Source organism: Quercus robur, chromosome 12 (genome assembly GCF_932294415.1).
Source record: "Quercus robur chromosome 12, dhQueRobu3.1, whole genome shotgun sequence".
NCBI classification, from domain to species: Eukaryota; Viridiplantae; Streptophyta; class Magnoliopsida; order Fagales; family Fagaceae; genus Quercus; species Quercus robur.
In genome coordinates this window covers 19,353,461-19,497,639 of record NC_065545.1, presented here as the reverse complement: position 1 = coordinate 19,497,639, position 144,179 = coordinate 19,353,461, and the positions used below count along the sequence as shown (strand labels likewise).

The 144,179-nt window shown below is 34.5% G+C and overlaps 9 protein-coding genes across 9 annotated transcripts in view; 5 read left to right on the top strand and 4 right to left on the bottom strand.

Moving 5' to 3' along the window:
* The window catches only part of LOC126708905 (elongation factor Tu, mitochondrial), a 6,934-nt gene extending 5,968 nt beyond the window's left edge, over positions 1-966 (top strand). Inside the window, exon 12 of the mRNA XM_050408905.1 lies at positions 530-966. Coding sequence (XP_050264862.1) covers positions 530-600 — 71 coding nt within the window. The 3' untranslated portion in view covers positions 601-966. The remainder of the gene's footprint in view (positions 1-529) is intronic.
* A 2,103-nt stretch (positions 967-3,069) lies between these two features.
* LOC126710014 (probable galacturonosyltransferase-like 4) lies at positions 3,070-4,244 on the top strand. The gene has a single exon (XM_050410398.1). The coding sequence runs from the start codon at positions 3,162-3,164 to the stop codon at positions 4,242-4,244; it is 1,083 nt and encodes a 360-aa protein (XP_050266355.1). The 5' UTR covers positions 3,070-3,161.
* A 21,548-nt stretch (positions 4,245-25,792) lies between these two features.
* On the top strand, positions 25,793-27,676 carry LOC126708687 (uncharacterized). Its single transcript, XM_050408553.1, has one exon. It carries the CDS (start codon positions 26,032-26,034, stop codon positions 27,478-27,480), a length of 1,449 nt encoding a protein of 482 aa, XP_050264510.1. The 5' UTR covers positions 25,793-26,031; the 3' UTR covers positions 27,481-27,676.
* An 11,615-nt stretch (positions 27,677-39,291) lies between these two features.
* Positions 39,292-45,636, bottom strand: LOC126710573 (RNA demethylase ALKBH10B-like). Its single transcript, XM_050411102.1, has 7 exons — positions 44,882-45,636; positions 41,805-41,935; positions 41,539-41,656; positions 41,073-41,189; positions 40,832-40,947; positions 40,505-40,659; positions 39,292-40,127 (listed from the first exon to the last, which is right to left on the bottom strand). The coding sequence occupies exons 1-7, from the start codon at positions 45,477-45,479 to the stop codon at positions 39,653-39,655; spliced, it is 1,710 nt and encodes a 569-aa protein (XP_050267059.1). The 5' UTR covers positions 45,480-45,636; the 3' UTR covers positions 39,292-39,652.
* A 6,838-nt stretch (positions 45,637-52,474) lies between these two features.
* LOC126708242 (uncharacterized) lies at positions 52,475-53,434 on the top strand. The gene is made up of 2 exons (XM_050408045.1): positions 52,475-53,092; positions 53,246-53,434. Exons 1-2 carry the CDS (start codon positions 52,475-52,477, stop codon positions 53,432-53,434), a joined length of 807 nt encoding a protein of 268 aa, XP_050264002.1.
* A 13,967-nt stretch (positions 53,435-67,401) lies between these two features.
* On the bottom strand, positions 67,402-69,633 carry LOC126709681 (protein RESISTANCE TO PHYTOPHTHORA 1, chloroplastic). The gene is made up of 4 exons (XM_050410005.1): positions 69,273-69,633; positions 68,515-68,725; positions 67,924-68,093; positions 67,402-67,835 (listed from the first exon to the last, which is right to left on the bottom strand). The coding sequence occupies exons 1-4, from the start codon at positions 69,516-69,518 to the stop codon at positions 67,809-67,811; spliced, it is 654 nt and encodes a 217-aa protein (XP_050265962.1). The 5' UTR covers positions 69,519-69,633; the 3' UTR covers positions 67,402-67,808.
* A 6,147-nt stretch (positions 69,634-75,780) lies between these two features.
* On the top strand, positions 75,781-98,691 carry LOC126709570 (piezo-type mechanosensitive ion channel homolog). Its single transcript, XM_050409862.1, has 21 exons — positions 75,781-76,279; positions 76,866-76,946; positions 77,368-77,527; positions 77,620-77,777; positions 79,080-79,236; positions 79,352-79,538; positions 82,666-82,781; positions 84,159-84,243; positions 85,845-86,060; positions 86,150-86,327; positions 87,372-87,500; positions 87,692-87,865; positions 88,030-88,263; positions 88,923-90,473; positions 90,935-93,435; positions 94,011-94,406; positions 95,226-95,384; positions 96,760-97,269; positions 97,456-97,600; positions 97,767-97,911; positions 98,087-98,691. Exons 1-21 carry the CDS (start codon positions 76,231-76,233, stop codon positions 98,220-98,222), a joined length of 7,467 nt encoding a protein of 2,488 aa, XP_050265819.1. The 5' UTR covers positions 75,781-76,230; the 3' UTR covers positions 98,223-98,691.
* A 2,171-nt stretch (positions 98,692-100,862) lies between these two features.
* On the bottom strand, positions 100,863-103,807 carry LOC126709237 (methyl-CpG-binding domain-containing protein 4-like). Its single transcript, XM_050409380.1, has 2 exons — positions 103,638-103,807; positions 100,863-101,624 (listed from the first exon to the last, which is right to left on the bottom strand). Exons 1-2 carry the CDS (start codon positions 103,677-103,679, stop codon positions 101,109-101,111), a joined length of 558 nt encoding a protein of 185 aa, XP_050265337.1. The 5' UTR covers positions 103,680-103,807; the 3' UTR covers positions 100,863-101,108.
* Positions 103,808-124,165: 20,358 nt separating this feature from the next.
* Positions 124,166-128,640, bottom strand: LOC126709821 (laccase-17-like). The gene is made up of 6 exons (XM_050410167.1): positions 128,416-128,640; positions 128,149-128,300; positions 127,520-127,764; positions 127,288-127,416; positions 126,210-127,172; positions 124,166-124,685 (listed from the first exon to the last, which is right to left on the bottom strand). Exons 1-6 carry the CDS (start codon positions 128,533-128,535, stop codon positions 124,555-124,557), a joined length of 1,740 nt encoding a protein of 579 aa, XP_050266124.1. The 5' UTR covers positions 128,536-128,640; the 3' UTR covers positions 124,166-124,554.
* Between the last annotated feature and the right edge of the window lie 15,539 nt (positions 128,641-144,179).

Below are 144,179 nucleotides of genomic sequence, written 5' to 3'. Positions count from 1 at the left end.
TTGAATCTGATACTGAATCAAATTCATAAAACAGAAAAAGGATTTTCCTTGCCAATTATGTGACAGCCTTTTAATTAAATTATAAAAGAATTAAATAGCTAATTTATTTCTTTAAGATTTACCTGACATGATAAAAGAAATAACTTATGGTGCAACTGTGCAATTGTTGAACTTTCTGTTATTGTCTCTGTTCTATCCGTGTGAATTTGTGTTATGATGGGAATACATGCATTTATTTATACATGGATATGGATGTTCTCAGTAGCATAAAGCTAAGTATTTTACTTGACCGTGTTTCCACATTTTGTGCTTAGTTTGACGTGGGGGATTGTGTACTTTCTGAAAATTTTCATTTCAAAATTTATTTCTCCTGATATTTTGTATTTTCTTTCGTCTTTCATAATACTTGTGGCATAGATGTTAGGGAGTGCACCCAACATGTTGCGGATATGTGCCCGCATCATGACCTACATGTTGAGTCAGAAATAATTAGAACTCCTTAATGTATTTCTTGTTTTAAATCAAACAGGACAAAGATTTGCTTTGAGGGAGGGAGGTAGAACGGTTGGTGCAGGTGTAGTTTCAAAAGTACTGAGCTAAGTTGACACTACTTGATTCTTCAGCATTTTAGTCTGTTCGTTTGCAGAGTGGAAAGGAAGACCTTACTGTTATCCCTTGGATTTGGATACATGCCATGTGGTTATTACATTTATAGTCCGCACTTGATGAAATGTTTGCTCTAGGCATAACAAGAGAGATTGTCAATGGTATGAAATTTGAGTAAATTGAAAGAAAGTTGATCTTCATTGGTACTTTTTGCAGTGCAGAATGGTCAACATGATCTTGATAGCTGTTGAAACATTTATGTCCGTGTGTTATTAGAAATAATCAGTTAATAATTGCTGGATTATTATGTTGTACTTCAGTCAGGGGATCACTACATAAAAGTTTTGTCATTTTGAAGCATTGCTGATGTTTTTATTTATAGGCATGGGATTTTGCTCAACATAAAAGCAACGCAGGATGAATTTTGTAACACCAACTTTTTTTGCTAGCCGGTTTTTTTTTTTTTTTTGGTATTTTTCCTTCTAGCTTCCAATACATTGTTCAATTAGTTCATTATTGGGGGATGCATGCACAAAAATGTATGTATCATAATTGAGGAACGAAATAGGGTACCTACTCCTATACACAAGAATAATACCATTTGTTTATGCTTACTACTTACTGTAACTTAGAAAAGAAAGGGGTATATATAAGACTTATAAAATCAATAACATTAAATATCACATTCCGCATAAAAAAAAATATATATATATTTATATATATATATATATATATATCACATTCAAAGCCAAATTGAGTCAAATGAAATTCTTACTTCGAATTTAAATTAGTAAATCAAAACATAACGAAGGCAAATTTGGTTTGATGGAGACGATCTAGAGGGTCTCACCTCCTTCCATTGTGCAAGCAAGATAAATGGAAATGACTCAATGTATTTCACTCGCTGTATCACGTAACTCAAATTATTATCATTCATGAACACATATCATTCTCTCATAAATCAGTTAAAACCGTAACGCTCCTAAATTAGATCGGGTGGGTGGATCCTATCCGAAACAAACACAAAAGTCAAAACTATGCTCCAAGTAGCCTAATATCAACATCTAGATGGTTATTCCACGTCTCTAGGGCAAGGTGTCATTGCATACAAGGAAGCATGGGCACATCTGTATTAGATACAAAGAAGCATGGGCACAGCCTAACATCTAGATGTACTAATTAGTAAGTTGTTGACTCTGAATAAAAAATTATTGACTAATTTTTTTTTTTTTAAAGGAGACTTTCATTTTTATTGGAGAATTGTTACATCTATAATATTTTCACAACACTTTTACCATAAATATTAGGTAGTAACATCTTAGGTAGTAAATTATTATGGTTCCAATTTGAATTTACTATTAAAATTACTTTTTTACCTACAATAATAACTAGTAACAATTTTGTAGATTTTTTTTTTTTTGAGAAGAGTAAGAAGACTACTACTTAGAATTTGTTGTATAAATGTTGAAAACATAAGTAAAATTTCTCGATTTATTGGGGTTTACTTTTAACTTAATCCATATTTTGCGTGCAAATGAACTAAATAAATTGCATAAAGAAAAGGTGTGATTGTGATGGCATACACCTATGGAAAGAATTATTACAATTTGATTATGATTATTTCTTTTTGTTAAAACGAATTATTTCTGATTACTTTATTTCCTTGAGAATATTTCTGATTTCCTTCTTAACTTGATTCGCTTACTAATCTTACTTGCGCCTAATATGGCGATACAGGATTTGCCATTTTTAGATAGTGCTATATTGGCAATATCAATCAAACTGTGGAAAGTGTTATAATAATTTGACAAAATTCTTTGCTGGAAATCTTTACTTAATTGGAAGCAAAAATAATACCTTACTTGAAAATTTTGACTAATTTTACTTTATTTTATGACTAAATAAACAAATAAAACCCAAAATTAAGGAGGCAAAAAAAAAAAAAAAAACGTAAAGCATGCATATAAAAACATGGTTAAAATTAGAAAAAGAAATTACAAATAGATTATTTCTAATAAGCCATAAAAATAAAATTTAAACGTAATTTCCTATTAAAAAAAGCATAAGTAAATTTAATTCTAATTATCTGATATATCATATTCTAAGACACAAAGCAAAAAATATAATTAAAAATTTTGTTTATTATGCTATGAATCTGACACTAGTTAAATTCATTTTGTAGTACAATTAATATTAATTAAAATTCACATAAAAATAGTAATTTAATTTTAGTATTTTTCAAAAAAAAAAAAAGGGTAATTAATAATTGCCTATTAATATGGAACATGGACTCCCTTATTAAAAAAAAAAAAACCATTCCGAAGATTCTTCTCTCCCTCACAATCCCACCAACCTCATTCCCTCCCTAGTTTTTCTCAAAAAATTCAAAGCAAACCATTTCTAACCTCTTCCTAAACCTTCTCCAAATCCAGCCTAACAATGGCTGCCACCACCACCACAACTACCACTACTGCCACCACCACCACCACTTTTCTATCTCCTTTGCTTCGCTAATTATATCCCAATCGCCTTTGTCTTTACCATCAAAGTCAAGGATGGAGGCCTTTTGGATGAGCCCCACTTTTCCACAACCATTATCATCACTCCTAATAGGCCTCCTGTCTCTCCTCTTCCTTCTCCTCCTCCCTGATCTCCATTCCACCGCCACCACCGCCACCGGTATCCGCCTCGGGGTTATCCGGAAGCCGTCCCCAGATGTCCCCATCTTCCGTGAAGCCCCTGCCTTTCGGAACGGAGAAACATGTGCCTCTGATGACAAAATCCACATTGCCATGACATTGGATTCAAACTACCTTAGGGGTACCATGGCAGCTGTGTTGTCCATTTTGCAACATTCAATATGCCCAGAAAACGTTGAGTTTCACTTTTTGTGGTCAAGGCATGAGCCTGATGTATCCTCAAGCATCAAATCCACCTTCCCTTACCTTAGCTTCAAAGTTTATCGCTTTAACTCCAAAAAGGTACGTGGGAAAATATCAAAATCAATACGTCAAGCACTAGACCAACCTTTAAACTATGCACGTATATACCTTGCAGACATTATACCAGCCGAGGTAAAACGTGTTGTGTATTTAGATTCTGATCTTGTAGTTGTGGATGACATCAAGAAGCTATGGGAGGTGGATTTGGAGAACAAGGTTTTGGCTGCACCAGAATATTGCCATGCAAATTTCACAACCTATTTCACGGACTTGTTTTGGTCTGACCCTTCAATGTCCAGTATATTTGATGGTAGAAAGCCTTGTTATTTTAACACAGGGGTTATGGTTGTGGACGTGGATAAATGGAGGCAAGGAGATTATACATCGAAAATGGAGGAGTGGATGGTAGTGCAAAAGCAAAAAAGGATTTACCACTTGGGTTCTTTGCCACCATTTTTGTTGGTTTTGGGTGGCGATATTACTGGTGTGGACCATAGGTGGAATCAACATGGACTTGGTGGAGACAATCTTGAAGGAAAATGTAGGAGTTTGCATCCTGGGCCTATTAGTTTGCTTCATTGGAGTGGGAAAGGGAAGCCATGGTTGAGGTTAGATTCAAGGAAGCCCTGCACTGTGGATCATCTTTGGGCTCCATATGATCTCTACCGTTCATCAACTCACTCTTTGGAAGAATAAAAGAATTAGGAAGAAAAAAAAAGTTCATTTTACGCATGCATGGGGTGGAGCTTTTGGATTCATGGGGATTAAGTAGAAGAGCAAGAAGGGGACCAATTAATTGGGTACGTGTCCATTTCTTTTTTCTTTTCTTTTTTTGTTCTTAGACCGAAAATGATTGAAAAAAAAAAATTCTTTAAAGTGAAATGTAACATAGGAAAGGGAAATAATTTGGGAGGCAATTTACTTTGCATTGAGAGTGTTACAAGGTCAAGGCTAAATTAACTCTTTTTGTTCTATATATTTGGTTTGAAGAAGAGGTTTTTTTTTTTTTTTTTTTAATTTTTAATTTTTATTTTTTGGGTCATGGGTCCTTGAAGGAGCTACTTACAACTTTAAGGAGGAGGATAGTCTGCCAATTGCCGAATGATCCTCTATGAGATCTTTCTTTGTCCCTCTGAATTACAACTTTTCTATATGCTTAAGTATGTCCGAATATAATTTGGTTTAGTGTGTGTTATTAAGTTCAATTACAATGTGTTCTTACTTCTTATATATGTATTTTTCTTTTGTTTTCTCCTCTTTATTACTATTTTTTGGGGACCCCGACCTCCCACTTGTAGCAATTTACAGTTTCAGTTTATTAAATTCCAAAATTATTCACACTCCAACTCTTTTTTCATTAGCATGAGTTTATCATGGATTATTATTTTAGTGTCTTTTAGGTGGACACCAATGGCTTATTATTTACGTTTTTTTTTTTTGAGATAAAAGGAGGGTTTCCTATTAGATTTAAGAAATAAAATCTCAAGTATGAATCACAAGTTTATTTCTTTTAGGTGCCTTTTCCATTATTTTTTTGTGAAAATGTTGAATTGATTTTATTTTTCAAGTAGTTGTACTAAAGAAGAAGAGTGGAGAATGAGACTTGGAAAGATAATTTTTAAGCTCACTTCAAATGGAGTATTTTGATTCCTAGCTAGGTTAATTCAGTCACTTATAATTTTAAATCATTGGTAATGTGAAATTTATCCACAAGTACTAGAAGGTTTTTCTTTCATTTAATTCTTGAATAATTGATTGAAATTTTTGAATAGATTGTTTGTCAATGTGAGTTTTTCCCCATTTGAATTGATCATATCATCTACTACTCGACAACCTTCATTGTGATGCTAATAATTTAGTGCTTAAGTTGCATAATAAAGATGCTCCTTGTTAATGCGATACAAAATTGAAGGATCTCACTTCCCTCTCTTGAGGCTCAAAAGTTGAAAGATTATTGTCTAATACCTATTCTTATGTAGTTATGTTGATAAGAATTCTTATTAAAATCTTTATTTATTTCAGATATTTGGTAACAAATTAATGAACCTATGATCCATCATTTTAATTTTAAGAGATAGTAACAAAGCATAAGATTAAGATCTCTATAATAAGTAACATCTACAAGTTTATGAATACTACTAGAACCTACAAAACCACCACAAACACAATGAAGCCAATAGGCCACAAACCTTGGTCTACTTATTATGCTTGAGGTAAACTCTTATTCCAAAGTCTAAATATTTATAAACAAAGCATAGATTTGGGCAATTCAATACACTAAAAGCAAGCTGGGACTTACCCACCAAGGTCATTGTTACACAACCCCTGCTAAGAATATCTTGGCTCCATGCTATAATTCCTTTTCATGGCTTCCTTCCTACTCTTAATGAATTCGTCAGATTTTTCATTTATATTTGGCTCAACACTGAAACGTGGCCTTGGCTTGATTTGTGTGGCTTCAGGCTTTATTGTCAAGCTTTCATCTACTATGTTCTTCCCCTTTTGCTTCCTTCTCTCTTCTTCTGTCATATCTTTCATGCTTACACTCTTTTTTGGGCCTCTAGCCCGGCCCGCGGCTGTGAAAGTTATCTCTACTTCTTTTGAGCTTTTATCTTGGGTTTGTGGAACATCTCTCTCTTGGATTTGTGATGGAGACTTACCATTAGAAACATCAAACACTTCAACTAGTGGGATCTCCTTTTCATCACTGTTCACTAATTGGGCCTGAGCGGCGGTATCAATTGGGCCGTTCTGTTCTGAGACATGGACCGAAGAACCAAGCTCATCAACCGCGGTCCAATTCTCCAACTCACCTTCAGTCTCCAAGAACTGGACCTGAATTTCAGAGCCCAAATCAACTGGTGACTTGCTCACACTACTAGCTCCATTGGGCTTGGCACCATATATGGGTTGTTGCTCCTCCATAGAACCCAACCCAGGAGGCACTTTGATTAAGCCCTGATGAGGCAGTGGATTTCCCAAGGTTACACGCTCAAGGCCACGAGCAATGAGGCTGTCAAAGATGAAGTTGAATAGCTTCTGGCAAATTTCAAGAGGAAAGAACTGGTTGCTCTTCTCTTGCATTGCTTGTGTTAGAAATATAATGGTAGGGAAAGAACTGCAATAGGCTTAATGCAAAAAGCATTGGAGAAGAGAGTTCTATTAAAACAAATGGATTGCGTTTGTGATTCTATGCTTGAGATAAGGGGTAACCAAAAAGTGAGATTGTGAAGTTGAGGGAAGCGTTCTTTTTTCTCTCTCTTTTTATCCCAAAGGGTGAGGGCGGTAGAAAGCAAAAGCAGATACAAGGAATATAATGAGAATTCATTTGATACCATGCATTGCAAAGAGAAACTAGAATTTCACTTTGCTTGAAGTTAGTTTATTCCGGAACAGGTAGCAATGTAAATGCAAAATCATAAGATGGGCCATATCTACGGATAGGCAAAGCTGTAAATTTGATTCAAAGTGACCCCAAACTCTGGATTGATCTTTGGAATATTTAATTAATTTATTTTCCTTTCTGTTTTATAATTAGATTCTCATTATCCTTGGAACAATTGATTTAAAAAAAAAAAATCTTCTAAAATCAATTATGGAACAAACATATTTTGATTCTCCTTGAGGAGCTGCTTGAGGTTATTTTCATCCTAGACTGGAATGTATAATTAAAAAAAAAAAAAAAATTGTTTGTATATGTTTTAACATAAACAAAGGAGCATTCTCTAACCAAACTTCTGCTTCCTTCACATATTGTGCATGGCTCCATGCCTAGCCAAGACATGATTTGCATTCATCCTAAAAGAAAATATACAGTTCTTTAAAGTATAACACTTTTTTACTGTATAAATGTAATTATATATAGCGAAAGAGAGATGCTTTAATTTCAATCCCATATGTGCAAGTAATTCCATGTAAACAAACAGGAGCGATGAAAATATGACATTAAAGCATTACTTGAATCTTCATGTGAGTTCTTTTGCTTGCAGAATGTAGAGTCGATTCGTGCAATGCGATTCATGCATGTCAATCAAATTGCATTGCTATATTTTCATTTCTCACGAGCTCTATGTCTTAATGACCTGACCCTATGAAATAGATTGGTTGTATTTTAAGTTAGCCCCATCAAAAAGTAAATTAAAGTTTCTCATATACCAAACACCAACATGACAACTACCCCAGGAGATACATTTCTTCACCTAGACCTTGTCATTTATTACTTTATTATCTTCTTCTTCTTCATTTTATAATAAAATACTTTCTTTTTTTTTCTTTTTTTTTTTTACAGATAATAAAGTATCTATCTTGTACACTCTCGTACCCTCTGCATCATTTGGTTACTGTCAGGACATAGGAACAATGCTGTTAGACCCATATTTATTATCTTTTACTTTATTATTTAAACAACCAATTAAATAATTGGTTGTTGTATCCTTCGAGTCTAAGTTAGGATTATATCACTATAATATGATCCTGTTAGACCTTATTGTAGAAGTGTAAAACTCATGTAAGATATTTATTGGAAGACATGTATAAAATCATGTGATGAAGAATTTAAACTTTTACATGCAAGAAGCCCCTTAACTGAGTACCACTACCGGACATATTGTTACTCACATACTTGCATTGAACTATTGAAGTGACCAGTCCATACTTTAGGCAAAAGAAGGTAATTCTTTCTTTCTTTTTTTTCTTTTTTTTGATGAAAACAAAAGAAGGTAATTTAAAATAACTAGAATTGACATGTTATATCTTATAACCCTACAGTTTTTCCCTATTGGTAATGTCAAAGGGTATAATCTGAAACATGTATCACGGATTCAAATTTGATTGTACATGCTCAAAAAACAAAAACAAAAAAATCCTAGTGTAATTATTAAAATAATAAAATTGATGTTAGACTCAATCTATATCTATATTGGTTAGAGCTCATCGCGTGTGAGATTTTGTCATCCCAAAAACAAACGAAATCTAATCAAGTCAATTCCTTATTTTAGAATGAATATAATTTCTCTTTTTACTAACTATCCGCTAACTCGTGCTTATGCACAAAATGGAAACATTATAAATGGGGGTCACGTGGCACTAAAAATTTTTAAAAAAAATTAAATTAGACGTATGACACAAAATTATACTACAATTAGAAGCTAATTTTGATTCAATTTGAATTCTAAAATGGTACTTCAATATATATATATATATATATATACACACACTTTTAACAAATTAACAAAATCATAATTCAAACACGCTAATTAAAATGCACTATTTAGAAAAGTACAGGAATTCAGAGAAACAAATCCCTTGTTTGAAACAATTATATCTATCACATTTTGGAGTTTGAAAAATCTAAACAAAATAAACAGCGAAAGTTAAAAGGAGTGGCTCTACAATTATAATTTAGCAAACCAATATGGAGCATATTACAATTGGATTATGCTAAACTTGCCATCAGAATTGAATTATGGTCCTGCAAGCAGATAGTTAGAATAAGACAAAGGGCATTTGATTGGAACAAAGTGGGGACTCTTTACTTCTTTTCTCCCCTAAATGCTTTAGATAGAAAGATACAAACATTATGTTCATTGAAATATACCAGTGAGACATACAATCGTTTGTTGTGTCCCCAAGAGCATGCACATGGAAGCCATGGAGTCCATGTATAAAGACCAGAAATATTTCCAGATACTGTAGCTAGGCCTGAAAGTTTTAGAAATGAAAATTATCACTTTAAATAAGAAAATAGCAATTTACATTTCTTTATAAAATAACAGCAATTTCAAGTTACCATCTCCTTCTTGAGTGAAGTAGATAATGCCAGAAACCCTCAACGCTGCAACCAATCCTAGATTCGTTCAGAGATACAACAACGATAGTACAAAACGCAACTATAGACCTTAAAAACGCAGCTATAGGCTATGAGCCGTGTTTCTATAGCCGCGTTTGTGCGACAATAGCCCCTGTGGGGACCTATAGCTGCGTTTTTCCACAACCCATACGCTAAGACCTATAGCTGCATTTTTGTAATAAAAAAAATGGAAGAAAAAAAAATCCAACTCAAATTCTACATTTAAATTTTGATTTTTTTTTTTCCATCAAATTGAGGTCTAAACGTTGATTACGTGCATTTACAATCACGGCTAATTTGATGGAAGGCTTTGTACTTTGTGGTTCCACCATGAGAGGATGATTCAGAATCCAAGAATGACATTGTTGCAGCAATATATTTGGCTTCAAACACATAAAAACACACAAAATAATTAAATAGAATCTCAAAAAATGGACCCAAACATTGCCCCCATAATATAAATATAAAATTTTGAGGGACATTAGACTTGTCTTCGTCTTTTTTTTTTTTTTTTTTTTTTGAGAATTGGAAATTTCTTTCATTGAAAAATGAAACTAAAAATCAATTATATCAAATCCTTTTGAACAACGTCTACAATAGATAAGGGGGCTGCTTGCAACCAAGCATTTTAAGAACTGTGTATATATTAATTAAGGCCTTTCACACCATATATGTGTTGATTGGTTTGCTTCACATTTGACATTGCAGCCAACCTAGCATCTTCATTGATATACCCCAGTAAGGATGAATTCTTTGTAGGATTCTGAAGAGTTGTAACTACTTGCAGAGAATCACTCTCAATAATAGCTTTTGTGAAACTTGTTTCTACCGTAAAGAGAATACCCTTTCTCAGTGAGAAGTTCTCACTACCAGAGTTTCATTTTTTTTTTTTGCATCTTAACCAAAGCTTTGACAGAATGCCAGCCTATTAATGATGGTGCAATTCAAATTTCTCTCTCTCTGCCTTATGTACCTTCTCTCTCCCTCTATCTCTTGTTATCTCTCTCTCTCTCTTTTTTTTTTTCTTTTTTTAATGAATGGTAAACTTAGTGCATTTCATCCCTATAAAAATAGTCACATGTTGCCAATGCCATCCTAATGACTGGATGCATCATTTTCAAGCCAAGTTCTTAGGTGAAAATGGCCAAATACCACCATTTTGCAAAATTTGTAGCAAAAAAGCACTGTTTCGGAACTAATTAGTGATCTGCCACTTTTCTAGTACTTGAGCTCTACAAACTCGAGTTCCAAATAGTACTCGACTACAGTAAGCTCAAGTTCCTAGAAGTTCTGCCATCGTGGCACCGTCTGACATGGCATTTGGGCATTAAAAAATGCCACTTGGTACTTGAGTTTCTTGGACTCAAGTATTGTGCTAGTTTGGTACCCAAGCCAATAAACTCGAGTATCAATCAGTATGTAAGGCCCTAATTTCTTGGAGTGCAAAGCAAAATCATACAGATTGATACTTGAGTCCATAAAACTCGAGTACTATGTTAGCAGTACCCGAGTCCATTAAACTCGAGTATCAATCTATATCTGAGGCCCCATTCTTGAGTGCAAAGCAAAAATCATATAAATTGATACTCGAGTCCATGAAACTTGAGTACTGTGTTAGCAGTACTCGAGTCCATTAAACTCGAGTATCAATTTGTATGTGAAGCCCCATTCTTGAGTGCAAAGCAAAATCATATTAAGGCAGTTGTAGGGACATCCGAGTGACGCTAAAAATTTGTACTTGAAATTGACTAATGAAATTGGTTTTACTAGCAGGTTCACTGCAAATTTGAGCTTATGGACGAGACCTTATTCCTCACTGTCAACCTTAGTCCGTGAAACTCTAGTATATAGTTGCCACCATTTACATTAAGTGGAAATTGCCATAGCTACCACAACAAATAAGTAGAGTCAAACACCATTTACATCAGTAAAACAATTTAGCTTACTCTTGGTTGTAAACAAACATAATATGCCATAGTTACCACAACTAATAAGCAGAGTCATATTGCTTGTCTTTTGTTCCATATTCCACAATTTCTCACCTAAAGTCGTAATTGAAACTCAAATGTCTCCTTGTCTTTGATGCCTTTGTAGGTCCAAGTGAAGCAAGTGGTTGTCCATTAATTTTCACCTCAAAATACTATTTTTCTGTTCGGTTAATGGGACTAAAACATGATCTTGGTTCTACATGTAATGACTATGAGTTGGCCTGCATCGATGAATATTCTTCAAAAAATGTTTTTCTCCTATTACAACCTCTTCATTTGCAAACCCCACTTCTCAGGATTCGATCTTTCTAAATCCCTGCTTAAAACACAAGCAAAACTTGAATTTATATTTATAAAAGTTCACCTTATCCACACACACAGGCACACAAAAATGAAATAGAACATAAAACAATCCAATCTTAAATGGAGAAAAGAACACTCACTGCTAAACTACTGTTGGATCAACAGTCCAAAAATACTAGTTAAAAAAATGGATAATCTAAAATGTGTAAATCCATGTACACGTATTCATGTAGCCCACAAGTTATTTTAGGCAGCTTGTATTGAAAAAATAAATCTTCAACCTATTTCAGTAATACACATTAAACAACAAAAACATCAACCACAACATCAAATTGTAAACAATAGGTTAAGCATATATTGAAAAAAATATATATCTTCAACCTATTTCAGTAATACACATTAATGATTAAACAGCAAGAACATCAACCACAACATCAAATTCTAGACAACTAGTTTTTAATATCATCATTACTGAATCAGACAGGCATTAAACCTTCACAAGCAAAGAAATCACTATAATAGAAGTAGTAAATAGAAGTAGTAAACTAACTAATTGGTTGTGAGCATAAAAATTTGACACCCTTAATTAGCAATATACTTGAATGATAGGGTACTTGAAGATGATCATGTTATTAGAGGCCAAGTCAAAGTTGACACCTTTCATGGTAGGGTACTTGAAGATGATCATGCTAAGGAGAGTGTCTTCACAATTGTAAAATACGCAATCAGAGAAAACTTCTAAGATCCAATAAGTTAAAAGTGGAAAAGTGAAATCATGGCCAACCCACAAATGACCTAACATCCTTCAGAGAAAGAAAAAAAATGAAAAATATGACATTACACATAGGGCAATTACACATTACATTGCATTATCCAATTAGTATGCAATTTTTGCGACAAACCAAATGGCAATGCTAATGACTTTTTGTATGCATCCTATAGGGAAATTAGCTTATAGTATAAATGCCATATTTGGTTCTTGAAATTTTATCCAATTTTTCTTAAGTTTTAAAAATACATAATTGAATGGCATATAGCATGCATTTTGATCTAATGGCATATATCATGCATTTTGTTTCAAGTTGTATTTAGAAGGATGCCATAGTTCAAACTTAGCGTACCTAGTCTGTGAGACCACCACTCATTGGTACCCCGTTCCGCTTGGGGCATGTTCTTCAGTTATGCCCCTCTTGGTCACACAACCCGCATTGCACCTTCCATGGTATGGTCCTTAGCTATTTTCTGCCTTCGTCCATCTCATTCCTAATTTATGTTAAGATAGGGCGACCTTTCTCTCGGATCAATTGGGGGTTAAGGACGACCCTTCAAGTTTTTTTAGGATCCAGCCATGATAATCTATCTTTCAACACAGGGAAAACAGGTGCATAGCTCCGAAACAGTGCATCCACGCTATAGCACGAGTCAATGTACTACTCTGTATCATGTCAATACCTAATACAAACTGCAATTACATGTGGATATATGGTATCTTGTACAGTTTCCATTTTTGACATGTGCAAGTTCTTTGTAGCAGATTAACTCAATGTGTGTGATCCCCATGTCCAGTAGTTCCTGGATTATGCAGTGTATCTACTTGATATGATTATTGTTGCACGCTGAATCTCATCACCCTGTGATGCTCCGTCTTCGCCTTATTTCTCATGACGAAATCCAAGGCATATTTACACCATTTTTTTCTTGAATTCAATTGCGCTATGCTTTTATTGCGACGATCATCGAAGTAAGCATTCAGTTTAAATCATGTGTATTTCACTATTGTTGTAATAGGCAGGCTACGAGCACCCTTTAGAACACCATTGAAGCACTCAGAGACTTTTGTAGTTATCACCCCATAATGGTAACCATCGTCAAAAGTTAGAACCCATTTCTCTTTGGGCACATCTTTCAGATATTTATGCGCATCCTGGTTGACATTTTCAATTAAATCGAAGGTGGCATTGAACTTTCGCTCTTGGGTAGCACTTGCTGCCCTCCATACTAGATTCTTTAAAGTTTCATTGTTTCATTGTTTCATCTAGTGTTGACGTTACTGCATAGATGACGAAGGTAGTAACGATGTTTTGTCATGGGAGGCTGTAAAAAGTCTCGATTAATGTCTCTAAAGATAGCTTGTATCACAGGGTGTCTGTCAGATATGACACACAGCTTGCTCCGATCGGTAACATACTTTCTTATACAAGCCAAGAACCAACCCCAAGTCTCTGTGCTCTCGCTCTTGATAACGACGAAGGCTAGTGGATAAATCTTATTATTAGCATCTGTCGCCATTGCAATCATCAATTTCCCTTTATATTTTCCATAGAGGTAGGTTGCATCAATGCTAATCATAGGCTTACAATGCTTGAACACAACAATACATGGACGAAACGCCCAAAATACGAACTTGAATGTACAGGTTCCCCGTTCATAATTATCGTCCACTAGTAACTTATACTTTGTACCCTTACATCCTTAAGTCTCCACTAGTGACTTATACTTTGTACCCTTGCATCCTTAAGTCTTGCCAAAACTCTGCATAAGACTCCTTAAAATCCCCGTATATAGATGTAACGACCTTTTGTTTAGCATCCCATACCTTGTATGTAAACCATAATGATTACGTTAGAAACGAATACAAGTTAAATAATTATAGTTGAAGAAAACAAATTAAGGCTTGTAAGGCTATAAGATGAAGATAATATTTATTTCTCTTTATTCCTTTTTCTTTTTCTTTTTTTCAATTTCATTTTTCATAATATAAGGTATTCATGAGTTTTGGGAAAAAATATCATGCTTATACTTCCATGAAGATTGATGTCTCTACATTGTATTGAAAAAAGAATGCAAGTTAAAGAATACATTGTAGTGAGATACTTCGTGTTTTAAGTCTACCAAAGCAACGTGGCATAAGTTCTTTATCTTATGCGTGGGGTCTTCTCATATATAGCGCTCAAGTATGTATGTCAGGAACGCCGAATAAATCATTCGACCATCATGAGCATTCTGAATTTTGTCACACGTGTGGGGGCCCTTGCATTTTGCGATTTTCCAGACATTATCTCCCTTGCAACAAAGCACGACTGACCATGGACAGGAATCATCCTCGCAACTCACCATAAGCCTTTCTAAGTCTGAATGCTCAATTTTAAAGCTAAAATTCTCTTGCATTGCGTACCAGGTTAACGCATGTCGCACCGCCAATTTAGTCGCGAATACCATCCCTTTCATTGACTACTCCCCAGGCGTCTAACTTGATACTTCCGCTTGCATAATTGGTGATGGATCAAACATATTATCCTAAGTGTTTTTGGTGAACCATTCTGGCATAGGATCGAGACCGGGGCATATGTCTTTATTCTTTTCTACAACCATATCTTCGATATGATCAACATCCTCATGTTCACCCATGGTATTTAGGAGTTCCTCGAAGTCATCCATAGTAACATCAATATGGGTTGCATCATCACCAAGTCTGTGATCATCTTCATTTTCGGATGTGCCCCCATGCAACTCATCATGAGATAAATGCTCTCCTTTATGCACTTCCCGGGGCCCTTCCTCCTCCTCAGTCGAGTTTATATGGGGAAATGTCTGCCATGATTCCCTGTCATACCCATCTCCTGTGTTCTCTGTACACCCTTCATAAAACTGTAATTGTATTGAGTCGATGTGCACATCTACAATTCCATCCAAAATAGTATGTTGTGAACCCTCTCCGGCCTCTACTATGGCGGGCTCAATAGTGACATAGAGATCTGAAGTAATGAATCCTTTCACCACCATTTGTTCAACAACTTCCCACATCATCTTCACTTTGGCGCCACCCGATAACTGTAGTGAATTGTAGAAAACTTAGGTGTCTACAACCCGTTAAGATACTCGATACACAATGGAAATGTTATGCCTAGAGTGGTCTAACCTCATCACCTTCAATATTCTTCGTTAAAAGTTCATAAGGCCTATCCACGCTTCACTTTAACATATTTTTGCTTTTGGTTCAAGTCTTGGTATGACAACCTATGCAACTCATGATAATACGTCTTTTTATCGTAGTACATATAGAAAAAGTGAAAATCCATCACCGACCTGTTATTAACAATATAAAAGTTATTATAATCTATAATCACTTACATAAATTTGGCGTATAGTAAAAACAATTTATATTCAAACTCAACCTCTTCAACTTTGTGTATAGGCATATAAATAATTGAATCTCGATCATTCAAATAATTTAACACATAGACATAATGTGCACTTAACCATCACCGACCTGGGTGTCTACAACCCATTGAGGTGCTCGATACACAATGGAAATGTTATGCTTAGAGTGGTCTAACCCCATCGCCTTCAATATTCTTCGTTGCAAGTTCATAAGGCCTATCCCACGCTTCACCTTAACACATTTTTGCTTTTTGATTAAAGCCTTGGTATGACAACCCATGCGACTCATGATAATACATCTTTCCATCGTAATATACATAGAAAAAGTGAAAATTCATCACCAATCTGTTATTAACAATATAAAAGTTGTCATAATCTATAATCACTTACATAAATTTGGCGTATGATAAAAACAATTTATATTCAAACTCAACCTCCTTGACTTTGTGTATAGGCATATAAATAATTAAATCTCGATCATTCAAATAATTTAATACATAGACATAATGTGCACTTAACCATATATATATATATATATATATATATATTATACACATATAAAATAATAAAAGATCAATCATTTCGACTTTATTTTATTAAGTCAATTTCTTTGTTGAGTAAGGAATTCATATTATTATGAACACCTTTATTACTGTAAAAGTCAACAAAATATCATATTGCCTCTATCTCTCAACCCATGAGTTTTATACTATTGAGTCACACGTGAACTATACTTGTCACAAATTGGGAATTCAACTAACCTTTACTAGTTCTAGCACTTGCTTATTCTGAAGGCGTTGTTGGATTGAATATTTTCAAAGGATTTGCTTAATTTTATTGAGTTTACACCCCTACGTGTATGTGTGTAACTTACAAAATAATCTTACTATGCATGTTCTCTATGTGCTATCATATGGTCAAGCTCGATTCTTTTATATTTGTGCTCCATTTGTTTTGACAAAAAAGTTATATATATTAGCAGTTGTACATAGTTAATATTGCAAAACTCATTACATGAAATACATCTCATGCATAAAAATCTTATACGAACCACATGCAAACACAATCTAAAACTAAGCATTTAACTATTACCTTTATGTACTTGTCACAACAGGGTTGACTCAATGGTTAAATGGACAGCACATTGGTCTTGGATGGAGACACTGACACTAAGAGTCAAAGACTTGCAGATGGGGACCCAACTACTAGTAAAGCTTCCACTTCCAGTAAGCATTTTGACTCGTCACATGGACTTAGAAAGATAGATATTGAAAATAGCTGAAAGCTGGCGATGGGTTATTTTGTTAAGAGGTACTCGAGTTCACAAAACTCGAGTACCATTCATTATGCATTCATTGCAGTGGTTGGCGCCAAAGAGTAGGTGTGTAATAAGTATGCCACTTAGTACTTGAGTTTCTAGGACTTGAGTACTGTGTTAGAAGTACCCGAGTCCACTAAACTCGAGTACGGCTCGGATATAATAAGCAAAATGAGTGAAAATCATCTAAATTCATACTCGAGTTTCTAGGACTCAAGTACTGTGTTAGAAGTACCTGAATCCACTAAACTCGAGTGGGTATAAAAACCAAAATGAGTGAAATCATCCAGATTCTGTCTTTACAAAAATTGTTGTTGAAGTCATGCAACCCATTAGAACATTCTTTTTTTTTGTTTTCTTTTCTTTTTTCTTTTTTCTTTTTAATGACAAAAATCTTATGATATTCACTTTTTTTTCTCCTCTCCATTTTAAAGGATGTGAAAATCATGATTCATTATTAATATCGTACAAATGAAAGTTAGTAGATAACAGCACTATGAGGCAAATCTAGAAGCAAAGTAAGCAAAGGAAGCAACTCCTGTAAATAGTAGTCAATTACAATATGCTTACAAATAACTTGGAAAAAAAATTAGATAAATCAAAAGGATCATAAAAATGTTGAGCCTTGGGATTGAACTGGTGAACCATCTACATGGAGTACCCATAAAAACCAATCATCGTGTCAAGCTCTTATATATATATATATATATATATATTTTTTTTTTTTTTTCTGCTGAACCACTTATAAAGCAATCCATAATTAGTTCATTGGCCTCCACAGCATGGATATCAACCATTTTCGGCCAATTCAGTTGAGATATTTACATCACCTACCAATATAGTGCAATAGTAGCATTGGTCATTCAAAAATATGATAAAAAATTACTGCTAAGTTAGATAATATAATGGTTTACATATGGTTTTATTTTTTTCACAAAATGTCAATCAGACACACGCATATATACACACACATGTATGTATATACACACATGCATAAAATGACAACATTCCCCGAATTCAATTGTGTGGATTAAAACCCAAATCATATAAAAAAGCACTCTTGGACATCATCCCAGATTTCTCTCAAGACTTTAGAGACTGAGAAGTACTAAGGAAGCTTCTCTTCATGAAATGTCCTAGTTAGACAGAGTGCACTCTGAAATATTAAAAAAATAATTATAGAAATGAAAAAGATGGACTTGGCTATGCAAACAAGATTAACATAGAATCACACCAAAAAATTTGAACAAGCCTCAAGCCAGTATTCAAAATGACTAAAGAGTCACTTGAAACAATTCTTTTGCTTTGCTAGCCACTAAAGAGTAAAAGCTAAATACCCCAAAGCAAGGGCAAAACGGCTTCAAAATTTTTCTCTTTAGTTCACAGAGACATAAAATGGTAACAGATTAGCTATTGCAATGAAAAGCAAAAAATTGTCAAAAGCAGAGTTACAATGAGAAATTTGTGAAGTTCTAACATGTAATTCACAATAACAAATCCAATGGGAAAACAAAATGTTGCTTTCAGTCTTATAAAGTGATCAAACATGGCCCTGTTAACATCATTTAAGATTTGAGCAACATGCAAAACAACCTAACTTAGGAAATAATTGCAATTTCAATTTTAGAACTTTTGAATTGCCTGCATTATCTCTACAGCGTTGTCATACAAGTGGATTAATAATCCCAAATTAGTAGAAAGCAAATCAAGAGGTATCTTGAGCTTGTATGCACTACAACCTATGTAACTTTTCAAAAAAAAAAAGTTCCTTTAAAATTGATTAGTCACGTAGTTAATGAGAACCTAAAAATGACAAGTTAGATGCTAAAATCAAATCATGATGCGATTTTTTTTTTCTTGAGTTGTGTCTTCATCATAACCAATTATAGGACTTCACAACCCAGTAACATGATAATCAAACAATTTTCAAAATATATTTATAAGTAATTACAAAATAAACCCCAAAGCTTGGGATTAGCATCAAACTAAACCTAAAAGATTTGATTGCACTAATCTACCCTATAATCTTCAAAGTGTTACAATGTGCTCTTAGTAAGTCTTTGAATTTGTTAACTAAAAATAATGAAAATCCATATAAGTTGTACTTAGAAATTATCTAAGCAATAAAAATTCAACACAAGAGTTGTAGATGGTATTTTGGCACAAAACAAAATTCAGAAAACAGTTTACTTATATGTAAAACCTAATCAATAAACACAATTTAGTAAAGATGTCATCATTTTGTAAGTTTGTACTGTCATTTTATCGTTCATGTGAAAGGCCTTTAGCCTCCAAATAGTTTTTAAAGGCAGTTTGCTTGAATTTCCAATATCTCTAGATTGCAACAATTTTGAAACTAAAACTAAAGAGTGGATATTGATGGATTGAGAAACTCAAGAGTTAATTTGAAAATCACCCTAAAATTCTAGGAGGATCTATGTAATTTTCCTAAGTGAAAGGAAATCATATATCTGCATCATGCTTGTATTTTTAATGACTGTACAGTTTGACTAAGTTGAATTCTAAAGTGTGAGAGCCTTAATTAACTTGAAAGGGTTCCATGTATGCAATTAGAGAGGTTTTTAGAGACAAGAAACTATTTCCCTTCTAAGATATCATCCATAAGAATGTATAGTCAACTCCAAAATTTTACAGAAGTATAGCCTTAATTAAAGCAATTCAATTGTGCAACTAGGAATAAATTCCTTGAGAAAAAAGAGATGAAATCATGAAGATTAGAATGATATAACCATTCTTAATTACCTTGATTTACAAATGAAAAACGAATGCTTTTTGGGCAGAAGCTGCTCAGTCAAGCTGCGTTCTCCTATGGACATGATAATATCCATTTCTGCAATATCACATCTAATTCAGGATAGCTGTGAACAAAAGTAACAATTGAAAAATTAATAAGCACATAACAGAATAAGGATAGTCAGAACTGCAATTTGCACAAATCTATGTCTCATAATTCCCAGATACAAATTCATGTGACATTCAACATGTCAAGTTACGTGTCCTAGAGCTCCACTCCCTTCTAAGTGTCATACATATACCACCAGTGACTAAATTGTGTCTTAATGCACAAGATTTGTGCAAGTATCAATGCTCAAATGTAATAGATAATAGAACTACCCATACCAATTGAACAATGATAAGTGTACCCAAGAAATCATTTTCACCATACCTTTTTCAGTGTACCAAATAAAATGTCAACTTGGAGACATGCAAATAATTCAAATAGCATTTTGACATTGCAAAGATGCTCATGCAATAACTTGTTTCTACATTGCCCCCATGTTAATATTTTGAAGTACTTCTATGACCAATTTATAATATAACCAATTTATACATAAATGGCTACAATCAGCAACTAGATTCCACATAAATAAGTTGAACCAACTCAAAGAATGTGTATACTTTGGACACTTTACAAATCATTAATGTATTAAAAAGGAGATAAAAAATCATAATATGTTCAATAAAAGTAGATTTTACAATTCACTAACAGAAGACAGCTTAACTTCAACTCGTACTATACATGTCATAAATTTTACCTTGCTTTCCAAAACTACTTGTAACTAGTAGATTTAAATTGCGAGTTTTAATTTAATTTTCTTTAGGTTCGGAGATACTCAGGGTAAAGAATCAACATTAGAAAGAACTAGGCATCCTATCATATGGTTCCTCAGAACAAGAACATTTCTACCAAATGGTTGTGGATGATGTTTCACCATCTTGAGCATTTAATGAGACTTCTTGATGATTAAAATTTATTATTCACTTTCCTCCTTCCTATGCATTTTTCTGTAAAATTGAATTTCATCAAAAACTCCAGGATATATGGCCTAAGGACTATTGGACTGAAGTGTCTGCTTAATGATTCTATGTATTTATTATCCATTAGTGCCCTAAAGTCTTCCCTTTGCTAATGTCACTTAACTATTAAGAAGGAAAACTTGTAAATTTCATTACACCCCCAAAAAAGAACACAAGCAAATATTAATATGCAAATCATTTAACTACAAAGAGATGTATATGTAATCGGTATTGAATCGAAGTATAGTACCATGTCCAGTCTCACAGTCAGGAGGATGTGTTCGTGTCCATTGTGGCCTTCGCGACCGATCCTCAATGTGTGAAGCCTCTGGTGGAGGGGTGGGTATCTCTGTCTGGATGAACTCGGTATGCACAAACTCAGGGGAGATAGCACCAAGGGTGGGTTGCCCAGGGGTGGGCATGAATCTCATCTCATCTCTACCACGTACATCTATGGGGGCAGTGCGAGTAGTCAGTGGGGGAGTCGTACGGGTGGTGGGCTATGGAGATGTAGTAAAGGATGTGGATGGGGACCGAGATTTGTCCCCATGGGCAAACGTATGGGATGGACCCACATCATTGTTTGCGATAGAGCCCATGTCATAACCAGTGTCCAAACACATCTCATCTACTGTCTGACTTGCCTCCTCCATGGTGTGGTCATGCATGGGTGTATGACACCAACCAAATGTGGGCACGGGTGTGTGACGCTGACCAGATGTGGGACGCCGACTAGATGTATAACGCTGACTAGATTGACGGCCTCCATGCCCTTGATGTCCACCTGCTTGTCGACCAAGCCCTACAGCCGGTTCACTTATGTTGCCTGCATTGCGTGCATCGTCCAAGGTTAACCAACCGATCTCTTCAACAAATGCAAGGCATTAATATAGTTCGTGCAGATCTCAGACCTTGGTTCGCACTTCGTCATAATCCTCAACTGTGATTCAACCTGTCAGAAGTATACAAGAGTAATGTTAATAGGTTGAACCAAACTATGCAAAGTGAGGTACATTTATAACAGAACAGTCTTTGTAAACATACCAAAGTGTCCCAGTACAAGGTCTTTTTTGTAATATGGCAAAGAGTGCGGGGACAAAACCACACCATATACTCGTCATTGTAGCTCATCTCCCCATGAAAGTATGGTGCATTGGCAATTGCGGCGTGCACATTCCATTTAGTAATATGAGTGGCATGTACTTCAGCTCAGTTTTTGTCTTGCTTGCCCTGGAGTGTTATCTTGTGAAGTTCAGTTGAAGTATTGAGAACACGTTTGGGGTGATGGCCTTCAACCACCCAAAAATGTATGAATGGCACAATAGACCTCCATATGTGTTGGTCTGCTGTACAATATGCAGGTAGGGAACCCAAATAATTTCTGTATGGCTCCCAGAAAATCTACAATGATCCAACAAATGCAAACAACCATGTTAACAATATAATTAGAAAAAATGTGTAATGAATATGAACAATACATGGCAACAATGTTTAACTCCGAAATAAAAAATGTTTATTCATTCCAAAGTGAATTTTAAGTACAACAACTACATGTCAAAGCAATTCCCACTTGTAAGGCACAATACTTGATTTGACCGTAGCTAAGCAAGCGACACACAATAGGCGCATAGGATGTGCATTGGATGTTCAGTTGTGCACTTAGCCCCTTTCCATCTAGCAAACAACACAGACATAACCTTCATATTAGTTACTTACATAATTCCCATGCGAAAAAGTTAATGCAAACGGTAACTATCTCAGATCCTACATACCTGATAGCAAGTGGACCTAGGGGCAGTGCCTGGTGTGGATGCCTCATCACAGGACATATGTGTGGAAACCTCGCTCATGCCCACAATTGCACCAATAGCAGTGCACCGCCAATCTACTTGGTTGTCTTCTCTGATGCCTTACAGAGGTGTCTATATAGCCAACTTAGTGCTACACTACCCCAACTATAATTCTTTCCATTGCTGATTGGATTGAAAAATTGCAGATAATAATTAAGAGCTGTTCGCCAAACTTGTCCATAAACAACATACCACACAACATCCCCAATATGTAAAACCGAGCATACTGTTACACAAGCACCTCAGTAGGAATTGCTCGATGAGTGGTTTAGCAACCCTCTCCCAACTGAGAGACAACTCTCTCTTTTTCTCTCTCTCCTATTTTTATGGAGCATGACACATTCTAATTCTAACTCTCTTTTTAAGGAGCATGCCTAAGGCCTAACCTTTTTAGATCTTTTCTTATTATTATTATTATTATTTTAAAATGTCATCCTAATCAGATTTGAAAGTATATTCATCAAATACCCATACGCAATTTTATATATATATATATATATATATATACACACAAAGAAAGGAGACACTTTTTATGGCCTCATAAGCAAATAAAATATTTACTCATGCCTAAACCACTTGCATTAGATATTAAAATGAACAAATACAAATATATTTTCTTTTCTCAAGTAATTAATCCCTCAAAACCAACAAAGTTAGTGTAAGCATAGCTGACCTCCCCTAATCAATCCGAATTCGCAATATATATAAGAGATATTCAAAACAATCAAGTTCAACAAGTCTACCACACAACTACCAATTTAACAAATAAAGAAACATAATTGAGCACCCCCTTCACAACCCCCCCCCCCCCCTCCCCACACAACCACCATTAAAACCAGCCCTACTAGTTTGGTTCAACAAGGATCCCATTAACTACAAGAACAACTAAACTCACTTCAACATCAATAAAGTTTAGAATATTTAATGTTAGTGGATGTATCAATCACTATGTATTTTATGCAATTTATTTTCAAAAGAAAATAATAGGAGAGAGAGAAAGAGAGAGAGTTTCACTATAAAACAAATACAATTTAGAGAAAACCCAAGTACCCTCCCCCATCTACAAGATTGGAACCAACAAACTATTTCTCCTTCATCATTGTTTTTCTCTTTTCATGAAACTGAGTGTTCTCTGATTTTGTACCAAATAAGAGAGTAATTACTACTAGTCCAGTGATAGTAGTTTGTCTCTATTGATATAGTCCCACATTTGACTCCAAACTTACATGTCAATGATATGGTCCCACATATGGAAAATGCTAAAGCTTCTATGAATTTTACTATAAAAGACTTACAAACTTACATGTCAGTGAATAAGATTGGTGCCTACATCAACAACATACTAAACAAATTTTTTACCATCCTTTTTGTGTTGCGCTTAAACAATTAAAAGTTAACACGTCAATTGTAAGCTATATGTAATATCCCTAGCATCGCTCTTTTACGTAAGTAATAAAGGAGTCACATACATGTGTTTTCCACTTTCATTAACAAACTTTTTCAAACAAAACTCTAGGGCACCATACTTAAAAGACCTCGAATCAACTCTTCACATTCTTCAGAGGGAGGTGGAAACCAATGATATAACAGAGTAAAGAATAAGGTAGTGCAGCATAGTTACCACATGGAAGAAATTTCTAAAATGAAAGTCTCTCTACATTATTAAAATCAACCCTCACTTTAATAGTCCAAGCATCCTACTCATTATTCAACAACATCAAGCCCCAAAAAAATTTAGGCTTAGCTATGGATCCTCTACACACTAATAGGGATTTGCCGCAAATATTCTAAGCAACCTACTCAGTTTCACAAATCAAATATGGCCTCAATGAGATCGCTAACTGTGTCCTACAATGACTAATTACTCTAATAACACATGAAAATGTTCATTAAAAACAAAAAACAAAAAAAAAATTCAAAAATTCAAAAATTACACCACAAATACCCATAAATACCGACATACCCACAAATAACCCTAACCCCCAAATGCTCAAACAAATATTGAGATAAGGAGAGAAACCTTGTGATTCCAAACTGAAGATGCAGACTGAGAGTAAGAGTACAGAATGAGAGCGAGATTGAGAGGGAGACTGAGAGTGAGAGTGAGAGCAAGAGAGAGACTGAGAGGGAGATTGAGAGCGTGTGGGAGAGTGAGAGTGAGATGATAGCGAGATTGAGAGAGTGAGAGGGAGATTGAGAAAGTGAGAGTGATGAGAGAGTAATACTGAGTGGGAGAGAGGGAGATTCAGAGAGTTAAGTGTGGGTGTTAAAAACAGGGGCCATACTCAAGTTTAATGGCCTCGGGTACCAGACTAGCATAGTACTCGAGTCCAAGAAACTCGAGTACCAAGTGGCATTTTTTAATGCCCAAATGCCATGTTAGACGGTGCCACGGTGACAGAATTTCTAGGAACTCGAGTTTACTGTAGTCGAGTATCATTTTGAACTCGAGTTTGTAGAGCTTGAGTACTAGAAAAATGGTAGATCACTAATTAGTTCCGAAACAGTGTTTTTTTGCTACAAATTTTGTAAAATGGTGGTATTTGACCATTTTCACCCAAATTCTTATTGTAGTCACTTTGGTTTTCACGTTTAGCGGCAAAATTTAAAAAAACATAATTGATACAATAACTCACTTAGTATAAAAATTCAAAAACTTATATGAGACACATGACACAAAATTGAGAATTAAATTAAGAATTTAATTGGATTTTCTCTAGCTTCACCTCTCTCTATAATAAGAAGAAGAGATAAGTGTTTGTCCAAATAATAACACCACCTACTTCAAGTGAAGTCCCACACCTATGATCCATTTTGAAGGGAATTCAAACCCTGAATGTGAAAGACTCTTGGGCTATATAATACGGTCCAAATACAGTGTAATGAATAATATTGGGCCAAATTCCATAGGGTCCAAACTGAAAAGTCCAAAAATCCTTGCTCTCCTGAAAAATGAAAGAAAATAACCACTCACCTTCCCAGTGGGTACGCACAACGCACCCTTGAGCACTATAGCAAAATCCACTTTCAGAGGCAACAACCTTTTTAGTCGTCCTCCACCTGTAAATGTAATTCACAAAAACAAAAGCTTAACACAAGCAAGCAAACAAACGCTGTTTTATCTATCTTTCTTCTCCTAATTTTTCATTCACATACACATAGACATCGTGATATCTTATATCTCTCTATCTCTCGCATGGATTTCTTCAAAGCCGTATTCGCCGACGACCCACCGGACCCTCCACGACCCGATTCACCAGAACCCGTAAACCAAACCGACCCAGATCCCAATCCTCCTCCAAATCCTAATTCTTCGACTATTGGCGGCAGTGGTGGGTGGAGCTTTGGGGGTCTGATCAAGACCCTAACCACCAAATCCGAGTCTGTCATCGAGACCTACCGTCGTGACCTCAAGGAATTCGGGTCGGGTCTGAAGAAGGAGATCGAGGTGGCACATGGGTCATTGGAGAATGTCACCCACGTTATCGACGAGATTGGTACCTCTGTGATCAAAGGGACGGCCCAGATCATCTCCCAAGGTAAGGACGCAATCCTAGCCGATGATCTTGAATCTGATTCTGATAACAACAATAGTTCTAGTAGCAAACAATTGGGGTTGAATTCGAAGCCTTACAGTAGGTTTGAGTCTCAGGTTCGTGTAATTCAGGGTGAGGATAGCACGTACTGTGAGGATCCTGAGGATTTGGGTGATTTTAATAAGTGGAAATTAGGGTTTGATTTGGGGGAAAAGAGTGAGGAAGTTGAGGTTCTGATGGAAGAAAATGGGGTTGTGGAGAGTGTGTACAAAAGGGTTGTTCCCAATACTGTGGATCATGACACATTTTGGTGTAGGTATTTTTATAGGGTTTATAAGGTCAAGCAAGCTGAGGATGTTAGGGCTAATCTTGTGAAGCGCGCAATTTCTAGGGAGGAGGAGGATTTGAGTTGGGATGTCGATGATGATGATGATGATGATGAGAAGGAGGAAGGGGTGGAGGAGAATAATGTGGTGGCAAAGATGGAGGTAATGAAGAATATTGAAGTGGGTAGCGAGGACAAGGAGTCGTCGGGGGTTGAAGTGGTGAAAAAGAGTTCCAATGTGGAGGAAATGGGAAATGTTGGTGAAGAGGGTAATGATGTAGTCGTGAAAGGGGAGGAGAGGAGGGAATTGAGTGGTAAAGGTGATGAGAAAAGTGTGAAGGAGAAGGAGGATGCTGTTGAGGAATTGCAAGGTGAGGTAGGCGAGAAGAGTTCTGATTTGGAGGAGGGAAGGAAGGGGAGTGTTGGGGAATCAAGTGGTGATAAGGAGTCTGATGAGAAAATGCGTTTGGGAGGGGATTCTGAGGTGAATAAGAATGATTTGGTATTGAAATCTGATGAGAAGGTGGTTTCAGACGGAAAGGCTGACTCAGGTGAGTCTTGTAAAGATAGTGACTTTTCTGTGGTTTCAACTCAACCCTCAATGCCCGAGGAAGATGACCTTGGGTGGGATGAGATTGAGGATCTTAGCAGCATTGATGAGAAGAAAGCAACTCATGGTGGAAGCCCCAACAGAGCTGATGTGCGGAAGCGGCTGAGTGCCACAGAAGAAGAGGAGGACTTGAGTTGGGATATTGAAGATGATGACGAGCATGCTAAAGCTTAATTACAGCTTACACGTTTATGTTTTTCATTCTTATAAATATATCTCATTTCCCATTCTGTTATATTTTCCTCCATTTTTTTTGGGTTCTCTTCTTTAGTTGGTTTAAACTTCAAAATGAAACTGTGATTGTGTATCTCTTAATGTATGGAGTTGAAGCAACAATGTCCATAATAATATTCCTCTTCATTTGATTGTATCTATTAGTAATTTGGATTCTCTGTTGATATTTATTGAATTCTGAATTTCTGATACTAGGGTTGATCAGGTTATATCTATTAGCACGATAATCCTTCCCGTTTCAGATATTCTTGAACTTTCAGTGTCTGATCCGCATTTCTAATATGTGGTGTTTTCTTCTGAGTTTGTATTTCTGTCTTTATTTTTATTTTTATTACTCTATTGGATGCTCTGATAAATAAGTGAAGATTAAAGGTTATGTTTGGCGAGTACATTGTTTCCATTTCAAGGATCCTTGTGACCCATTAAATGCATGCTTTTGAAGCATTTACACTCAAAACAGACAATCTGGATGCTAGAATTTATTATGATAAGTGCTTGTAAGGTGTGGGGAGCAAAGGTCGGAAATTCAAAGTCTTTAAGAGGAAACTTTACACACATATACAATTAGATTATGCTAAAGTAGAATATCTATCTTGTATAAAAAAAAAATATATATATATATATATATATATTCTGATAAGTATTAGATTTGATCAGTAAGTTATGCTTTTAATGGCAGCAAAATATCTGAGTATTAATCCTCAACAAGGATAGTATAAGCATTTAAGAAACATTGTCTTTTTTTTTACATTGTCGAGAAAGCTAGCTCAGAAACTCTTACATGCACTCTTGCATCTCTTAAAACGTGTAATGCAGCAGATAATCATTGGATCATGTTCTTGATTTGAACCTCTTCTAATAAAAGAGCTACAACAGAAGCACAATAATGTTATTATGTTTAAATTTCAAGTTTTTATGGTAAGAAGTTATGCATAAAAAAAAAAATTTATTGATCAAATAACAAATAACACCCTTTGAAAGAAAATTGACATGTGTGTTAAGAATATATAGTTCATGCGATCCAACGGTTTGATTTTGTTAAGAATATATAGTTCATGCGATCTAACGGTTTGATTTTCAAAATTCACATTTGATAAAAAGATATAAAAGGAGTTTGAAAATTTTCTCTTCAAACATTTTCCAATTGGGGGGGGGGGTAGTTCCATTTAGTTTGTTACTAAGAGGACCGGTATCATCTGAAACTGTTAAATTTGAGTTATCATGTCAACTAGTATTAACTATTTATTGTGGATTTGAAATTGACAGGGACGAACACACATGTAGGAGATACAATCTTCTCAAAAAAAAAAAAATATGTAGGAGATACAATACAACCAAGTTCTATGTACATGGCTCATGGACTCATGGGTCTTTGTAAATGCTCCCAAACCCATTTGTAAAGTTGCCCTTTTAGCCAAAAATAGTTAAAAAGGAATCCCCTCGTCTTTCAAAGTCCCAACTAGTCCACAATTGTTAATTTTTCCCAAGGGCATGGACCACTTAGGGAAAGATGAAAATAATAGACTGGGGAACATTTAGAAAGATGTAAATAACCGGGCTTCGTACATTCCATGGCTTTGGACTAAGCTAGCTTTTCAATAAAACCCGTCTTGTCTAGTGCTAAAAAATTGGACTTTTTTTTTTTTTTGGGAGAATCTAACCTTGCTCCTTGAGAATGGCATAACAAACTCAATATTGCAATTTATTCTCCCCGTAGTTAATTTTGCAAATAATCTGAATTCTTACTTGAATAATCCATCTTGAAACATATATCAAATTCTGAAATTCATTTCAATTGATTTGAGGTAATTCATGCCTCCTAAGAAATAATTTGAATAAAAATTTCAATGATTTCGAGGCTTAGGAGATACAAAAGTAAAGGTAATACAAATTCACTGTATAAAACACACTTAAGGTAATACATACAATTTTAACACACTAAAGGTAATACAAATTCACCATATAAAACACAAAAATCAATGAAACAATGATTAATATAGCTTTTTAGAGTAGTAAAATTTGTAATATATCTAACATTAAATTAGCTCAACTGGTAAAATTTCTAATTGTTAAATAAGAGATATGGGGTTCAATCTCTGCCTACACGAAAAACTGATTAATGTTTTACTCTGATAATAAAGAGATATCATTTGGAGCGGACACCATACTCTTTTACTTTAATTAGTTTTATATGATGATGTTGGCAAACATGAAATCAAACTGCCAAAAACCAAGACACCAATCGGTTTTTGGTGTAAGCGGGGATTAAACCTCAAATCTTTTATTCAACTATCAGAGACTTTACCAGTTATACTAACTGGAACCCACTACTACAAATTCTTGATTGGTAGGTTTAAACCACTTAATAATTAATTGTTTGATTTTTTTTTTCAATCAATGAAACATCAATTGTTACAACTTTATATAGTAGAAAAATCTGTAATATCTTTAACATCAATCTACCATTTTAAACCCTTTTTATGATAGTGTGTGACCCTTTTATAAAATGTTAGAACCATTAAAAATTAAAAGCATATAAGGCAAAGTATAAGAAAAGTATGGAGTGAGTAGCGGTGAAAGGGTGAGGGGTAAGGGAGAGAAAGTAATGAGGAAATGAGGTATGGGATTTGTTTTTTTGGGTTATGGGTTTGATCAAGGGATCATCACCCTCCATAGATGTACACTAAGAGTCACACATACACGATTACTTTAATCACTCACACTCTCTCTCACACACACGATTACTTTACTCTCACGCCATTAGGCCCACTAGCAGTCCATCATGACCATCATCATCTCAACAAAAATAATATCAAACATACATCTACTCACACTCTCACACACTACAATTACTTTCACCCTACACCCAAACATTTAAAAACTCTATATATAGACGTAGACGCACACAGGCTGTGTATAACCCGATCCTCCATTGCTACAGTTTCTAAAAAAAGAAAAAAGCTTCCCTCCATTTCCATTATCATCACCGTGTCTGTCTCTCTCCTTCTTTTTCTTTGCAAAACCCTCCTAACCCCTTGCCTACTCCTTCGTCCTCCAACCTTGCTCCCATGCCCTTCCTTACTCCTCCTTCATCATTTTCACCATCTTCCTCCTCTGCTCCTCACTTTTTCACCTCCACCGCCTTCCTTAACTCTATTCCTCCCAAGCCCTTCCTTCCTCCTCCACCATTTCCACCCTCTTCCTCCTCTGCTCCCACCACCACCATCTTCAACTCTGCTCCACCCAAGCCCTTCCTTCCTCCTCTGCCATTTCCACCATCTTCCTCCTCTACTCCCACCACCACCATCGCCATACTCAACACTACTCCTCCCAAGCCCTTCCTTCCACTTCCACCATTTCCACCCCCATCTACTCCACATTAGCAAGACTTTCTCAAGCCCTGGAGAGAGAGAGAGAGAGAGAGAGAGAGAGAGAGAGAGAGAAACTCTTACCCACCGAGATCATTACTGAGGGTGTTTCTCCTCTAGGATTCGAAAAAAAAAACTGCCCGACTTGCTCATGTGGGTCAACATTGACTCTCTTCCAGCCATGATTAAGATGGTTGGCTTTACATTCTTCAAGGGAATATTGTTTGCTACAGGAGAGGTGTTTGAGCTGCTGATCTTCTTTTTCATCTAGCTCAAAAAGAAGATGGAGATGTGGTGGAACAAGAAGGATGAAGGATGAAGAATAAAGAAGTGAAGGTAGGTTTTTTTTTTTTTTTTTTTTTTTTTTGTTTTTTATATAGGAATTCTCAAATTAATAACTAAAGGAAAATAAAGGCTTCACCTTCATGTCCTCCAAAATTCATGATGATAACTTTGGTTGATAACTTTGGGTAAAATTATTACACAATTTGGAATACACTAAAGGTACTAATAGTTCTTAATTGGTAGGTTTCAACCACTTAATAATTAATTTTTGATTTTTTTCAATCAATGAAACATTAATTGTTACAACTTTATTTATTAGTAAAATTTATAATATCTTTAACATTAATTTACCATTTTAAACCCTTTTTATGATAGGGTGAGACCCATTTATAAATTAAAAGTATATAAGGAAAAGTATAGGAAAAGTGCTCCCAAGTCCTTCCTTCCTCCTCCACCATTTCCACTCTCTTCCTCCTCTGCTCCCGCCACCACCACCACCATACTCAACTCTACTCCTCTCATGCCCTTCCTTCCACTTCCACCATTTCCACCCCCATCTACTCCTCACTAGCAAGGCTTTCTCAAGCCCTGAAAGAAAAAAATAAATAAATAAATAAATAAAAAATATAAACATATCCACCGAGATCATTATTGAGGGACTTTCTCCTCTAGGATTCGGAAAATACTATCTGACTTACTCACGTGGTTCAACGTCAACTCTCTTCCAGCCGTGATCAAAATGGTTGGTTTTACATTCTTCAAAGGGATGCTCTTTGCTGCCGGAGAGAAGGCGTTTGAGCTGCTAATCTTCTTTTTCTTCTAGCTCAAAAAGAAGATGGAGTTGTGGTGGAACAAGATGAAGGATGAAGAACGAAGAAGTTGACGGCAGTTTATATATATATATATATATGAATTCTAAAATAAAAAACTGAAGGAAAATGAAGGCTGCACCTTCATGTACTCAGTTTTGGAATTTTTTTTATTTTTATTTTTTATGAACGGATTTGATTATGTTTTCTCAAAAAAAAAAAAAGTATAAATTAGCATGCTTAAATTTGAATGCATAAATATAAGTGGACACTAAAGATACTCTTTTACTTTAATTAGTTTTATGTGATGATGTTGGCAAACTTGGAATCAAATTACTTTTTTGGATAGGCATTTTCCTGGACAAAAATGCACAGTTTGATACAAAACGCAATATACACAATCGTTTGGAGAAGTTGTTTCATCTAAATCATGTTTACAAATCACACAAATCCGCAGTTTCAAAGAAGCAATATCTAATTGCATTTTCAATATCGAGCAAATAGAACGTTTTGACACTGCTATTTTTTTCGTTCAAAAATACCCCCAAATAGCTGGCTATATTATCCCCTTTTTTTTCTCTTTCAATAGTCACTCTTCACGAATTTCCCTCAACAACCTCTACTTCGTTGAATTTCGGCCGATATATCAATTCCGGGCAATATTGAAAAGAACATACCTTTTTATGTTTTAAACGATTTTTGCTAGATTCCGACCGGTTAATGGATACCGGGCAGGTAAAAAATTACACACAAAATGCTTATTTCCCTCCCCTCACGCCAGTCATACTTTCTGCCTCCCTTCATTCCTAACTCCTCTTTACACAAACGATGAAGTCATGCCATTTGGTGGAGAGCGGCAGCACTGGTAAATATCCAGCAAGCTTCCTTGAGGACGGGCTGAAGGTTTGAAGCTTTCAGAGAAAGAGAGAGTCTGAGGTGAAAGATAGAGAGAGCTGTGATGGAGTTGAAAGAGTCTAGGAAAATAAAGAAATGTTTGATAGTGAAGTGATAAATTTAAATGTGTGAAGATGAGTGCTTCTTGGAAATTGTAATGACATGTACTTGTAGGTCTTAGGCGGGTGATGTGGATCAGAAAAAGAAAAAGAAATTAATAAAGGTGGGAGGCAACTGGCAAGAGGCATCAAGCATGTGTTTGGTTTTATCACCACTATTTTAATTTTTCTAATTATTTAGGAGAAGTTTGATAACGTTGCTCTAGTAATGTTGTTTGTATTTTTTGAAAATATATGTAGGTGAAAAAGTGTGTGAAAATACGTATAATATTGCTTAAAAACTAAAAATATGTGTTTAAATACATGTACCAAACGGGCTCTTAATCTTTTTTCTGCCGAGCCCCTCTCACATGATATCTCATTTCTCACCCACTACCCCTTCTTTTTTATTATCTTTTTTTGGTCTTATACTTTTATCTCTTATCATTTTTTTTTAAATAAACTTATAAGCTTAACAAGTTTAATTGCTTAACAAATTAACTTTTACCAAATAAAAAAAGTTATAAATATGTAAATAATATTTATTTATTTTTAAAATATATACAAATAATATATTTTTATATATATATATATATATTTTTTTTTTTTTTTTTAAATAGTGGTAAACCCAAAACGGTACACCAATATTGACCGATACTGAAATATATCGTTCCGCTGGCCAAACCGATACAGCCTCCGGTATGAGATTGACTCCCTTAGTGATATCTGGGATTTGGGCTTAATAAGTTTGACATATTAGTTGAAATATGAACTTATAATTTAGGGATGGCACTTTATGCCTGACCCGCAAGTACCCAGTCCGGCCCAACCCTAATGGGTCAGGTTTTACCTGGTCCGATAAAGAATAGGGTTGGGTTTGGGTTTTTTTTAAAAAAAAAAAAAAAAAGAAACGGGTCCAAGTTTTGGCAAAAACCTGACCCGACCCGGTTAGCTTGAATATAAAATTATAAAAAAACCTACCTACATATATATATATATATATATATATATATCACAAACCCTAACCTAAAACTCATTTCTCTCCTTTTTCTCTCAACTCAACCACCTCCCTCACTGACTTTCACTCTCCTTAATCGGCTCCACCAAGACTCTCAAAGTTACAAATCAGGTTCAGACACTCAAATCTCATCCTCAACCTCACTCTCATTCACTCACCGACCCACTCTCACCCTCGTGGAGGAGCACAAATCTCGTGGTGGTTGCCGTTTTTGTCGCAGAGGAGCCCGTGATTGTTAGATCAGAGAGAGATTTAGTGGTCTGAGTTTTTTTTTTTTGGTTCATTTCCTCTCTCAGTAGTTTTTGTTTTTGGGTATTTGTTTGAGGATTTAATATGTAAAAATATGTCCATAAATGATAAATGGAGTTTTGTTCCTCTCTCAGTAGTTTTTGTTTTTGGGTATTTGTTTGAGGATTCAATATGTAAAAATCAGAGTGAATGTTGTGTTAATGTAAAAATCTGTCCATAAATGTAAAAATTGGAGTTTTGTTTCTTCCATAAATGATAAATGGAGTTTGAGTATTTGACTGATAACAATGTTGATTGATTTGTGTTTGTGTTTGGGGTTTTTTTTTTTATTTTTTTTATTTTTTAAATAAGATTGGGTTGGATTGGGCGGCCATGGAATAGGCCCAGAAATGGCTGGACGGGGCCCACAAAGACCCGACGGGTCGGGTTTGGAGCTAAAAAAAAGACCCGTTTATTAAACGGGCCGGGCCCGATTAACAGGGGAGGACCTGTGGGTCGGGTCCAGGTATCAAAAAACCCGGCCCGAACCCGACCCGTTGCAATTCCTACTTATAATTATAAAATTCTTAAAAATTTATATGGATTTTGATGAATAACCAACAATATATAAAAAATAGCTATAACCCGAAATCGCATACTAAAATAGAGCGATACCAAAATATTCCGTTCCAATTGACAAAACGAAACGAGTTCCAAAACAGTATTCAGAACATTGCAGGTAACCATATTCTTCTTTCATTATTCTTGAATTTTTATTATAGATTTGAGCTTTTGCATGGTGGGTTTAAAAATTTACTTCAATAGAAATTTTGGGTTTGGTTTTTAGTTCTTGACAATGGGTATCTTTGGGAAGGAACTTTTCTTTGTTCAGATTAAGAGCTTATGTGATTAAGTTTTGACTTGTTTCTAGTTTCTAGTGTTTGTGAATTCCAGATGGCTTGATGTGCAATGGTGCATAACATCTGGATCCAAAGGAATAATAGGGTACATAATGGGGTAGTTTAAACAGAGAAGCAGTTGGTAAGAGATATTTGCAGATATGTAAAAGCTAGGATGGCTACAAAGAGACCTGTTTGTAATTCAATTCTTAATAGAATGTTGTGTAATAATTGGGGGTTATCTTGGTCCTAGAGGAGAAGCAAAATGTTTTTTGTTGTCCTGTTATAATTTCTAGAAACTAGTTTGTAATTTGAGTTTGGTCTTTAGCGAAAGGACTTATTCTGATTACAGAAAAATTAAGATAGCCTTAACAATATAGTTAAGTCCTTTTTTGGAATTTACACTCAAAACGGCTATTTTTAAAACAGCTTATCCAAACGCTTAATTTGGTTTTAAAAATAGAAAACGTATATTTTCACATTTTTACCAAACGCTTATCTGTGGTTTTTAAAATGGAGTTTTTAAAACGCACATTTTGAAACAGCTTATCCAAATAGGCCCTAGAATTTACTATGTAAATTACAAAGTTGAGAAGATAAATGAAGCTTTTGGTTCACTTTTGGTTCATCACCTTCATGTTCTCCAAAATTCATGATGATAACTTTGGTTAAAATTATTACACAATTTGGAATACACTAAAGGTACTACGAATTCTTGATTGGTAGGCTTCAACCACTTAATAATTAATTGTTTGATTTTTTTTCAATCAATGAAACATCAATTGTTACAACTTTATATAGTAGTAAAATTTGTAATATATTTAACATCAATTTACCCTTTTTATGATAGCGTGTGCCCTTTTATAAAATGTTAGAACCATTAAAAATTAAAAGTATATAAGGCAAAGTATAGGAAAAATGAATTCTCACTCACATAAAGTTTCATCCCCTTCCAGTGATCCTCGATAAAGGAGAAATGAATTTTCACATATTTACCATGAATTCTTAGCCACTGTGATGGTTCAACCATCGGTGTTGGTTTAGTATAGCATCCAAGGCAGCCTCTGCTCTGTTGCAAATCAGGTTCACAAAAATGACTAAAACTAAGTGTTAACTCAATTCTCACTCTAGCATTTGAAATTATTGAAAGAAAGAAAAAAGTTGAGAACAATCATTGCTAGAGCTAAGTATTCCCAATTTAAGCCACAAGTTTGTTTGTTGTTGTTGTTGTTGTTGTTGTTGTTGTTGTTGTTTTTTTTTTTTTTTTTTTTTTTTTTTTTTTTTATGCAAACAAAAAAAGAAGGAAAAATAAAAAATTTCTTTTTCCTAGAGCCTTCCATTTAGCCTTGACCTTTTTTCCTTGATCAAAAGCACAAGAGCGCGCAAATACACTCCTGAAAGCACTAAAAATGAACAACAGGGTTTCTTCCCAAAGCATCTCTCTGATTTGGCTATCCAAGAACACCTAGAATACATAGTTGCTATTGCTATAGGATCCCCCAATACCTAATATAAATTATATCTATATAGACTAAACAACTTCCTAAAACTCCAAAGAAAAGAATTAACAAACCACAAAAATAGACCCGAGAGCGGAACAAGGCGGAGGAAACAATGTTGGAGAAGGAGTGAAAAGGTGAGGGGTGAGGGAGAGAAAGTGATGGAGGAAATGAGAAGTGGGATTTGTTTTTGTTTTTTTTAGGTTATAGGTTTGATGGGTGATGATCAAGTCCATTGATGTACACTCACACACACATGATTACTCACTCACACACACACACACGATCACTCACTCACACACACATGATTACTTTACTCTGGGCCCACCAGAAGTCGACCATCATCTCATCTCAAACACACATTATTTCACACTCACACACACCACAATTGCTCTCACCTACACCCGAGCATGTAAAAAACTCTATAAATATACGTAGAGACACAGCCTCCATTGCTACTACAGTTTCAAAAAAAAAGAAAAAAAAAAAAAAGCTCCCTCCAATAGTGCCAGCTGAACAGTGGAGCAAGAAATGCGGCCGCCTAAGGCCCCAAGTAAAAAAAAGGCCCCCAAATTTTAACCAATAAGGTTATTTATAATCAATAAATAAAATAATATTTTTTTATCAAATGAAAAACAAATAAAAAATAGAGAAAAATACAACGTCTACAATATTTTTTACAACACTTTTACAATTATGCTAAGTAGTAGGTTGTTACAACCTGTTATTGATGACAAAAAAATAATTATAGTGATATTTTCAAAGAAAAAAAAAACCTAGGATTTGTTGTAAAAAAATATTGTGAATGTTGTACTTCTAAAAAAAAATAAGAATAATAATAAGAGTTTAATTAGCAAACTTTTACTAGTACTACTTTTAATCATCTAAATCCACCACTAATACTACTTTTTTACTTACTATTATCAATCTACCATATTAACAAATATGAAAAAAATTTGTCAAATTTTTTTTTGTTTATAAAATTTATAAAAAAAGAAAAAATTCTACGTAGTTTTTGTTAATTAATAATAATTTTGCATCTGAAATAAGATAATCAATTTTCGCCGGCCCCCAAATACATTAAGCCGCTCTTGCCCTCAATTTTCATCATCGACGATCACCATGTCTATCTCTCTTTCTTCGTCTTTGGAGAACCCTTCGTCCTCTAACCTTTCCTCCCAAGCCTCCTTCACCATTTTCACTATCTTCCTCCTCTGCTCCACCATTTCCACCCTCTTCCTCCTCTACTCCCACCACCACCACTACCATTGCTCCACCCAAGCCCTTCTTTCAACGTCGACTCTCTTCCAGCCATGATCAAGATGGTTAGATTTACATTCTTCAAGGGAATGTTGTTTGTGCCGGAGAAAAGGTGTTTAAGTTGTTGATCTTTTTTTTCTTCTAGCTTAAAAAGAAGATGGAGCTGTGGTGGAACAAGAAGAAGGATGAAGAATGAAAGAGTTGATGGCAGGGGTTTTTTTTTTTTTTTTTTTTTTTTTGTAGTTTTTTGTCAATTAAAAGTATATAAGGCAGAGTATAGGAAAAGTATATATAAGTATGGATTACAATATGCTCCCAAGCCTTTCCTTCCTCCTTTTTATGATAGTGTGTGACCCTTTTATAAAATGTTAGAACCATTAAAAATTAAAAGTATATAAGGCAGAGTATAGTGTATAGGAAAAGTATGGAGTGAGTAGCGGTGAAAGGGTGAGGGGGTGAGGGAGAGAAAGTGATGAGAAAGTGAGGTCTGGGATTTGTTTTTTTGGGTTATGGGTTTGATAAAGGGAAAGTCACCCTCCATTGATGTACACACACGATTATTTTACTCAAATGGTGCAATTAATCGTTCCTTACTTTGTGCAGGCTAAGTATAAAAATTAAAAAGCAAGCAACCACCCATTTAAAAAGAATTTCAACGGGGATGAACAATTGAACTTAGTTATAAATCATAGGATGCCTTCAAAAGAAAAGACTGATGGATAAGATTCAATTATCCGCTCATGAGGTCAATAAGCCATGCATCCATTCTTTTGATCTGGATTTAGGACTAAGTTACGCATGTTTATGTCATTCGGGTTTTGGTGATCTTTATGATTAATGCTGTCGCCATTACCTGTTTGCAACTTTTTAAGCACTTGGGAACACCATTGGTAAATATTATGATTAATGACTAACTTGGTATGTTAAAGCATGCCTATACTTGGCAAGTTTTCCTTCTGTACACACATTCATTGAGGTAGATACTGTGTAGAGAAATGAAGATAATTATTAAATTTTTTTTTTTTTTTTTTTTATTTTAGAAAGTTATGATATTAAGCTTGCTGGCTGCAGCCTGCAGTAAACAAAAAACATTTTATTTTCGTCTCTCAGGCTTACTATTTCACTTTAATTCACAGGGAATCAGATTCTCAGAAGTTGGATGACTTTTCAGATATGCTGATAGCTGATTTAGGATTAGAATTTAGAACCAGTGAGTATTTATCTGCACAAACTTAAATACCACAGCAAAACAAAGAGGGAGGACAATATGAGCGTCATTAGCACAGAGAATTGTGACTGCAATTGAGGTCAGTACTCCAAATAATCTAATCCAAAAATCAATAAAACATTCACAAAGGCTAGTTCACACATCCAAAAGAGAACTAGGAAAATCTGAACAACACAACCAGAAAGTGATTTGATTAGTCTGTGAAAAGGAAAAATATAAGCAATAATACAAAATTTCGCCTCTAACTTGACCCAATTCACACCCCTCATACTTGAAGCTGAACTACCTCTAAAACTCTACCAAGATTGGCATTCAAGAAAAAGTGTTGAGACCACCACTAGAGCCTAATTTTACTGTGATAAATAAAACAAGCTCCTCTAACAGCACCTGGACCCTTTTCTCCTTTTGTTACAACAAGAGAAACTCCTCAAAAGCAAGTAAGCAAACATGAGTTCTACCTTTTGCTGATTCATATTGCTCTGGACATAGGGCTGCTACAGACTTACTTCTTTCCCACCAATTTTCCTCAAACACTGATGCCTGGTTCAGAAGCAGACTCTGTGACATGAGTTTCAACAGGAGGAGGTAAGGCAAGAAGACGGCCTTTTTGGGCACGTGGAGGAAGATGCTTTGCAGGTTTTCTTGATCCCACAGTCCATGGCAAGAAAACTCCAGTGCCACCTTGAGGAAGCTTTTGGGGGCTCAACACCATAGGGCGCACTGGTGCTAACATGACCACTGGAGCACGAACAACTCCCCATCTGGACATCACGTCCGTTGTCTCATAGCCATTGAGAGCTCCATTTGGGACTGCATATGGGCTTGGAACGCCTGGTTGCCAGAGAGTCATGGCACCAGTCATGGAAGGACTGGTTGGGGACTGGCATTGATTGGACTCCGGGCGAATTCTGAAGAGTGTGATGCTGGTCCTTTTGTTAGGAGAAGGGCACATGACATGTCTAGCCATGTCAGCACTGTTTCCCCTCATGACCAGAAGAGAGCTGCAGATTTTATCATAGAATTGGTCAGTAAGAATTAGTTGCACAAGAGATAAACATTGTTGGTGATATAAATACTACAGGGTGTGAATATGATATTGCTAACTTGGCTGAGTAAACTTCAGTGGTGTTGGATTAAGCAAATTGGCAACGAAGGTGCCAATGTCTAGCTCATTTGGATGTACTTTATCTTAGGATATTGAAGATACAAATTTGACTGAACTTACAGCATAAAGATGTTCAGGAAGAAAGAAGGCCATAGATAATTTTCATTTATCATTCTGCTATTAGAAATGCCAAATGCCATGAGCTCAATCTCTCTGAATTTGAACCATGAATTCCAAATGTGTTAAACAAATCAAAGAATTTTGAGTACATACCCTTCCTTCAAAGAGAACATGAGTGGCCCTTTGTAGTTTCCATCATTATCACTCACAAGAGTACGTCCAAAAGCCATTGTTGATTCAGAGAGGAGAAGAGTGGAGATGGGTTGGTCCAAATGGGGTGGTTTCAGGAATGGCTGTGAATATTCCCCCTATACAAATAGATATTTGTGATTTCAGCTGTTGCTCTATTTAGAAGGTACTGAAATTAAAAATCAAGGCTTACAACACAGACCAAATGTCATGAAGCGCCCTCTTTGCAGCTATGTTCTATAAACTATAACACAGGAGTGAACATGACAGGGCTGCTAGATATAGGAATACCTCCTCAAAGAAGTTAATGATGCAACCATTTGGTCTTTTGTACTCTGGAATTAGTTGCCACTGCAGAAGGTGATCGATGACACCTTGGAGAAGAGCTGGAATTGGCTCTATATGGCCTGTAAACACAAAAATAAATAAATTATCAAGTCTTCTATAAGTTACAGTGAACTATTCTCATTTTTAGGACCACATCACAAGTTTGACAAAGCAAAACAAATCAATTAGATCATAGAAGTCTTACTTGTTTGATTGTTGCTTGCTGCTTCCTCTTTCATTTGCCCGAATATTGGAACCCCAAACTGAATCAGCTCTCTCCTGTTGCCCTTCACCTGTTTGTTGAACAAAATAAAGGTCTCACCTGCACATGAGGAAGATTCAGTCAGATTTTGTGTACCATAAATTTCAGCAATTATCATCCATTTGCTAGATAAGCTTCTTTAACCATCATGCTAAAGAAGGCAGTGTTAAAAAAGACTGCACAGATTTATATCAAGCTTCAAAGTCTTTCTTTGCCTCTAGTTAAGCTTATATGGCCTTAGTTCAACACATTTAAGTGTCAAATCCCAGCTAATTTTGGGTTGGTTCTTTGCAAGATAATTTTATGATCTCAAATCTTGATCTTAAATACAAATGATTCAATTAGAGAAGTCACATAAAGTCAATCAAAAGCCAATTACAATAGTCCCAAGGATGAGGCTTTGAATCACCTGGGAGTTCTCCATTCTGCCCAGCTGCGCGGAGTTCATTAACAAAGTCATTCAACTTACAGAGCTCTGAATCAGTGAAGACGTCCTCATATAACTTTAGTCCTTTCACAACATTCACCTGCCAGTTGCAATCATTCGTCTATCAGTAAATGCCTGCTGCTCTACTTTTAAAGCATATATACTACAGGATATCATCAACCAAACTCTTTCAATTGCATGTTCTCTATGGAAAGAACGTGAATCAAATTGTGAAAAAAAGAACTCGCCATGTGCCCTTTCACTGGCTCCTTGGCTGAGAAACCTTTTGTCAACTTGATCTGGCAGGGACGTGCCTCACAGTCTTCATGGTTAGAACATAAGTCCACGTTCTCTACAGCAGGCTGCACTTCTTGAGAACCTGTATTTCCAAGCATTACAACTAACTTAGGATCAAAAATTTGTTAACAATAACTGATCAAAGAAATAGATATATGAAAGGAAATAAAATTTAAAAAATCAATTGTTAATTAATGTTTTGTTGGGGATAACTTGGTGTAAATGTAACAAAAGTCAGTGCGATAACGACTTCTATGCAAGAAAAATTGTTACGAAAATCTTTCACCACCTACAGAAGTTAATGCAAGCTCAAGCAATTTTCAGTGTTCACTGTTGGAAAAGACTCCCAGACTCTCACTATAACAAACTTTATCTGAGAGACACTCACTTTGAGCTTGCCACTTGCCAAAACAATGAAAGCAACCTTTTTTTCTTGGATAATAGTAAGAGTAATAACGATGAAGGCACATTAAAAATGAATTAGTGAAAACACAAACCATTCTGGTAGCATAAAATGCTGCAATCAAACATGTTCATAAATTGCCAAAAAAAGTTGGAGGGAGGACCTAACATGTAATGAGCGTGATCAATAATCAATATAATTACTTTTGTCTTTTACGGGCAATGATACTCCAAAGTCCAAAGTGAAACCTAGTTAATCAAGCCTTTAATACCCTTCATTAATAATTTAGTATTTAGTTTGTGAAGGCAAATACCTTAAATGCAAGTAAATGAATTTCTACAAGTTAACCAAATATACAGTGGCGTGGCGTCTCTAGGAATTTTTTTCAGGGTATTTCTTAAGAAGTATAAATTACACAATCTAATAAAAAGATAAATTCATATATTGACCAAAAAAAAAAAAACATGCAAATACATAAAATTTATAATTACCTTCTACGCGTTTCATATTTTGAAATCATTGCATGATAATCTCATTATCAATGCTATAAGTTACATCTCTTTCAATTTACACAACTAAGCAATTATTTATTCACTGAATATAGAATAAATTATAGAGCAAAATTTAATTTTATTGGCATACAAAAAAAAAAATTTACAGGTGTTCCCAATTTTTTTTTTTTAGGGATAGATAAATAAAATTTTTTAAATTATTATATATAAAAAAAAAAAAAAATTTAAGTCAACCTGGGACCACCTTGACGCCACCCCTGCAGATATAAATGCATGCCACTTCCCTTCCTCAAAGGACATTTTAAAATTCATGACAACAATAAATTAATTAACAATTATATATTTCCACACCTGTTTTTGTTGCTTAAACAGCGCATGAAAATACAGCTAATCCTAATGATTCTGTTCTACTTTGGGTCTCATTTCTCTGTCAGTACTCAGTACTATCACATAAAAATTTCCCCATAAAATTCACGTTCCTTATCAGACTACTATTTAAAAATTAGCACTGACCCTTTTTATTGCTTCCCTCAACAGTTGGAACATTGTTTGCTGCCAAACACAGCAAAGCTGGTTCTTTAAAAAAAAAAAAAAAAACCCACTGTCCCGCCCACTATACCCCCATCTACCAAGTGCCAAAAAAGGCAGGACACCACAACAAACAAAAGCAACACAAACGTACACAGATAATTATTATACTCTAATACTGTGTCTTCATACATTAACAGTGAATATAATCATAGATTTAATTAATCAGAGAGAGAGAGAAAAAAGGTATCAATTCCAAATCAATTGAGTCGGCAACTTTTGACTAATTTTCATGCAATTATGAATTTTTCGTGAATTTTTTTAATGCTGGAACACGAACAAACAAACCCAGTATTATGAGTTCAGGTAATCGATCAATTTAAGAAAATTTTAATCCCATTTTTAACTATTTCCTAATATTATTCTCTCACGAATATCTAATAATTTTGCAGTAGTGTAATCATACGCGGCATCCCAAACACCATCAAATTGTCATTGAAACTACCCTCCTCCACCATCATTGGATCGTTCACCTAAAGTGACCACCAACTGAGTTAACCCAGCTAGCTCGGTCCGAGTTGGGTCCCATTTTGTCATTAAATTAACATGGCTTTGGTCAAAGCCCCCCAACTACCCACCACACTCTTCCACCACACACACACACACACACACACAACCCGTGACGTAAAAGCTATTAAAATCCAACGGCTGCGATCGCACGCCGCCTATAAATAAAATCATTTACACACATCTCGAGGCCCTGCATTGCACCACGTGATGGTATTCGCTACTACCGAAACTAACTGTCACACACCAGATTGCACCCAAAAGTCTATACGTTTCACCTCGATTTTCTCAAACCCCACTTAAACCTCGGGACGATATCACCACATTATTATCATTATTTATTATTTCTCTCTCTCTCTCTGTTTTTTCTATTTTTATTTTTAATTCGTCTTTTTTTTCTTTTTTCCTAAATGGAAAAAAAATTCAATTTGTCAAACGACGCCGTTGAATTCCAATGTCAAAGCAGGAAAAATTCGCAGGCGGAGTTTGAATATTGAATCAAAATCAAATAAATTTTTCTGGACGCTATGAAAAGCGAAAAACGTTTTTTCCAAGCTTCAAAATAATAAAACAGTACAACCTCAAGTCAGCTAAAGGCGTACAGCTCTACTTTTCTGAGATTTTTTTTTATAAAATAAAATATTAAAAAAAAAATCTCAGCTACCAAATATAAAAGTGTCCGATTTAAAGGCCGCATCTTTTTCATTTCCTACTATTTTCTCGGAAACCAAACGGTTAGCTAATTTCCAAGCGTGCCTAAAAACGAAGATATAGGTGTTTTTTACTTTTTATAACTGACTTAGTAAAAATAATCTGATTTTGTTGCGGAATTTCGCTGTACCGTTACGGATCCTACACCTCCGAGTCAACATTAGCTACAATTTACAAAAACCATCAGAGCCACATAAAATAAAACATAAAAATTTGCGCTTTCACAATAAAAATTGAGAACAAATAATTAAAAAATTATATATATAATTATATTATAATTATATAAAATAAAAATAAAAACACTTACCTGAATCGGTGATATCGCTATCCGGTGAGGAATCGTCTTCTTCACCAAGCTCAAGTCCGACATTTCCATCACTTTCCGTCACTTTCTCGTCGATTTTCTCACTCTGCTCCTCCTCCTCGACTTTCTGATCTTGCTCATCCAATTTCGCCACCTTCACCTCCACGCTCTTCTTCGTCTCGGCCTTGGCGTTCGAGTCCGCGTGATCCTGTTCATTGATCGTATCGTACTTTTTCTTCGGGGCAGCGACTCGCCGGAGCTCGACCGCAACGTCGGCGATGGAGTGGTACTTCTGCATCTGGAGCACCGGGATCCAGTTCAGCCTCCGGCGGTGTATTGCAGCGAACACCGCGTCGTATTCCGACGACGCCACCCCTCCGACTCCGGCGCCAGCCAACTGAGTCAGGTGCGCGCACAGCGCGTCGATGATCGCGTTCGCCGCCGCGAACTCCCCACGGTACCACGCGAGAATCGCGTCTCTGGCGAACGAGTCCGATATCATCATCGGATTCTGCATCGGGATCATTGCCGGCCCCGCCGCCGCCACCGGTGACGCCGCCGCTCGATCGGTCGGTGAAGCTGGCCCAGCCGCCATCAACATATCTATTAAATCTTTATATCTTAATCTCACAGTAACAACGATTCCCCAAAAAACCGAAACTTTAACTATGTTATTTACCGGCCGATATTACGGACTCAGAGAGAGAGAGAGAGAGAGAGAGAGAGAGAGAGAGGGAGAGAAACAGAGAGTGTGTTTGGATTTTGTGTCTCACACAGTTGTGGGCGTTTTGAGAAATGGGGGTATTTATATTGTGAAGCCTATCGAGGTGGCTTGTCCGTACAAGTGGGGCATAGTTATTACGTGGCAAATTTTAGAGCGTGCTGACGTGTCACGTCCAAAATGAACGTTCGGTTAGCTGAGTAGAAGCATGGTTAGGAGTTTGAGGGGAAGGTGAGGTACTTTTATCAAAATTAATTTTTCCTTTTTTTTTCTTTTAATATATATATACATATATCTCACAGTCTCAGGTGGTTGAATTTTTCTTTGCGTTTTTTTTAGGTTGGCGGGGATTTCCATGCTGGAATGCAGGGTTGGAATTGGACAGAAAAACTGATAAAGAAAGCTCACTTTTTTAGATATGGTAGTCATCGTTGGAGTTTAGAAACTTAGATGTGAAGGTTAATTATGGTGTTTTTATGATTAGGGTGTGCTTCATGTATTAATTTACTTGTCTTTTATTTCTCATCCAATCAATTTTAAAAATTAATGATTATTTTAAACAAATGTTTTTATTAGGGACAAAATACATTATAATGAATACCAAAATTACCTATATTTGAGTCTTATAGTTCAGTTAGCATCAAATATTTTTTATAATAAATTATCAATTTAAATAAAGAAAATTTATTAGCAAAGTCTAAACACTACATGCAAATGCATATATTATGCTAATTTGGTATGTATACATAAAAGAAGAGACGGCTCACAATTTGCTTATATTTACCTTGTTTTAATAATGCTCATGTGCATAATTTTGGAATGAGTCTTAGGGCCTTTGGACATCTTAGGTGTACAACATGCCAAATACAAGTGACGAGTTAAAAAAAAAAATTTGAGGGGTCAACTGTATAAAAAAAAAAAAAAAACTCAAATATATTTTATTTTCATAGAGTTAGTTTGTATATTATGAACTATATTTTAATCATATTAACTCTCAACCCCGAAATCCACAATTATCATTTCTTTAAAAAAATAAAAAACTATAAATATAATGTCAATAGCTCTATTTTCTAAATAACAAGCAAAAATTGTTTTTTTTAATAAATATATATAAAGAGGAATTATATTAAAAATATTTACCTTTTTATTTCCAGAAACATATATATTAAATATACTTTGGTTAAATGAGTTATGCATGGTATACGAGTGATAAGAGAAAAAATAATGCATTAATTATTATATAAATTTATTGAATGTCAATAATATATTTTAAATACATTTTATTTAATGGGCTATATATGGCATAAGATTAATAAGAGAAAAATGATGCATTAATTATTTACTTAATATGTTGCATATTTTTATAAATTCCTAGGAGTGTGCTGTTAATTTTTTTTATTTTATTTATAAAAAAAAATTATTTATTTTGAAAAATACATAAGGGAGGGGATTTGTTCAAAAGTCACCCTAGCTCCTCCCCTCCCTCCGCCACTATGTGTGATCTATCCCCATAAATATATTGGATCTTTTTTATTACTCCAAAAACAGTTAAAAACCAAAGTGTTTTTTTTTTTTATAATTATTATGTGAAAAACTAAAAAAATACATGAGTATTTAACATAGAGAAATGCTAACGGGTGCTCTTAGGGTAATGATTAATAATCAAATTGAATAAAGTTTTTATGGGAAAAGGAAAAAAAAAAAGTAATTAATGTTTTGACAACCTTTTTCATTTCCTATAAAAGTTGTGTCAAAATTTTCTTAAAATGTATTGGTAACAATTGCCCTAAAAACACTCCTTAGCATGACCCTTTAACATAAATTGAGTGTATGGACTAGAAAACAAAGGTCAACCCTAATTTGGTGACAATAAAATTAACTAATTGAACCACCCAACATCTAATGTTCTACTTTTGATGTGTTGGTGATACTACTTCATAATTGTACCATTTTCTTTTGAAACCCAATGACAGAAATTTTTTCGTTCTAACTACTAAAGAAGGTTTAAATATATATATATATATATATATATATATATATTTATTTATATATTTAGAAACAACTACTATAGGTTTTAGGTATCAAGTGGTTGCCAAAAAACCACATTTAAGGTGTGCCAAGCCAATACATTGACCAAACCTTAAATGCAGTTGTACACAAGTAGCATCGAACCATGGATTACTAGATGTTAAGTTGTTAACACTAAAAATCAATCCATCTTGAGATAAAAGTATAAATCTTTTTAGCCAATAAAACCTTTAGCAATAATGTAATAGGAAATTGAGGTTAACGTAATTACACATTAAATTCTACAGTTTAAAAGATGTACCAAATTAATAAGGGAATGAACTAAACTTCAAACGCAATATCGCTCTACTTAAAATAAAATATAAGTTTAATTTGTTACATCCTCTAAACTATATGTCGACATCCCCCCATTTCTCTTTTTGGTACAAGAAAAATCGAAGTTTCCTTTCTTAAGCCACTTGCCATGTCCAGTCATTAAACCTTATAAAAAACCAAAATACACAAAAACCGTATATATGTAATTATCTAAATAAAAGTAGATAAGAAAAAAAAAGGGGGGGGGGGGGGGGGGTTTAAACTTTAGTTTTGTGATTTGACATCACATGACAATTCACAATAGTATGGCACGCCAAGTTGCATGACATATATAGAACAGAAGAGAAGATTAGAAGAAGCACAAGATGCCTGTGTGGGTGTGGGTGTGGGTGTGGGTGTGGGTGTGGGTGCCCGTAACCCTATTTCCTAATCAACGAGCTTTCGTTCCTGGGTTGGGTCCCAACGAAAGCCTCTATTGTTGGCTTATAGACGAGGAAGGGAAGGTGTGCGGGTCCCATTGCCAATGGCGAGTGGTTGGTGTGGCCAACCCAAGCTGTGCATTGCGCACATGAACACGATACCCTCACCACCACCACTAAAAGACAACTCCATAACAATATGACCAACCCCTTAGCCTCCTATTCAAGCCACTCCTCCCTTCTCGGCTCAGCTCAACTCGACCTGACTCAACTAGGCTCGGCTTTGATTTTTTTTTTTTTTTAATTTTTAATTTTAAACACTACCATAATAAAAAGCTTTAAAAGATGTTTGCTGTCTTATTCCCTAATACTGCAAAAAAGTAAAAGAAGTTTCCTTAATAAGTTTCATTCATTGCAGGTTGATAGCCATAAAATGTTGATGCATGCATGGGACTTGAAAGTTGAAACCTAAGTTAATTTAATTCTTCTAGCTTTTTATTTTATTTTATTTTTTTATATATAGATGTGATAAGATTTTAATCTATGACACACATTTTATGATGATTGTACTTATTATCAGATTAAGACACTAATAAATTTTAAGTATAGGTGAGTTAATTCATCTAACCTAGCTTGATAAACCACTATTGTGTATTTCATAATATATTTTGTTATTCTTTTTAAAAAAATTAAAACTGTGATGCTTAGAATCGACCAAGTTTAATTAAATCTTAATTTATTGGCCTATTAGTTTATATTATAGTAATTGAATTGTGGGTATATTGAATTTGCTTCCACCAAAAGACCAATTGATAGATAACATTATAAACATAATAATGCGTTGATACGCTATCTAGATTTGTAACAATCATTTTATTTTCTTTTTATTATTAAATAATAGCATAAGACCTTCAAACTCTTTTGACATAGGCCTGGCTGCGTTGGGTAAGACTTTACAAGCTTTGCTGAAGAGGACTTTCTTATTAGATAATTAAAGTGACATCATTCATGACATTTGCATATATTTGAAATTGTTTTCAATGCAACTATTCTCTATGTGATTAATTGTCTAAATATTTAGTTAAAACTTTAATGGTCATAACATATAATGACCATTAATGAGATGTATGTGCCCTTTCGTTATCTCCATGGGATGTATTAATCCTTACATATTATATTGAGGATAATCGAATATGAATGAAGGGGGGGGGGGGGGGGGGGGGGCGTGGCCCCTGCCAAAAAAAAAAAAAAAAAAAATTTCCATTAGACTATGAAGAAAAAATAAATGGGCCCCCCAACATTAGACAGCCGGCCCCCCCTACCCATTTTTCACCCATTCTCCGAGCCCTCAATCAAAAATTAGGAACACCCTCAAATTAAAAAAAATATATATATATATATATATATATATATATATATATATATCTGTTCTACTTTCAAGCAACAACAAAAAAAAAAAAAGCCCAAAAAAAATTTGAACTAAAATCTGAAAAAAAAAATAATAATAATAATTTAACAAAGCCAAACCCACGGCAACCCAAGCCCACGGTGAGCCCAATAAATTACAGAGGTAGCTCGCTCATGGCAAGCCCACGGATTCTCAACCAAAAAAAAAAAAAAAAATCAACACAGAGAATTAGAAATGAAACCCATCACGTCGCTGGCAGAGAAATCAAACCCCAATATACTGTCTATACAGAGCAAAAGCAAATCAAACTCCAACCAACCAAACACATAGGTGTTTATTTAAAAAAAAAAAAAAAAAATCCCCAATACACAAACCAAAACCAAACCCCAGCAAACCAAACCCAGTAACCCACGGTCACGTCGCCGCAGCTCGCTCGTCGTCATCGGCAGAGAAATCAAACCCCAATATATTGTCTATACAGAGCAAAAGCAATTCAAACTCCAGCCAACCAAACACAGAGGTGTTTATTTAAAAAAAAAAAAAAATCCCCAATACACAAACCAAAACCAAACCCCAACAAACTAAACCCAGTAACCCACGGTCACGTCGCCATAGCTCGCTCGTCGTTGTTGTCGTCGCTCGCCCCTCATCGCAGATCGCAGATCTTAGATCAGAGATCGGAGATCACTCTGCCTCTGCTCCGGTGCTCGGTGCTCCCTCTGGCCTTCCCTCAAGGTATTTCTCTCTTTTTTTCTCTTTCTCTTTATCTCACTGAAATGAAAAAATGAAATGAAATTTTCGCAGATCGTAGATCGGTCATCGGAGATCACAGATCGCTCTACCTCTGCTCTAGTGCAGCGGTGCTCGTTGCTCCTTCCAGCAGTCCGGCCCTCCCTCAAGGTTTTTCACTCTGACTCTCTCTCAGTCTCTCTCTCTTTATCTCACTGAATGAAAAAATGAAATGAAATTTATGAATGTCTCTCTCTTTATTCTTTAATAGCCTATCTGATCTCACATCTCAGTAAGTCTCTCTCTTTTTTGAACTGTGAGTCTCTTATTGGCTGGCTTTTGCATTTTTCCTGTTTTTGTCTTTTTAAATTTGGCTTTATCTTATCCCTTTTTGTTGGTCAGTGTGTTGGTGTTGGTGAAATATTGATTGTCATTTAGTGTAACGTGTGTTGTGATTTGTGATTGGCATTGTGAAATTTTCTGATTGCAGCTGGCTATTGTGATTGGGGCGCATGTTGTGCTTGTCTGTTGTCTATTGAGTGGGGTGGGGAGGGGGTAGATGGGCTCATGAGGCCGGGTAAACAATAATTAAAGTAATGTAATGTGCAGCACATTACACTGCTTTAATTATTGTGCTGCACATGGAATGTATAATGTTCGGCTCTTTTAATGTAATATCTACAAGGGGCTAAACAATATAACAAATTAAAACAGTATAATTAATGACAAATAAATTAAAGCAATATAGTTTATTGTTACGCTAAACAACAATAATTAAAGCTATATAATTAAATTAACCAATACATTATAAAAGACAAATTAATTAAATTATTTTTGTTTTTGTTTGAGGGGTTATTATTAATTAAAGTTGTATTAAAAATGGGTTGACTGTTTAAATTATAGTGGAAATTTTGTTTTCTTCTTGAGTATGAATAACATTCATATAACTAAGTAAAAATTTCTAATTAAAATTCTATTTTTTAAAATTCTTTTCAAGTTAATTTTTGAGTCATATTCTTAAAGCTAAAAGAATTATGAGCAAACGAAAAACAATTGATGCATTCTTTAAGAAAAAAGATGTTAGCAATTCAGAAATTAGGACACCTGTGACTGTAAAAACAAATGTTAATACTTCAATGCCTAATAAACACCCCTCCAAATGTCCAAAACTTCAATTTGAAGAGATAGATCGTGATCCAGGAACATGTAAACAAATATGTGAATTTTCTATCAACAAACAAGATGAAATCCGATGAGCTTATCTCATAGAAGGTCCATATCAACCTAAAAATATAGACTATCCATACAATGATGATACTCATCGTTGTCGATTTCAACCTTCGTGGTTTGTTTCACATAAGGATTGGTTGGAATACTCACTTTCAATGGATGCGATATATTGTCTACCTTGCTACCTTTTTAGTAAGAAACCAATAGGTCGTCCCGGATCAGATGCATTCATTTCGACAGGTTTTAATAATTGGAAAAAGGTGAAAGATGGAATGAATTGTCCTTTAATTCGTTATGTAGGGAAAGAACCAAACTCCCCACATAAAATTGCTGTGAAATATTGCAAGGATTTAAAGAATTATTCACGACATATTGACAAGCTAATTGAGAAACAAACGTCAAAAGAATTAGAGAATAATCGGTTGCGGCTCAAAACCTCAATAGAGTGTGCTCGATGGCTAACATTCCAAGTTTGTGCTTTTAGAGGTCATGATGAAAGCCTTGATTCAAAAAATAGAGGTAATTTTATTGAATTGATAAAATTCACATCAACTTTCAATGACAAAGTAGCTAGTGTTGTCTTGGAAAATGCTCCAAGAAATGCCAAATATACATCACCCACAATTCAAAAGGAGATTTTGCATATTCTTGCTAGTAATGTGCGAAATGCTATTCGTGAAGAAATTGGGGATGCAAAATTTTGCATATTTGTTGATGAAGCCCGAGATGAGTCAAAGAGAAAGTAAATGGCCATCATTTTGAGGTTTGTTGATAAAGAAGGTTTCATTAAAGAGCGTTTCTTTCATGTTGTGCATGTTAGAGACACTACTGCATTGACTTTAAAGAATGAGATATGTGCTGTCCTTTCTCGTTACAACCTCCACATTGAAAATATTCGAGGTCAAGGATATGATGGGGCTAGTAATATGCGTGGTGAATGGAATGGATTACAAGCTCTTTTTCTTAAAGATTGCCCATATGCTTATTATGTACATTGTATGGCTCATAGGTTGCAATTAGCTCTAGTTACAGCATCTAGAGAAGTAAAAGATGTTCATCGATTCTTTGATCATTTGGTTAATATTATCAATATTGTTGTTGGTTCTAGTAAGCGTAATGATGAATTGCAACATGCTCAAGCAGAACAAGCTGAGAATATGATTGCTTCTAATGAAATTGAGACTGGAAGATGTGCAAACCAGATTGGTACTTTGCAACGAGCTGGAGATACTAGGTGGGGATCTCATTTTCAATCTATTTGTAGTTTGATTAAAATGTTTGATGCTACTTGCAAAGTTATCAACACTATCTCTGAGGAAGGGGCTAACTATAAACAATGCGGTGATGCCGAGGGAGCTTATCAGGTATTAACATCATTTGAATTTATTTTAATCTTGCATTTGATGAAAGAGATAATGAGAATTACTAATGTTCTTTGTCAAGCTTTGCAACAACATTCTCAAGACCTTTAAAATGTCATGCATTTAGTTTCAACTACAAAATCACTTATTCAAAAGTTGAGAGATGATGGATGGGAGCTTTTACTTGCTAGTGTTATATCATTTTGTGAGCAACATGAAATTGATATTCCTGATATGAATGCTCGTTACACTAAAGGTCGAGGTAGATATCGTCGTCAAGATGACGATTTAACAATGAAACATCATTTTAGAATTGACATATTTACAGTTGCAATAGACTTTTAATTGCAAGAATTGAAAAGTAGATTTTGTGAGCTAACAACGAAACTTGTCATTCTTAGTTCAACTTAAAATCCCAAGGATGCTTTTAGATTATTCAAAATTGTTCATATATGAAATTTGGTTAAGAAATATTATCCTCAAGATTTCACTGAACATGAACAAGAACTTTTGGAGTCTCAATTGCAACATTATGAGCTTGATGTGATAAAACATCTAGATTTTCAGAATATGAATACAATTTTCGAGCTATGTTGGGGATTAAAAATTTCAAGAAAGTCTAAAATCTATTTTTTGATTGATAGACTTATTCGTCTTGTGTTGACCCTTACAGTTTCTACAGCAACTACAGAACGAGCTTTCTCAGTTATGAAGTTGTTAAAAACAAGACTTCGCAATAAAATGGAGGATGAGTTTTTGGAAGATAATATGATAGTTTATATAGAGAAGGAAATTGCAGGGAATTTTACTATAGAGATGATAATGGATGAATTTTATTCCATGAAAAATCGTCGTCAGGCATGATTTGATCAGGTTGATGACTCGACCTGACCCAAATAATGGGAGATTTACTGAGGTTAGTCCATGGAGCGGAGGCTTGGGTTGACAAAAAATTTTTGGCCTGTTTTGTAGCCCATTGTGAATCCTGTGCGCAGGATATAAAAACCGTTTTTTTTTTTTTTTTTTTGTGATTAGGGTTTTGTCTTGTTGTTGTTTTTGAGAAAGAAAAACACTGTAACCGCACATTGTAATTTTCTTTGATAATAGTGAAATTCCTGCAACTCTGTGGACGTAGGCAAATTGCCGAATCACGTAAATACTGTCTTGTGCGTGTGATTATTTTTCTTTTGGCGTTTTGTTTTCTCTATTTTTTTTGTTTCTCACAGGTTTGGAATTTCGGTTGAATTCCCAACATGTTCAAGTATATAATGATATATGAAAGTTGATAATTTTGTATCCAATAGACTTAAGAATTATATTTAGTATATCTCTGTTACAACCCGGCCCCCCCAAGTATTTATTCCTGGCTATGCCCCTGATGTAATGTATAATATACACCCTTTCATTATGTCGATGAGATATATTAATTGATCATTATATATTATCTTGAGGATTGCGTCCATCCCCTTATTATTCAGTAGAGACATAAATAGGACTTATGAAGTGACATTGTTCAACATATTTACTAACCAAAATGATACATCAAGGTTTACTTGAATAGAAACAAGCTACGAATTTGAAGTAGGAAACATCACTAAGTGAAAGATGACATTATATCTTATTATCATTTATAAAAATATATGTGATGAAAGGAGTTTTAAATTAGTATTACAATGATTTCTTTTTTGTATTTTTAATCAGTAGAAACCTAGTAAGTCACATCAATTTAATTAGGCATTAGGTTTATAGGAATTGTTCAAATTTTATATTACTCGTGTTAAAGGTAAGAAAACACTTCCCCTAGATTTTCATACCCCTATTGGTTAGATTTTCCTTTAGATATTAAAAACTTGAAAGGACCAACAACCAATGATTTTTCAAGAAGATTTTTTTTCTCATTTTTGCCAAATTTATACACAAGACATGTTCAAGCATGACTTTTTCAACAATCTCTCTACCAAATTTATATATAAAGCATGTTTAAGCGTGATTTTTCCAATGATCTCTCTCTCTCTCAATAGGGATGTTCAAAACTCTTAAGATACTTGACTAAATTTTTAGATGTTTGTAATCACTTGATCCATATACACTAGAAACTTATTGGGAGAATTGGGAATAATTTGAAAGTGTTGGATAGAAGACTTGAATTATTGATCTAAAAAATTACATGAGGCTAAGAACCATTAGATCAATTTTGGGGGTTACATTTCAGTATGAATTAATCTAACAAGATTGATTTTCTTTTATCAAAAGTAACTTTAACGGAGACATCCAAACCTCAAATCCTTTATTCCCAATTATTATATCATTAAAAAAAAAAAGATTGATCTTCTTTTCTCCTTTTGAAATTCCAAAAGAAGTACTTTTATTCCAATTTTTTTTTTCTCAAATGATAAAATAAAGGGGTGTCCTATAAAGTTAACCTCGTTTACTTTCCTCATACTTTGCAAAAAATGAAGGAGAATTTTGTTGTTAAAAAGAAGAAAACCCCATCCTTTTAAAAGTGAAAGAACTCCATTAGCTTTGCTAGATTCTCCTGTGACAGAACACACACCCATGAGAAAAGAAAATAAAAATGCATAAATAAAACTAAACAGATCCTCTGCTGACAACAAGAATCATATAAAACAAAAATAGCTCTAATCTTTGTGTGGCTAACTTAGCCAAGCTTAAGCTCACTCTGATGTAGGACCCATCATGGAAAGGCCCTGATTCCATTACCCTTTTTGGGAAAAGTGAAAGGTGAACATGAGAGGTCCATGTTAAAAGTAACCCTCAAATGTGAGCCAATCCGATGGAGACTAATTCAGTATTCACAACCACGAGAACCCCACAAAAAAAAAAAAAAAAAAAAAAAAAAAAAAAAAAAAAAAAAAAAAAAAAAGAGTCAAATAGCACTCCAAGAAATTTCTCTTCAAATTATAGTTTGCCAATTCAACTTCTTCTTCTTCAACATGCACAAACATCAGTCTACATCAATATTAAGCATAAACCTAGAAAGATCCAATGATGCCATTGATTATGAAAACCATAATAAATAATACCCAGATATTAGTTCCCAATCATGCCTATATTGGTTAAAAAGGACAAAAAATAAAAGGGATACATATATTACGTATGTGTTTGACAATAATTTTTATACTGATTTAGATTACGTATAATATCTTAAATTATTGAACTACGTTAAAATGCACTCTGATATACTAATTATCCATTGTTTTCAACTTGAAAAAACCTTTAAAGAGAGAGAGAGAGAGAGAGAGTATATATTCGCTAATTTAATATCATTTCCTTCTCTGTCTCTCAATGTGCTGTGCCAAGTGCCAAACTTTTTGTGAAATTTGGACGGTGGAGAATCGTATGGACAAGTAATAATTCTATTATGCATGCATGGACCATTCAGAGTTGGTAATGTAAAAGTGAATTTTTTTGCTCTTTATGATAAAGCATAAAAAATTGTCGAACATGCCACATAGGGTTCATCACGACCGTTCTATATATAAAGTAGGAAAAGTAAAGAAGTAATGGCATTCTTCATGATTTGCAATTTTGCATGACGGGTACACATTAATTGATTGGTGCTTTGAAAGATAAGTATAACTGTAATTGGGTTCCATATTCTAGTTTAAAGATAATTTAATTTACGCTTAGATTGCATCATTTTTTATTTTATGCCTGTAGTTTTGAAAAAATTACCTTTGGTAATTACTTATAAGTTAATACTAGTCGTTAATCCATGCAATCCACAAAATGGATTATTAAAAAAAATTAATAAATGCTATATATATATTTATATTGTTATATATATATATATATTGTTATATATATATAGAGAGAGAGAGAGAGAATGTTATAATGACAAAGTGGAAATGTGTGGACAAGATTAAATTATCCTAATTTAATAGTTATTTATTTAGTATTGAGTTGTTTTATTTTAATAAAACATTGAGTTTCAATTAGTTTTCATCTTTCATGCTTTAAAAACTAATGTTTAAATTGATAAATAACATCCAATTAGCATGAAAAATAATGCTTAAAAGATGACATGGCTATATATGAGTTGGACCCATGCTTAAGGTAACCATCAAAACAATGTTCAAAGGTCAATAGTTATGTTATTAATCAATTTTTTAAATTAAAGTTTTTGTAGTTTAAAATAACACATAAAAGAAGAATTTATGATTCTATGGATCGAATGATAAATAATATCCAGTTGGCATGAAAATTGGCATGCATATTAAAAACATATAGAATATTTAATACAATAGCAAGATTTTTAAAATATAAATTTAATGACAAGTTATTAAATAATGTAACATTATTTAGAGTTACCCTATATATATTATAATGATAATGAGAAAAAATATAAGTTTTTTTAAAAAGAAAAGTTTTATGTCAATACAAGAAAGAGTCAAGTAAAAACATCAAATGTTTTCATTTTACATATAAAATATATCAGATAATATACGAACAAACTTGGACTTCATGGTCTATGTCACGGATTTCTAATTGGAATAAGTTATCTATAAGGTGATACAAAAACAAGTTTGATTGGTTGTTGTGTTATAGATATTAAAGCATGTAGTAGTAGTACGCAAGTTAGGTTCTTTTTATAGATATAAAGGTAGTCATGGGCAACTTGGCTTAAATAAATGATAAAGCTTCGCTTTTTGAAATCTTTTTTACAATGACATTTGTATTCGATCAGCATACGATATACAGTGACATCTGTAACCCTTCACAAGTCCCAACAGGTCCCAACAGGAAAAATGCCACTTCATAAATGATAATCTTTGTTTGTGGAAGAAACCTCTTTGAAAATATTAAACAAACCATTTTCTACACCATACTTATTAGTGAGAGCAATGTTTCATAGCTGCTTCAACGTGGGAAATGACGAAATGTTAACAACAGTGAGAAAAAAAAAAAAAATATTGATTGTTTCAATAAACATTTGCACAGGTCTTTCAACATTCTTTTTAAAAAAAATTTGTGGTCACTAAATTTTTGTTGTTTCTAATTCTTTTACAATACCCGAATTATTTTTATAAAGATTCTCATTAGATTTTAAACAGTATACATAGAATATTAGTATATAGGTAAAAGCTTAGAACATTTGTGTACGAGTTTTAAAAAAAAAAAATATATATATATATATATATATATTATATTTTAGAAAGTTACTTTATCTATTTTATCATAAATTCATTTTACAATATACACCTAATATCTCATTTTTTTTTTCCCACATATAACTCAATAAAATAATATAAACTACACAATAAAATAATATAAAACTACTACAGTGAGTTAGACATAAAGAGAGAGAGGGGTAAGTGAAAAAAAGAAAAGAAAAAAAGCAATTGCTATAGTTACATCATACTTAAACAACCTTCCTATAGCTCGTGGCTAAATTTTTTTAGATATAAACACCCGAATGTAGAGGTTTTTTGGTGTTGGGGTGTTTAAAAATAGTCATTGGGGCCTAATGCTAATGCTCTTATTAGAGCATCCATAACAGTGGAGCAAAAAATATAGCTATTTGGCACTTACAAAAGTCACTTTATCTATTTTACCTTCTCACACCCACAGAAATGGAGCCATATTTTTCACTATTTGATTAAAATAATACAAATAACTCATTAAAATAATAATAAAAAGTTAAAAACATCCCAAAAAAAATACCGGCACAACACAAACATTCACCACCACCACCACCACCACCACCAGTCCACAGCAGGAAAGAAAAAACCGCCAACCCAAATACTTAATCTTTTTCCTCAACTCAGACCAAACAAAATCACCAATCACAAACAAAATCAAAAATCACCAATCACAAGCTCAAGCCACCACCCACCATTAGAAACGTACCATCAAAAAATCACTGCAAAAACAAAACCCACCACCACTGCCACACTCACTGCCACCAGCCACCACTGCCCATACCCACTGCCACTGCCATCACCACCCACAACCTCAAGCCAAATCAAAACCCAATCACAAACCCAAAACCAAATCACAACCTAAACCCACCATATCAACCAAAACTCAACAAAAATAAAAAATCATCAGATCAAAACCCAGCAAAAACTGAAAATCATCTAGAGAGAGAGAGAGAGAGAGAGAGGGTTAACCCACCATGGCTAACCCCTTACCGTCGCGCTATCACAACCAAACCCACTAGATCAACTAAAACCGAAAATCATTAGATCATTTGATCTTGGATTCGATCTAGAGAGAGAAAACGACAAAGAGAAAGATCGGCGCTGGGTCGGGGCTTGGGTCGGCACTAGGCAAGGGCTTGGGTCGGCGGCAAGTGGAGGAATTGAAGCTTGCAACGGGAAGAAATGAAGAGGGTGAGGACTGACTGAGGGGAGAGAGGAGCAACAGGTAGAAATGGGGAAGGAGGAGAAAGAAAAAAAAATTCTAACCATGTGTGAACACAAATAAAATAATATTTTTTTTAGCTTTGAGTTACAATGCACATCTATCTTTAGATGTGCATTGTAGCTGAGAAGAAAAAAAATTTGGCTATAACTCCATTGCTACAACTCTATTTTTGTGATTAGTGATGCTAAAAATAGTAATATAGTTATTTAGCACCACTGCTGTGAGTACTCTTAGGTGCTGTATGTTAAGTTTTCTAATTAAAATGAACCGTATAATTGTATTGATCATGTACAACAAAAATAGCATTACATTTTTCAAGAATAATTATATTCAATCATATAATTTATTGGTTAATATAACAGTTATAACCATACCATTAAATTTAATTGAAAAGTAACCATAAGTTTAAATTTAATTAAAATACCTTAAGTACAACGTCAGAAAATGTTCATAAATTTTAATATATTATTGTTGGTCTGAAACTAGTTGAGATCCTGTCAAAATATTTAATTAAGGCACAAATTGAAACAAATATATATATATATATATATATATATATATATAAATGTTTCACTCTTTTTTTTTTTTTTTTTTTTTTTTTTGTAAATAAAAATGAGGGGATTTATGATTATATTACATCCCCGGCAGGGCGCCAGGTGAACCGAATTTATGGTTACTGCCTGTGCGGGATTTTAACCCTACTAAGGATGCCTACCAATGGACTCCTGCGGGCAGCGGAACTCAAACCTAGGTGTGTTGCACGAAGTGCCCGAGCCTTACCCACTCAGCCAAGTCCCCGTTGGCTAAATGTTTCACTTTTAATACCTTAAAAATGTTGATTGACTACAATCAAGTCATGCTCACTGCAACTCTCTCAAGTAAGATATTAAGGGAATGAACCTAACAAGCAGTAAACTATGTACTTAGACCTACCACCACATGAGGTTGTGGCAACATACATTAGTATATGAGTGAAGTTGTATAGTATGAATTTTAATATTATTTCTCAAAAAAACCAATTAATTGCTGATGAATCTGTCACGCGGCGAATTCCAATATATTTTATTATTATTTTTCTGATAGAAACTGTTTGATTTGTATATATAATGTGAAAAACAAACAATACATGCATAGATCATATTCGTTTAGACATTTATTTATATAGAGAAATATGAAAGATGAATATCTTCCTCTCATTATTCGGAGAAGATCTTTAATTAATTTTAACTTAATACTTATTTTAATTTGATACTTTGTCCTGCTCGAATGAAGAAATTAAAATGGAAAAGAAAATCAAAATTATTTTTAATTACACTAATGTTACATATATGCAAACTATTTGTAAATTTATTTTGTATATGTAAAGATTCAGACCTCAAATCTTCAAAATTTTGATTTTCTTATATCATCAATCAAAATCTTGAAAATTTAAATTACCGACACCTTTTATTGGTTCTTCCCATAACTTTTTCATCACATTGCAGATAAGTCATTTTAGTGCCACTTTCAAATGATGAAGTTACTTCTAGCTAGCTGGGGCAAGGAAGTTAATGCACGTTTGCTTGAATATAAGTACAATAAGAATAAAAATCTTATGTCCCACTTTGAGTATTTCATTTTATATTCTTTCAATTTCAATTGCAGTCTGTCACACCTCTCATTTATCTCTTTCTTATAATGTAATCAAATTTTAAAATACACATTAATGCATCAAAAAAAAATTAAAATACATATCAGACTTCTTGGAGTATAAACTAAAATGTTAAAAATGAGAAAAATATTTTCAAAAATTAATTTGAAATATTGGAAAATTTTAATAAACGTATTATAAATGAATAATATATTTACTGAGTTGCCAAATCATATATATCTTATTAAAATTTATAAATTTTACTTAACGAATTATTTTCTTCTTCTTCTTCTTTTCTTTTGGTAGAAAGAATGCAGAGGAACTTTAATTAGGTAAAAACAAAGTCTTTTTGGGCAAGATAGATAATGTAGTCTGGTATATGGTATCACATAAATCCAGGCCTGCAAATTTTCTATTCCTCCTGACCCGTCGAGCTAGTGCATGACTGATGACTCATGAGCAAGTTGTAATCGAATTATAATAAAGAAAGAATGTACAAGTATCCACAAGTCCACAACCTTTGTATCCTTAATTAACTTCACAAATAGAATACATGGGACAAAATTGCCTTATGCCCTTTTCACCCAAATTATATAGCCTTTTGCCCCTCTTCCCAAACTAATTAGGGAAATGCTCTTTTTTTGAAACTCGACTTTTTCAAAATCGAGTTAAGCCCTATAGTGACGTTTTCAAGGACCTATAGTGACGTTTTTAAGGACCTATAGTAGCGTTTTGTAACTTGATATCCATGAAATCGAGTTATAGGCAATTCTTAAAAACGTCACTATAGAGCTCTAGAATTTATTTATTTATTTTTTTAACTCGATTTTGAGAAAGTCGAGTTTCAAAAGAGGGGTATTTCCTTAATTAGTTTGAGAAGAAGGGCAAAAGACTATATAATTTAAGTGAAAATGGCATAAGGCCATTTTGTCCAGAATACATGTTTTATTATATGTGTTTACTGAAAATGACATATTGTCTCCATTACCCCATGATTATGCGACCGATCTTCGAGCATGCTTTCCCTACCTTGCCAACCCCAATTAGGCAATCCTAATTTTGCTATTTAAATATGATTTTTGTTAAAGAAAGCCGTAATGACAATGATTAAGGTACGTTAAATATTTTATTAAAAAGAAAAATTATGATGTTTTAAGAGCATTGGTTTAAGGTACATTTTGAGAAATTGTTTATGGGAAAAGAAAACAAATAAGTAATTTTTTTGGCGGTTTTTTATATTTCTAATGAAAATGGTGTTAAAACTTTCCTAAAATAATTTATGAACAATTATCCTAAGATACTCCTTAACAAGACCCTTTATTAAATACTATATATATTTACAAAAAATAAAGTCAAATGTTATACACATATATCTTAAAAAAACACACACAATTACAATAAATTTATGCATGTAAGCCAATAAATCATTAATATGGGTATTTTACATTTTAAAAGTTTCCATTATAGTTCATAATTGAGCATTTAATTAAACTTCAATCAACTTGTGCCATTAGGACATTTATTAATAGGATTTTTAAAAATATTTCTACCAAATGGTTGAGATTAGGGAGCACAATAAATTAACACAACTGGGTTGTTTTTATTAGTTAAAAACTCAAGCATTAAGTTAATTAATGATTAGCCAAAGCCCTGAGCAATGCCTGGCTAGGACGCTATGTGAGAAATTGACGATTTCCTTTATGTTAATTATGTTTTCAAAAATTATTTTTATTTTGAAAAAAAATTAGATACAGACAAAGGTTTTATTATTAAACTTGCTCCACTTTTTGATTCATAAAGGTAATTTGAGACAAAATAGTCAAAAAAAAAAAAAATTGAAAATAACATAAAAGAAAATAATAGAAACAAGTGAAGAAAGCATATACCAATATACCATAGCATAATTGTAGCTACCTTGGCTATGGTTATTAATAAATTTGTCCTTTGCTCAACGGATACCCTAAAAGGTTGCCCAACAATAATGTTTTATTATATGCTTTTTTTTTTTTTTCTGAAATTTCTTATTCTTAAATATTTCATAGTGATTTAATTGAAATTATGTAGATAATCTTTATTTGCTTTTTTGGGATGAATATGGATATAAACCTCGCAAATTGTTTTTTTACTTTTTTATTATTATTATTTTTTTTATTTTACACAAAGGAGAGTTGGGGAGTATGATCCATGCTCTATACGGCTGTACCCACTCCCCAAAATTTACTTAAAAAATGTTTGTCAACATGTGGAAACTTTGTAATTTTCTTGTTTACATGTGAAAGAAATTAGAAAACTCCTTGAAACAAACTTTGATGTTGCCAATGGCACCCGGGTTCCTTTGTAACCTATTGCTCGGGGGTTCTATCCCCTGCACTTACCAAGAAAAAAAGAAAAAGAAAAAGAAACAAACTTTGATGTTTTCTACTTTTCTTTCAATTATATTGCTTGAGCTTGAGGTGCATAGATTTTCATCATAATTGGTGATCACTTATATACGTATATATCGAGACGGCTTTCAACACGACATCTTGGAACCATGTATGAGTTTCACTTGCCTTCATCAAACAATGGCTAATTGAAGTATAGGTACAAACAAAAGAGTTACATTTAGATTTAACCAATGAGAGGAACATGTTAAGGGGTGTTTGATTCGTTGTGATGTGCTCTTGATGTGATATGCATTACGATGATGTGACATTAAAGTTTTTGGTTTATTTTATTTTTTCTAACATTATCATAATTTAAAATTGCAAAATATATCACATCATCTTAATCTCACCATCTTCCTAAACAATTTAATATTATATTCTTGTATTGAGATTACATTAATATAATATTACAATAACGTAATATTACAATGTAATATAATATCACGGCGAACCAAATACCCCTTTAATGTTATTGGCCACCTCCAAGTTTATCTAGATTATAAGAGGGTTGAAGCTAGCATATATCATATTATATCATATTATATATTATATATAATAAAAGTTGAGTTTAGACGCCGTAGTTGTGCCAAGTGGCGACACCAAATTACATAAATTTTCTTAAATTTTTAGATTTTAAGGAAAAAAAAATATAAGTTTTCTTCAACTATAATTTCTAAATGGATATAATTTTTCTTCAACTATAATTTCTAAGTGGATAAAAATCCAACATTGTCAAACCATAATTAAAGAATAGATTGAAATCTATAACATTGCCAATCAAGGGACGTGTAGAATTGATGCTTTATTAAAGCTTTATTATAACATTGCCAGACGTATACGTGTGATTGAATAGATTTCAATCTTGAATTATGAACATGTGTTGTTTCATTGAATAAGTTAGGCTTAGACGTCGTAGTTGCGCCAAATGGCGACACCAAATTACATAAATTTTCTTAAATTTTTAGATTTTAAAGAAAAAATATATATAAGTTTTCTTCAACTATAATTTCTAAGTGGATAAAAATCCAACATTGTCAAACCATAATTATAGAATAGATTGAAATCTATAACATTGTCAATCAAGGGACATGTAGAATTGATGTTTTATTAAAGCTTTATTATAACATTGCCAGTTGTTTTTGTTTTTGGCTGGACGTATACGTGTGATTGAGTAGATTTCAATCTTGAATTATGAACATGTGTTGTTTCATTGAATCCGTATGTTATAATTGAAGTGCTTTATATGTTGTGGTTTATATGGAGATATACAAAGATTGAAATCCTTAATTCTAATTAAACTCTTTGTCTCAAACTCAAACTCTTAATAATTAATCTTTCTCACCGTGTTACAATTATTCATAAAGTTAAGGAAAAAAAATGTTGATATCAATATTAAGCTAAATAGAGGAAAGTTGATAAGAAAAAGTAAAATTTTGTATCTATCCAAAGATTTGTAGAGGAAAAGTTGATAAGAACAATTAAGATTTTGTGTCTATCTAAAAAAATTGCTGCAATTTTTGCTTACCTTCAAGTATATCTAAAACTTGCGATTAGATCATAGGGAATAAAAATCAATCAGGAAAAAAAAATTATAAATATTTTTGCTCTGCCTCCCTCAAACTTCTCATTCGGACTGTTCATGAAGGTTATATTTTTTGTATTGTTAGTTTTTTTTTTTTTGGGTATATATTTTAAGGATGCCTACAATGAAAGCTACAGGTTCTATTTCCTCTCTAAGGTTATTTAACTCTATCCTGTAATTTTTTTCTCCTTTTTTGTTTCATTATGTTCATAAAATACATCATATCATTTATACTACAACTAACTATATTGGAACTCTTTAAAGCTATAGATTTTGAACGGGACTTTGAAAAGCTTAGTTATTTTGACCATCTCTATTTGGCCATGGAGGGAGGCACGTACTCATTTGTGGAGTCATGGATGCTATTTTTATGTATCATAAAGATTTTTATTCCATAATTGGTAAGTATGATCAATCCTCATTACTTTTGGTGTGTATTCTTTATTCTTTCACCTAAATTTTCTAAGGAGGAAAAAATTGAAGTATTCATGTTATTAGAATTTTGAAAGTGATTATTTACAATAAGCTTGAATTTTTGGAACTTAATTAACTAGATCTTCATCAACCATAATCTATTGGGATATGATCACAACAAAGGATTCTCAAGAGAGATAAAAATCTCAAAAATTAAGGTGTAGTTGGCTTAGCAAGTTTGGTTCAATTGAAATAGGGTCCGGCTTGTGTCCAGTGAAAGTTTTCACTGGACACGTTGGATCTTGGACACGTGTCCAAATCTGGCCGTGTCCAGTGAAAATTTTCACCGGACACAAGCCTTGCCCATTGAAATATACATTGGAATTGGATAAGAAAATAATTGCTAAAATGAGATTTATTGAAGGTGTAGGGTTAAAAAAGGGTATTGGTCAAGATATGGCATGATCCATTAAAGTTTTAAACACCTTAAAGTTATAACCTAGGAGGATGTGCAGACCTCACAAAAAGGTTTTACTTTTTAATTCTTATGACATCTCAATGCTAATGAAGCTATTTTCAATTATCAATGCAAACTTATTGCCAAGGTCTTAACTCTTAGTACTTCTCAAAAATATTTCTTGAAGTTTATATTTACACATTTGTTTTGATAGGTTGAAATTCGGTGCCTCCTCCATTGCTTTCAAATACAAAAATTCAATTCTTATGTAAATCTCACTACTTTTATTTATTTATTTTGTTTAGTAATTTGGGTTGTTTATAATTCTTAACTATTAAATTGAGTTTACCACTTAAATATATGTTATTATTTAAATTAAATTAAATAAAAAAATATTTATTATTTTCTTTAGATTACACATGATTCTTGATTAAGCCGTGCATCGCACGGGCATAATACTAATATATATATATATATATAACCTGTAATTTGGGCAATATACAATCTCCACATATGATGTACTTGGTGGGAGGGATTTGAGATAAGGGTGGGCCGAGTCAATTTCTGTCCAATCTGCTTGAACTAGGCCCAGTTAGATTATCTCACAACCCCAACAAGTATAGGCCATACCTGAAATTAAGCCCACTCAAATTTAGGATATAAGAAGTTAAAAGGCCCATCAGTCTTTAAAACCAGTAAGCCTTAGAATAAGTCCAGGTCCGAACCCCTTAAATTAAGCCCCAAACCCTTTTCTTTTAAAAGCAGAACCCATATCTAATTTAACTAAATGACCCATAAAACTTCTTGAAATTGCACAAAAGCCACTGAATCTTTGTGAACTGATCAAATTTTAAATCAGCCAATTGTATATAGCCTTTAATGGGATGGGACAAATTTATACTTGGAATGAGTCCATTTTCTAATTGAGGTTATTAAGCCATTCTGAACGAATGATTTAATGAAGATGTGTTATTAGCTCATTTGTTAGTAGACCACTCTAGGCAAATTTTGATATCACTCTTATGAAAAAAAAATTAAAAAAAAATGTCAAAAAAATTATTTATTTTTTCTTTTCTTGTAAAATGTTTATAAAGTTTTTTTTTTTTAAACCAATGTCCTTAGAGCATCCATTAACTTTTTCCTTTGTAATATTAGTCAAATGATGGAATGAAAATGCTTCACAAAGTTATTTATTTGTCTGATAGTGATACGATTGTATTCATTAATACTGAGTTTTGGTAAATAATTTCTTATGCAATGAAATAATATACTTAAGTAAATAAAACATTATATTTCTGCATTTTTTTGTGCTGGTTTTACCCAATTAGATGATTCAATTAAGTATTATTACTATAAGGAATAGTAATTGCAAGCATTGCTTATTTACAACTATGCACATGAAGCAAACAAACAAACAACAATTCAAGACTCATCATATACAAATTTATCATTAACTAGTTTTTCAATATGAACTTTGAACCATATACATCCTAAACATGAACAAAAGGGAAGAAGAGAACAAGTAGAAAAAACATGAAAATTTTTCCTAGATCCCAAACTTTGAAGCATTCACAGTAACTTGGTATATATTTATCATTACATGTTTAGAAGAAAGAGGAAGGCATCTTGTTTCATTCGCCTTGGCGAGGCAATCCTGGTGCCCTGTTAATTCACAAATCATCTTCATCTTGATAGCTAGTTGGGCAATGGTAGGCTTTAATAAATTTCATGTCAGACATGCATCACAAGGTTATAAAATTGAGAATCCATGACAGTGATGAGATTATTATCCAACTGAAGGCAGCCATCAATTTGACTTCCTAGTCTGTTCTTTGCAGCCACCCAAACTGAAGAAAAAGAATATATTTCAGTAGAGAGAAACACAAACTAACAAAGGAATACCAAATTCAACATCTCTGAAGAAATGAAGCTTACTTTCCATGCATACATTCCAAGGAAGGCTATGGTATCTGCAGACCAGACAACTGCAAAGGACTTCCAAAAGAATGGAATTATAACATTGATTAATGGGACGAGGAGAAACAGGTAGTTAAGAGCCTCTTTCTCATTCTTTGAGCAGTCTCGGGCTCGGAGGGAAGGAATTGCTGCAAGTGATAGAAATTTTCTTGATAAGATGCAGTTCTGTAGAAACTGAAATTGTAGTCTAGTGTGGGTAATTTTGAATGGTGGTAAGTTTAACTTTAAGGTATGACAAACAGAACTACAATTACTAAGAATACTAAAATTGGTTGCTTTAAATCCTATCCTCCAAGTATATGGCTAATTATCACACACACACACACAAAATCCTATAAAGCTATAACCAAAATTGAGTTAGGTGATTTCTTTGACAGCAATAACAGGTAGTTCCTAAATGCTGCTTCATCAAATCTAATTTTAATTAGAATAATCTTAAGCATGCAAACATTATAGAGAAATCAAAAGGTTTGGATAGAAGTCCTTATCAAATATAAGTTTAACATCAACTGAGAGTGAGGTTGAAATTTAGTAGGGGGCATAACTTACTGAACATCCAAATAGACCACATTCCCATTAGTCTCCATAGGTCCGGTTCATTTGATGGGAAGATGAGATTAAAAGACAGAGCTCCACCTAACAACATTGAGGCATAACCTTGAACTTCAAAAACAGTGTACAAGGCAGTTCCAGGTACAGCTGGGTTTTTGGTAGCAGTGGAAGCCCTTGGTGCAAAGGTTGCAGCAGTCTTTTGAGCAACCTGTCAAGGAAATTTAAAAATAAAAATAAAAGCATATCAATGATCAAGCCTTTTCTCTCATATATTTTAAGAAATCAAAAAATATTTTAATAGAGAGCACATTGCATACAACTACCCCTGGTCGAGTAATGTTAGAGACATATAATATTTTTCACAACTAATATAATAGTTGTGGTTGGAGAGTCCATGGTTGATACCACTTTTGCTATGTCATAATCATAGTCATGACTCTCAGCCAAAAAAAAAATAATCATAGTCATGACAGGCCATGTCAACCGTTGTGAAAAAATTTGTAAAAAAAATGTTTTGTCCATAAACTTATTGCCCCTAATCCTTGGCTGATGTACTTTTTTTTTTTTTGCTGAATTCTTGGCTGATGTACTTACAACATAATGATATACACATATTCATTGGGGGTTCAAAAAATAAGGACAATGATACATGAATTCTCAATCTCCAAAAACAGTTCAACTGGGCATTTCCAAAAACAGTTCAAACATAAAGTTTAGAGCTGGGTTCACCCGGTAGAGAACAAGCATGTACCAACCTTTTTAAGGTCTTTGTCTAATGCAAGAGGAGCAGCGGTGGAGGATTTGCTTGCTTCAGTGGGTTCTGCTTGTGTCTCTTCCTTGGGTTCCTCTACTGTTTGTGCATCTACTTCACTGGAACTGGCATGTATTTTGAAGCTTTTGGTGCGAGCTTGAGCATGGGACAAGCTGTTTCTGAGGATTGGAGTGAAACGGAACCTTGTAATTTTGGTGTTGCAGAGAGACGTTGGGATTAGCGTGTTCATGTTGTGCACACTGTTTTCAATGGTATGGGAGACACAGAGAGGAAGAGATAAGAAGCCTAAGGCAGCTGAGAGGGACAACAAAACGGCATAGTTTTTTGCCAACCGAATTTTCTTGTTTCAGTTTTTTTTAGAAGAAGTTATTCTTTAATTCTTTTTGAGTGAGAGAGAATAGTGTTAAATAATACTATTTTTTTTTTTTAACAAATAATATTAACTTGATAGTGAGGCTAAAATCATAAACATAAAGAATTAAAAAGGATGCTATTATCTCTTTAAAAAAAAAAAAATTCTATTACCGTTGAGTTATTACTTGTTTGGTAGAAATATTTTTGTTTTTGTTTTCAAAACAATATGGAAAAAAGTACTTTTTAAAAATTGAATTTGAAGGCTCTCACCTTCAAGATTAATTTTTTAAAATACGGAAATCAGAAAAATAATGATTGGATAATGATAAGTTTTAAAACTAAAATGCAGTAATATATATCATGTACTTTTTTTTGTTGTTGATATAAGCTTCAATTTGAAGCGTGATTTTTTTTTGGGTGATAAAGTAAAGCTCATCTATATATATATATATATATATATCATATCATATTATATCATATTATATATAATAAAAGTTGGGCTTAGACACCGTAATTGTGCCACGTGGCTTCACCAAATTGTAGAAATTTTAATAAATTTTTAGATTTTAAGAATAGATATATACAAATTTTTTGGATAAATATGATAAATCAATAGTTGTGTCTATCTAAAATGTTATCAATAAACCCTAAAATCAATAGAATATAATTACCTAAGGATAGAATTCAAATAAAAAAGAGAGATAAAAATCATATCATATTATACTACCAGGACTCTAATTCATATCTTAAAAAAATGCAAATTGCAAAAATTTTATTAAATTTTCAGATTTTTAAATAACCAAAAAGGAATAGTATACTACCAGGACTCTAATTCATGTCTAAAAAAAACTGCAGATTAATATTAGATTAATCAGAACTCTAATTCATTCTTATCTCTAATTCAAAAAATCATAACTCTAATTCATTTTTATTTCTAAAAAAAAATACTGCTTCACGTAAAAAAGTTGGGCTGAGAAACAAACATACGAAACGAGATATGAGAAAAAGTATTGTTATACATTCATAATGTGATTTAAATATGCTAAACATTTTCTACAGAACGAGAAAAAGTATACCATATAGTGTGGAAAAAACAAATTGTTATACACTTAACAATGTGTACACTTTGTACGTATGTATCATGTAGGGACACGATTCTCAAACGGCCCAACAATGACGCTGGGCTCGCACGTGGAGGATCTCTCACAATAAGATTTGTAGAGAGTGGGTTTGAAAGGCTAGCGTTTGGTCACAGGGCATTGGTCCAAACCGAACTTTAGGGAACTCAGATAAGAAAAGGCTTCAGCTTGGATATCCAAGCCCCACAGCTTTTTAACTTGAGGGATTGGACTCCTCGGATCATGTCCGAGGAGGACTAATGTCTTTCTCCGATTACCCGGCGGTGGGTTTTTCGTGGTGGTCTACATATATTATCCGGGCATTCTCATCCCTGGAGTATTTCCCAGGAAGTGAGATGGGGGATCCCCACTTCGTTACCTTATGTTTCCTTTTATATTATCCTGCGTTTGCTGTCCTTCGTCCACGTGTAGGGTTAAGTTTTCCAGGACTGACATTTGTCCCGTCAGTCTAATCCTAGAATTGGTGGGGATGGTAGATAAAGCCTAAGAATCCGGTTCTGTTAGGTGTAGTCTTATCTGGGAAGGGTAATAAGGGTAACTTTCCCAAGATATTTTAGATCTTCTTATGGATTTGTTCTTATAGCTCTCTTTTACCCCTTTTGTCAAGGGAGCTTTAGGCTTGCCGAGGATTAAACCGTCCTCGGCTGCATATCTGGGCCATCCTCGGCCTTATACCTTTAAGCTTGGGCCATAATTTTTTTCAGCTTGGGCCTGCGGGCTCCCCATGAGCAAGTGGGCCTGGCCCATAAACTATTGGGCCCCACATATCATATCCAAAATTTAGTTGTATGCTAATTAATATGTGATAATCATTACTCATAACACAATTAGATAGGATTGAATTCTTTATTCTACTTGAGCCACTCCAAAATTTTGTTCTTATCTTTTTTTTTCCTATGATTTCTAAGTTGATAAAAAATTTTAATTTGAAATCACTTCTTTGGATAAAGTTTGATAGACACAAAAACTTAATAATTTAATATCAACTTAACTTCTTCTCATCCATTAAAAAAAAAAATCTTCTTTTTTTTCCCTAATTTTTGATTTCTACGGTTTGTCTTCTTCTTTTTTTAATAAATAAAATAAAAATTATTCTTCTTTTTTTCCCATTTTTTGATTTCTACGATTTCTCAATTTGTTATTCTTCTTTTTTCTTTTTCTTTTTTATTTTTATAAATATTTAGATAAACACAATTAAAAAAGAAAAATATAATTAAATAATTAAATAAAATCAAATATCATCTTCCTAATGGGATTTTATATAATAAAGTTTAATTGGAACTCTACTTCTCTTACAAGTACATGTGAATATAGCACTATTTAAAGTAGATCAATTATTGGATTTTGATATCATTATACGTAAATCAATTCCATTGCTACAAGGGAATGATATCAATTTCACACTTTCATTCTATATACACAACATGCTGCAGTCTATCCCTCTCTTCAGTTTTTTCCTTATTTACAAGGTAAATTTCTATCTTCCTCAATCTAAAAGCTACGATAATGTTTGTTTATAATTTAATTTGTTGTGCTCAAATATGGTTCTGGGGATTTTCTTAACTTTTGTTACGGTACATATTGATTGTTTTTTTTTTTTTTTTTTTTGGTGGACATATATATATATAATAACTCATAGAACCATACAATTTTTTTTTTCCTCTATTCATCTCTTCTTCTATATGTATTTGTTTACTCTAATTTATTCATCTCTATTCATAATAGCTATCTTCTTTTTATTTTTTATTCATTGTGTTTCTATTTTTCTATTGACGTAATTCAATTATTGTTTAAATTTTATTATTTTTATAAAGTATTTTAGATAATGCAATTCATTTTAATTATTAATATTTTTTTTAATTTGGTATTTTTAATTGATTGTGCAGATTATTTCCTCACTAAGGGCAATATCAAAATGGCTAGACATGAATGTCAATATCAAAATGGCTAGAGACGGGTAATTCATATGTAAACTTTTACATTTATATTGCAATACAATATATATATATATATATATATATATATATATATATATATATTTATATATTTCTCTTTATGTACCTTTATTTATCTATTTTTGAAATTATTTTGAGTGTAGTACCCTAGAAGGTCTAGATACTTATTTTTATTTTATTTTTTTTGTAATTTATGGAATATTTAGTTCAGTCATATATACAAGAAATTTTATCACCAAATCTATTTGGGATGAACTCATCTACAATATGAAATTAGGAGATTTATGTGAGAAGAGCTATCTTTTTTATTTTATTTTATTGTGTTTCTATTTTTTCTATTAACATAGTTCAATTATTACTTAAATTCTATGATTTTTATTAAAAAAATTTAGATAATGCAATTCATCTTAATTATTGATATTACTTTTTGATTTGGTGTTCTTAATTGATTATGCTAATTATTTCCTCACTTATGACAAAAATTTACATTTACATTGCAATCTAGATACTTTATTTTTGTAATTTATGGAATTTGTTTTTGGTTATATATGCTAGAAATTTATTTATGGTTAGCACTTCTACTACTCCACATGTTAGCAAGTATAATAGAAAGATTTTTAAGTGCCATATATATATATATATAAACAAATTAAAATTTTACTACAAAGAACTTCTAAAAATTTAAAACTTGCCATAATTTTTAAAAATTACTATTTTTTTTGTTATTAAATTATATTATAGTATAAAAAAATATATTTTAATTTATATATAATTTTTTTATTAAGCCGTGCATCGCACGGGCATAATACTAGTATATATATAAAACTGAAACCTCTGCTGGCACCGTAATTTTTCACGTCAGCACAATATTTAAAAAATAAAAAATAAAAATAAAAACATTATAACACCTCAAAATCCTAGCAACCTTACCCATTTCTCAAGTTAAGAAATATAAAACCACAGTTTCTGCAAACTCTCTCTCTCCAAACGTAAATATCAAATTCAACCCCTTTAATTTCTCTTTATATTTTTGAGGCTTCTATAGAGTTATAGTGAGTTATGCTGATTTTGTTTTTTGTGTGTGTGTATAGATGGTCATAATACTTCGGTATTCCAAGAGAAGTTTGTGTTTTCGTTAATTGAAGGTCTTAGAGAAATAAGTGTTGCAGTTTGGAACAGCAATACAAAAGACGATTTCATTGGCAGCGGAAAGTAATTACTTTGTCTCATATTTTTGTTTTTTGAATTGATTTTGTGTGCTTTTTAGACCCTTTTGGATCAATTTTGTTAATTGGGTGTTTTTTTTTTTTTGATAGGGTTCAATTGGAGAAGGTTCTTTCAAAGGGTTACGACGACCGCACTTGGTGTCTGTATACTAATAGGGGGGGTAAGTGCTATAAATTACTAACCCTTTTAAGTGTATAATTTATTTCTAAAATTATCTATAATATTTTGTCCTCCGAAAATTTTATCTCTTTAATTTTAGTATATTGTGTTTCTTAAACTATAGACAGTTTTTCTTTGTTTCTTATTTTCAATAATAAATCATTTTATTGCAATACCGGTAATTGCTTGAGAAATCCAATATGTTCATATCTCTATAGAATAGAGAATAGTAGAAATCAATTTTATTACAATTACAAAGTATAGCATGAAAGATAATGGAATTAATTGTTGTAATTTTTATTTTCTTCCCATGTTTTGAATTTCCATGTTTTTATTGTTGATGAGAAATAGTAAGTCAATGTGTCTCTTACATTTGGGTATTAGTTAGAATTATTTTCAAATGATTGTACCAATAAAAGTGAATGTGTATAAATTTTGTTTAACTATCCCGTGCATCGCACGGGTTAGCGACTAGTTAATTAAGAAATAGAAGAATTTCTCCAAATATATTGTTCTACTATTTTCAATTTATTTACAACTATGTCATTAAAAATATTTTTTTTGTGTCTTGAAAGTTGAAAGCATCCTCTTAAGTGTTTTCAAAATAATTTTTTATTTAATTTTTTTGAGAATCTTGTTTTGAACAAAGAAAATAGGATACAATTTCTAAAAACTGTATTTATAATCATTCACTAAAGTCAAAGCTGTCAAACAATAAATTCAAGTGTAGAACTTTATTTTATGGGTTTTTTTTTTTTTTTTTTTGTATTTAAATTTTCTTACCAAATATGGCTTTACTTGGACCTCAATAACTTGATACTTTGATAGTTATGACAGGGTAAATGATAATTGGAACCTTTGTTTTTTTCTTTTTTTTAAATAAAATTGAGCTTTAAGAATTTTGACTATATTAAATGAAATTTCCTTACTTGTTTTTCATATCATTTTTACCTTTTTAGGTTTACAAATTAACACAAGAATATCTGTATATGGTATTTAGGATAATATTTTGGCTTTTAAAATAGGTGGATTTTAAATTATATATTTATAAACATGTTAATAAATAAATAAACAAATAATATATAGTATATATTTGATTCCTGAATAATATCCATCAACCTTGAGTATGATATTTATTACTTTGCCTAGGATTATTCACGGGTCGGTTGGACTCAGTTTTTCATGTGAAGACCTGCTAGCCGACCTGTCAGTTTCGGTTTCTGCACGTGTAGACCTGTTGTCGGTTTGGGCCTGGGTGGTTTGGGCGGGTGCAGGTCAGACTTGAGACACCTCTTTGCCTCCAATTGTAAGAAAAAAAAAAAGAAGCCCTTTTACTGGCTCATTCATCGCAAGGCTCAATCCCATTAGAGACCTTTCAATCGATTTTGACCATTATACCCTCCTGCCAAAAGTGCACATCTTTCACCATTTAAATCACGCAACGTCTCATTTGGGTAACCTGTAAAGCAACAGCATATATTATTAAACAAAAATCCCAATATTCCAACGTTCCACATTAGTCCAAGCTCTAAACATTAAGCACCGTTTGTTACTTGTATTTAAATACATTTTTTTTTCTTCAATTTTTAAATAATATTATAAGCCTATTTATGCATTTTTTTCACCTACATTTCTAAAAAATACAAACAAACTTACCAGCACATCATTGTTAAACAGCCTCTAAACTTTTTCTTTTTGAAAAAAAACATATTAACTTTTCCAAAGGTTTTTTTTTTCAAATATTGTTCTGTTTTTTTTGCAATTCTTATCTGTGACTTTCAGTTTGGACCAGTAGTTACAGAAAATATTTTCTTTAATTAGTTCAGTTATTCACGTGCTTTTGATACAGATTATTGAAATTTTTACCGCGATTTTAGAAAAACACACACCTAGATAAACTAAATTCTGTTTAACACACAGAGAGAAAGAGAGAAGAAAAAGTTCATATTTTGGGGTTCCAAAATTGGTGATTTCTAGGGGGATTTGGAGTTTCCTGAAATGGGTTTTCTTGATTTGGCTGAAATTTGAAAACCCATTAACGGATTTGTGAAATTTGATGAGAAGGTGATGGAATTGCAGTGATTTGTATTGGTAGAAAGTTGTTCTCATGGGTCGCTTTCTTGGTGGGTTTGTATTGCCTCTGTTGCTCCTAACAGGTATGCTTTTGCAATTGTCCCTGGAATGTTTCTATTTTTTTTTTTTTTTGGTTTATTTGTACTATTATTTATAGCTGCTTATTTGTGTGATAGGAAGATTATTTGTAGTGAGTGAACTTGATTTCACTATTAGTACTTTGCTATTGAAATGAACTAGGTGGTAGAATTGAATTGCAATCAGAAACTATAATTGGTTTGAGCTATAACTACTAAAGTAACGTGTTTTCTTTGGCAATTTGAATGGACCCATTTTGAATTAAATATATACCGTGTTTGTATTGCTTGTAAGTTGCCATTGTGTCTTACAATTTATGAAATTTCTATATGGGGTTAGTTTGAATTGTTGGCTCGTAGTCTTAGGGAGAGGAACAATATCACATTCTCTTAGTAGTAGGTGCTACAGGCAGAAAGCTTGCACTCACAGACATACATTATGCAGCAATGTGTAAATTACTTTATTAGCTTCATCAGCGAGTTGCTTTTGTCATAATGCTGTTTGCTTTCAGTATACAGAGACAAAATTGTATATGTTTACTTTGCTTGATGCAAGTCATTGATTTTAAATCTTTCCCTATATTTGTTGCAGCTGCTGTAATTAACTGGAGTTTGATCTCTCTACTTGATTTGATAGCTTTCCTTCTGCTTCAATACAATGCACCGAAAATAGGTAAGCTTCTGTATGTAGTTTAGCAGATTGAATTGTATACTATTATTGTTTTACTGTACTTTGCATGCCATGTGCAATTATGCTTGCATGATGTTTATCATTTGGAATCTTTTTCTTGGGTTGGGGTTGACGATGGGGTTGGTGGAGCTTTTGTTAGAAAGGAGCTGGAATCATCGGGAAAGATATAATATAGCTTACATTATTTGAGAAGGAATACAAGGAAATATGCAATGCATTTTAAATCCTACTTGTTGTGCCTTTATTCATGCCATATCATTGATAAGTTCCCTCTTGATATAGAATTACTCAGTGCTTAGGTTTGGCTGCACAATGCTGCTTGCTTTTGCATTGAATGCTATAATTTAGCTTATTATGCTATTATTATATTAATACTACTAACACTTGCTTTTTTTGGGGGTAGGGTTTCAATTTCGCAGGCGATTTTTGTTATTATGGCCCATTATCATCTTTTCCTTGCTTGTCATTCTTTCTCAAGTAACGTTTCTTGTTATATGGGCTGTTGAGGGAAATAAATGGAGTATAGCAGAAGCTTGGTGGGCAAAACTGATTGGATTCACAACGTAAGAGTTGATCTTTTTTCTTTTTAGTTTTTCCTTTCCCTCAATTTCTTCTGCAAAAACTGATACTTTTTCCCTGTTGTATGCTTATGCAGAGTTCATACCTGGAAATCTCCCTCTGTAATTTATTTCTTGATTGTACAACTAATAGCGGTTTTTGTTGCTTTAGTTGATATATACGGGAATAGATTTGGTCTGGTTCCATGGCGTGCTTCTTGTTGGGGTCATTTCTTGTCATTTATTGAACAATTAGGTTTGTGAGTAGACCACTATGTCCCAAATTTTTATGCAAGTTATTTGTTCTTCCATTTTATTTAATTTTCACTATCAATCATTACATTTTAATTGCAAGTTTGTAGAATCCGATGTCTTATTGTTAGGTGAACATGGTACACTTAGGAATTATTCAAGAGCAATCAAACTGTTGTTCATGGTGACAAAAGTTGGTTGCTATTGTAATGGGTAAAAAAAGGTTCTTTATCATATAATGGGTGAAAGGTTCCACAATTCTGTCAAGATTAAAAAGCAAAGGTTAGGGGAGAGATAGTGTGAAAAATGAACTAAAGCAAAATTTGTATAGGTTAGTTTGGCTTTAGTTATTTAGGATGTCCACGTATTTAAAATGATGGGCATACTTCAAGACCCCTAAATATCTTATCATATGGGGTTGACTTTGTCTTAGAGAAGCTTGCATTCTCTCCTATTTGATTAGGCAGATATCTGGTAGGATCGATCTCCAAGGGTTGTCTAAGAAATCTTGGGCTAAATGGCTGTCTCATGACATTCTCCCTTTTTAGCTTGATGTAGCACTTGATTTTTATTTTTCTTTAATGTTATCAGTTTATAAATCTTGGACTTGGTTTTTTAGAGGACATTGGAAGGTTTCTCATAGTGCTTATTTTCCTTCAGGAAAAAAGTCATCTCAGTAATGAGTAATCTTTTGTACCTTTAATTTTGTCATCTACCCTTGTTTTCATGTTAATCCATCTTTCTATTGTGTAGGTGCTGTTTTGAAATTTCTGGTTAAATCATCTTGATGCTTGTCTGAATGGACCAGTATATATATATATATACTTGTCTGCTTCAACCAGTTGTAGGGCTGGGATTTGCTTTCTGGCAGGATTTTGAACTGAATCCCAGAATTTCTAGAATGCTCCTTTGCCTCTTAGAATTTATGTGTTTAATCAAAAAAAAATTTTCATCACTTTTTCGTGAAAGTGTCATTGTGTGTGGATTTGGATGGAAATTTGATATTTGATGCTTAGCTATTATTGTTTTTTTTTTTCCTATCTTTTTACTGGGAAGTTATTTTCACCATTCTTTCAGTTCAATTTTTAAGTTGTATCTAAAGTGGATTTGCATTTAAAGATCAAGCTACTTAAGTAATATAGTACATACAACATTAGATATGGAAATTTAATAGGACTGCATGTCTGGTATATTAATATACCCTAGCTGTATAATTGCTTTCAGTTACATTCTCAACAAACAAGAGAACTCCTGATCATGTGCTATCGCAAATAATTATTTATTTATTTTTTTTGCAACATGGAAGGTTCTCGTCTTAGGGTGGCATCGTGTTTGCTGTTGCCTGCCATTCAGCTGGTTGTGGGAATTAGCCATCCCTCATGGATTTCTCTACCATTTTTTATTGGAAGCTGTGTTGGTCTTGTGGATTGGTCTTTAACAAGCAATTTTCTAGGACTTTTCAGGTACTTATAAAAAAAAAAAAAAATTTAATGTTCACTGGCCAATATTGTTAATCTTTCTCTCTTGGTCAGTTTTTTGTCCAATTTGTCCCTAATAGTTTTACATATGGTCTTGAAGGTGGTGGAGGCCTCTTCAGCTGTATGCTGGCTTCAATATTGCCCTGCTGTATGTGTATCAGCTCCCTATTGTGTTCCCAAATATGTTTCAACGGATAGCTGATTTCATTGGTCTGTTTAAAGTATCTGCAAATTCTGAGTGGCCTGAAATATGTTCTTGCCTTTCCCTTATACTTTTCTACATCATGGTATGCTCTGTTTCACAACTATCTGGTAGCCAACTCTGTTTAAAGTTAGCATCACAATACTAGTAGAATTACTTACTAACATCTTCTCTGCGATTGAGGTTCTACGAGTCAATTATATTTTAATCTCTCCTTGTGGCATTAGTTTCTTCCTGGATGTAAATTATCACTGGATTCGTATTTTATAAAAGAGATCATATATTTTTCACTAGTCAATATCTCTAGCAAAATTTAAATTAGAGTATAATGAATCCATTAGGTAATCCACACATTCCAACTCTCATTCATGGAAATTTCAAATAAATCTCAAATTTAGTCTCTAGGTTGTCATGTGGCAACCTATTTCTACTAATCATGAGCTTTACTCTATCTTCAATTCTTTTGAAGTATTAACAACAAGGCATGACCCATTGGCACGTTGGGGCACACTTAGAATAGTTGAAGTCAAGATATACTTGCATATGGTCAGCTCTGCTATTAAAAGTAAATTAGACAATAAAGAGAGTTGTAGTTAGACTAGAGTGGAGTAGTGTATCATATTGAATTTATCAATATCTCCAGGTAAAGTAAGATTAGAGTATAATAAATATATTCGTTAATCCACCCATTCAAACTCTCAATCAGGGAAATCATGAATAAATCTCAAATTTTCTCTCTAAGTTATCATGTGGTAACCTATTATAACCAATCATGAGCTTTTTTCTGTGTGTAATTCTTTTGACAAAATTAAAGGTTTGGGGACAAAGTGTGCCAGCATTCCAAAAAAAAAAAAAAAGGCATGAACCCATTGGAATGTTGGAGCATACTTTGTGAATAGTTTTTTTTTTTTGATAAGTAATGGGACTTTTATTCAACAAGAAAAACGCAAACAGCCATTACAAGTGTTCATGATGGTGAACACAAAAAACAGCAAACAAAAAGAACTGAAAACAGAATAAGAAAAGCAACTTAAGAGGCACAACTAAGGGTAGAAAAGAATTCCAAAGCAGAAGAACAGTTTGAATAACCCCAGCACTTAGCCCATTCAAAAAGAGTATTTCGGCTGAGCGCTTGTAACTAATCTAGCGTTCTCTCCAGAGCCTCAAAAGAGCGCCAGTTTCTTTCCAACCAAACAACCCACATCAAACAACCAGGAACCATATTCCATACGTCTGAAGCATGATTTCCCAACCCATAACTCCAACAAGACACCAAACTCACCACAGAACCCGGCATGACCCATTGAATCCCAAAAGCTTGTAACATTTGCACCCATAAAGCATAAGCTACCGGACAGTGAATGAGAAGATGGTCCACAGATTCCGCAGAACAACAACACATACAACACCTATTCGCCAAATGGAGGCCCCGGAGATTCTCCAAGGTAAGGATCCGGCCATGTGTTGCGGTTCACAAGAAGAAAGCCACCCTACTAGGTACCTTGACTTTCCAAATCCCCTTCCATGGGAAGTGAGAAGGAGCTGTACCCCTGATCTTAAGATAGAAGGACTGAGTATCAAACTTACCGTTCCTACTAAGACACCAATGGGGTTTATCCCACCCAATACCTCGTGGGATTTGAGACTGAATGAGTTCTAGGAAAGAGAAGGCAGCCTCAAATTCCCTCTCATGAAAATTCCTATAAAATCTCACATTCCAACATCTACTACTCGCATCCTCCTAATGATCTAACAAGTCAGAAATACAGGCTTCCTTGTCACTAGAACACGCAAATAACTGAGGATAGAGCATTTTAAGAGAGAAATATCCAACCCACCTATCATGCCAAAAACGAATACGGGAACCATCACGCACCACAAAAGCTAAGTGTTTGGAGAACCTCTCCCAACCGACATTAATACCATGCCAAAGGCCACACCCGTGTGCCCTTCTACAATCTTTAGTATTCCACCCCCCTTGATTCTCGCCATATTTGATGGCAATAACCCTCCACCAAAGACCAGTTCCTTCTTGGCCAAACCTCCATAACCATTTCCCTAATAGAGCTTCGTTGAAGTGACCTAACTTCCTAACCCCCAAACCACCCATCTCTAGAGGTGAACACACCTTCTCCCAAGCCACCAAAGAATTTTTAAAACACTCCTCCGAAGACCCCCACAAGAAATTCCTTTGAATACGCTCTAATCTGTCAGCCACAGCTATAGGGATGGTGAATAGTTGAAGTCAAGATGTACTTGCATATGGTCAACTTTACTATTGAAATTAAACTAGACAATGACAGTAAAAGGATAAAGAGAGTTGATGTTAAAGAGTGAGTAGTGTGTCATATCAAATTTAGAGCTGAATTACTGTCCATGGAGCCTGCATATTTAGGCATATGCCTGTGGGTGATGTGCTTAGGAGTTTTGTCGAATGAGTAGAATAAAAGGAGATAGATCTGCTTTTGGATGGAAGAATTGGTTGGGGGAAACACTTGTCCAACATATGGAATTTGATCCTGTTAGGCTTGATGTGGTGTATTTGGAGGGAGCATAGTTGTACTTTTGAGGATGTGGAGAGTTCAAATAATCACCTGCTTGCATTCTTTGTTGGTTCCTTATTTGATTGGTCTCGGGTTTGGGGACTCACATCTAGTGAATCTCCCCTGATGTTTGTAGATTCACTTCTCTTTTGTATATAGTTTTTTGTGTTTTAGTTTTTTATTTTTTTGTTATGATTGGCTGTTTTGCATAAAGTAGTCCTTTAATAATATTTTTTCTTACCTATCAAAAAAAAAAAAAAGAAAAAAAAAAAGGAGAGCCGTCATGTAGATGAGTGAGGCGCCCTCAATAATGTATCTACTTTAGAAGATGGATGCAATTTTGCAATAACACCTCCTTACGGTGGAAATTTTGACATGATGTTGCATGTCATTCTGAATGATGTGGAATCTGGATATTGGCCATCCAAATGTTTTCCTTGCAAGAACATGGTTCAGTTCCAACTTACGTGTAGCCACCCAAACAAGTCCTATACAATTTTCAATAAAAAGCTTACTAACATATGGTTATATTACCTTTTGTCCATATATTTTTGTTGATGTTTTTTTCTTTATCCTTTTTCATTTACTTTGCCATTTTTCTCCTGGTTGTTGCCTTTTGCATTGTATTATGTTTGATTCTTTTTCAACCATTTCTTTTCTCTGATGCAGCTATCTTGTATTAAATGTGATCTGGAGGAAATGGATTATATTATGTCCATGGGAGAAAGTAACTTGACAGAGCAACTTCTTCCCTCAAAGCATTCATTTTTTATTCGTGAATCCAGGTAATAAACTTGGAAAGTTTTTGTCTGTTTAATAACAAACCTCCCCTTTCAATTATTTTATGTTCTATGCTCACAAGATAGTCGTTGTTATTTTTAATTACAAGATTACAACTATCTAATTACTTTACATAAAATCTAATGTGTTTGACTAGATTTCTGGCATTTTTCTTGATAAGTAATAAGTTTTATTGATATCAAAAAAAGGGACACCCTAGTTCACAAGGAGTGTACAGGGGGTCGACAAAAATTACAAGAATCAAGAAAATCAAGAAAGGAAGAGAATGATTGGTTTTGCAAAGTAGCCAACCAATCTAATACAGTTCTAAAGAAAAAAAGCTTGAGATCTGGTATGGGTCTCTCATTATCTTCAAAACACCTACTATTTTTTTCCCTCCAAAGACACCACATTAAGCAATGGGGAACAATTAACCATATATAACCATTTCTATGGCGACCAAGTCTGCCTTGCCAGCAAGCTAGGAGCCCCACAACAAACTGCGGCATAACCCATCTTACTCCAAATAAACCCAAAATCATAGACCGCAAATCCATAGCAATTGGACAGTGAAGAAATAGATGGTCAACTGATTCACCGTTACACTTGCACAATAACAACTGGATTTCTGGCATTAGTTTTGTTATCCCTTTTTTTGACATTTTTGAGGGGTGTTCTTGCAATGTCTTTGAAGAGAAGATTGGATGAAGCCTACTATTAACACTATGAGTAACTTATTGGCTATTCCACCTCTGATACAATTTTCGGATGCATGGGGAAGAAATTTTGCATGCCTAGATCCCTGAGGGATACGAGAGTATCTTTGATGAGAGATTACAAAAAAAGTTCATGAGTTGATCACCTCCTTTCCCTTTCCCTTAATGCTGATAAAATGCCATTCTTCTGCATGGATAATTCAAGGAATGTTCGTTAGCTTTATCAATTTTATGTTAAATCTGCTCAAATTCGCTTTAGTTATTTAAGTATTTTTACTCATTAAATGTTGGAATCTATTTTTCATGAGGTCTGCAGGTCTAATATTGATCAATATAGTGTTTGACACCTAAGGCCAATTATGCATTTTACCAAAGGTTGAAAAAACCAGACAATAAATACTGCGATAAATCTGCTTCATTATGCTTATCTAACAGGATTTTTTTTCCCCTGCTTAATTGCTGATCTGTTGCATCATTCATAATGTTGAAAATTTCCTATTTGGATTTCTTATAAAAATAAAATAAAAAAGAAGAAAATTTCCTATTTGGATTTAATGAGGCTTTGCTGAATTTGAAGTTCTTCTGTTACTCCATTTTGGAGGATGTTTCAACTTCATAAATGGTTTGATGCTTAAAAGCTTACTGGATTGTTTCAATGATTTGCAGATCCGGTGTAAAGCACACCAATGTTTTATTGAGGGGAGCAGTGTTTCGGACATTTAGTATCAACTTTTTCACGTACGGCTTCCCGGTATATAAACATAAACAATGTGTTGTAACGGTCTTGTGAGATTAGTATGTTTCCCTTAGCTAAATGAAATTTATGATGCCTAATAAGCATGGCACTGGATGCTGACCCATTCTTATAACCAATTTTGATGGTAATAATAATGCAGTTGTGAATCTGTTGCTCTAAGCAAACACGTGGTATATGGTATTTGTTTAGTTTGAAAAACAATATAGATATCTCCCACTTATGCAAGTCAGCTTTCAATGCAATTTTATGCCAAGATTTTTGTAGCTCAATTGGTACTTTTCTAGTGTTTCCATCGTAGATGTCCAGTCCCCCCTCCCCCGACTATTGAATTATAAAAAAAAGAAAAAAAAAGAGCTTTCAATTCAATTTTATATTTTATTTAATAAGGTGGATATGAAAATCAGGCACAATATTCTTAAAGGAGTAATGATTAAGGAAAATAAACATGAACATAGATAACATAAAAGAACAGTGGAATTTAAAAGGAAAATTATTTGGTTGTATGAGATAGAAGTAAATCCTGCCTGAATTTAATTGGTGTAGTTCTTTGCAATTATTTGTATGATTTTTTTTTTTTCCTGATATTATATTTTTACTATATTTTTATTATTTGAATCTGAATGCTTTTGGGTTTGCTCCTATTGAAAGGAAGGAATTCTTTGTGCCAAAAGCCTTGTAGCTCAACTAGTACCTCCTAGTGTTTCAACAAAGATGTATAGGAATCAAATCTGCCCTCCCCTAGTAACTACCAAAGAAAAAAAAAAAATGGAATGAGTTCTTAACAACTTTGGATCCAAAACTGCTGGTGAGTTGTTTCTTAAATAGCACCACTTAAGTCTGTAAAAACAGGGCGGAGAGTGAGGTTGTTAGTTCTAGACCCACCATGTAACTTAGCAATAAAAAAGAAAAACACGTTGGATCCAAAGCTGCCAGCAACTAACCTGCCACCATCTCTGCTAGTAGGTGGATAAGTTTTGAAAATGTGGATAATTTGCTATTCAATTGCCTATGGCGATGGAATTATGGGATTTCATTGTAGTTTTTGGGTGAGAGTGGATGATGCTTTAGACAGTGAAAGGGAGGCTTAAGTGTTGGTGACAGAGTTCAAAGGCATCTGAGAGTGGAGTTTGGAATGCTATTCCTCTTTGCTTATTATGGAGTGTTTAGTGGGAGAGAAATAGGATGATGCTTGAAGACTATGAATTATCTACATCGAGACTTAAAATCTTAGTTTGCCAGATCTTTGTTTTATTGGCTGTCTTTGGATACAAGTAGACCTCAAACAATGTTGTGATTTTATTGACTCATTACATTTGTAACTTGATCTAAAAATCCTTTTGGGTATACGAACAGTATACTCTATTGGTTTCTTTTATGTAATTCTTTTTTGGTTTAATGCAATAATTTATAATTTATAAGAAAAAAAATTGTATAAATCTCCTTCCTTGAATATGCTCATACTATAAGATATATAGTCTACTTTAATTTTCTCTTTTGATGTTTGTGCAACTGTGCTTGATATTTTAATTTCTACAAGCATTTTGAGTCTAGTTATGTCAAATTGTTTATAAAAACTCTAGTGGGAATTTTGACAGGTTTCCTTGTTTGCACTATCTTTTTGGAGTTTCCATTTTGCAAGTTTATGCGCATTTGGATTACTTGCATATGTTGGCTACGTTGGATATGCCTTCCCTTCCTTATTCCGTTTGCACCGGTTGAATGGGCTGCTTCTTGTCTTCATTCTCTTGTGGGCTGTTAGCACATACATTTTCAATGTAGCATTTTCTTTCTTGAATTGGAAACTTGGAAAGGTAGTCCTCTCTTTTGCGATTAAATTTTTCTATGGATTATCCTATGATAGGGTCAATGGTTTTAATTTATTTCTTTAATTCATATACAGGACATGGAAATTTGGGAGATGGTTGGGTTGTGGCATTATCCCATACCTGGATTCTTTCTGCTTGCACAGTTTTGTCTTGGAATTTTAGTTGCCCTGGGTAATCTTGTGAACAACTCTGTTTTCCTCTGCTTGTCTGATGAGCATGGGCAACCTTCAAATCAAAACTCTACAGCGGAAGGTGATTAAATACATATTGTCTGGAGTTTGTAGTGTAGCATGTGTTTCTCAAAATTTTGTGGAAGTTTGTAGTCTAGCATGTGTTTCTCTGGTTTGAAGTGTACGCTTGTTTCCTATATATATATTCACACACACAATACTGTGACACCAGTTAACTGAATAAATTTTTTTTTTTTTTTTTTTGATAACTGACTAAATAATTAATAATCCACTTTTTGTGTTGAATTAAATTCATGGAAATGGATTGATATATGTTTGTTGGCTTCATTACCTCTACAAATCTTTTCCCAATATTTGGGATTGGATGCACAAATCTTGTTTTTCTATCTTCTGTCTCTAAGGCCATATTATATTCATTGCCGGTCAATTTGAACCATATCAGTCTTTGTGGGTGAAGTCTTTGGTTTCTCACATTGTACATGGTGTTGTTCCACATGATGTGCTGTATCTCTTTGCAGGTCTGTCATCTTGTTGAGTTAATTATGGTGACAATTTTACGGGATCTGCAAGACCAGATTTGCACCCATATTTTTTAATCTTTACTCCCTCTCTCCCAGAGCATCATGACACTTGTAAACAATGGTTGTTGGTGCAGAACTTTTTATATCACATTTTTTGTCGTATAGATTTACAAGAGTATATCTCCTACAATTATTGGGCCCCTTTATATATGTATGATTGTTAATATTAAAAGTCAATTATAGTGCTTATATGTGACAGAAACTTTACAAGTACCTTTCCCATGTTAGCTTTTTAAAGATTAGATGGAATTGTGGAGAAGGTGTTTTACATGATCTTTTTGTCATTCTGATGATAACTGTTTGCTTGCTTTATCACTTGATTTCTCATTGTTTCCTGAATTATTTGTAAAGAGGTATTTCAGTTTTACAAATTTGATATTGTGACATCCTTTTTCTTCTGGGATTTTTATTCTGTATTCTTAATCCAGCTCTGCTCTTAGATTTGCTTTGCTGATAAACTGTAATTGGGTTATATACTTCAGTTCCATCTATTTGATTTTGTCTTCCCATTTTTTTAATCATAGTGGAGGAAGAGACTAAGGTATTGATTGTTGCTACAATTGCATGGGGACTGCGCAAAAGCTCTCGGGCTATAATGCTGGCACTGATATTCCTTATTGCCATGAAACCTGGTTTCTTCCATGCTGTGTATAGTATGCTTTCTCAACTCATTATTAATTCTGTCCTTCTAAAGAGTAATATATTTTATTATTTTATTCATAAAATTGATTTATACCATAATGCCTTTTGTTTGGGTCAATTTTATAATGCTTAGAAATGGATTGATGTGATATGAATTCATGGCATTTTGCTGATATTTGTTATGTTCTTACTTTTGCTTCAGTGATATTCTTCTTGATATATCTTTTGAGCCACAACATCAGCAGAAAGACACGCGAGTCTATGATTCTCTTATGTGAGGCTCACTTTGCACTGTTATACATTCTTCAGATTGATTTGATTTCTAATTTTCTGGAGCAAGAAGGCTCTTTAAGTATGGAAATCCTATCACAGTTAGGTAAGCATTTACTTTTAACTAGTTAGAATTGTTATGTATCAAGTGGACATGGTTGTGGTCAATTATTTTCTGCATTAGAGATTTCTTCATGGTAATATCAGTCAAATTTCATTGTCTGAACCCAAAAGATAAGTTTATTAATCATTTATGTGAATTTGATGCAGGTCTCCTTGAATATGATAGCTCCTGGGATTTTCTGGAAGTAGCTTTGCTTGCTTGCTTCTGTGCAATTCATAATCATGGTTTTGAGATGCTATTTTCATTCTCAGCAATTGTGCAGCGCACCCCTAGCCTACCTGTTGGATTTAGCATCTTGAAAGCTGGTCTGAACAAATCAGTTTTGTTGTCAGTGTATGCCTCCTCAGCCACCAAATACAGTCATGATAATCCTTCCTATGGTATAATTTTATCCTTGCTTAGTATATTTTGGAATGACTTTTTGCTGTGGTCTCTAAGAATATCAGGATTAGTTTGAAATTTAGTTTAGTTTTCCAAATTAGTTCCAAATGTTAATTTAAATACTGACTTTTTACTTCTGAGAGTTTTATTTTATGTATAAAATTTGATAATTGTGCATGTTCAGAAGACCCTCCCTTACAGTTTCCTCATTAATATCAATATTTTTGTGTAGTCGTGTTCTTTTTTGACGCATCAATTGATTATGGTGAATGATCCAGATAAAAGTTGGATGAACCAGAATCAGAGCCAATAAGCTTTACCCAACCATTTGTTTCGGGTTTATGAATTAAAATGTGATCTGTAATTGTTTGTGATTATTTTAGGGACAACTCTCAGTGTGTCAACAACCCTTATGAGATGGCATGTTCAATTCTTGGATGATATGATAGAAAAACTATGATTTTTAAATAGCAGTATCTAAATCCATTGTATGTGACAGTTGGGTCTTAGGAAATTATTAATTGTATTGCCAGTGCAGTTACTGTTACTGCTACTCGTGTATCACTTTTCACTTTTCACTTTTCAGTGATATATACTCATGTTAATTTTGCAGAGGGGAAAAAAAGTGCTATGTACTCATATTTTTTATTTTTTTCAGAGAGAAGGATAGCATCATTCCTCAGTGCAATTGGACAGAAGTTTCTATCTATATATAGATCATTAGGAACCTACATTGCTTTCATAACAATTCTCCTCACAGTTTACCTGGTGAGACCTAATCATATTTCACTTGGGTACATATTATTCCTCCTTGTTTGGATAATCGGAAGACAACTGGTTGAGAGGACAAAAAGACGTCTATGGTTTCCATTAAAAGCATACTCTATCATGGTATTTATATTTCTATATAGCTTGAGCAGTTTCTCCAGCTTTGAGATGTGGCTGTCCAGTTTGATAGATCTCAATTTTTATTTGGGCTACAACTCAGAAGCTTCATCCTTGGAAAATGTTTGGGAATCTTTGGCAGTCTTGATTGTGATGCAACTTTATAGCTATGAGAGGAGGCAGAGCAAGAAAAACAGTTCAGATGATTCAGATCCAATGGAATGTGGAGTACTTGGGTTTCTCCAAAGGTTTCTTATTTGGCACAGCCAGAAGATCTTGTTTATTGCTTTGTTTTATGCTTCTTTATCTCCAATTAGTGCATTTGGTTTTGTGTATCTAGTTGGCCTTGTCATCTGTTCCACTTTACCTAAAGATTCCCGGGTCCCATCCAGATCATTCTTAGTTTACACTGGATTTTTAGTTACAGCTGAGTATCTTTTTCAGATGTGGGGTGAACAGGCTGGGATGTTTCCTGGACAGAAACACTCTGATTTGTCCCGTTTTTTGGGATTCTCTGTCTTTAAGCCGGGCTTCTGGGATCTAGAATCAGGCTTGAGGGGAAAAGTGCTGGTGATTGCTGCATGTACTCTTCAATACAATGTCTTTCGTTGGTTGGAGAAGATGCCAAGTACTATTGTAAACAAAGGAAAGTGGGAAGAGCCTTGTCCTTTGTTTGTTTCAGAAGAGGATGACTCAGTTGATGTTTCCATTTCTAATGAGGATATTAAGCCGTTATCAGATTCTGGTGCACTGTCTGTAAAACAAGAGGGGGTGACAAGCAATTCATGGCCATTTTTCTCCTCTGGTTTGTCTCAATCATCTAATCCTGCATCTTCTAAAGCAGGCATCTCTGACGGTGGCAGCACTAGAAAATATTCATTTGGGTATATCTGGGGAAGCACCAAGGAGACTCATAAGTGGAACAAGAAACGGATACTTGCCTTGAGAAAGGAGAGATTTGAAACACAGAAGAGACTCTTGAAAATATATTTGAAATTTTGGATGGAGAATTTGTTTACTCTCTTTGGTCTTGAGATAAACATGATTGCCTTGCTGCTTGCTAGCTTTGCTTTGTTGAATGCAATATCTATGTTATATATTGCATTGCTTGCTGCTTGTGTTCTTCTGAATCGACGCATTTTACGTAAATTGTGGCCCCTGTTAATCTTCTTGTTTGCTTCTATTCTTATTCTTGAGTATTTCGCCATCTGGAAGAGTACATGGTCTTTGAATCAAAATATTCCAAGTGAGACTAATATACAATGCCATGATTGCTGGAGAAGCTCAACCCTTTATTTCCAGTATTGCAAGAACTGTTGGTTGGGTATTACTTTTTGGCCCCGTTATAATTGCTGCTTGGCTGTTATAATTACTTGTTTACTTATGTGTTTTCTATTGGTGAAATATGTTGGTATAGTGAATAAATTTCTCTTCTGACAAGGCCTAAATGTTCAGATGCTAAAGCTACTTGGCTAACTTTTATTCTTGCAATCTGTAAAAGTGTTTTTACTTTTTTCTTTGTTCTGTCTACAGGAAGCTTATTATAGATGTTTAATACGGATTTTAAAGAACTTTTAGAGGCTTTTTTACAATCAAATTGCAATTATTTTTTGGTTCTGCCAACATGGTCCAATGCTCAGGACCAAGTCCCAAGCCATTCCAAATATATTTTAATGATCTTTTATGATATTAAATTTGTTTATTTTCTATTTTCGTGCCTTGAGCTCTATGCACAGTAAGCCATTTCTCTTAGCCTGTTAAAATTGTCTACCACATTTTCTGCAGGTCTTATTGTTGATGATCCTCGAACACTTACCAGCTATTTTCTGGTCTTCATGCTTGCTTGTTTCAAACTTCGTGCTGATCACCTGTCCAGTTTCTCAGGGTCATCGACATATCGCCAGATGATGTCTCAGCGTAAAAACACATTTGTTTGGAGAGATCTATCTTTTGAAACTAAAAGCATGTGGACAATTCTTGACTACTTGAGGCTTTACTGCTATTGCCATCTATTGGACCTTGTGCTTGCATTGATTTTGATTACTGGAACGCTGGAGTATGACATTCTACACCTTGGTTATCTAGCTTTTGCTCTGGTATTCTTTCGAATGAGACTTCAAATACTAAAGAAAAAGAATAAGATATTCAAGTTCTTGCGCATGTACAACTTTGCTCTTATTGTTCTCTCTCTTGCCTATCAATCTCCTTTTGTGGGGGAGTTTAGTGCTGGGAAGTGTGAGACAATGGATTTCATATATGGAATGATTGGATTTTATAAATATGACTATGGATTCCGGATTACTGAGAGATCTGCGCTAGTTGAGATTATCATATTTATGTTGGTTTCACTTCAGTCATATATGTTCTCCTCCCAAGAGTTTGATTATGTGTTTCGATATCTTGAAGCAGAGCAAATTGGTGCCATTGTGCGTGAGCAAGAGAAGAAAGCTGCATGGAAAACTGCACAGTTACAGCATATTCGGGAATCTGAGGAGAAGAAACGCCAGCGTAACTTGCAAGTGGAGAAGATGAAGTCTGAGATGCTTAACTTGCAAATCCAGCTTCACAGCTTGAACTCAACTGCCAACATTGATGGAACTTCTCCTCTTAGTGAAGGCCTAATGAGGAGGAGAGGTACTTCTATTACTTCAAATAATGATGCTGGAACTTCTGATAAAGCAGAAATAAAATACAAGATACAAGAACAGATCATCAGAGAGGATTTGGTATCCTCATCTGAATTGCATGACTCTCCTGGTAGTATGAATGCAGAAAGTCCATCAGTAGCAGAGTTTAACAAGCATTTGGTGGGATCTCCTCATTGTGAGATCACTGAAGTCGAATCAGACATTTTGGATAGTGCATTTTCTGATTTAGACAAAAAAGAAAAAGTCAAAGGCCAGGCAAAAGAAAACCCATTGATATCCGCAGTGCAGATGATAGGTGATGGTGTTTCCCAAGTACAGTCTATTGGCAATCAGGCAGTCAACAACCTTGTGAACTATTTGAACATAGGACAAGAAGACACCAATGTGAAAGAGAACTTGTTTGCTGAGGATGGGATATATGATGAGATGGAGAGCCAAAAAACAGAGTACTTGTATGTGGAGCGCTCTTCTTCTTTGCAGTCTGATCAGAGTTCTGATGCGGCAAGTCTGCAGTTAGGAAGGCTCTTCTGTCACATATGGTCCCAAATGCAATCCAATTATGATGTTGTGTGTTATTGTTGCTTTGTTCTTGTCTTTCTATGGAACTTTAGTTTGCTTTCTATGGTATATCTTGCGGCTCTATTTCTGTTTGCTCTATGTGTAAATACCAGCCCAAGTTACATCTTCTGGGTTATCATGCTGATCTACACAGAAGTTTATATATTGCTTCAGTATCTGTATCAAATTCTCTTTCAGCACTGTGGGTTAAGTTTTGATTCTGGCCTACTTCGTGAGTTGGGATTCCCTGCACATAGAAATGTGTCATCCTTTGTTGTCAGCTCTTTACCGCTTTTTCTTGTCTACTTATTTACACTTATACAGAGCTCTATAACTGCAAAAGATGGTGAATGGATGTCTTCAACAGACTTCAATTTCAGTAAGAAGAGTGCTCTCTATAGAAATGAAGTTTCTGTAAATTATAGCTGGAGTGAGAGCACAAGGGGGCTGCTACAGCTAGTGACAAATATGGCAAAATTGATAATCAGAAGCTTCTTTAGGTACTGGAAATCATTGACTCAAGGAGCAGAGTCTCCTCCTTACTTTGTCCAGGTGTCTATGGATGTCCAATCTTGGCCAGAGGATGGGATTCAGCCAGAGAGAATTGAGTCTGGAATAAATCAATTGCTAAGAACTGTCCATAATGAAAGATGCAAAGAAGAAAACCCTAATCTCTGCCCTTTTGCCAGTAGAGTTCATGTTCAAAGCATCGCAAGAAGTCAAGAAAACTCAAATGTGTCATCAGTTGTTTTTGAGGTGGTATATGCATCCCCTTTGACAGAGTGTGCTTCAGCAGAATGGTACGAGTCGCTGACTCCAGCAACTGATGTAGCAAAGGAAATTCTTAAAGCACAGCATGCTGGGTTTGTTGAAGAAATCAGATTCCCTTACCCCATACTCTCTGTAATTGGGGGAGGCAAAAGAGAAGTTGATCTATATGCCTACATATTTGGTGCAGATTTGAGTGTATTTTTTCTAGTCGCCATTTTTTACCAATCAATCATAAAAAATAATAGCGAATTTCTTGATGTGTATCAGCTTGAAGATCAGTTTCCAAAAGAGTTTGTGTTTATCTTAATGGTAAGTCTATTGATAGTGTTTTCTTTGTTGTTTTGATCCATGCTTTAATTATTGTAAATGAAGTTTTTGAAGAAGACTTGAGAGTTACAAATTTGTTCTATGAGTCAACTTTTGTCCATATGACTTAGACTCATTTCATGAATCTGAGATCGGTAAACTAGCATGGAAACCATATAAAAATTAGTTTCAAAGTTTCTCAACTGGAAAATTCTTGTCTTAAACTTTGTCAGCTTCCCAACTTCATTTAAATATCCTTTATTTGTGATTTTATGAAGGTAACAAATAATCTATTTTTCATATGATTTTAAAAATAATTTGGGGATCCATCATTTTTTTGGGTGTGTGTGTGCGCTCATATTTCCTCTATACATGTACCATCTACTGGCAATACTTTTTTTTTTTTTTTTTTATTCTTTTTTCTGAAATTAATTTTTTACTTGTAAATAAATTTAGGACCCCTTACTACTTGGTTTACTTTGGAGATGTATGTTAAGATGGACAGTTAGATCTTTGCATTTTGTTTGGGTTAATATGGCTGGGACTTCCTAACTGGGTTGAATGCTTATTCCATGCAGATTATCTTTTTCTTGATCGTGCTTGATCGCATAATTTACCTCTGTTCATTTGCAACGGGTAAAGTTATTTTTTACCTTTTCAACCTCATCCTCTTCACGTATTCAGTGACAGAGTATGCTTGGCACATGGACGCTTCACAACAGCATGCTGGAGGGTTAGCACTCCGTGCTATATATCTTGCCAAAGCTATTTCTTTAGCTCTGCAGGCTATACAAATTCGATATGGGATTCCTCATCAAAGCACATTGTATCGGCAGTTCTTGACCAGTGAAGTTTCACGAACTAAGTACTTGGGCTATAGACTTTATCGTGCTCTACCCTTTCTGTATGAATTGCGATGTGTACTTGACTGGTCATGCACAGCAACATCTTTGACCATGTATGACTGGCTCAAGGTGAGTTTTTGAAATACTTATCATCAGCATGCTTTAGTGACTCTAACCTCTGTAACCATACTACCATTCTTTATCCTCTGTATAATCATTATGATTAGTCTTTTATTATTGTTAAATTTGACCCAGGCATCAAAGCCTCAAAAGCCCAGGAGAACCATCTGGGAAAAATATAGGACCATCATTTGACTCTAAACATGTTTTGCCAATTAACATGGTATTATAGTAGGAGATCCTGAGTTTGATCCTTGTCTCCACTCTACCTCCCATTTAAAATGTTGAAAATCTCATATGTTGGACCCTACTTATTAAGGGGTAGTTTAGGCCCACACGTGAGGGGGAGTGTTTAGAATTATGGTTAAATGATAAAATTCTCTATTTCCTAACAACTTAAGCTTTTGGGACAATTGGTAATTTAAAAATTATCATTATCATCATTGCCTATCAACATCATTATCATCTTTGTAGAGAGGAAACCAAAATAAAAATAGGGGAAGAAATGTGGAGTTCATAAATTCATTGATATCTATTGGATGATTGGAACCACGAAATCAAGTTATCCTATTTAAGGAGATTGTATAAATCTGCATACTGTTTCATCATTATATGTAATTTCAAATTTGAGAAGATTGTATTTTCCTGACTATGGTGCACGATAAGACATTAAGGTTGACTTAATGATTACCAGTCTGTAGTTATATAATTATTATATCTTCTAATAGACAATTGACTGCTTTTTGGGTATAATGCTTTTAGTGATACAGTTTGATTGGATAATTTGAGATGCTTATATTTGAAACTGATAGAAGGTTTTCTTATTAGTTGGAGGACATACATGCAAGCTTGTTCCTTGTCAAATGTGATGCAGTCTTGAATAGAGCTAAACACAAACAAGGAGAAAGGCAAACTAAAATGACCAAATGTTGCAATGGGATATGTTTGTTCTTTATATTAATCTGCGTTATCTGGGCTCCTATGCTGGTAAGCAACTATAAAGGCAGAAACTACTGGTTGAATAATGCTAAATGTATTCTAAGCTGCTGTTTGGAATATTGATAACATTTAGGAACCAAAATACTGACAGCTTTTATAATGCGGTTGATGGTCTCTCTTTGGAATACTTAAAATATTGAGATTAATCAAAGGAAGTGCATGTGCACTTTAGGATGAATCCCTTTAAAAGATACTGATGTATTTAAGAAACTCATCTGGCAAGTTAATGTTTCATGATAATAAAGGTTTTTAGCACGTTGAAGGTTAATATGCTTGAAAATACTACTCATAATCGTATGATTCTTTATTCTATTAATGGGTTTGATTTTTTACAATTGCTGATTATGTTTTCCTTAAGATCTTGATGGAGCTGAATAACATGTCAGATATCGGCCACATTTTGTCTTTAGGTCTGTACTTCTGGATATATTAGATAGGTGGAACCTATGAGGAGCACCACCAAATATGTTTGAATTATTTTACATGACCAAAAACAGATAAAATGGAAAATTATTATCTTTTATGTCTCTGTTTGTGACTATTATGTATTCCCCTACTCTAATTATAGCCCTTCATTTTAAAATATGGCCACAATATTCTGGATATTCTTTTAAAGAGATTTTTATGTTGCTTTTGATTTCTACAATTACATTCTCTATCCAACCTACTGAAACAATCAAAACTAAAACAAAAAGGATCTTGCTTGAATAGATGCATGTCTGCTGTGTACTTCAAATTATTTGATTTATTCAACCAGAATGTGTATGGGGGCATGCCAAAGGAGTGCCATCTTCTGATAAAGTACCCTTGATAAGCATTTTTCTTTTCAGAAAATCCAATAGCATTCATTTTATAAGGCTGTACCACTTACGTTAGTCTGAATAATTTCCCTTTTTGGGGGAGAGGGGTGGGGGGAAGTCTTGTAGAATGTAGACTTTACAAAGAGGAGAAACCTTAATCAGTAAATAAAAGATAAGGGTAGCTTTAGATAGCGGCTTAAACACCAAAGAAAATTCTGAAAGTGCGGAAACAATTCCGACATATCTACTGATTCTCCCATTGCTGGAAACTAGATTCTCAATTTGCCTGTCTAACTGCAGCAATGCAGATCCTTAGATATATTGAAAACTCATTCAGTTCCTTCAAGATCAGAGTACATCTGTTTATTGGATTCCTTTACCTGTCCATTTAGATCAAGTTAGGGCAGACACAATCATCTCACAGATTCTATTAGATTAGAAGGAAGTTTTCTCTCTAGATTCGTTGCATTTTCTTGAACAACTTGCATAAGCAGTAAGCATGATCCTTTCTTCACCACCAATGTATTTTAATTGTGCATTGACTTCTTGTTTTCTCTTTACAGATGTATAGCAGTGGTAACCCAACAAACATTGTTAACCCTGTTAAAGATGCCAGTGTTCAGATTGATATTAAAACAGCGAGTGGAAGATTGACCTTGTATCAAACCACTCTCTGTGAAAAGATCCCATGGGATCAGTTCAATGATGATATTGATCTTGATCCCCAAAGTTTTTGGGACACATATAATGAGAATGATATCCAGTTGATATGCTGCCAACCTGATGCCAGTATTTTGTGGCTTGTCCCCAGTGTTGTTCAGACAAGATTCATTCAGTCCCTTGACTGGGATACGGACATGGATATTATTTTTACTTGGGTACTTACCCGAGACAGACCAAAAGGAAAGGAAGTTGTGAAATATGAAAGAACTATCGATCCTGTGGATCTTCCAATGCGATCAGATGTTCAAAAAGTTTTAAATGGCTCTATGAACAGCTTTAGGATCTATAATGTCTATCCGAGATACTTCCGTGTTACTGGTTCTGGTGATGTCAGACCTCTGGAACAAGAGGTATGCTACACCTTAACTAGGTTCTTTTCTTCATTCCTAGTTTCTCTCTCTTTCTCTGTATGTGTGTGCGCACTAAATGGTTCTTGGTGTCATGTGATGCTATAACAGTGTCTATAGTATCCATTGTATTTATCACATATATTGTTATTTTATTATGAAGAGCACTAAAATACAACTATCTTACAGGAAATTTCTGTCAATGCGGATCTTGTTATAAATCGTGCAAATTATGAGTGGTGGTCCTTCAATGATGTCAATTCCTCAGGAGTCACTGGATGTGGAGGTTTGACTGGACCCATGGCAATCATAATATCTGAGGAAGTACCTCCTCGTAAGTTTTAAAGAATTTTTATATATAGATGATATTTTAGTAAGAAAAAGTTCTCTATCAATTCATATGCTGTACCTGCTTGTGGGTTTTTTTTTTTTTTTTTTTTTTTTTTATAAATTCTTTTTTCTTTTATTGAGATATTTTTAATACTCCAATACTTCTTCAGAAGGTATCATTGGTGACACTCTCAGCAAGTTCAGCATATGGGGGCTGTACATAACCTTTGTTCTTGCAGTTGGCCGTTTTATCAGGCTGCAATGTTCTGACTTAAGAATGAGAATCCCTTATGAGAACCTTCCTTCCTGTGATAGGTAAAGCGGCTTCTTTTTTTTTTTTTTTTTTTTTTTTTTTGTCGTTCTCCACATAATGATGCCTCTTATAAGAAACTTGGATCATAAGATTGTGTTCCCTTAGGCAGAGATGGACAAATTATATTTGGGCTGTTTCTTATTAAGTGTATTATTTATTTCTTCTGGTGTACTGTAGGTTGATAGCCATCTGTGAGGATATATATGCCGCAAGAGCAGAAGGTGAGCTTGGAGTAGAAGAGGTTCTCTACTGGACGCTGGTGAAGATCTATAGGTCACCACACATGCTGCTTGAGTACACCAAAATTGACTAAAAACCCAACATCAAAGGCTGCCTTTAGTTGCCAACAACTTCACAGGATTTAATGCTGACATTAGGTTAGACTAACACCAAGGTATAGCAGAAGAAGATACTAACATCATTTATAGTGGTAGACTGGTAGGGATACTACCAATCATGATCGTTGCTGTAGCATTTATCCTAAAGACCTCTGGTCTCTATTGAAAGGAATCCAGCGAGAGAATTCTACATGTTTATCATACAGGCATTGTAACATCTTGTGTAAATTTCCATTTTAGGTACCCATGAAGTTTCTGGTCAAGCTTCAATTATCAATGACTGATTCGGAGTGATTTTTTTTTACCCTCTACTGTAAATATAGTTTACTAGCAACCCATATATTGTGCCAGACCTGTTATGGTTACAGGAATACATGGGAGCAAATCTGTGCATCTGAAATTCTTTTCAACAGAATCAGGTACACCCAAAGGTTTCAATTTTTTGAAAGGCAGAGCCATACTGTTAGTGTTTACACATTAGAAAAGGAAAAATACTTGATAGAAATGTTTGGGTTGTATGTGCGCGCATTTGTGCATGCATGCCATTGCCATGTGCATCACTCAGCACATGCATGCACAAATGTTCTCACACTCATGGACGAGCAGGTTCTGGCACATAATTCCTACAACATGCTATCCACATTCAAACCTCCAACCAAATCTCTCATCTGAGAAGAATAAATAACTTCGTAATATTCCATCAGAGGAAGATGTGGGTTTTCTTGTATCCTTTAATAGCCTCCTGCCCTTTGGTCTGGATAGAAATTGTCCTGTATATGGGTTCTATGCAACTTTGTCTCGGTTTATATGAACAAAGCTTTTCCTTTAAAATTGATGTGGGTGATTGCATCCAAGCAAAACAGAACCTGGATTCAAATGCTCAACACAAAATATATATTAGACAGACTATAAATTGACTTCAATATGGAATGTTCCTACCTTGGCCTAATGGATTTTTTTTTTTTTTTTTTTTTTTTTTTTTTAATAATAATTGTTACAACAACTAGGGGATGGAGATTCCTCAAGGATTTGAAGAAGTATAGACACTATCAGAAGAGGAGTTTATTATGTAATATGTGATGGTCAATTGGGTCCCTTGCATGGATAAATTATAAACCAAATGCAAAGAATGTATTGATTGCTCGGTGCTAAGATCTAATAATTCCTAATGAGAGACTGTGGGATAAGGGTAGGTATCTCTTACACCTGTTCCATGGAGCAGGCTTAGTGGGTGTTTGCATAGCAAACACAGCAGGTATTTTGCATTTTTCCTTGGGTCTCATGCATTGTTCACGGACTAGCAAGTATGGAAAAACGTAAATGTAACTTTAAAACTAGGTCTATGGGTACTATTCATAGTTTAAAAATTATTTTGCTATAGTATTTTCAACAATAAGTTTTCAATTTTCACCAATAAATTGTATCCAAACAGACTCTTATAAGACAATAATTTTTATAGGTAAGATGATAATTTTATTTAAAAAACCCAAATGAGTGCACAAACAATAAAGGGAAACCTGTCTATCAACATCTTTACAAAACGCCCAAAAAGGAATAAATGAGATGGGTTGAAGTCCCAAGTTGAACAAAAAGAAGTCCAATGGACAAGAGAATGAGCCATGCTATATTTAATAGTTAACCGAGGCAATATTTACTAGTTAACTGTTTGATCCAGAATCGGTAGGGCATATAGCCTCCACATTCCTATGTCATCAACAAATGTACCAAACAAGCTACAGTGGGTAGCAGAAAAGAAAAAGTGATAATCTATAATGTAAGCATACTGGCTAACAGGAAATTACAATGGCATTTGGAATGCCAAGTTGTATGACACAGGATTTTCGTGGAGAATGGCAGTGGTTGCTTGTCTCTGAGGAGGAAAATTGCTATGTCAACGAAAACTAGAAGAGCTACATCTGTTCCAATTTCCATAGGTGCCTTCAAGAGAATGGCATGGTTGGGAAATTAATGGAATTTAGGATTTGGAGCAAATCTAAGTGGCTTTGGCAGTAAAACTCCTTGGTCATTTAGTATCCCCCCACTCAGAGGCTCCAAGATCCTTGAATCCGGCTATTATCACTTATGAGGTCCTACGCATTGTTGCAAAAGCTTTTGCTGGATTCCAACAAGTAACAAGCCACTAAAGCTACCAAACTGCAGTGTTGGGTCCCCCCAACTAAAAAATTACATTAAGCTAAATGTAGATATATGCCATAAGGAAAATGCATGATCACTTGACTGTCATTGCTAGAGAACATCAAGCTAAAGACTGGCTTCATGGAATTGAAGAATCCAATCTAACATGGTTGAAGTGGCAGATGCCTTAGTTGTGAGAGAGGTTTTAAAACTAGCACAACATGAGAGCTGGAGTAATTGTTCTGGTGGAAGATGATGCAGTACTACTAAGTGACCCCAGTGAAAAAGGAGATGCTGCCTAGCTGGAGTATTGAGACTGTAGTTCACAATATAGTAGGAAGCTTACGAGCACCAGAACTAAAACAAAAAAAATGTAACATGTCAATGATCAGTTGAAATGCCAATTCTGTAGCATCTAAAGTTGGAAAATGAACATTTTTGCACGTTTATATCATGCCAACCTTTCCAACACTTGCACAGAAAATGAATGATAAATTAACATAGCAACTAAAGGGTAAAAACTCAATATTACAAGGCAATAGCTATCTAGAAATTCACATTAAATGTGTACTATTATCTGTTCTCCCTACATCATATTAAAAGCATGAACAAAAGAATTACAAGCTTAAAGCCAAATTATTGCAACACCACCCTCTCACCAGATCAATCTCAGAAATACACAAGGCTTGAGAGTATGGATGCACTACAGAAGGCTTGACCTGCACTTACTGATAATTTGACTCAGACTTCTCCTTTAGTGCTTTGCTTCTACTACTACCATTACCATTAGAGGAAGCCTTCCTAACAACATAATCAGGAATAGTGTCTTCCATGATCTTTGGGGAAACAAAATCGAAATCTAAAGGAGACACATCTTTGAATTCTGGATTTGCTTTTATAAACGATGCCATCTCATTACGGGTTCGCAATCTTTTCCCTGTGGGTGTAATGAAGTAAGCATCCAATTTAGAGAAATCTTTCCTCAGCACCAAGGTTCTCTTAAAACCTTCTGGAGTCTTTGGGGTGTTGGGCTTGTCAATGACCCAGGTCCGAGTGGCATCATACTCAATATCAGCAGGATTCTCACAAGACACATCAGGTTTTCTGTCGCAATAAAATGGTTCATCAATCAGTTTACTTCTGATTTCTTCAAACTCTTCTTGTGTATCAATCAACCTCCATTTAAAGCATTTGCCACATTGTGCAGCATATAGATCAATTGAATGATTATGTCGTGGTTGCTGTCATGAAAATCCAAATGCAGATTAGCAGACATCAAAGAACCCACCTCCCACCCCCACCCCTAAAAAAAAAAATCACTTTTTTACTTCTTTTTTTTAATTTTATTTTAATTTTAATAACATAGGGAACCTTTCTAAAGAAAATCCCTTTGGACTCACCTCTAGCTAGTAAGACCTACAGCCAACTAACCCCACCCACTAGAACTAGTTGTTGGGTAATTCAGGGGCATTCACCCTGAAACGTTAAGCAATTTATACTCATGCTTAGGGGCCACTTATGCACTTTTTGCCTGTTGATTAAGTCCAATTATGAATACTCCCATTTTAGTGCTTCTTCAGTCAGTTTCAATTAGTTAAATGAAAAGATCATCCAGAATAGGATTTATATTGTGAGACACAAACTGCAGAAATTTTTTTTTCACCTACACACTTTATTATTAATTCAAAAAACAAAAAGACCCAAGGGCATTTATAATATTCATGCAAATTATACACACACAAAACCCAAATACTCACTTGATTTCACTTCCTTTAGCCACTCAAATGTTCTAATTTAGCAAAGTTTAGAAGTCCACAGAACACAACTATGATGTGTGTCTTGCTTATTTAATTACTATTGGGTGAGTAGAGTTAAGGATCTGGTACATTGATTCAAATAAATTAGAGTTCAGCCTTTGTTCAATAACCAGTGCCTTCCACCCAAAACAGCATGTAATGGGCTCCAGACCAAGAATTAGCCTCTCAAAAAATAAGAGGGGGGGAGATAAGGCTACCTACCAATCATCGCCTTTGTTGATAGTTTCTATGAAGTTGGTGTTTATCTTTAAGTGGACAATTACTAAAAGTAGCCATAATTTAGCAATTACAAATTTTTAAGTTAGTCTAAATTGGAGGTCTAGGTTTCCCTCGAAGCAAACCTTGTTGTTCTTATTTTCTCCCTTCAAAATAAGAAGATTTAAGAAAAGAACAGCCTGGAAAATTAACAAACTACTAACAAACCAATTCATTACTCTATTAGTTACATTAGCACGTAACACACTAGCCACAGTGCTAAGATACCATTTCCCAATTAGAAATCCATGGATCACAAACTGTCTCTCCCCACCGCCTTTCGTTATAACTATCATTCATAAAGACTCTCACAAATCTAGTCCAATTTCAAAAAGAAACACATGTCTGATTGCACATAAGGAGTCATCCAAACCAATGAGGAAGAAGTAATACATTAAGGAACATAAACTAAAGCATTTATCACCATGTTATCACATCAACAGAGACCCCCACATCGATACTTAGCTTTGTCATCAACAATAATCCTCATATTAAAATTTATATGGTAAAAATCTTTTTAAGCCGATTTTTCTTCAATACCATCAACAGATCAAATCGAACACTACAGTCCTCATAACCTTTCAATCGTCAGTTCCAAAAACAAATCTCAACGTTTTTAATTCAATCAGATCACTATTAATAAAAACCCCATGATCACCCTGACAACACCTACATATTTTCTTTTTTCTCCTCTGATTCTCAGACCCCAAACCCAAAACTTTTGTCTTTTTTATATTAGAATTATGAGTTACAAGTCTACAAACCATTCATAGCAAGATTCAAACCACTGTAAATTCCAATCAATAAAACAAATAACTAAACAAGTAAAGGAACAATACCCATTAATCTATAACAATAACTCTCTTCTGGGTTGCCGAGAAAACAAATCAAACACAACAAAAAACAAAAAATTTGAAGCACCCCAATACTTTAAAAATACATTTCTTTTTTTATCTGTTTCAGCTTCCCAAAAAGTGTGTGACTAATTTAACAGATTTCCTCAGCCCCAAATCGTCAAACAGATCTAACTCCTAACATTCAAAACTAAAAAGAAAGATGATTTCTTTGCTTCTATTTTCTCAATTCTGTGCATTCTGAAAGACCCTTTACCTTAATTATGAATATAGATTAGATGGGGTATTGAAAAAACATTAAATCTTGGAATTTGAATCTGAATCTTACCTTGGATGGGGGTTTAGGGGTTTCTTGGTTGTTGTCCTTCATAGCGTTTTTCTCAATCTCTTTGTTTTTTTTGCCTGGAAGACTTTGTTGTGTTTGTTTTTGAACGTGTAAATTATAGCCAACCAAACGGCTCCTAAGCTTTGACTATGACTATGAGAGACAGAGAGAGAGAATAACGTTACCTGTGGGATGACACATAAAGGTCACGTGGATAGGATTAGAGTAGTGTCACGTGGAATGGGCGGTAGGTGAAAACTGAAAGTGGAAAAGTGATGATATCATCTAGTATGGGTTTGGTAGCGAAGAGTGGGCTGTCCAAAACGGGTACCCAAACCGACCCGAATTCGGATGATTTTAATGGGTGTGTACTTTTTTTTTTTTTTTTTTTGAGAAATTAATGGGGGTGTACTTGACAGGTGTTACGATTGATGATTTAAAATTCGACGTAATTGAATCGAGGGTCGGATTTCCTCTTTTTAAGTCCCCTTTAACACTCTTTACACGACAAAACTCTTCTTTTAGTAGAATATTCACCTAGACTAGTGAGGGTTAAAATGGGGATATATCTCTTTCGCTCAAAAGTTTTAGGAAAATGTTTTCTTTTTGAAACTATTTAGGGATATGTCCTTATTTTGAAACTCGATTTTTAGAAAATCGAGTTATAGGCAAATCAAACTTTAAAAAAAAAATAAAAAAAAATTATGGAACTCGAGTTCCTTATTGAAACTCGAGTTGTTTCTGAAACTTGATTTTAAGCAAATCGAGTTTCAAAATAGGGACATATCACTAAATAGTTTAAAAAATGGGGCATTTTACTAGAACTTTTGGGCGAAAGGGGTATATCACCATTTTGACTTGGTTTCAACCAAATGGCAAGCACCATGGGGAGGTGTACCATCGAATTACTGAGCTTGTTCCTGATTGGTTAACAAGGAGTTTCATTCTCCACCACCCGATGTGAATGGGTTAAGTATGGGTTAAGTAGAAACTTGATTCGATTTGACATGTGGACATCCCTAGTGAAGACCTGGCAAATTTGGACCTAAAAACATTAATCCGATTCAAATTCAACCCGACTCAACTCATTTTTAAAGAAGGGACATTATAAATTTTTTCTTAAAAAATATATATTTGAAGGTAATATGTAAAGTTAGACATTCCCTCTTAGTGAAAATTGAATTAAAATTAGTTTTTTGAACTATGTTTAGTGGCAACATTTAACATGTGGTGATATATTGTACCTGATAAGTATTGTGGTCCACAATTTTTAATATCTTTTTTATTTATTTTATGGTGATGATATCATTAGTGAACAATAAATTGTGTAAACTTCAAAATTTATGTATTATTTAATTTTTATTTTGGAGTATTTTTATTATTTGTTCTCTTGTTTGTATTAAAAGGACAACAAAAATAATACGATTATTATTATTATTATTATCATTTTTTGATAGGTAATGAGAATATTATTAAACAAACTTTAACACTAACGAAAGCAATACAAGGTGTTCATGATGGTGAACACAAGGAAATGCAACAAACAAACAAACAACATCAAACAACAAGAAAAAACTTAAAGTGCACAACTAAGAGAAGAAATAAATTCCAAGATAGTAGAACAATCCGAGAAGCCCCAACACTTAGACCAATCAAATAAGATCTTCTGGCATAGAGCTTGTAATTGAACCAAAGATTTCTCAGTATCCTCAAAAGAGCGCCGGTTTCTTTCCATCCAAACAATCCACATCAAACAGCCAGGAACCATATTCCATATGTCTGAATTAAATTTTCTCAGACAATTGCTCCAACAATACACCAAGCTATCCACAGAGCCTGGCATGACCCATTGGATCCCAAAAATCTGATACATGTAAACCCACAGTAAGTGAGCTACAAGACAATGGAGGAGGAGATGATCCATAGTTCTTCATTACAATGGTACATACAACACCAATTCACCAAAATGTGCCCCTTAAGCATAAGATTATCCAATGTAAGGATCTGCCCATGAACCGCTGTCCACATAAAAAATGCCACACTCTTAGGAATCTTAACTTTCCAAACGCCCTTCCACGGAAAATTAAAGGCAGATGCACCCTGAATATTATTATAATAGGACCGAGTATCAAACTTGCCATTCCCATTGAGACACCAATAAGAAGTGTCACTCCCAACATCCCTAGGGATCCGAGATTGAATGAATTCAAGGAAAGAGAAGGTAGACTCTAACTCCCTTTCATGAAAATCCCTATAAAATCTCACATTCCAAAATCTATCATTTCCACCCTCCTGATAGCATAATACATCAGAAATGCAAGCATCCTTGTCATTAGAACACACATACAAATGAAGATAGAGCATTTTAAGTGTGTTCTCTCCAACCCACTTATCATGCTAAAAAAGGATACGAGTGCCATCACCCACCACTAGGGCCATATGTTTGGAGAAACTCTCCCATCCATCATGAATACCACGCCACAAACCACATCCATGGGCCCTTCTACATGCTTTAGTAGTCCACCCCCCTTGACCCTCTCCATATTTAGTTGCAATAACCCTCCTCTAAAGGTGAGTGCCTTCTCTTCCAAACCTCCATAACCATTTCCCTAACAGGGCTTTATTAAAATGCACTTACTTGATCCCCAAACCACCCAGTTCTAACGGTAAACACACCTTCTCCCAAGCCACCAAATGATACTTGAAACACTCTTCTAAAGATCCCCATAAAAAATTTCTCTGAATACGCTCTAACCTATCAGCCACAGCTACAGGGATGACAAATAAGGATAGATAGTACGTAGGAAGGCTAGAAAGAGTACTCTTCACCAAAGTAAGTCTACCCCCCTTTGATAAATAAAGACGCTTCCAACCTGAGAGTTTCTTCTCCATCCTCTCTAAGATAGGATTCCAAACAAATGCTGTTTTATATGGAGTACCCAACGGCATTCCCAAGTATTTCATAGGCAGACTACCCATCCTACAACGAAGTATGGCAGCCAAAGCATCTATATTTCCAACCTCCCCAACCGGAACAATCTCACTCTTCCCCGCATTTACTTTCAAACCAGTAACTGCTTGGAAGCATGTCAAAGCCAGCCTAATAGATATCAACTGATCTCTAGAAGCATCACAAAACAAGATGGTATCATCGGCAAACAGCAAGTGTGAAATGCGTACCCCTATAGAGTTAACTGGCCATATGAAAACCACTAAGCAGACCACACTCCTCAGTTTTCTTCAAAATCCTACTTAGCACTTCCATTATTAAAAGGAAAAGAAGAGAAGACAATGGATCACCTTGTCTCAACCCATGGGAGCTTCCAAAAAAACCTATCGGAGAACCATTCACCATAATAGAGAAGCGAACAGTAGTTATGCAGGCCTTAATCCACCCCCTCCATTTCACCCCAAAACCCATTCTACCTAACAAATAGAATAATGCATCCCAATTCACATGGTCATAGGCTTTCTCAAAGTCCAATTTACAAACCACACCGGGAACATGACTCTTCAATTTGCTATCTATGCACTCATTAGCAATAAGCACTGAATCCAAAATTTGTTTACCACCAACAAAAGAATTTTGAGACTTAGAGATGAGACTATCTAGCATAACCCTCAATGTATTTGCCAACACCTTAGACAACAACTTGTACACACTCTCTACCAAGCTAATAGGCCTAAAGTCCTTAACATCAATAGCATTATTTTTCTTGGGAATTAGAGCGAGAAACGAGGCATTTAAAGACCTTTCAAACATTGAATAGCTGTGAAAGTGCTTAAAAACAGCCATGACATCCACCTCCACCACACTCCAAAATTTTTGGAAAGAAGCCATGGTGAATCCATCTGGCCCAGGTGCTTTATCCCCCTCTATCTCCATCAAAACCTGGGTAACCTCTTCTTTAGAGAACTCCCTCTCCAAAGACAACCTTTCATCCTCTCCAATACAAGCAAAATCGAGTCCATCCACAGTTGGACGCCACATACTTGTCTCCGTGTAGAGATTTTAATAGAACTGAATCACCTGAGATTTAATAGCAGATCCATCCTCATATAAGACTCTATCTACCTCGATGCTTCTAATGTGATTAGCTCTTCTATGAGAATTTGCTAATCTATGAAAGAACCGAGTATTGTTATCTCCTTCCTTCACGTACAGAGCACGAGACTTTTGTCTCCAAAAAGTCTTCTAAAGCAGCTAATGCTGCAATATCACCTTTAACCTATGTTCGGTGGGATTGTTCCGCATTGGAGAGACCCAACAGTTCTTCCATAGCATCAAGACCCATTAATTCAGATAGCAAAAACTTCTTCCTAAATGCCAAATCTCCAAATTCTTCCTTATTCCACTTCTTGAGGTCTTCTTTAAATGCCTTTAATTTTTAAGTAAGAACGAAACTTGGAGATCCTATAAAGCTATACCCCTCCCACCATTATTTAACTCTCTTGACAAAGCCCTCAACTTTAAGCCACATGTTCTCAAACTTAAAAGTACAGCGACCCCTACCAACTCCACTAGCTTCCACCAAAAGCGGGCAATGGTCAGAAATAACATGAGGGAGCACCCCTTTAAGACACATCCCCGAAATGATCCACCCAATCTACAGAAACCAGAGTCCTGTCTATACGAGGCATAGCTTGCGGCTCGGCATCTCTAAACCAAGTGAAAGAAGCCCCATCCAATGGTAAATCCACTAGATAATTATTCTCAATAAAGTCCGAGAATGCAATCATGGCTGAGCTAAAAGTCTCACAACCAAGCCTCTCACATGGGTATTTAATAATATTAAAATCACCAAATAAGAAACAAGCAGTGTTCCACTTGACACGTACCTTAGACAACTCCTCCCACAAAGCAGCCCTATGATGATCAGCATTGGGACCATATAAACCAGTACAAACCCATTCGAAACCATCCAATACTCCCCTAAGAAGAACACTAACAGAGAACTGACCAACAAATACATCAATTTTCTTGACCACCCGTTTATCCCAAATCAGCAACCCCCCCCCCCCCCCCTCAAATGTTTGAACCGCATCCAAAACAACCCAATCAATGAAGGGGCTACCCCATAAGCTACGCACAATAGCAGAATTTAAAGAAGAAAGTTTAGTTTCCTACAAACATACAATATCACATCTCCATTCCTTCAAAAGATTCTTACAAACCTCCATTTTTTGAGGGTTATTTAACCCCCTAACATTCCAAGAAAGAAGTCTTAAGAACATTTATAACTACCAACTACCCCCAGTCGACGAATCTTTGTTCCGAGAGTAAGTCCCATCATAGTTTACTGTAGATATCAAACCCCGCAATTTCCTAAGACCTTTCTGTCCAGCTTTAACAGCGATTACAACCATCATTAGCTACCTCAAGACACTCTTGTTCTAATAAACGAAATAAAGCCACACATTGAGCTTCATGTTTCACAATAGGAAAACCCACCATTTTGCAGAAGCTATTCGTCATTGTAGACACTCATTTCGAATGTTCCACCTTTGACGCATCAAGCTCACCCTCTTCAGCCACCGTACTCAACACCATATCCTCAGCTACCCTAGGGACCCAACAAGACAATGGAGCACACTCTAGAGGACCATTCTCCCCTTTACCAGAATTTGTATTGCCAACTCCACTTTGTCCTTATGGAAGAAATAGAAGCTCAGACTCACAATTTTGCATTCCATCGGCATACGCAACTTCCGGCACTGTTTGGAAGTCACACCCCTCTTTGTCACTCACGCATGGTACTTCCATAAGTACTTCCTCCACCTTTTTAGACCAAGGGTCCCCCTCCCTACCCAAATTATTCAAGGAAGAAAATTGATTCGAAATCTCCCACTGATGACATTAGAGAGGATCACCACCCACTGACTTATCCTCCGGCGACAGTACCACCTGATGTGAGCCTTTATCCATAACATCGGGCTGCCCAAGACTGTACGAGTCCACATTGTTCCTCAGATCATCTCCAATCTGCCTCTTAACCTCCCGATCAAGAAGGGAAGCCACCAACATGGGGGCGAGAAGCTTCGCAACTGAGAGTTTAGCCCTCATCGGAGCCACAGGAACCACCATCAGAGGCTCCGCTGCTACAATAGGCTTAAGTGGCTTAGCTTGATCAACCATGAGACAACCCGTTTACCTCCATCTGGTTTAAATACTCTTAAGGCCAGGTTGGCAGAAGTCAACTTAAAAATAAATTTGTGTATGGGTCTGCCATTTATATTCGAAACAGTAATGGCAGAATCTCCCCTAATCCTGTTATATCCCAAATTACCTCCAGAATTTTGAAATTTCCCATACTTCCTTTGGTTACCAAAATTGATCAACTTCTTGCCAGTCTGGCCACCACTGGCCATTGGACCACCACCAACACTACCTTTTGATGTCCTCTCTGCCACCAATACAGTATTCTTGCCCGATAAGAACTTGTCTAATTCTTTCTGAAACACACACCATCTAGAACGATTCAAGCTAGCTGGTATCATCACACAACCACGCCGCTTACCACCGTAATACACAACTATATCCACAAAGAGACCAGCCTTATTTGATCTTCCACAAAATTCAAAAAATTTATTATTTTCCCTGTAACGCTTGCATAACAAGTCCTTCCTCGGAACCCAATCCCTTATATCAGCAAAATAGGATCGAATCCATTTTATACCTCTATGTCCCACCCAAATGGAACTTTTGATATTCCGGCAACTCTCATGAATAGCATAAGAATCAGTTCGCCCTCCGTCGAACGAGAATGAAAAAACCTTATAATTAATACAAAAAGAGTCTTTATTGCCCCCTCGACCATCGGGAGGTTTAGGTGCTGTGGTTTGGGAAATCGGTTTAACATTGTTAGGTGTTATAGTGTTGGTTATTTTTGGCGCTGTTTGTGTAGGCGGGTTGGATAGAGTTGTTGGTGGTGGTGATGGGACAGTCGAAGGTGGACAAAAAAAGTGGTATGGGTAAAAGCCATAAGGTGATGAAAGCAGGGATGGGAAGAAACCGGGAAATTGAGGGGGTGTCTGGTTGAATGAGGGTGGTAAGAAGGGAAACAGAGGTGGTGGTGGTATTTCCTGAGAGTTGTGGAGTGGAGGAGAGGGTAGGTGATTAGGAGGGGGCAGCGTGGAACCCATTCACATCACTTTCCTGGCATTAGACATGCATAACACGTGCACCTCAATGAATACACCCTTTTTAATTGATGTGGCACTGTTTTAAAACTAAAAAAAGCCTAATTAGCAACTATAAAGCATGGGTGCGTTTTTGGATTTGGGTGCGGGTGTGGGACTCAACAATTTTTGAAAAAGTAGGGTGCGGGTGCGGGTACGGGTACGGGTGCGGTGATTAAAAAATTACTAAAAATATTTTTATTTATATTTTCTTATATTTTTACTATTAAAATATTCTTAAAAACACATTACTATGGGCTTGGTTCACAAAACAAAGAAAGAAGAAGGCAAGAAACACAAAAAAAAAAAAAAAAAACACAAAGAAGCAACAAATATTCAGAATAAAATTGAGGAAGGACAGATTTAGGATGTTTGGGCCTCATTCAAAGCCGATTTCGGCTGTTCCGGCATGATTCAAGGCTGATTTTGGCCTTTTTCGTTTGTTTCGGCCGTTTCAACCGTCGGCCGATATGACCCGATTCCGGCCAAATTAGCCTAGTTCGGTGTGAATCGAAGTCGAGCCAGCGTGAATTGGAGCCGAGTCGGCGTGAATCCCAAAAAAAAAAAAAAAAAAACTCAAATGCGGCATTGATGCTTGGGCAGCGATGTCGGTTGCCACACCCCGCATTGGACTCCAGTGTGGCACCCTCCCAACTGTGTCAGTGCTTCCTAGATTAGCAACCAGAGTGCGCTCTCTCTATTTTGGGGGATGGGGCTTAGTGAACCATATTGTTGGTTGCTGATTAGGTCTTTTTAGTTTTGAAATTGTGCCACCTCATTGAAAAAACTATTAGGCCAATTTGGTTACTCCAGCAGATGGAGTATGGAAAAAAGATCGAAATGAAGCTATTTTGGAAAACAAAGGGACCAATTTGACTTGTGAAATATTGAAGGGAACTTAGGGCTTGTTTGGTTTCAAAAAGTAGTGTATTCACTTTTCATTTTCTTTATTCTATATTTAAATCCCGAATTTTATTATAGAAAAAAACACTTATTTCACATTTGATAGTGTTTGGTAAGTTGTTTTGAATATATAATTTAGGTATAAAATACATCATACCAAGGTTTGGTTATTGTTTTCTATTTAAAAAAAAAAAAAAAAGTAACTTTTTTCATTCACGCACATCACATCACTAAAAGAAAAAGTAACTTTTTGTTTTCACAATATTTACGAATATGCCACTGTATTCGTACTCATAGAAAATGAAAACGCTAAAAAGTTGTATTCAAATCTAACTTTTAGGATATTGAAAATGAAAACTGAATACAAATGTTAAAACCAAACCAGTTTTTTAGTGGTGGGACCCATTAGAAACTGAAAATGAAAATAAAAAATGGTGCTTTTTTCAGCTAACCAAACATGCCCTTAAAATTCTGGTAGTTTTTCAGAGGCAAAACATATGCTTTGACAAAAATGAAAAAAAATATCTAGCCTAGGGACCTTAGACATTCATACCTTAAAAGAGATTGCTTCACACGGATAAGGTATGTCAGCACACTATACAAATTGATTCAAGGTGCTGAAAGTTTATTCATTCTTCGTCATTGCTGTCCTGAAAATCATATAATCTATCTAGATTATCCAAGCATGGAAAACAAGCAAGTTTTTATTTTTTTTATTTTTTGGCATTAAACTGCCAAGCAATCTGAGACCCCTGACCATTTAGAAACTTACCTATATTGACCAAGACCAATGTTCAGACCCATTAAACAATACCACAGCTTACCCAACCAACTTCTGGCCAAAACAACAAAGTCTAAGATATGCTTGAGAAGCAAAGTTACATGATATTCATATGCATTTAATGAGCGACATTCAATAAATTTTACTAATCTAAGTTTATGATTTGGTTTTCAATTCCGCATCAGGGAGTTGGTTTTTATTTCTCATGACTAAAAAAAGACCATCTGCTTCCTATTTATTCTCTCTTTTAAAAGTATTGGTGTTTTATTACATTTTGGAGAGGAGAAAAATTTGTTCTATGCTTACTTTTACATCCTTGTCATATTTTAAGGTGCTTATATATACTTTCTACTTTCTATTCATAGAGAGCTGCAAATACAGGTTGGGGACATGACAAGTTTGAGGGTCCAACAAGAGGCGAGAAAAGACTTGAAAACTGTTGGCATATGCGGAACTTTTACTAAAAAATAGCAATGGATTACAAGGCTTTTTTTTTTTTTTTTTTTTTTTTTTTTTTTTTTTTTTGTGATGTAGAGTTGCTGCTCCTGCATAATGCTAGGCAGATTTTTCTGATCTCCATAAACCAGTACAATAGCACTTATTTATACTTGAAATAGCCTTCTAGACTTCTAGATACAAGTAACTGACCCTTAGGAACACAGAACACCAACAGACCTGAAATACTAACAGCCATCATCTAGAAATTTCTTTATTAAAATTACAAATTAATTCTAACACCCCCTCTTAATTTGTAATCTTTAATTGCTTCTTGAACCACTCCATTCTGTCAACTGTAGCTGCTTTGGTGAGAACATCTGCTGGCTGATCATTGGTACTGACAAATTGCAGTTGGATTTCACCTTCACCAACCAAGTCTCGAATAAAATGGTGCCTAAGCTCAATGTGCTTTGTCCTTGCATGAAAAACAGGATTCTTAGTCATTGCAATAGCTGACATATTGTCATAGCAAATAACAGTAGGTTCTTCAATTTTTTGTTGCAAATCTGAAAGTAATCTCCTTAGCCAAATAGCTTCACATGCTGCATCAGTTGCTGCAATATATTCAGCTTCTGCTGAAGATAAGGCAACTGTCTTTTGCTTCTTTGAACTCCAAGCAATCACATTAGATCCCAAGCAAAAGATGTAGCCAGACGTGCTTTTTCTGTCATCAAGTGATCCAGCCCAATCACTGTCAGTGAAACCAATAAGATTGTTGCCATTCTCCTTTTTGTACAAAACGCCTTGCTTCTTGGTGCCTTGCAGGTAGCGAAGAACTCTTTTTGCTGCTGCATAATGCAGCTTGCTAGGCTGATTCATGAACCTTGATATAAGGCTGACTGAATGAACAATATCTGGCCATGTATTTGTGAGATAAATCAAAGATCCAACAAGGCTTCGATACGTCTTTGCATCTGCCTTTTCCGCTGCATCTTCTTGCTGCAATTTCTCATTAGAAGACATAGGTGTGGACACTGGTTTACATGCTGCCATGTGAAATTTTTTAAGCAAATCTTCAATGTACTTTTCTTGGCAAATAAAAACTTCACCGGTGGACTGTCGCACTTGAAAACCAAGAAAGTATTTCATCAAACCCAAATCAGTCATCTCAAATTCTTTCATCATGGCCTTTTTAAAATCCTCAACCATCTTCCTATTTGTGCCCATATAGATCAAATCATCAACATATAAGCAAATTACCAGAAAATCTCTAGTACCTTCACGCTTGACATAAAGTGATGGCTCACATATGCTTCTTTGAAAACCATTTTGGCGAAAGTAGCCGTCAATTTTGCTATTCCAAGCTCTTGGAGCTTGCTTTAGGCCATACAATGCCTTACAAAGTCGATAGACTTTGTCTTCTTTGCCTTTCTTCATGTATCCCTTCGGTTGCTCTACGTACACTTCTTCTTTTAAGTCACCATTTAAAAATGCTGACTTAACATCAAGCTGAAATACTTCAAGCTCCATTTGTACAGCAAGAGCTAAGAAAGTTCTAATAGTTTCCATGCGAACAACGGGTGCAAATGTTTCATGGAAATCTACTCTAGGCTGTTGCGAATAGCCTTTTGCAACCAAACGTGCCTTATGCTTTTGAATTGAGCCATCTTCATTGTACTTAGTTTTGTAAATCCATTTTAAGCCAATCACATCTCTTCCATTAGGCAGGTCCACAAGCTCCCATGTCTGATTCTTCTCAATGCTAGCAATTTCTTCATCCATGGCTTTTGCCCACACATTCTCCTTTGCAGCATCTTCAAAGGTTTGTTGCTCACTAGCAAATAATGAAAATTCACAAGATTGATATATATCTGACAATGAGCGAAACTTCCTTGGAGGGCTGTCTGAATCATAAGTATCTGCATTTGGCAAGACCATGCTTGAAGATCTAGTTGGAGATGATGTTGCTCTTGGGGCTTCTTTAGAATTCATGCTTGGAAGTGAATTAGACTTGTCTTGAAAATCAAGAGAAGCAGGAACTTCCAAGTTTTTGCTTTCTTGGACATTTTCCTCCCATTGCCATGCTGCCAACTCATCAAAAATAACATCTCTTGCAATCATCAGCTTGTTTGTCTTGGGATTCAAAAGGCGAAACCCCTTAGGCTCATCACTATAGCCAATGAAGATATACTTTTCCCCCTTTTCATCAAACTTCTCTCTTTCTTGTGAGGGAATATGAGCATATGCTATGCAGCCAAAGACTTTAAGCTGATTCACCATAAGTTTTCGCTTATGCCAGGCTTCAAATGGAGTCTTGTCTCTAACTGCTTTTGTTGGAGAGTGATTGAGAATATATGCTGCTGTGTTGACAGCTTCTGCCCATAGCATGTTGGGTAATCCCTTGCCCTTGAGCATGCTTCTAGCCATTTCTTCAATTGTTCGATTCTTCCGTTCAGCTACTTCGTTTTGTTGAGGAGTTCTTCGAATTGTGAGCTGCCTTTGAATGCCATTTTCTTTACAATATTGCATAAATGGCTTATAGATAAACTCCCCACCACGGTCAGTTCTCAAGGTCTTCATTTGATGACCACTTTGCCTTTCAACAAAAGCTTTAAACTGAAGAAAAAATGAGAATGCTTCTAACTTTTGATCAAGAAAATAAATCCACATCATCCTTGTATAATCATCAACAAACAAAAGAAAATATCTTTTGTTGCTCAGTGATGGAGTTCTAGTTGGCCCACATATGTCTGCATGCACAAGCTCTAAAGGAGCACGAGCTCTCCAGGCTGTCTTTGGAAATGGAAGACGATGCATCTTGCCATATATACAGCCTTCACAAACGTTGTCATTTTTTTGAATTGAAGGAAGACCAACTACCATATTTCTTTGCTTCAGCAATTGAAGGCCTTGATAGTTCAAATGGCCATATCTTAGATGCCAAAGATGAGACTCATCAACAGCCTCACTTTTCAAAGCAATTTTCTCATGTAATGGCATGCTAGAGGGAAAACATTATTTTGTGACATTCCAACCTTTGCCACTGTCAATTTGTTTTTCTTATCATACACAGTACACACACCATCATCAAAGTATAAAGAATAACATTTTCTAAGCAATTGACCAACACTAAGAAGGTTTTGTGATAAGCTTGGCACATAAAGAACATCATGAATAAATTTTTGGTTACCTTCTTCAGTGTGGACAGCAATGGTTCCTTTTCCTTCAACTTTCTTTAGCTTCCCATCTCCAAGCTTTACTACAGAAGTATAGCTCCGATCAAGTTCCACAAAACACTTGGAATTCATTGTCATATGACTGCTACATCCACTATCCAGAAACCATGTATCTTGTGTTTCATGTAGAGCATTCAAGCAAGAATAAAATAACTGATTTTCTTGACTATCTTTTACAAAATTGGCATCATTTTTCTCTTGTTTATCTTGATTCCAGCAATCTCTTTTAGAGTGATTAGGAATTTTGCATCTAGTGCATCTAAAATGACATTCCCTTGACTCATGACCAGGTTTCTTGCAAATAAAACATTGACCACTAGAGGTACCTGGTTTTTGCTGGTATTTTTCTCCATTCCTTCCTCGTCCTCTGTTCTGCCCTTCTTTGAAGTTGCCTCGACCTTTTCCATACTGACCCTTCTTTTGGTAATTGCCTCCTCTTTTCCCTTGTTCTTCTTTGGAAAATTCATTATGAGAAACATTCAGCTTTGATTGAAATGCTTGCTCCAATGGCTGGCTTGAAAATCTGCTCATCCTTCCTTCATGTGCTTCAAGAGACCCCATCAATTCATACATGGTAAGAACTGATAGATCTTTGGATTCTTCTATTGCTGCTACTATATGATCAAATTTTTGAGGCAAACTCCGGAGTATCTTCTCAACAAGTTTCTGCTCTTGAATAGTATCTCCATAGCTCTTGATTTGATTAACAATCTCAGCAACTCTTGAATTGAAATCTTTGACAGATTCTGTTTCTTTCATTGTCAAATTATCAAAGTCTCTCCACAAATTTTGAAGCTTAACGGAGATGGCTTTTTTTGAGCCTTGAAACTCCTTTTGCAGAATCTCCCATGCATCTTTTGCCTTTTTAACACCAAAGATTCTAGGATAGATAGACTTGCTTACCCCATGATGAATGATCCTCAAGGCAGTAGCATTTTTCTTCAATTTCTCCTTGTACTCCTTTTGATTTTCATCAGTCCAGGAAGAATTCCCAGTTCCAGGTGGGTCTTGGAAACCATCTTCAATCAAATCCCATAGATCTTGGGAAATGAAAATGGCCATCAATTGAGAGCTCCAGTAGTCATAGTGTTCTCCATTGAAAATAGGAACCTGGTTTGTTGAATAAGAAAACAAGACATCTCCAGATTTGGCATCCATGGAGATTAACTTAAGAGAGGTTTAAAGCTGGGTGAACAAAGAAAAATCAGGTGTTGTATAAGTGCTGTATAGGCTGAACAGGTTGAATAGGCTGAATAGGCTGGCTCTGATACCAAAATTTGTTGGCATATGCGGAACTTTTACTAAAAAATAGCAATGGATTACAAGGCTTTTTTTATTTATTTTGTGATGCAGAGCTGCTGCTCCTGCACAATGCTAGGCAGATTTTTCTGATCTCTATAAACCAGTACAATAGCACTTATTTATACTTGAAAGAGCCTTCTAGACTTCTAGATACAAGTAACTGACCCTTAGGAACACAGAACACCAACCAACCTGAAATACTAACTCAAGGTGGTTTTAGTCGGGATGATAAAGATTTGCGCTCCAGAGCAAAGGGTAATGATAGGGCCTTTGAGAGCAATAGTAGGCAAAGGGATATGAGGGAGGAGAAGAGATTAAGAAGGAATGGTGATGATGAGTTCAGGTGACAGTCAAGAAAAGGTCATGATAGGAGGGAAGAGAAGAGTTCAAGAAGGCATGATGACAATGAATTCCCGCCGAAGTTGAGAGATGAAAATAGATCGAGAGGACAAGGTGATGATGAATATGAGCTGAAGTCTAGAGGTGGAAGGGAAGAAAAGAAATTGAGAAGGCGTGATAACGATGAGCTAGAGCCAAAGTCAAGAGAAGATCATGATAGATGGGAAGAGAAGAAATTGAGAAGGTACAATGATAACGAATATGAGTCCAAGTCAAGAGATCTTAAGAGAGAAGAAAAGAGACCGAGAAGGCATGAAGACGATGAATTTCATGGAAGTCGAGAGAATTTAATAATTGGAGAGAAGAGGTCAAGAAGGTACAATGAGGATGAATTTGAGCCAAAGTCAAGAGAAGATGGACGGGAAGAAAACACATCAAGAAGGCAAGAGTCAATTCTATCAGGAAGAAAGGTGAGATAAGGGAGGAGGGGAAATAAGGTCAACTCATAGTAGGGATTGAATGTTTGCAATGAGCCAATGACTAACTGTTAGGATCACTCTTTTGTTATGGGATGGGACCACTTCCATATGGTATCTTAAGGCTCTGATTGTTTTTCTTTTAGTTTGCCTGAGTTCTATATTTGATTTTGTTTGAATCGTTCCCTTCCCCGCATTGGCCAAGGATGGTGGTGTAGCTTGAGAGATAGTGGAACTGATGTCCAATCAACTTGGAATGTATCATTTTATGTGAAGTTATTGTAACCCCATAATGATGAGGATTTCAATGTCATTTTCAATGACGATTGTCTATCCTGATTTTCTTCACTTGAGTTGAACTAGTGTTAATTTGCAACAATATCTACGTCGTGGTTGATAAAAATTTCTCAGAGACAAAACTAGTTTTTTTTTTTTTTTTTTTTTTTTTGGGTTTTAAAGATAAACTGTTGCCCTTGCATGGTCGTGTGTTTGGTTCTGGTTCCACTTCTAGCAGAGACGAAAAGGCCGGGGGGGGGGGGTGGTGGTGACATGGCTAATTGCTGAACTGGTTTAGGCGTGTCATAGGACTGGGGGTGGGGCGACATCTACAAGTTAAATAACCATGGATTTGGATCCTGGTAAAAAGTTAATTATTTTATGACATTTACTAATGTTGTCAACAGGGACGGACCCACGTTGAGCCCAAAGGGGGCCCGGGCCCCCCTTGGGCCCAAAAAAAATTTTTTTTTGAGCAGGTAAAATTTTCAGAAAACAAAAAAAAAAGGGCTTGGGCCCCCCTTACTTTTTAGTTCGGGCCCCCCTCCCAAAAATCATGAACCCCCCCAGCCCATCAACCGGTCAGTCCAGATGCCCATGACCCAGGTAAATCTATTAAAAAAAAAAAAAACAAAAAACAAAACTCAGCTCTAAAAAAAAAGGGCTTGGGCCCCCTCCCAAAAATCATGAACCCCCCAGCCCATCATCCGGCCAGTCCAGCAGCCCATGACCCAGGTAAATCTATATAAAAAATAAAAAAAAAATAAAAATCTCAGCTCTCAGTTGTTGGTAGTTCAACACCAAACGGAGAAAGCAAAAAAACCAAGGGGAAAAAAAAAAAAAGAAAGAAAGAAAGGAAAGTAAGAATGAGAGGTGAGACAGAGGATAGAGAGGCGAGACAGAGAGTGAGAGAGACCCACTCACCCACGCCGACGCCGCCGCCGCCCACGCCTTGTCGTCGTGAGTCCGTGACGCCGTGATGCTTGCAAGCCCATCTTGATCTTGCTAGTTGCTACCTAGTACCTACGCCAGCGAGAGTGCGAGACCCACTTGCCGCCGCCGCCGCCGCCGGTTACTCGATCTGCCCAGCCCAGCTTCGTTGCTCCAGCCTTCACAGTTCACAGGTATTTACAGTTTACTCTTATCTTTTCCTTCAAAACCTAATAAAATGTTTGTGACTTTGTGATCTGAGAATCTGAGATTCATAGAAAGTAGAAACTGTGCTTGTGTTGTGCCTTGTGGACTTGTGTTGTGCCTTGTGAATTGACTAAGAATTTGACTCTGTGCTGCTGCCTATGGTGTTTTTTTTTTTTTTTTTTTTTTTTTTGGCTTTTTGGCTTTGTGACTCTGTCACTCTGTGTTTGTGACTCTTTATAGGTAAGAGAGATAGAGAGAGAGAGACAGAGAGTAGAGTTTGTAAAGATTATTTTTTTCTTGGTTGACTGGGAGTTGGGCATAATAGGGACAGGTGGAGTTGGGCAACAGGCAAGTGATAGAAAAAACAAAGGGTAAAGTTAAGAAAAGTTTTTGTTAGTAGTGCAGGGAATAAATTTATAGTGTCGGTAGTGGGATTCATTAGGATAGTGGGTCAGTGTCAAAAAGATGAGACAATCCAAAGACATAAAAAAATGCAAACCAAACACAAAGACATAAATAAAAGACATAAATAAAGGCAGACTAAACACAAAAAGAAAAAAAAAATCATATATTATAGAAAATTGTCATACAAATTTAAGAAAATAACGGTGATTTTTATTTTATTTGTAGATCATGAAAAAATCAACTACAATGCTTGATTTTTTTCAAAAGAAAATGTTCAAATTCTTCCGAAGTCAACGTGGGATTGCCAACAACTAATGTTGCTATTCCAATTCTAGAAAATGTGGATGCTCCAATTCTAGAAAATGTGCATTTTCCAATTCCGGAAAATGTTGATGTTTCAATTTCTCAAACACAATTTCAAAGAGTCGATCTTGATTCTTTGGATTATGATCCCGGAATACGCAAACAAATATGGGAATATCATGTTAATCAACGTGATTTTTGGGTTTTTGTCTTGGTTGATAGTTTATTAATACTATATAAATGCGTATTTAAAAAAAAAAAATTTCCTTATCTCCGGCCCCCCCCGACTTAAAATCCTGCGTTCGTCCCTGGTTGTCAATTTTGTTTCAGTGCCCATCCCATTCAGGTTTATTTTTTAGAATGTAATATTTTTGGTATTGGTCAATTTTTTTTTTTTTGATTCAGGTATTGGTCAATTTTGGTACATGAGTATATCATTTTGGGATTATCGCTAATACAAATATAAACGCAATACATATTTTACACTTATAATTACTAATAATGAAATAACAAGAATGAAATCAAAAGAACATAGTTTTTATTTTATTTTATTTTTAGGGGAGAACCGGAATTTAATTGGAGTTGGTTGAAATGACCTAGAATGGATTTTTTTTGGGGGGGGGGGGGGGGTTGTTTCATGTTTTGATTTGCTTATTGGTACGGTATTTTCAATCTGTTCTTGTTGGAATGGAATAAAATCCCTAGTAATGCTTTTAACACTCAATCTCAGTCATTGAGGGTAAGGGTTGAGATGAAAATATATAATAATAATAATAATAATAATAATAATAAAAAAAGGTAAAAAGGTAAAAACTTTTCTGATCTAAGGATTGAGCAAGATTTGCCTCCAACTTTCTGGTTCGGTTTTGAATGATTCTTGTATAGAGCGGTGACAATAAGATATGTTGAGATTGTGAACTTAATGCAAGTGAGCTTCGACATTCCAGAGAACACAAACCCCGTTGTCAAGGGTGAGAGCCCTTTTGCTAGTTTTAATTGAATTCACAATGGATTCAATAGTTGGTCCAACTCCATTCAAGAGGAGAGAAGTATGATATCTTCTTTATGCCATAGCGAGAATGTGGGCAATAGAATTAATCTTATCAACATAGCCAGAAATAGAAAAATTTCGTCTCTTTGTGGTTTGAAATTGGTGCTTAAGTTGCAAAACTTGAGATCGAGACCGAGCATTTTTCAAGAGGAATTCACACATCCCAAGACATAGCGAGTCAAGAAACAGTAGAGAGCATAGCCAGTGCGAGGTGGAGTTGATATATATACTTAATGAAATCTAGATCGATGGAATTTGTAATTTTCTTCTCTGCATTAAGAAGGAACTTTTCAAGACAAGGTTTTGTTCCATCAACAAAATCAATCAAATCAGTGCTTCTTAGAAACGGAAGAAATTGCGCAAGCCATAGAATGTAATTTGTACGATCAAGTTTGATAGAAACTAGATGAGAGATATTTGGAATAGTAAAATAATTTGTCATTGTCGCAAGATGTATGACTCTGATACCTTAAAAGAAAACAAATCATAGAGCAAAATTATTGTATAAAAGAGACGAGGGTGATTATTACGAGAGATCATGTGACTGCTTTCTTAGAGGCCTCCAATGGTAATGGTGGTTTACAAAGACCATATTTGGTATCTCGGGAGTGATTGCTTGGAGAATATTGTGCAATTTTTTTCTTAAAGCATCTCAATATTAAAGATGGTTGACTAGAGTTCTAATATGGTAAAATTGGATTTGGAACCAGCTTGATTTGGTATCTTGTCTTGATTTCCACTGATATCGCTTGAACCAAAGGTCCCCTTCCATTCTCTGATGTAAAACAAAACCATAATTTACCCATGCCCATGTGTGAACACGGCAAACAGTCGAGTTGGGTTGGGTTAATCTAGTTGTGGACCAAAACGGGCTAGGTTAAAAAAGGTCCATTTTAAAGGGGTTAAAAACAGACCAAGCCAATCAGGTTGTAGGTGAGTTAGGTCAAGTCAGGTTGACTTGTATTTTTCACATTTAAAAAAAAAAACTTTTAAAAAATATAAATGCCTAATTTTTAGAGAGAATGAATCAAATCAATCATTGCACCTAATACTATAATATCTTCTTTTTTTTTGGTTAAGTGGGCACTTACTATTATTAGACTATTTGTTATTTACTATTATACATGTGAAGGGAAAAAAACAAATAAACCAAAAAATATAAAGCTTTTCATATTCTTGCAATTCGATAGTTTTGAGTTTCCTTAAAAGCTTAATCTACGTGTGGGCCACCTAAGAACGTTCGCATAAGCTTGTGCAAACATTTCTATTTGTTTTAGCATAAGAACCTGTTAGGTTCTAAAGTTTAGGACTTTATGTATTTTAGAACTCTAATGTGTAATGTTGGCAAACCATGATCAAAACAATATGTTTAGAAGTGTTTAAAGCTAGCTCAAAGTTGTATGTCAATGTAAAGTTGGAATCGAGTGTAAAGCAGAAAGCAGTGTGGCTTTCGGCCTGGCTCGATCGATCGAAGCTTAGGCTCGACCGATCGAACGTCGGGCAGATTGCTTTTCTGCAGATTCGTCCAACTCAGCCCTATGTGTTTAAAATGTTTTTAGGGTTTCTTATTTGTCCTAAGTATAAAAGGCAAACCCTAGCCACGTTTTAGTGTTGCTCATATTGCGGTTTGTGTAAATCTCTTGTGAGATCTAGAGGAGCTTTCCTTTACACAAACTTAGGGTTTTCAAGGAAGAGACATTCTCTAAACCTTGATGATCAAAACAGTTGCTGCCATTAAAGCTTAAAGAATACACAAGCGGGGGTGCTTGTAAGTCCTTTTGTATGAACTTCGATTCTTTCTGATAGTGGATTCAAGTTTACCTTGAGGATAGCTAGGTCAAATCCTCCCTAGGTTTTTACCGGTTTGGTTTTCTGGGTGATCATATCATTGTCTTATTTATTTTCCGCTGCTTTGCATAATTTGATCTTTATTATTGTGATAACCTAGACTTGTTAATCTGACTAAGTAACAACTTGGCTAATTAACTAGGTTTAATCAATTGTTTGAAGGACTGTCAGAACCTATTTTTTCTATTTTATATACTCAATTTTGAAAACACCTCACATCAAATTATTTATTTTACATTATATTTCATTAAAATACTATTCCCTTACCAATTTTTTTATTGTTATCTCAAATCATATATATGATTTGAGATAACAATAAAAAAATGTACGCATTTATAGATATATATCTCTCTCTTCCTCACGGGGTGAACTAAAGAATTAATAAAATATGCATTTACAAAGCTACAATTTCTATAAATTTACACATATATAGATTGACTGATATGGGTAAATTTTGGGCTTAAATGTGTAAATTTGACACATTTTTCTATTATACCCACATTGAAGTGGGTGCTCTAAGAAAGGGATTGAACCTAGGACCTTTTGCTCTAATACCATTTTAAATTGGATTTAGCTTATCTCCAGTACTTTTTAAAAATGATCTCCTTTTATTTTAATGAGAGACTGCCACATCACCTACTAACTAAGTAAAAGGTGGGGATTAAAACCCACTACCATTTACCATTGTATATTTAAAACAAAATGACGTGTTTAGTTAAAAAAGTACTAGAGGTAAACCAAACATTTTAAATTAACGATTCTTTCAAAAGTTTAAACTATTAATAGATGGAGAATTTATTCGTTTAAACTATTAAAAGATAATGAATTTATTCATTTAATCTACCAATGACATAATATAGGAAAATAAAAGCAGACAACTTACAGATCAATGATTAAAATGGTATGCATAAATTGCTGCATTTGTTCAAAGGAAACGTGTTAAACAATACTTGAAGAAATTAATTGTTAAAAAATAATTTTAGAGAACATATACACTCAATTTTTTTAACAAACGCGTATAGCTCAAACATTTAACAAACGCCTTTTGCTTTAACAATTGCAATCTGAATGTTACAAAAAAATTGTCCCCTCTTTAATCTTTCCCTAGCTCTTGAAGATCAATCGGCAAATGGTGAATGCCGAAAAAGGGAAAAAAAGATTAAAATGGGCTACAAAAATAATATCAGTTGAAAGTTTCTGGTCGGAGTGAATCGAGAAGTGAGTCGAAGGTCATGGATCAACACTGTCAACATTTTGGAAGATCTGCCGGTGGAGGAAGCAGCTTCTGATTTGGGAGCTTTCCATCTAAGACCACCCAAGCCATCTTTAAACCCCAGCTAGTGTGGATCTCCAAGTGGCAATGCATGAACCATACCCCTGTTGCCAAATAATTGTCATTATCATAATGCAAATTCTAATGAAATCTTAATGCCACAAGATTTACTTCACCAACCTTACATGGGTATATACCTAAAGAACTTAGATGTGTATACAAAAGTTTTCATAGTTAAAAAGTAATTATTCTAATGAAGTGATAGAAAACCGTACAAAAAATAAGGAGTATTTTATTATTGTTACCTTTTTTGTATATCTAATCTTTTTTTTTTTTTTTGCGCTAATATGTACAGTATCTAATCTTAATGGTTAATATATGATATTGTCTCATTTAATGTATCTTTTTTAATAATAGATGAACAGTTAAAATTAGGTATGTACAATGCATACAGTATATAAAAAAGAAAAGTGTTTAGGACTTCAATCATCAGATTATTAGTGTTGTCAACGTTGTCACCATGAATGATCCTGAAAATTGCTACTATTTTCCCCCTACCAAATTATATAGGGGGTCAAACAAATCATGAAATGACAGCAAAAAAAAGAAAAGAAAAACAAATTAGTTTCATAACAATTTAATTCCAGAATCTGTAATTTCAATATCTCTTTATGAAGGTTTTGCGTCAAAACAAAGAAAACAAATTAGTTTCATAACAATTTATTCCATAATCTGTTATTTCAATATCTCTCTATGAAGGTTTTGAGTCAACTTAGTTTAAAGGGCTAGCTATTTTGTCATAACAGTGGTAGCACAAACACAAGTTCTGGTATTACCATTAATTAAACACAAGTTCTGGTAAATTGATGATTTGCATATATATATATATATATATATATCGAGAAATGATGATTTGCATATATATATATATATATATATATATATATATATATATATATAATTGAAGCCTCATTCTTATTGCATTATGTATGGGTTAAATAAAACTAATAAATAAGATTAAAATATTATTAATAAAATTAAAAAAATAAAGAATTAAAATAATAGTTATTTATATTAAAAATATATAATATAAAATAAGATGAAACTAATATAAAAAATATAAAAATAATAATACACTCAAAAAAATACAATTAGGATTAAGGGTTTATTTCAATTCTCAAAATTTAAGGAATTTTATTTTGAACACATTTTGAGTCATCTGGATAATTAAACTAAAAGAGTTTTGCATCATGAACCTATTTTAACAATAAAATAGGTTCTATTTATAATTAATCTCAGATGAATCTTATTTCTACTTCAACTCAGCTAGACTAAACTTCTAAATCTTTCAAACAATTAATTTAATATTTTTATGTTAGTATGCATGAAATATTACAATCTTTTTTAACTGTAAGAGATAAAGTATGAGCAAAAAAAAAAAAAAAAAAAAAAGAAGTCATTTTGTATATGTAATGCCACCTGCCACCATAAGTGTGGCTACCAAATATTTGTAGCGTACGTCTAAGTCATCTTTCCTTAACATTTAACAGCAAATTTAGTTGAATACTTGAATATGATAGATATGTGTGTCCGAATTAGCACTAATATATGGTGTTATTATTTCATACCTGGGTTATCTGCTTGAAACCGAATAGCAACCCAACCCCCAGAAGGTACACTCACAGTGTTTCTTTCATTAGGGTCAACAAGATTAAACTTTGACGGGTCCTTATTGGGATCAAAATTCCCAAAACCTTGCCCAACAACAAAGAAATTAAAGCCATGCAAGTGGAGAGGGTGACTCTCAGCACCAAGAATACTTGTGTCCTGCATGACAAGCTCCACACTAGTGTTAAAAGGCAAAACTACTAGCTTTGTTCCATTGCTCACCATTGTGTTGTTTGGTGGGTTGTTCATATAGTTAAAGGGAAATATAGGAGTGGTTGGAAAGTCAGGGGTGTAAACCCCATTTGATTGCCCAAAAAAGTGGGCTTGGAGGAGAGCAGTGGTTGATTGTACAAAAGATACGTTATTAATAGAAGCTGCGAACATTGTTCCATTGGGTCCCTGACAGGTTTGGTTCTGTTGGCAAGGGCTTGTTCCAAGGCCTATTGTGAAGAAAAAATGCCTATCAACCTTTTGAGGCACATTTGCTGGGAATTGAGCATTTGCTAAGCTACGAAGTTTGTTAGTGAAGTTTGTTGCAAAGGAAGTGTCATTGAGAGGAGGGAGAGAGGGTTTGAAGAGTGGAAGGTTTCGAATAGAGGCAGCTGAATGAAGTGGAGATTCATATTCTAGGATACCAGCAACAGTGGAGTTGTCAAAAGTACCTAGGCCAGTCACATATGGTCTAGCGGTCATGAGGAATGTGGCATTTGGGTAGTGGGGTTTGGTCTTTAGAACAACATTTGTGGTCTGTCCTGGTGCTATGAGAAGTGTGTTGGTTTCAAACGGTTTAACATAAACTGCATCAGCTTCAACAACTGTGAGACTGTGGTTTGCAATGCTGAAAAAGAGCTCGTCATTGAGTGCCGCATTGATGAGGCGGAGAAGATAAGTCTTCCTGGGCTTCACTTTTAGCTTGAATGTGTCTGCATGCCAAGTCCCATTTATACAAAATCAATGAGTTTATTAAGTTGATACTCCATATATACTTTCTTGAAATTGTACCATTGAAAAATGTTCCATATATATAAAATTTGATACCTTTGACGGAGCAGTTATAGAGTGGCCCTGGAAGTCCATTGATAGTATAAGCATCAGAGACATTTGGGCCACCTCCTGTTTGTAGGGCTTGGCTAATTACTGCCTCAGGATCTACATTCCACCACTCTCCTGAAATGTTTTTTTTTGGGTATTGAAATGCTTGCATCAATTATTATATATATTATCAAAGGTCAAAAAGATTAAATAAAGGATTGTGCCTAATTATAAATACCAAAGATGATGGGAACTTCCTCGTAGGGTTTGGCAAATGGGTAAGGAACCCCACGCTTGGGAAGAATAATTAGAGGACCATAGACAGTTGCTCTTAACCATGATATATGGGCATGCCAGAAAAGAGTGCCTCTTTGGCCAACAATAGTAAAGTTGTAAACATAACTCTGGCTAGTTTGTATGGGACATTGAGTTACATATGCTGGCCCATCAGCCCACCCTGTTTGAAGCTGTCGAATGCCATGCCTGTTTTAAACAAATTGTCATAATTACATTTAGATCACAAGTTCCAACAGAAAAATTATATTTAGAGTTAAATGTATGAAAAGTTGAAGTAGTTAGGAAATGGTTATTTGATTATATAATTATTATTTTAACATTTTTCCTCACTTATGAGATCTCTGAAGGGTTCATGAGAACTTTTTTATTTATTTTTAATTGGTAAATGTCCATAAAATATATCTATATATATATATATATATATATATAGATATATATGAGAGGTGTGGTTAACATGAGACAATAATGTTTAAACTACAATAATAAATTATTGATTGTTCTAAAAATTTATACTATTAATAAATGATAAATTTAATAACTTAACCATTATTTTAATAAGAAATACATTACCAGTGAATGGAGATATTGTTTTGGACATGATTAACCACTTTGATGAGAAGGTGGTCACCCTCCCTAGCGACAATGCGAGGCCCAGGAAACTGTCCATTTACAGTCACAATACTCTTTGTGTGGCAAAGTCTTGTTACATTTTGTAATTTGATCTACAAAATAATTCCAAACTTTTAAAACATAAAAGAAGAAGAAAACATATAAACTTAAATCAAAATTTCTATAATGGTAACACGTTAATTTAGGTGCTGATCATGTAATACATACGTCAAACTTGTAGTGCCTGGTTATGCCTGCAAGTGCAAGCTCAGGAATGAGATACGATGTAATGAATGAGAATATAAAGATTCTCGGAAATGCTGGTGATGAAAGAAGAGAAACACCCATCTTTTGTCTCTCTTTGATTGTTTTTCAAATGTGAGTATAAGTGGGGAACCTAACTGGTACGTTAGTGTATTATTATTGTGGTAAGTAAAGTACCACTAGAGTGTGTGTTCCTCGAAGCTATCCTGGTGCTACTTATATAGATAGATAGGGGGTGAGGAAAAAGTTTGGTCCAGTAGGTGATGGAAGTTTACTTAGCAAGTTTAGACAGAAGAGAATCACAAAAAGATTGTAATGGCTATTTTAAGAAGGCCAGTTGTTAGAAGAACTGTAGAGTGGTTTCAAAGACAATCAATTTCCTTTGACCTCCTTTCTCTTCAAGTCAAAGCTTTTCCTTCCTACAATATAATTTTCTTATGAATTGAAGTTCTGTCAATCTTATAATAAAGCAGAAGCTATTTTGACCTACTTGCATGCTTAGCAACAATTGATGGAATGGAAAGATATGAGGCTGAAGACTACATCTCTATCTCTTTGCGAGCTGTCAAGCACAGTGAAATTCGGATTTTTTTTTTTTTATATAAAATTTTTCGTAATTATATTCTTTAGGCATGCATGTATCATTGGATGTGTATTCCATAGACTTCTAGAGTGATAATATATTTGCTGTAGCACCCTGATTAACAATACTAAATGATAGCTAATTTCAAAATCAAGAGCAACTTTAGTTTTTTTTTTATTCATAATTATTAGGAGTCTGTCTATTTATGATCACTTATCGAAAATGGCCACTTAAGTTCCAGATTGTGGAAATGTTATAGATGGAAAAAAAAAAGGCTTACCAATATTTCCAACATCCTCCTATATATAATTTTGGGTTTTTCTATTTCATTTTGAATTGAAAATTTTCACCAAGATTGAAGCATGGAATTGTATTAATTGTTCATTTGTTCCCATGTAGCTTTCTCAACCGCTAAACTTTGTAAGAAAGCAAAACTAATTGTTTCTATCTAACAGTCGTTTTAAAGGCAGTTAGCATGCAATAGTTTTAACAATTCAATGGTGACAGATAATAGATGAATACTTAAGAAACCTCAACTCATGCTTTTCTCTCTCAAGCATAATGCAAACTGATGCAGAAGCTTATTTACGAAGAACAACAAAAACTGAATAAATTTGATATAAAAATAAAATTACATATGGGATTTGATTCTTGAATCAACCTGCAGGTTTATGGCACCACCTAACTCCTTTTAAAGTAATCTCTCTCTCTCTCTCTCACATAACACACATTAGCTGGTGATCCGGCACTACAAAAAAACAGGGCTATCCGAGCGTTTTGAAAAGCGCTGGGATAGCCCCAAAAAGCGCTAGGATAGGGTCAAAATTCCTATCCCGGCGCTTCAAATCGCCGCGGTTTGAATGTCGGGATAGGGTCGCCGGACCTATACCAGCGCTTTTTAAAAGCGCTGGGACAAGTCCCGGCGCTTTTCAGACCCTGTTCCAGCATTTTTACTTGTGTCGGGACAGCCTTTACAAAAATGTGAATATAACCTATACCAGCGCTTCTGAAAGCGCTGGAATAGGTACTACCTATGCCAGCGCTTTCTACTACCTATGCCAGCGCTTTTGAAGCGCTGGCATAGGTCTTGAACAAATAAAATCTAAAAGGCCTATACCAGCGTTAAAGGTGACTAAAACCAAAAAGTTACAAAAATACACTATAGGTAACCTATCCCAGCGTTTTTGGTGACCTATCCCAGCGCTTCCAAAAGCGCTGGGATAGGCCTCTCTTTATAAGGGAATAGAGGGACCTGTCCCAGCGCTATAGGGTTTCTGATTTCCCTTATGGGAAAAGACCTATCCTGGCGCTTTTAAAAGCGCTGGGATAGGTCTTTCTTCATAAGTGAATGTAAGGACCTGTCCCAGCGCTTTTTCAAAAGCGCTGGTGCAGGCTTATCTATTACGGCGTTTTGTAAAAACGCTGAGACAGGACGATTTTTTTGTACTGCGGTAAGCTTATAACCTTTAATTTACTTGATTTGTTTATAATCCTGAGCCTTTTTCTAACGAGTTAAATTAACTTATTAATAAAGTTTCTTTAATCGAATAAGAGATTTGGAATAAAATCCTATTTACTAAAAAAAATCTATTAATATTTTGAACTAATTATATAGATCAATAATTATGAAGTGGATGCAAATCCTATGATATCTATCAAATAAATTTTTAATTCTTTACATTAGCGATTACGTTGTTAATCAACAGTCTTAGAATTTTAACTATATGATAATATCTTTCAAATAGTTTGATCGAATTGTAATATTAATTTCTTACTTAGTTGACACAAACCCTTGCCATCTTTCCAAACAATGATTGTTGAAATGGAACTACAAAACTTTGACAAACTGCGCACAATGACAAACTCCATTAATGGAGGTTTATCATGTTGTGCGACATACGAAGCACCTTTTTTTTTTTTTGGCACTTCTTTCTTTTGGCAACCGTTTTGACGTGACCATAGTTAAAACTTACAATGTAGGAAAAGGCATATATAGTTGGACTTCAACACTTGCTCAACACCCTCCGCTCCTCTTCTTCTTCCCAAAACTCCTCATCTTTACTCTCTTCTCACTAACTTTTCATAAATTTTCTATCCTATAATAAACTCTCTCTTCTTGGAAGGATATTTAGACATTGAAATACGTATTATGTAGTGTGCCTTGAATTTAATAATGAGAAAAGTTAACAAATGTCTTAAGGACATTGATTTAGAAAATATTTTTAGAATCTTTTTATGAGAAAAAGAAAAAGTACTAATTATTTGATAACATTTTATATTTCTAATAAAAGTAGTACCAAAAATTTTCTTAAAATAGTCTATTAAAAAATACTACAAGGGCATCCATTAATTGGACCCTTTAACAATTAAGTCCCAAATAACCAAGTTATTTAATCAATAACATCATTATTAACTACCACATAATAGACAGTACCATATCATAAAGCAATAAATAGATAAAGCATAAGACAAGCGATATGGTGAAAGTGGAAATTGATGGAGAACATTCCAAAGGAAATTAAAACCACTATGAGGAAAACCTTCTCATACAAGACAATCTAATATTGAGAGAAACTTTACAATATACTATAAAATCTTTAGACCTTGACTTTACCCTGTAGATGAACTTACAATAGAATAAATCTCTATTGCCCCAGAATATCTAAACTCTTCAAATATTTGGACGTCTTCATGGATGACATACTCGTGTTTCACAACAAAAAACACTCCAAAGGAAGATCCATTACAAGGGAAACCTTCCCATAGAAAATTTACTATATTAAGAGAAGCTCTTGAATATTTTAACTTCGCACCAACACTAGGATGGTGACTCTGTGGCTCCTTCTTTTTATCTCACCAATGATAAACAACTAGAAGAATATTCTTTTGAATTCATGGTACATAGAATGAAGGGTAGTATTTTCTCTCTGAATACCTTAGGGTTTTTGCCTCACTATCCACTTCAAAATTTATGCATATAAGAGCCTTTATAGAGTAGGCTTCGTAGGGTTATTGAAATAAGATAACTAACTAAATTAAAACACATCAAATTTCAAATTCCCTGATTCGCAGTTGATCATGAGAGCAGTGTAAGGTTGTTGAGGGGTGTTGAGAGGTGTGTCGAGATCACAAAAAGTCCCTTTTGCTTGAGCTCAACTAGGTCTTCATCTTAGACTAGAATGAAATTAATAAAGCAAATCGAGACTTACAATCTGTCATGATTTGCTAACACTAAACTAAAAATTCCCAGACTTCCACACCCTAAAACTCTTATTCATCATTGTCACCTCACTTCTTGAATTCCCCATGATGTAAAACCAACCGCGATGACCTTTCTGAACTCTCGCGCGTGCCTGAAATCACGTACAAGGCAAAAAGGCACTAGTAGAAATCATTTGCCTCTGAGTTAGAATCATATGAAATTTGGCAGGATGAAGTGAAACGGCCTTTTGAGCAATAGTCATCGCTTCGCTAGGAGGTACCCCCTGAAATTGGCGAATTCCTCCGTTTAGCCATCAAGAACTGCGATTTTGCTATTTATAGTAATTTTTGTTTCTTTAATAACTTTTTGCTCAAAAGTCAGAATAAGGTTCCACTTATTTTGGGACAACCCTTAAGATCAATAGTTTATGATTTTGTATTTAACTCAATTTTACCACTTTTGGTAAATTTTGATATTTTGTCATATAATTGCGTAATTGGTGTGAATTAGGGTTTTAGATGTTTCTTAATCGTCCTAGGGTTTTACTTTCTTAATATTTATATGTTTTGTAGCCGTCAGAGGTAAAGCAAACTATTATTAATAAAATACAGACTTTTTGTCGAATTCTTTCTCTAGTGGATTCTAGTTTAACACCTTGTAGATTCGAGGTTTACTAACCAGAAACTAACAGTTTAGTTTTTGTCCATCAAAGAAAGCATTGTGTGTGATTTTTCAGACTTCCGCAACATCACCCCACTAACATTTAACTTTGTTATTTGATTTGAAGATGGAGTGATAGTTAAATGTTGAAATTTCCCTTTGTAGATTTTGAATGATTGAAATTGCACTTTGCAAATTATGCTTTGGAATTGGTGGCCTAGAAATAAAAAGATACATATATTGATGCTGATTTCGTTGGAGATACATATAATAGAAATTGTACTAGCGGTTATATCTTTTTATTCAGTAGAATAATAGTTTAAGAAGCAAAGTTTTGTTAAGAAGTATAAGATGAGTACATTGCCTGCAGCAAGATAGTAAGCAATATGGTCTAGATTAGCATTTTTTGTATAGTGATGGTCGAAAAACTAGGTATACTCGACAAATCAATTAATTTGTTTTGTTATAATAAGTTGGTTATCTCATGAATAAAAAGAGAAGTAAATAGCTCCAAGTGCAAAAGCATTGGTGATCTAGAGATGAAAGATACATTGGCGTAGATTCTGTTGAAGATATAGAAGACAGAAAATCTACTAGCGGTTACATGTTATTATTTAGTGGAATAACATATTAAAGTAAGAAACAAAATTGTGTTGTGAAGTATACAATGGAAATTGAGTATATATCCTGCATCACAATAGTAAGAAACCTTGTCTAGATTGAACGTTGAATCTTGACAAGGTTTAAGTGCAAACAATCAATGTCTATACTCGAAAAATCAATCAATGTGTTTTTTAGGGAAAAAATGGGCTTTTGCCCTTTTCGGGCAAATTAATTAGCCTTTTGCCCTTCTTTCCAAACTAAATAGGGAAATGCCCCTCTTTTGAAACTCGACTTTTTCAAAATCGAGTTAAGCCCTATAGTGACGTTTTCAAGGACCTATAGTGACATTTTTAAGGACTTATAGTGGCGTTTTTTATTGCCTATAACTCGATTTCATGGATATCAAGTTATAAAATGTCACTATAGGTTCTTAAAACGTCACTATAGGTCCTTAAAAACGTCACTATAGGGCTCCAGAAATTTTTTTTTTTTTTTTAACTCGATTTTGAGAAAGTCGAGTTTCAAAAGTGGGGCATTTCCCTAATTAGTTTGGGAAGAAAGGCAAAAGGCTAATTAATTTGCCCGAAAAGGGCAGAAGCCCATTTTGTCCTGTTTTTTAGTAATAAGTTGTTATGTCAATAATAAAAAGTGGAGCAAATAGCTTTAAGTGAAAGCACATTGATTATTAAGATATATTTAAGATATAATATTGGAAAGTCTTGGGATTAATAAAGTATGACTTGTCTTTTTTTTTTTTTAAGGAAATAGTAATAATACTTATTAGAATATACAAATACAAAAGTAATATATAGAGTTTTTTAAACAGACTTATAATACTTTATATAATCAGAGTACCACTATAAAAGGGCCTAACTTTTATAGTAGTAGCATGAGATTATATGACTTGTCTTTTAAATAGCTGATGTGAGCATTATTTATTAAATGTTTTATTAGTGGAATGTTGAGATGACATAATTTAGACCCTCACATTATTAAAATTAAAAAAAAAAAATTATGTGATAGAGTACATTAAGAATTCTTGAAGATCTTAATCCGTGGGATAGAAGTCCACTTTTTCCTCTCTATCGTTTGAGATGGTGGTCCATCCTATAATTAAAGGCTTGACTTTGAATCAATTCAGGCGCATCCAGTAGGAATAGGATTTAGAAACACCGTGGTCAAAAGGACCCAAGGATGGCTCGATGAGCAATATTTTGCAACTCTTACCTAGAGAATACAATTGGTCAATTAAAGGAACAGGGACACTAACAAATAACATAAGTCACAATCCATATGAATGTAAAGTACATTGATATGTGCATGTTGAAACTATGTGATATCTAAACTTGGCTAGTGAAAGGGATTGAGATCAGGTGCAATGCACTTGATCGATGCAATTGTAATGAATACTTAAGATTAAGAGTTAGAAAAAACAACTTTTAATCTTAACCATTAAAAAAATATATATAAAAAAGTAAAAAGTAAAAGTTAAAAAGTTAAGAATGTAAAAAATTTTGTGAAGGAAGTGAGGTTAATTACATGGTGCAATTGTATATTGTAATTACACTAGATCTCAATCCCAGTGAAAGAAACAAATAAAAAAATTGTTGAGGAATACCTTCACGAAGTACTCATGATAATTTCGACACAATTTGACACATGGTCTATGTGCGTGGCTAAAGTTATCAATGGTGGCATTGGTATTTGTATTTGGTATGGACTATATTCCCAGTCATGGAGATTGATGCTGCTCACTAACAAAATTTTTAAGAGAGTAATATTTAATGCATTATCATTTTCCAAAAGTACCATTCATAATTTAAACTTTAGTGTATGATTGGTTAGAATGATTTTAAGAGAGATGAAAAAAGAGGAGGAAAAAATAGGGGAGAAAATAGTTGGGAGGGGTGTTTTAGTTGGAAAGGGAGAAGGGAAGAGAAAATGGCAGGGCAAGGTTATTTTCTCTTTGAATCCACCAAAACATGATCTTCACAAATTGGGAAGAAAATGCAAGAGAAAACAAGTAATGTTGCTGCGGGATGCTTTGGACGACATTGTCCTTCCAACAAATTTCCCTTTTTTGTCTATCTCTTCTTTTACGTTTTTATGCCTATTTCTTCTATTCTCATTTGTTTGTTTGTTTTTGTTTTTGTTTTTTGTTTTTTTTTTGTTGTTGTTGTTGTTGGTTTTTTTTTTTTTTTTTTTTTTTTTTTTTTTGTGGATCATTTGGCTTGTGTTTAAAAAAAAATAGTGTCCATGCACAAATTTTGTAATAAAAAAAGTTACATTTTGTTTTATGTAATAGGGATATAATTTTAAATTTATATAAACTATATTTTCCGTTCCCTCAATTTTTTTCTCAATCAAGTTAGAATTTCTATCCATCCACTTTTTCATCCCCCAAATCAAACACTATAAGGGAAAATTAAATTATTTTTTTTATTTTTTATCTTCCCACTTTTTCATCTCATCTCTATTTTCTATCATCTCACTTTAACATCCTCAAACCAAATGGACCCCTAGTAAAAGAGAGTAGAGAAGTATTAACTTTTTAAATAAATTAAAGAATATATTAGAAAATTTATTTATTGACTTTTCAAAAATAACTTTCTCTTAGATATCTCAAAATAGAATAGAGATCTAATAATTTGAGATGGAATGAGTAGTATTTGTAATACTCTTGCCCAAAATAATTGTAGACATAATTGTACATGTGATTAACGTGGCTAATGAATCACCTCCAAAATCAACAGTAAGATTATGGTGTAGAGACTAAAGAGAATCTTGTGATCCACAAGTGAATTTCTTTTATGACTTATTAGAATATTTTGCTTAACTCTATCTTTTAATATTTGTTACTTAGTTCGCAGGTGATTTCGGTGTAAAGAGATCAAAAGTTAACACCGTCCCATACTACAACGTCAAGATAAAATTAATATAAAGAGAGAAAAAGGTGAGAAAGAGAGAATCTGATAGAACAAAATATTTATTTGATATTATATGATAATCTGCGCAAGTTTTTTTAAACACGTATGCCCACATTCATTATTATTAACAATCATGGACTATCTGAGTCTTTCTGACCACTATCACCACCCTTTTTCGGACTATGGCCCGCCAATCCATTATCTACAAATAGCACCAGTTAGATTTTATGAAAATCAATATCAATATCATCTACTATATAACAAAAGTTGGGCTTAGAAGGCCGTAGTTGCGTCAAGTGACTTCACCAAATTGCAGAAATTTTTGTAGATTTAAAAAAAAAAAAATAGATATGTACGTTTTTAGACCCTTTAAAACACAACCAGATTAACCTAGTTAATTAGCCAAGTGATTACTTAGTCAAATTATCAAATCTAGGTTAACACAAATATATCATATTATTGTAAAGTGCGATAAATAAGCTTATCCAAGCTAAACAAAGTACATAGACATGTTATATAAAGATAAATTGGCCAACCTTGATTTCAAATCCAAGACAAATAATGCAAAACACATTTTGCTTCCCTTTTCTTCTTTTTTTTTGAAAAGAAATAACAAAAAACAACCTAGAATGAAATAGATGAATGTTATGCAATGCAAATCTTAGAAAAAGAAAAAGAACGAAAACAACGAATAGGAATAGTCACAAAGAGTAGAACGATAAAACACAAGAACCATGTCAGAAAGATTTAATTAAATTGAGTCTTTTGCATCTAAAACTTTTTAAATGCAACTCTAGCATTAGAGTTATTCTTCAAATTAGAAGTCTAAACAACTCCAGGATTGGAATAAAGGTTTAAAACCTTTACCAACTCACCATTAAGTACCATAGGATCTTATGCTTGAGGTACAGGTGCTTGAGGTATAGGTACTTTTGGCTTATTTGCTCGCTTAGCAGCTTGCAACTTGAAACAGTTTGGACGAATGTGTCCAGACTTTCTACAAAAATGACAAACCCATGCAGGCCTATCATACAACTTGCCCTTAGGAGGGTTAGGAGTCTTAGATTTAGATTCTTGAAGATCAACCCTAATTTTCCTAGGAGGTGTAACATCAACCGGTTTGACAATTTCACTCACAGGGGGCTCAGAAGAAGGAACAAAGTTTGTGGAATGAGTTTCAGGCACAAAGATGCTTTTTACAAAACCTAAGCCAGTTTTGTCTGAGGGAGACTTTTGAACACTCAGCATGTGATCAAGTTTGGAGCTTGCAAACCTATTAGTTTGTTCTCTAGCAACAGATAATTTAAGTTCCAAATTCTTAACTTTATCAAGCAAAAGCATGTTCTCAATCTTCACATTATTCAACAATTCATTAGCATCAAACAGTTTTACAAGCAAAATTTTCTTATCAAGTTCAAGAGATGCAATTTTCTTTAAGCCTAAATCAACACTCATAGCATCCTTTGCAGCAACTTTGCAAAGTTTATTATAGGCTTCTTGTAAATCTGCATCCTCAGAGAGTTCCCTATCAGAAGGGTTCTCTTCAACAGTAACACTTTCATTAACTACAACAGTAGCAGTGAAAGTAATGAAGTTTCCATCCTCATCACTACAAGACTCATTGTCAGAAACTTCATCATCACTAAGGGTTACAGCCATAGCCTTATCCTTAGATCTAAAAAATGTTGGATATTCAGATTTCACATGACCATACCCTTGACACCCAAAACATTGTTGACCCATAGAATTATTAGAAGGTTGACCTACTTTCTCTTTAGGTTTTTCAGTGTTATTAATCTTAGTGGGATCATTCCTTCTAAAATTTCTAGGTTCAGCATTGTTCTTGCCTCTTGCCCTTTTGTTATTGTTCCTAAGAAAGTTTCTAAAGTTCTTGGCAAGATGGACAATCTCTGTAGCAAAGAGCTCATCATCAAATCCATTCACATCAACATCATCAACAGACTTAAAAGACATTGATTTGGATTTGCTTGTCTTAGGTAGGTCCAACTCATAGGACTGAAGAGATCTTACAAGTTCATCAATAAGGATGAAGTCCACATCCTTGCTTTCAGTGATGGTAGTCACTTTGGGTCTAAAATTCTCAGTCAATGATCTAAGAATCTTCTTAACAATTTTAGGTTGATCATAGATTTCACCCAGATTGTAAGCAGAATTAACAATATCATTAAACTTAACATAGAATTCATCAAAAGATTCATCATCAGACATCCTAATGCTTTCAAATTTAGTTGTTAACTGCTGTAACTTATTGATCTTAACTGCCTTTGTGCCTTCATGCACAGTTTGGAGGATATTCCAAGCAGTATAAGCAACCTCAATATTAGAGATTCTCTTAAATTCCCATAGAAACAATATTAAATATAGCATTCATAGCCTTCCTATTAAAAGTGGGTGCTTCTTTCTGAGAAATTTGCCACTCACTAACAGGAGTAGTGGGCTTCTCCCATCCGTATTCAACGGAGTTCTAGACTCTCTCATTAATAGATTTCAATAATGCTTTCATCATTACTTTCCAATAAGCATAATTATTCCCATCAAAGTGAGGTGGAATAACAAGAGAGTGACCGTATTCCATGACAATTGGGGTCAAGGATCAACTCTTAGATCAAATGATCTAAACACTAGAGCTAACCCGCTCTGATACCACTTGTTCATTTTTAAACCCCCTTAAAACACAACCAGATTAACCTAGTTAATTAGCCAAGTGATTACTTAGTCAAATTATTAAATTTAGGTTAACACAAATATATCATATTATTGTAAAGTGCGGAAAATAAAGAACACAACAATATGATAACCTAGGAAAACCAAACCGGTAAAAAACCTGGGGAGGTTTTAATCTAGCTATCCTCAAGGTAAAGCAAATCCACTATGAAAGAATTGAAGTTTACACAATAGCGACTTAAACCACTAACATCCTATTACTACCTCGAGTAGGAAACTTACTGCCACGACCACATGATAGTTTTGAGTTCACGAACTACTTCTTTCTTGGATTCAGCAAGTACAAGCACTCCCGCTTGTGTATCTTTAAGCTCTTGAATCAGCAACTGAATTGATCACCAAGCTCTTGACATCAATATTGAGATTGGAAACCCTAAGTGTGTATAAAGGCAAATACCTCTAGATCTCACAAGAGATTCACACACACAGCATAAAGAGCAACCTCAAAACGTGGTTAAGGTTTTTCCTTTTATACTTAAGACAAAACATAAAATCCTACACGTCAAATGGGCTTAGGCTGAGTTGGAAAATTCTGCAGAAAAACAATCTGCACGAACTTCGATCGATCAATCAAGCCAGGCAGATTTACATAGTAAATCCTGCAGTACACTTGATTCCAACTTTACACTTAAACACACTTTGAGCAAGTCTAAAGCAAGACTAAACATTTTGATCATGGTTTGCCAACATTACAAAATGAAGTTCTAATACATTAGTTCCTAATTCCTTAGAACCTAACAAGATATATTTTTCTTCTCCTATAATTTCTAAGTGGATAAAAATCATAATTTTTTTTTTTTTAATAAAACCAGCAACATAGTAGTATAGTACATGTTTCTGATTTTAGTTTCTCTTATAATTTCTAAGTTGATAAAATTTATAATTTGATTAAAATCCAAATTCTATCTTAAATTGATTACAATCCAAATTCTTCATCTAATCTTTTATAAAAAAAAAAAAAAAAAAAAAAAAAAAAAAAAAACCAAGCAACATGTACATGTTCAAGTTGAAAAAAAAAATACTTAATTAAAAAAAAAAAAGTTGGCTGCCCCAAATTGCAAGAAATTTATAGATAAAATCAAAAAATAAATAAATATTAAGCCCTATGTATATCACTATATCCTACTTGAATTTGATCACAATTGAAATACTAATCCGAATCAAATACTACCTCCAATGCTAATTAGATAAAGAGTGAATACAAAAACTTCAAATTAAAATGAATTACAAGGATCAACAAAGCTAATTTGATAAAGCCTAAAACACTTTAGTTGCACCATGTGGCTTCACCAAATTGCAGAAATTTTTGTAGATTTTTTTTAAATAGATATTTTTTCTTCTCCTATAATTTCTAAGTGGATAAAAATCATAATTTTTTTTTTTAATAAAACCAACAACATAGTAGTATAGTACACGTTTATGATTTTAACTTCTCTTATAATTTCTAAGTTGATAAAATTCATAATTTGATTACAATCCAAACTCTATCTTAATTTGATTACAATCCAAATTCTTCATCTAATCTTTTATAAAAAAGATCATCATTAAAAATAAATAAAAAATAAAAAACCAGCAACATGTACACGTTGTAGTGGGCCTTTTGTGGTTAAAGTGGACTGGGCTGCCTCCTGTGGTACTGGGCCCAAGTATTCTGAGTAAGGGAGTTGAGACCGGTTCAACTGCAACTCAATTTGGTCCGACTTGTCACAAACTATGCCTCGTCTGCCAGGAGCACGCTTACGACGGGCAAAACTGTTTCAGATGGGTTGCGGCAAGCAGATATGATAATAACAAGATAAAATAAAATACTTTGACATTTAAGGTAAACAGATAATCCCTACTTAAGAAAAGATAATTACAGTTTAACAACAATTATTTTATAAGAAAAGTAAGGGAAACAAGTGGATGGTATATGAGTTGATTGAGAGAGGAAATAAATCAGATCAAGTCTGATCCACAGGATTAAAACCAGAGAGGGAAGAACGCTTCTTCTCAAAGTGAATAATTTCTCAGGAAGATCTTGCCGTGGAAATTAATCACCTTGAGGGAAGTGGACCTGAATGGTTGGTACACAAGAACACTCTTTGTTTCCGGCAGAGAGTAAGATTTTAAGAGGGAGAGAGGAATCAACCTATTGGTGCATGCCTACTGTTCTAACTCTCTATCTTTTTCTTTCCTTATTTTCTAATATTCCCGTTTCTTATCTTTTTTTTCTTTCTACTTCTTTTTCTTAATCCTTGTTTTTTATTTCCTGGTTTTCAAATTTCTAATACCGTGGTGCTTGTTGTCCTCCCTCCTGTGCACAGCAAGGACCTCTTTATAGTTCCTGTCTTGATCAGATTTTATTATTTTAGCCCTTAACCACCTTTGTCTGGTCTGGGTGTACATGCCGACCACCACTGATCCGTCTGTGTGCCACTCCCCATCGTCAGACAAAAGAAAACTATTTTGTTTTTTTGTCTGCCGTGGCACCCTTTCCTGTTATAGTGTGGGTGCCTTCTCTCTCTCTATCCCTCATGACATACACCTAGTGGTTCCAACTCAGCTTTGCTCCTTTGGGTGGTATGTCATCCCAGCAGGACACTTCCCCCAAAAGAGCCCTAGTAGGAACCTCAAAATAGGTTTTTCCCCTCTCCCCACCACCAAACTATGCCCTTTTACCTCTGACCCATGACCTCACTGTGTCCTGTATTGGCTAGGTACAGGCTGGTGAGGTCTGGGCCTTGCGTGTGTCTCTCTTCCATGTATGTCCAAAATCTGCTTGCTGCTCATGCGTTTGCCATGGTTGACCTGCACAGTCTACTGTCCGTTTTTGACTATTTTCTGGTTTTCCCTTTCCTTTATGGCTTGCCCTATTCAGGGGCTAGGCCTTGCTTGGCGATGGGCTTTGCTTTTCTTCAGCCCACCCTTTTTCCTGCTATCCTCTCTTGCCATACCACTCTATCATTCTTGCTGCGAAATTGTTTTGTCTCAATCTGGCTGGGCCTCTTTGGGCCTGCCGTTTATTCTTCTCCCAATTGTCCAGTACAGCCATTGGTTCTTTTATTATATCGCGGGCTCCTGTGTCCCATTTATTTTCCCTTAGGCGTCCCGGGCTCGTTTGCTTCCCTTGGGCTTCCTCGGACCTTTTCTTAATTTTGCATTCCCATGGACTTTTACTAAATTCTTTGGGCTTCCCCGGCCCATTTACATTATCCCTCATCCTTGGAGTTCATGGGCTTGCCATCAACCCCTTACTTTCTTTGCTTTCATTACTTTGGGCCTGTCGTGGCCCATCCTCACTTTTCCACATCATATATTGCCCATGGTTTGCTTTTTCTCTCTTTCCGGGCTCCTTTAAGCACATTTACCTCCTCAAGACCCATTTATTTATCTCATGGGCCTGTGATCCATTATTCCTACCGCTCGGGTTTAATGAGATTTCTATCAGTTTGCCAACTCTTTTCTGTTAGTGTTGCTAGGTTTCTCCCTTCCACTTGGGCTTCCGAAATGGCTATCAACTCACGTTCAAGTTGAAAAAAAAAAAAAAAAAAAACAAAGTTGGCTACCCCAAATTGCAAGAAATTTATAGATAAAATAAAAAAAAAAAAAAAATATTAAGCCCTATGTATATCATTATATCCTACTTGAATTTGATCACAATTGAAATACTAATCCAAGTCAAATACTATCTCCAAAACTAATTAGATAAAGTGTGAATACAAAAACTTCTAATTAAAATGAATTACAAGGATCAACAAAGTTAATTTGATAAAGCCTAAGACACCTAAACAAAAAGGAGAATACGCATAAAAAAGGAGAAGATAATTTGATTACAATTGAAACACTATTTGCATCAAATACCTCTTCTAAATATTAATGTCTTAGTTATTATATATTGATTTCTTTTTCAAACTATGTCTCTCTCTCGGTTTGAAAAGGAAAAAAAAAAAAAAATCTTTCACTCCCTCTCCAAGAAGGCATTTGACATGGAAGACATAACCACCATCACAGGCGAGTATTTTTTTTACACTTTACATGCACTTGATTTGTCTATCAAATATGCATACTGTTAAATTTATGACTATCAAGATCTATAGATTTAGCCAACAAAAGACAAAGAAACACTATTCTTGTGAACAGATCATATAAGCAATGAACAATTGAAGGTAATCAATATAGTCATACATTTATTTTACATAATAAATTTGTATCGATCTGCTTCAATTGTGCACATTTATTTTATAATAAATTTGTTTCCAAGTAAAATTAATCTTCTTGATGAATACTTCAATAAACCAGGATGCTAATGTTGTTGCAAATTTGCAAAGACGTGAAATACCTACCAAAAACTCTAAAGACATACCTAATATTGATCAAGACTAGAGTCTTCAAGATAAAATTGGATCAATTGATAAAAGACACTATACAAGATCAGTAGTTTGGGAGATGTATCCTTGTAGGTATGATGAAAAACTAAATATTATCAAATAAAAAACCTTCAAATTTCAAATAGACAATTTTTGCATGATTACATGTTAATTATAGTAATTATATTAAAAAAATATTATCACAATTAACATTTTTCTTTAGAAATAATTAAAAATATATTGTGTGTTCTATATAGTTTTGTACACTATTGAATTTCTAAAAAGAGGATTGCCCCATGCACATATTTTGATTTCGCTTCACCATCGGTAGAAATTCCAAACAAAGATACAAATTTTGATAAATATGAAGCAGTAGCTCAATTCATGATGCATGCATGGACCATGTGGCATAGCAATTAAAAACTCATTATTCATTTCTTTATAATAATTATTTATTTTGTTATTGTTTTTCAAATAATATATATATATATATATATATATATATATTAATATTTTAAGATTATGATAAAACCGTGCAACACACGGGCTTTTAATTAGTATATATAAAGGTAAAGATCTTATGCGAGAATGCATAAGGTCCTGTCAAGTGGCGCTCTAATTTTGTATTTAGCATTTTTTTTACCTTTTTCATTAAGTTT

Excerpts from the sequence above, each read along its gene's own strand:
- LOC126710014 (XM_050410398.1), top strand. The coding sequence starts at position 3,162 with ATGGAGGCCTTTTGGATGAGCCCCACTTTTCCACAACCATTATCATCA.
- LOC126708687 (XM_050408553.1), top strand. The coding sequence starts at position 26,032 with ATGGATTTCTTCAAAGCCGTATTCGCCGACGACCCACCGGACCCTCCA.
- LOC126710573 (XM_050411102.1), bottom strand. The coding sequence starts at position 45,479 with ATGTTGATGGCGGCTGGGCCAGCTTCACCGACCGATCGAGCGGCGGCG. Across the intron at positions 41,657-41,804 it reads AGCCAGTGAAAGGGCACATG|GTGAATGTTGTGAAAGGACT; the intron begins GCGAGTTCTTTT and ends TGCAACTGGCAG. Across the intron at positions 40,128-40,504 it reads ATGTTCTCTTTGAAGGAAGG|CTCTCTTCTGGTCATGAGGG; the intron begins GTATGTACTCAA and ends TAAAATCTGCAG.
- LOC126708242 (XM_050408045.1), top strand. The coding sequence starts at position 52,475 with ATGGCCATCATTTTGAGGTTTGTTGATAAAGAAGGTTTCATTAAAGAG. Across the intron at positions 53,093-53,245 it reads ATGCCGAGGGAGCTTATCAG|TTGAGAGATGATGGATGGGA; the intron begins GTATTAACATCA and ends CTTATTCAAAAG.
- LOC126709681 (XM_050410005.1), bottom strand. The coding sequence starts at position 69,518 with ATGAACACGCTAATCCCAACGTCTCTCTGCAACACCAAAATTACAAGG. Across the intron at positions 68,726-69,272 it reads TAGACAAAGACCTTAAAAAG|GTTGCTCAAAAGACTGCTGC; the intron begins GTTGGTACATGC and ends TTTCCTTGACAG. Across the intron at positions 68,094-68,514 it reads GTGGTCTATTTGGATGTTCA|CAATTCCTTCCCTCCGAGCC; the intron begins GTAAGTTATGCC and ends TATCACTTGCAG.
- LOC126709570 (XM_050409862.1), top strand. The coding sequence starts at position 76,231 with ATGGGTCGCTTTCTTGGTGGGTTTGTATTGCCTCTGTTGCTCCTAACA. Across the intron at positions 76,280-76,865 it reads GCCTCTGTTGCTCCTAACAG|CTGCTGTAATTAACTGGAGT; the intron begins GTATGCTTTTGC and ends TATTTGTTGCAG. Across the intron at positions 97,912-98,086 it reads AACCTTCCTTCCTGTGATAG|GTTGATAGCCATCTGTGAGG; the intron begins GTAAAGCGGCTT and ends GGTGTACTGTAG.
- LOC126709237 (XM_050409380.1), bottom strand. The coding sequence starts at position 103,679 with ATGAAGGACAACAACCAAGAAACCCCTAAACCCCCATCCAAG. Across the intron at positions 101,625-103,637 it reads CCCCTAAACCCCCATCCAAG|CAACCACGACATAATCATTC; the intron begins GTAAGATTCAGA and ends TTTTCATGACAG.
- LOC126709821 (XM_050410167.1), bottom strand. The coding sequence starts at position 128,535 with ATGGGTGTTTCTCTTCTTTCATCACCAGCATTTCCGAGAATCTTTATA. Across the intron at positions 127,417-127,519 it reads GGAAGTTCCCATCATCTTTG|GAGAGTGGTGGAATGTAGAT; the intron begins GTATTTATAATT and ends AAAACATTTCAG. Across the intron at positions 124,686-126,209 it reads GTTTCAAGCAGATAACCCAG|GGGTATGGTTCATGCATTGC; the intron begins GTATGAAATAAT and ends ATTTGGCAACAG.